The 143,167-nt window shown below is 47.2% G+C and overlaps 1 protein-coding gene, 1 long non-coding RNA gene, 3 other non-coding genes and 3 pseudogenes across 5 annotated transcripts; all 8 read right to left on the bottom strand.

Annotated features, from left to right (window-relative positions):
- Positions 1-10,712: 10,712 nt before the first annotated feature.
- On the bottom strand, positions 10,713-10,831 carry LOC137419753 (5S ribosomal RNA). The gene has a single exon (XR_010983047.2). It is a non-coding gene; the product is annotated as a 5S ribosomal RNA (ribosomal RNA).
- A 4,989-nt stretch (positions 10,832-15,820) lies between these two features.
- Positions 15,821-15,939, bottom strand: LOC137420006 (5S ribosomal RNA). The gene has a single exon (XR_010983117.2). It is a non-coding gene; the product is annotated as a 5S ribosomal RNA (ribosomal RNA).
- A 3,431-nt stretch (positions 15,940-19,370) lies between these two features.
- Positions 19,371-19,489, bottom strand: LOC144890158 (5S ribosomal RNA). Its single transcript, XR_013622292.1, has one exon. It is a non-coding gene; the product is annotated as a 5S ribosomal RNA (ribosomal RNA).
- Positions 19,490-31,721: 12,232 nt separating this feature from the next.
- On the bottom strand, positions 31,722-31,841 carry LOC144890250 (5S ribosomal RNA; annotated as a pseudogene).
- Positions 31,842-40,987: 9,146 nt separating this feature from the next.
- On the bottom strand, positions 40,988-41,106 carry LOC137419958 (5S ribosomal RNA; annotated as a pseudogene).
- Positions 41,107-43,383: 2,277 nt separating this feature from the next.
- LOC137420161 (5S ribosomal RNA) lies at positions 43,384-43,501 on the bottom strand (annotated as a pseudogene).
- Positions 43,502-45,601: 2,100 nt separating this feature from the next.
- Positions 45,602-61,673, bottom strand: LOC144891488 (uncharacterized). Its single transcript, XR_013622944.1, has 3 exons — positions 61,630-61,673; positions 52,553-52,592; positions 45,602-46,071 (listed from the first exon to the last, which is right to left on the bottom strand). It is a non-coding gene; the product is annotated as an uncharacterized LOC144891488 (long non-coding RNA).
- A 3,731-nt stretch (positions 61,674-65,404) lies between these two features.
- Positions 65,405-126,841, bottom strand: LOC137426738 (transforming growth factor-beta-induced protein ig-h3-like). Its single transcript, XM_068115565.2, has 14 exons — positions 126,762-126,841; positions 119,672-119,770; positions 119,222-119,286; positions 118,795-118,952; positions 114,482-114,646; positions 103,185-103,331; positions 99,991-100,132; positions 99,607-99,819; positions 99,277-99,414; positions 92,021-92,172; positions 90,352-90,488; positions 84,957-85,087; positions 71,249-71,379; positions 65,405-65,542 (listed from the first exon to the last, which is right to left on the bottom strand). The coding sequence occupies exons 1-14, from the start codon at positions 126,839-126,841 to the stop codon at positions 65,405-65,407; spliced, it is 1,896 nt and encodes a 631-aa protein (XP_067971666.2).
- Positions 126,842-143,167: the final 16,326 nt, after the last annotated feature.

The raw sequence follows: 143,167 nt of genomic DNA, 5'->3' as shown, positions 1-143,167 counted from the left end.
GCCTATAAGACTGCAGGGTGGCATGGTGTCCAGGAGATGGAAAAAAGCCTACAAGACTGCAGGGTGGTATGGTGTCCAGGAGTAGGAAAAAAAAGCCCACAAGACTGCAGGGTGGTATGGTGTCCAGGAGGAGGAAAAAAAGCCCACAAGCCTGCAGGGTGGTATGGTGTCCAGTCGGAGGAAAAAAAGCCGACAAGACTGCAGGGTGGCATGGTGTCGAGGAGGAGGAAAAAAAGCCTCCAAGACAGCAGGGTGGCATGGTGTCCAGGAGGAGGGAAAAAAGCCCACAAGACTGCAGGATGGAATGGTGTCCAGTCGGAGGAAAAAAAGCCTACAAGACTGCAGAGTGGCATGGTGTCCAGGAGGAGGAAAAAAAGCCTCAAAGACTGCAGGGTGGCATGGTGTCCAGGAGGAGGAAAAAAAAGCCTACAAGACTGCAGGGTGGTATGGTGTCCAGGAGGAGGAAAAAAAGCCAACAAGGCTGCAGGGTGGTATGGTGTCAAGGAGGAGGAAAAAAAGCCCACAAGCCTGCAGGGTGGTATGGTGTCCAGTCGGAGGAAAAAAAGCCGACAAGACAGCAGGGTGGCATTGTGTCCAGGAGGAGGAAAAAAAGCCTACAAGACAGCAGGGTGGCATGGTGTCCAGGAGGGGGAAAAAAAGCCTACAAGACTGCAGGGTGGCATGGTGTCGAGGAGGAGGAAAAAAAGCCTCCAAGACTGCAGGGTGGTATGGTGTCCAGGAGGAGGAAAAAAAGCCCACAAGACTGCAGGGTGGTATGGTGTCCAGGAGGAGGGAAAAAAGCGCACAAGACTGCAGGGTGGTATGGTGTCCAGTCGGAGGAAGAAAAGCCTACAAGACTGCAGAGTGGCATGGTGTCCAGGAGGAGGAAAAAAAGCCTCCAAGACTGCAGGGTGGCATGGTGTCCAGGAGGAGGAAAAATAGCTGACAAGAGTGCAGGGTGGAATGGTGCCCAGGAGGAGGAAAAAAAGCCCACAAGACTGCAGGGTGGTATGGTGTCAAGGAGGAAAAAACGCCTCCAAGACTGCAGGGTGGCATGGTGTCCAGGAGGAGGAAAAAAAGTCTATAAGACTGCAGGGTGGCATGGGGTCCAGGAGATGGAAAAAAAGCCAACAAGACTGCAGGGTGGTATGGTGTCCAGGAGGAGGAAAAAAAGCCCACAAGCCTGCAGGGTGGTATGGTGTCCAGTCGGAGGAAAAAAAGCCGACAAGACTGCAGGGTGGCATGGTGTCGAGGAGGAGGAAAAAAAGCCTCCAAGACAGCAGGGTGGCATGGTGTCCAGGAGGAGGGAAAAAAGCCCACAAGACTGCAGGATGGTATGGTGTCCAGTCGGAGGAAAAAAAGCCTACAAGACTGCAGAGTGGCATGGTGTCCAGGAGGAGGAAAAAAAGCCTCCAAGACTGCAGGGTGGCATGGTGTCCAGGAGGAGGAAAAAAAGCCTACAAGACTGCAGGGTGGTATGGTGTCGAGGAGGAGGGAAAAAAGCCTCCAAGACAGCAGGGTGGCATGGTGTCCAGGAGGAGGGAAAAAAGCCCACAAGACTGCAGGATGGTATGGTGTCCAGTCGGAGGAAAAAAAGCCTACAAGACTGCAGAGTGGCATGGTGTCCAGGAGGAGGAAAAAAAGCCTCCAAGACTGCAGGGTGGCATGGTGTCCAGGAGGAGCAAAAACAAGCCAAGAAGGCTGCAGGGTGGTATGGTGTCAAGGAGGAGGAAAAAAAGCCTACAAGACAGCAGGGTGGCATGGTGTCCAGGAGGGGGAAAAAAAGCCTACAAGACTGCAGGGTGGCATGGTGTCGAGGAGGAGGAAAAAAAGCCTCCAAGACTGCAGGGTGGTATGGTGTCCAGGAGGAGGAAAAAAAGCCCACAAGACTGCAGGGTGGCATGGTGTCCAGGAGGAGGAAAAAAAGCCTACAAGACTGCAGGATGGCATGGTGTCAAGGAGGAGGAAAAAAATCCTACAAGACTGTAGAGTGGAATGGTGTCAAGGAGGAGGAAAAAAAAGCCAACAAGACTGCAGGGTGGTATGGTGTCCAGGAGGAAGAAAAAAAGCCCACAAGACTGCATGGTGGTATGGTGTCCAGGAGGAGGACAAAAAGCCAACAAGAGTGCAGGGTGGTATCGTCTCCAGGAGGAGGAAAAATAGCTGACAAGAGTGCAGGGTGGTATGGTGTCCAGGAGGAGGAAAAAAAGCCTCCAAGACTGCAGGGTGGCATGGTGTCCAGGAGGAGGAAAAAAAGTCTATAAGACTGCAGGGTGGCATGGGGTCCAGTAGATGGGAAAAAAGCCTACAAGACTGCAGGGTGGTATGGTGTCCAGGAGGAGGAAAAAAAAGCCTACAAGGCTGCAGGGTGGTATGGTGTCCAGGAGGAGGAAAAAAAAGCCCACAAGACTGCTGGGGGGTATGGTGTCCAGGAGGAGGAAAGAAAGCCCACAAGACTGTAGGGTGGCATGGTGTCCAGGAGTAGGAAAAAAAGCCGACAAGACTGCAGGGTGGAGAGGTGTCCAGGAGGAGGGAAAAAAGCCCACAAGACTGCAGGGTGGTATGGTGTCCAGTCGGAGGAAAAAAAGCCTACAAGACTGCAGAGTGCCATGGTGTCCAGGAGGAGGAAAAAAAGCCTCCAAGACTGTAGGGTGGCATGGTGTCCATGAGGAGGACAAAAAGCCTACAAGACTGCAGGGTGGTATGGTGTCCAGGAGGAGGGAAAAAAAGCCAACAAGGCTGCAGGGTGGTATGGTGTCAAGGAGGAGGAAAAAAAGCCTACAAGGCAGCAGGGTGGCATGGTGTCCAGGAGGGGGAAAAAAAGCCTACAAGACTGCAGGGTGGCATGGTGTCGAGGAGGAGGAAAAAAAGCCTACAAGAGTGCAGGGTGGTATGCTGTCCAAGAGGAGGAAAAAAAGCCGACAAGACTGCAGGGTGGTATGGTGTAAAGGAGGAGGAAAAAAAGCCGACAAGACTGCAGGGTGGTATGGTGTCCAGGAGGAGGAAAAAAAAAGCCAACAAGGCTGCAGGGTGGCATGGTGTCAAGGAGGAGGAAAAAAAGCCTACAAGACAGCAGGGTGGCATGGTGTCCAGGAGGAGGAAAAAAAGCCTCCAAGACTGCAGGGTGGCATGGTGTCCAGGAGGAGGGAAAAAAGCCCACAAGACTGCAGGGTGGTATGGTGTCCATTCGGAGGAAAAAAAGCCTGCAAGACTGCAGAGTGGCATGGTGTCCAGGAGGAGGAAAAAAAGCCTCCAAGACTGCAGGGTGGCATGGTGTCCAGGAGGAGGAAAAAAAGCCTACAAGACTGCAGGGTGGTATGGTGTCCAGGAGGAGGAAAAAAAAGCCAACAAGGCTGCAGGGTGGTATGGTGTCAAGGAGGAGGAAAAAAAGCCTACAAGACAGCAGGGTGGCATGGTGTCCAGGAGGGGGAAAAAAAGCCTACAAGACTGCAGGGTGGCATGGTGTCGAGGAGGAGGAAAAAAAGCCTCCAAGACTGCAGGGTGGTATGGTGTCCAGGAGGAGGAAAAAAAGCCCACAAGACTGCAGGGTGGTATGGTGTCCAGGAGGAGGAAAAAAAGCCCACAAGACTGCAGGGTGGCATGGTGTCCAGGAGGAGGAAAAAAAGCCTACAAGACTGCAGGATGGCATGGTGTCAAGGAGGAGGAAAAAAATCCTACAAGACTGTAGAGTGGAATGGTGTCAAGGAGGAGGAAAAAAAAGCCAACAAGACTGCAGGGTGGTATGGTGTCCAGGAGGAAGAAAAAAAGCCCACAAGACTGCAGGGTGGTATGGTGTCCAGGAGGAGGACAAAAAGCCAACAAGAGTGCAGGGTGGTATCGTCTCCAGGAGGAGGAAAAATAGCTGACAAGAGTGCAGGGTGGTATGGTGCCCAGGAGGAGGAAAAAAAGCCCACAAGACTGCAGGGTGGCATGGTGTCCAGGAGGAGGAAAAAAAGCCTATAAGACTGCAGGGTGGCATGGTGTCCAGGAGATGGAAAAAAGCCTACAAGACTGCAGGGTGGTATGGTGTCCAGGAGTAGGAAAAAAAAGCCCACAAGACTGCAGGGTGGTATGGTGTCCAGGAGGAGGAAAAAAAGCCCACAAGCCTGCAGGGTGGTATGGTGTCCAGTCGGAGGAAAAAAAGTCGACAAGACTGCAGGGTGGCATGGTGTCGAGGAGGAGGAAAAAAAGCCTCCAAGACAGCAGGGTGGCATGGTGTCCAGGAGGAGGGAAAAAAGCCCACAAGACTGCAGGATGGTATGGTGTCCAGTCGGAGGAAAAAAAGCCTACAAGACTGCAGAGTGGCATGGTGTCCAGGAGGAGGAAAAAAAGCCTCCAAGACTGCAGGGTGGCATGGTGTCCAGGAGGAGGAAAAAAAAGCCTACAAGACTGCAGGGTGGTATGGTGTCCAGGAGGAGGAAAAAAAAGCCAACAAGGCTGCAGGGTGGTATGGTGTCAAGGAGGAGGAAAAAAAGCCCACAAGCCTGCAGGGTGGTATGGTGTCCAGTCGGAGGAAAAAAAGCCGACAAGATAGCAGGGTGGCATTGTGTCCAGGAGGAGGAAAAAAAGCCTACAAGACAGCAGGGTGGCATGGTGTCCAGGAGGGGGAAAAAAAGCCTACAAGACTGCAGGGTGGCATGGTGTCGAGGAGGAGGAAAAAAAGCCTCCAAGACTGCAGGGTGGTATGGTGTCCAGGAGGAGGAAAAAAAGCCCACAAGACTGCAGGGTGGTATGGTGTCCAGGAGGAGGGAAAAAAGCGCACAAGACTGCAGGGTGGTATGGTGTTCAGTCGGAGGAAGAAAAGCCTACAAGACTGCAGAGTGGCATGGTGTCCAGGAGGAGGAAAAAAAGCCTCCAAGACTGCAGGGTGGCATGGTGTCCAGGAGGAGGAAAAATAGCTGACAAGAGTGCAGGGTGGAATGGTGCCCAGGAGGAGGAAAAAAAGCCCACAAGACTGCAGGGTGGTATGGTGTCAAGGAGGAAAAAACGCCTCCAAGACTGCAGGGTGGCATGGTGTCCAGGAGGAGGAAAAAAAGTCTATAAGACTGCAGGGTGGCATGGGGTCCAGGAGATGGAAAAAAAGCCTACAAGACTGCAGGGTGGTATGGTGTCCAGGAGGAGGAAAAAAAGCCCACAAGCCTGCAGGGTGGTATGGTGTCCAGTCGGAGGAAAAAAAGCCGACAAGACTGCAGGGTGGCATGGTGTCGAGGAGGAGGAAAAAAAGCCTCCAAGACAGCAGGGTGGCATGGTGTCCAGGAGGAGGGAAAAAAGCCCACAAGACTGCAGGATGGTATGGTGTCCAGTCGGAGGAAAAAAAGCCTACAAGACTGCAGAGTGGCATGGTGTCCAGGAGGAGGAAAAAAAGCCTCCAAGACTGCAGGGTGGCATGGTGTCCAGGAGGAGGAAAAAAAGCCTACAAGACTGCAGGGTGGTATGGTGTCCAGGAGGAGGAAAAAAAAGCCAACAAGGCTGCAGGGTGGTATGGTGTCAAGGAGGAGGAAAAAAAGCCTCCAAGACAGCAGGGTGGCATTGTGTCCAAGAGGAGGAAAAAAAAGCCTACAAGACAGCAGGGTGGCATGGTGTCCAGGAGGGGGAAAAAAAGCCTACAAGACTGCAGGGTGGCATGGTGTCGAGGAGGAGGAAAAAAAGCCTCCAAGACTGCAGGGTGGTATGGTGTCCAGGAGGAGGAAAAAAAGCCCACAAGACTGCAGGGTGGTATGGTGTCCAGGAGGAGGGAAAAAAGCGCACAAGACTGCAGGGTGGTATGGTGTCCAGTCGGAGGAAGAAAAGCCTACAAGACTGCAGAGTGGCATGGTGTCCAGGAGGAGGAAAAAAAGCCTCCAAGACTGCAGGGTGGCATGGTGTCCAGGAGGAGGAAAAATAGCTGACAAGAGTGCAGGGTGGAATGGTGCCCAGGAGTAGGAAAAAAAGCCCACAAGACTGCAGGGTGGTATGGTGTCAAGGAGGAAAAAACGCCTCCAAGACTGCAGGGTGGCATGGTGTCCAGGAGGAGGGAAAAAGCCCACAAGACTGCAGGGTGGTATGGTGTCCATTCGGAGGAAAAAAAGCCTACAAGACTGCAGAGTGGCATGGTGTCCAGGAGGAGGAAAAAAAGCCTCCAAGACTGCAGGGTGGCATGGTGTCCAGGAGGAGGAAAAAAAGCCTACAAGACTGCAGGGTGGTATGGTGTCCAGGAGGAGGAAAAAAAAGCCAACAAGGCTGCAGGGTGGTATGGTGTCAAGGAGGAGGAAAAAAAGCCTACAAGACAGCAGGGTGGCATGGTGTCCAGGAGGGGGAAAAAAAGCCTACAAGACTGCAGGGTGGCATGGTGTCGAGGAGGAGGAAAAAAAGCCTCCGTGACTGCAGGGTGGTATGGTGTCCAGGAGGAGGAAAAAAAGCCAACAAGACTGCAGGGTGGTATGGTGTCCAGGAGGAGGAAAAAAAGCCCACAAGACTGCAGGGTGGCATGGTGTCCAGGAGGAGGAAAAAAAGCCTACAAGACTGCAGGATGGCATGGTGTCAAGGAGGAGGGAAAAAATCCTACAAGACTGTAGAGTGGAATGGTGTCAAGGAGGAGGAAAAAAAAGCCAACAAGACTGCAGGGTGGTATGGTGTCCAGGAGGAAGAAAAAAAGCCCACAAGACTGCAGGGTGGTATGGTGTCCAGGAGGAGGACAAAAAGCCCACAAGACTGCAGGGTGGTATGGTGTCCAGGAGGTGGAAAAACAGCCCACAAGACTGCAGGGTGGCATGGTGTCCAGGAGGAGGAAAAAAAGCCTACAAGACTGCAGGATGGCATGGTGTCAAGGAGGAGGAAAAAAATCCTACAAGACTGTAGAGTGGAATGGTGTCAAGGAGGAGGAAAAAAAAGCCAACAAGACTGCAGGGTGGTATGGTGTCCAGGAGGAAGAAAAAAAGCCCACAAGACTGCAGGGTGGTATGGTGTCCAGGAGGAGGACAAAAAGCCAACAAGAGTGCAGGGTGGTATCGTCTCCAGGAGGAGGAAAAATAGCTGACAAGAGTACAGGGTGGTATGGTGCCCAGGAGGAGGAAAAAAAGCCCACAAGACTGCAGGGTGGCATGGTGTCCAGGAGGAGGAAAAAAAGCCTATAAGACTGCAGGGTGGCATGGTGTCCAGGAGATGGAAAAAAGCCTACAAGACTGCAGGGTGGTATGGTGTCCAGGAGTAGGAAAAAAAAGCCCACAAGACTGCAGGGTGGTATGGTGTCCAGGAGGAGGAAAAAAAGCCCACAAGCCTGCAGGGTGGTATGGTGTCCAGTCGGAGGAAAAAAAGCCGACAAGACTGCAGGGTGGCATGGTGTCGAGGAGGAGGAAAAAAAGCCTCCAAGACAGCAGGGTGGCATGGTGTCCAGGAGGAGGGAAAAAAGCCCACAAGACTGCAGGATGGTATGGTGTCCAGTCGGAGGAAAAAAAGCCTACAAGACTGCAGAGTGGCATGGTGTCCAGGAGGAGGAAAAAAAGCCTCCAAGACTGCAGGGTGGCATGGTGTCCAGGAGGAGGAAAAAAAGCCTACAAGACTGCAGGGTGGTATGGTGTCCAGGAGGAGGAAAAAAAAGCCAACAAGGCTGCAGGGTGGTATGGTGTCAAGGAGGAGGAAAAAAAGCCTCCAAGACAGCAGGGTGGCATTGTGTCCAGGAGGAGGAAAAAAAGCCTACAAGACTGCAGGGTGGTATGGTGTCCAGGAGGAGGAAAAAAAGCCCACAAGACTGCAGGGTGGTATGGTGTCCAGGAGGAGGGGAAAAAGCGCACAAGACTGCAGGGTGGTATGGTGTCCAGTCGGAGGAAGAAAAGCCTACAAGACTGCAGAGTGGCATGGTGTCCAGGAGGAGGAAAAAAAGCCTCCAAGACTGCAGGGTGGCATGGTGTCCAGGAGGAGGAAAAATAGCTGACAAGAGTGCAGGGTGGAATGGTGCCCAGGAGGAGGAAAAAAAGCCCACAAGACTGCAGGGTGGTATGGTGTCAAGGAGGAAAAAACGCCTCCAAGACTGCAGGGTGGCATGGTGTCCAGGAGGAGGAAAAAAAGTCTATAAGACTGCAGGGTGGCATGGGGTCCAGGAGATGGAAAAAAAGCCTACAAGACTGCAGGGTGGTATGGTGTCCAGGAGGAGGAAAAAAAGCCGACAAGACTGCAGGGTGGCATGGTGTCCAGGAGGAGGAAAAAAAGCCTCCAAGACTGCAGGGTGGTATGGTGTCCAGGAGGAGGGAAAAAAGCCCACAAGACTGCAGGGTGGTATGGTGTCCAGGAGGGGGGAAAAAAGCCTACAAGAGTGCAGGGTGGTATGCTGTCCAAGAGGAGGAAAAAAAGCCGACAAGACTGCAGGGTGGTATGGTGTCCAGGAGGAGGAAAAAAAGCCGACAAGACTGCAGGGTGGTATGGTGTCCAGGAGGAGAAAAAAAAAGCCAACAAGGCTGCAGGGTGGCATGGTGTCAAGGAGGAGGAAAAAAAGCCTACAAGACAGCAGGGTGGCATGGTGTCCAGGAGGAGGAAAAAAAGCCTCCAGGACTGCAGGGTGGCATGGTGTCCAGGAGGAGGGAAAAAGCCCACAAGACTGCAGGGTGGTATGGTGTCCATTCGGAGGGAAAAAAGCCTACAAGACTGCAGAGTGGCATGGTGTCCAGGAGGAGGAAAAAAAGCCTCCAAGACTGCAGGGTGGCATGGTGTCCAGGAGGAGGAAAAAAAGCCTACAAGACTGCAGGGTGGTATGGTGTCCAGGAGGAGGAAAAAAAAGCCAACAAGGCTGCAGGGTGGTATGGTGTCAAGGAGGAGGAAAAAAAGCCTACAAGACAGCAGGGTGGCATGGTGTCCAGGAGGGGGAAAAAAAGCCTACAAGACTGCAGGGTGGCATGGTGTCGAGGAGGAGGAAAAAAAGCCTCCAAGACTGCAGGGTGGTATGGTGTCCAGGAGGAGGAAAAAAAGCCAACAAGACTGCAGGGTGGTATGGTGTCCAGGAGGAGGAAAAAAAGCCCACAAGACTGCAGGGTGGCATGGTGTCCAGGAGGAGGAAAAAAAGCCTACAAGACTGCAGGATGGCATGGTGTCAAGGAGGAGGAAAAAAATCCTACAAGACTGTAGAGTGGAATGGTGTCAAGGAGGAGGAAAAAAAAGCCAACAAGACTGCAGGGTGGTATGGTGTCCAGGAGGAAGAAAAAAAGCCCACAAGACTGCAGGGTGGTATGGTGTCCAGGAGGAGGACAAAAAGCCCACAAGACTGCAGGGTGGTATGGTGTCCAGGAGGAGGAAAAACAGCCCACAAGACTGCAGGGTGGCATGGTGTCCAGGAGGAGGAAAAAAAGCCTACAAGACTGCAGGATGGCATGGTGTCAAGGAGGAGGAAAAAAATCCTACAAGACTGTAGAGTGGAATGGTGTCAAGGAGGAGGAAAAAAAAGCCAACAAGACTGCAGGGTGGTATGGTGTCCAGGAGGAAGAAAAAAAGCCCACAAGACTGCAGGGTGGTATGGTGTCCAGGAGGAGGACAAAAAGCCAACAAGAGTGCAGGGTGGTATCGTCTCCAGGAGGAGGAAAAATAGCTGACAAGAGTGCAGGGTGGTATGGTGCCCAGGAGGAGGAAAAAAAGCCCACAAGACTGCAGGGTGGCATGGTGTCCAGGAGGAGGAAAAAAAGCCTATAAGACTGCAGGGTGGCATGGTGTCCAGGAGATGGAAAAAAGCCTACAAGACTGCAGGGTGGTATGGTGTCCAGGAGTAGGAAAAAAAAGCCCACAAGACTGCAGGGTGGTATGGTGTCCAGGAGGAGGAAAAAAAGCCCACAAGCCTGCAGGGTGGTATGGTGTCCAGTCGGAGGAAAAAAAGCCGACAAGACTGCAGGGTGGCATGGTGTCGAGGAGGAGGAAAAAAAGCCTCCAAGACAGCAGGGTGGCATGGTGTCCAGGAGGAGGGAAAAAAGCCCACAAGACTGCAGGATGGTATGGTGTCCAGTCGGAGGAAAAAAAGCCTACAAGACTGCAGAGTGGCATGGTGTCCAGGAGGAGGAAAAAAAGCCTCCAAGACTGCAGGGTGGCATGGTGTCCAGGAGGAGGAAAAAAAGCCTACAAGACTGCAGGGTGGTATGGTGTCCAGGAGGAGGAAAAAAAAGCCAACAAGGCTGCAGGGTGGTATGGTGTCAAGGAGGAGGAAAAAAAGCCTCCAAGACTGCAGAGTGGCATGGTGTCCAGGAGGAGGAAAAAAAGCCCACAAGACTGCAGGGTGGTATGGTGTCCAGGAGGAGGGGAAAAAGCGCACAAGACTGCAGGGTGGTATGGTGTCCAGTCGGAGGAAGAAAAGCCTACAAGACTGCAGAGTGGCATGGTGTCCAGGAGGAGGAAAAAAAAGCCAACAAGGCTGCAGGGTGGTATGGTGTCAAGGAGGAGGAAAAAAAGCCTACAAGACTGCAGGGTGGTATGGTGTCCAGGAGGAGGAAAAAAAAGCCAACAAGGCTGCAGGGTGGTATGGTGTCAAGGAGGAGGAAAAAAAGCCGACAAGACTGCAGGGTGGCATAGTGTCCAGGAGAGGAAAAAAAGCCCACAAGACTGCAGGGTGGTATGGTGTCCAGGAGGAGGAAAAAAAGCCCACAAGACTGCAGGATGGCATGGTGTCCAGGAGGAGGGAAAAAAGCCTACAAGCCTGCAGGGTGGTATGGTGTCCAGTCGGAGGAAAAAAAGCCGACCCAGACTCCCCCTGCAGGAGAAAAAACAGCCTACAACACCCGGGGTTCCCAGGCGGTCTCCCATCCAGGTACTAACCGGGCTCGAACCTGCTTAGCTTCCGAGATCGGACGAGATCGGGCGTATTCAGGGTGGTATGGTCGTAGGCAATAACTGATTCTCTTTGGAAATACTTGAAGGACCGAAAATGTTTCCCAAGTGAGAGTTTCGTATTTTCTGCCACCAACGGTGGATGGAGGTTATGTTTTTTACCCCTGTCTGTTTGTCTGTCTGTCCGTTTGTGAACAGGATATCTCAAAAGGTTGTAGACGGATTCGGACTAAATTCGGCAGAGATGTGGCGTGTGTGACAAAGACGAAATGATTCGATTTTGGTGAAGATCTGGAATCGGATCCGGCTCCGACAATTCTTTAAAATGATTCTTCACCATTGGGAGACAGGGCCAAAAACGATACATCCAGCAGGATATCTCAAAACGTTATGGACGGATTTGGACGAAGCTTGGTGGAGAGGTTGTGTGTGTGACAAGGAAGAATCGATTCAATTTTGGTGAAGATCTGGATCCGGACCCATCTCGTAGAATTTTAAAGTGATTCTTCACCATCGGGCCAAACAATATAGCCTCTGGCAGGATATCTCAAAAAGTTATGGTAGTTAAGGGGAACTCTGGAATACAAAACGTGACCAGCGCACCTGGTGGAGGTATGCTCTCTTCTGAGTGCCGTTCGAGTTTACTTTTAATTTCCATTTGAAACTTTTCTTTCCATCACGATCTTCTTTTTCAATGGAGAACCCTCGCATTCTTTCCAATTCCTTAGCGGTAATGGTAGTGGTGGCAGTTGTACGAGTGGTTTTTATTCGGCTTGTGGGAGTGGTAGTAGTCAGCTAGTAGTCGTAGTCGTAGTCGCAGTGGCGGTACTGATAAAAGTGGGCTCGTTGTAATCGTAGTAGGCCAATAGGGGTGGTGGAAGTACTCGTGGTCGTTAGGAGTAGTTGAAGGCTCGTAGTAGAGGTAGTTGTAGTTGAAGGCGAGGAGTAGTGCGGCAAAAACGAACATACCAGCGAGCGTGTCAGACAGCACAAATCGCAGACAATCAAAACAACCCTCCCCCTGCAGGAGAAAAAAAAGCCAACATCACTCTCCCTGCAGGAGAAAAAAAAACTTACAACACTCCCCCTGCAGGAGAAAAAAAACCCTACAACACTCCCTCCCCCTGCAGGAGAAAAAAAGCCTCCAAGACTCCCCCTGCAGGAGAAAAAAATCTTACAACACTCCCCCTGCAGGAGAAAAAAAACCCTGCAACACTCCCTCCCCCTGCAGGAGAAAAAAAGCCTGCAAGACTCCCCCTGCAGGAGGAAAAAAAAGCCAACAGCACTCCCCCTGGAGGAGGAAAAAAAGCCAACAACACTCTGCCTGCAGGAGAAAAAAAGCCTACAACACTCCCCCTGCAGGAGAAAAAAAAAGCCAACAGCACTCTGCCTGCAGGAAAAGAAAAGCCTACAACCCTCCCCCTGCAGGAGAAAAAAATAGCCAACAACACCCTGCCTGCAGGAGAAAAAAAGCGTACAACACTCCCCCTGCAGGAGAAAAAAAAAGCCAACAGCACTCCCCCTGCAGGAGAAAAAAAAGTCGACAACACTCCCCCTGCAGGAGAAAAAAAAAGCCAACAACACTCCACCTGCAGGAGAAAAAAATGCCGACAACACTCCCCCTGCAGGAGAAAAAAAAGCCAACAACACTCCCTCCCCCTGTAGGAGAAAAAAAAGCCGACAAGACTGCAGGGTGGTATGGTGTCCAAGAGGAGGAAAAAAAGCCTACAAGAGTGCAGGGTGGTATGGTGTCCAAGAGGAGGAAAAACAAGCCTACAAGAGTGCAGGGTGGTATGGTGTCCAAGAGGAGGAAAAAAAGCCTACAAGACTGCAGGGTGGTATGGTGTCCAGGAGGAGGAAAAAAGCCGACAAGACTGCAGGGTGGTATGGTGTCCAGGAGGAAGAAAAAAAGCCCACAAGACTGCAGGGTGGTATGGTGTCCAGGAGGGGGAAAAAAGCCTTCAAGACTGCAGGGTGGTATGGTGTCCAGGAGGAGGAAAAAAGCCCACAAGACTGCAGGGTGGTTTGGTGTCCAGGAGGAGGAAAAAAAGCGTACAAGACTGCAGGGTGGTATGGTGTCCAGGAGGAGGAAAAAAAGCCCACAAGACTGCAGGGTGGTATGGTGTCCAGGAGGAGGACAAAAAGCCAACAAGAGTGCAGGGTGCTATCGTCTCCAGGAGGAGGAAAAATAGCTGACAAGAGAGCAGGGTGGTATGGTGCCCAGGAGGAGGGAAAAAAGCCTACAAGACTGCAGGGTGGCATGGTGTCCAGGAGGAGGAAAAAAAGCCTCCAAGACTGCAGGGTGGTATGGTGTCCAGGAGGAGGAAAAAAAAGCCAACAAGGCTGCAGGGTGGTATGGTGTCAAGGAGGAGGAAAAAAAGCCTCCAGGACTGCAGGGTGGCATGGTGTCCAGGAGGAGGGAAAAAGCCCACAAGACTGCAGGGTGGTATGGTGTCCATTCGGAGGAAAAAAAGCCTACAAGACTGCAGAGTGGCATGGTGTCCAGGAGGAGGAAAAAAAGCCTCCAAGACTGCAGGGTGGCATGGTGTCCAGGAGGAGGAAAAAAAGCCTACAAGACTGCAGGGTGGTATGGTGTCCAGGAGGAGGAAAAAAAAGCCAACAAGGCTGCAGGGTGGTATGGTGTCAAGGAGGAGGAAAAAAAGCCTACAAGACAGCAGGGTGGCATGGTGTCCAGGAGGGGGAAAAAAAGCCTACAAGACTGCAGGGTGGCATGGTGTCGAGGAGGAGGAAAAAAAGCCTCCAAGACTGCAGGGTGGTATGGTGTCCAGGAGGAGGAAAAAAAGCCAACAAGACTGCAGGGTGGTATGGTGTCCAGGAGGAGGAAAAAAAGCCCACAAGACTGCAGGGTGGCATGGTGTCCAGGAGGAGGAAAAAAAGCCTACAAGACTGCAGGATGGCATGGTGTCAAGGAGGAGGAAAAAAATCCTACAAGACTGTAGAGTGGAATGGTGTCAAGGAGGAGGAAAAAAAAGCCAACAAGACTGCAGGGTGGTATGGTGTCCAGGAGGAAGAAAAAAAGCCCACAAGACTGCAGGGTGGTATGGTGTCCAGGAGGAGGACAAAAAGCCCACAAGACTGCAGGGTGGTATGGTGTCCAGGAGGAGGAAAAACAGCCCACAAGACTGCAGGGTGGCATGGTGTCCAAGAGGAGGAAAAAAAGCCTACAAGACTGCAGGATGGCATGGTGTCAAGGAGGAGGAAAAAAATCCTACAAGACTGTAGAGTGGAATGGTGTCAAGGAGGAGGAAAAAAAAGCCAACAAGACTGCAGGGTGGTATGGTGTCCAGGAGGAAGGAAAAAAGCCCACAAGACTGCAGGGTGGTATGGTGTCCAGGAGGAGGACAAAAAGCCAACAAGAGTGCAGGGTGGTATCGTCTCCAGGAGGAGGAAAAATAGCTGACAAGAGTGCAGGGTGGTATGGTGCCCAGGAGGAGGAAAAAAAGCCCACAAGACTGCAGGGTGGCATGGTGTCCAGGAGGAGGAAAAAAAGCCTATAAGACTGCAGGGTGGCATGGTGTCCAGGAGATGGAAAAAAGCCTACAAGACTGCAGGGTGGTATGGTGTCCAGGAGTAGGAAAAAAAAGCCCACAAGACTGCAGGGTGGTATGGTGTCCAGGAGGAGGAAAAAAAGCCCACAAGCCTGCAGGGTGGTATGGTGTCCAGTCGGAGGAAAAAAAGCCTCCAAGACTGCAGGGTGGCATGGTGTCGAGGAGGAGGAAAAAAAGCCTCCAAGACAGCAGGGTGGCATGGTGTCCAGGAGGAGGGAAAAAAGCCCACAAGACTGCAGGATGGTATGGTGTCCAGTCGGAGGAAAAAAAGCCTACAAGACTGCAGAGTGGCATGGTGTCCAGGAGGAGGAAAAAAAGCCTCCAAGACTGCAGGGTGGCATGGTGTCCAGGAGGAGGAAAAAAAGCCTACAAGACTGCAGGGTGGTATGGTGTCCAGGAGGAGGAAAAAAAAGCCAACAAGGCTGCAGGGTGGTATGGTGTCAAGGAGGAGGAAAAAAAGCCTCCAAGACAGCAGGGTGGCATTGTGTCCAGGAGGAGGAAAAAAAGCCTACAAGACTGCAGGGTGGTATGGTGTCCAGGAGGAGGAAAAAAAGCCCACAAGACTGCAGGGTGGTATGGTGTCCAGGAGGAGGGGAAAAAGCGCACAAGACTGCAGGGTGGTATGGTGTCCAGTCGGAGGAAGAAAAGCCTACAAGACTGCAGAGTGGCATGGTGTCCAGGAGGAGGAAAAAAAGCCTCCAAGACTGCAGGGTGGCATGGTGTCCAGGAGGAGGAAAAATAGCTGACAAGAGTGCAGGGTGGAATGGTGCCCAGGAGGAGGAAAAAAAGCCCACAAGACTGCAGGGTGGTATGGTGTCAAGGAGGAAAAAACGCCTCCAAGACTGCAGGGTGGCATGGTGTCCAGGAGGAGGAAAAAAAGTCTATAAGACTGCAGGGTGGCATGGGGTCCAGGAGATGGAAAAAAAGCCTACAAGACTGCAGGGTGGTATGGTGTCCAGGAGGAGGAAAAAAAAGCCTACAAGACTGCAGGGTGGCATGGTGTCCAGGAGGAGGAAAAAAAGCCTCCAAGACTGCAGGGTGGTATGGTGTCCAGGAGGAGGAAAAAAAAGCCAACAAGGCTGCAGGGTGGTATGGTGTCAAGGAGGAGGAAAAAAAGCCTCCAAGACAGCAGGGTGGCATGGTGTCCAGGAGGAGGAAAAAAAGCCTACAAGACTGCAGGGTGGTATGGTGTCCAGGAGGAGGAAAAAAAAGCCAACAAGGCTGCAGGGTGGTATGGTGTCAAGGAGGAGGAAAAAAAGCCTACAAGACTGCAGGGTGGCATAGTGTCCAGGAGAGGAAAAAAAGACCACAAGACTGCAGGGTGGTATGGTGTCCAGGAGGAGGAAAAAAAGCCCACAAGACTGCAGGATGGCATGGTGTCCAGGAGGAGGGAAAAAAGCCTACAAGCCTGCAGGGTGGTATGGTGTCCAGTCGGAGGAAAAAAAGCCGACCCAGACTCCCCCTGCAGGAGAAAAAATAGCCTACAACACCCGGGGTTCCCAGGCGGTCTCCCATCCAGGTACTAACCGGGCTCGAACCTGCTTAGCTTCCGAGATCGGACGAGATCGGGCGTATTCAGGGTGGTATGGTCGTAGGCAATAACTGATTCTCTTTGGAAATACTTGAAGGACCGAAAATGTTTCCCAAGTGAGAGTTTCGTATTTTCTGCCACCAACGGTGGATGGAGGTTATGTTTTTTACCCCTGTCTGTTTGTCTGTCTGTCCGTTTGTGAACAGGATATCTCAAAAGGTTGTAGACGGATTCGGACTAAATTCGGCAGAGATGTGGCGTGTGTGACAAAGACGAAATGATTCGATTTTGGTGAAGATCTGGAATCGGATCCGGCTCCGACAATTCTTTAAAATGATTCTTCACCATTGGGAGACAGGGCCAAAAACGATACATCCAGCAGGATATCTCAAAACGTTATGGACGGATTTGGACGAAGCTTGGTGGAGAGGTTGTGTATGTGACAAGGAAGAATCGATTCAATTTTGGTGAAGATCTGGATCCGGACCCATCTCGTAGAATTTTAAAGTGATTCTTCACCATCGGGCCAAACAATATAGCCTCTGGCAGGATATCTCAAAAAGTTATGGTAGTTAAGGGGAACTCTGGAATACAAAACGTGACCAGCGCACCTGGTGGAGGTATGCTCTCTTCTGAGTGCCGTTCGAGTTTACTTTTAATTTCCATTTGAAACTTTTCTTTCCATCACGATCTTCTTTTTCAATGGAGAACCCTCGCATTCTTTCCAATTCCTTATCGGTAATGGTAGTGGTGGCAGTTGTACGAGTGGTTTTTATTCGGCTTGTGGGAGTGGTAGTAGTCAGCTAGTAGTCGTAGTCGTAGTCGCAGTGGCGGTACTGATAAAAGTGGGCTCGTTGTAATCGTAGTAGGCCAATAGGGGTGGTGGAAGTACTCGTGGTCGTTAGGAGTAGTTGAAGGCTCGTAGTAGAGGTAGTTGTAGTTGAAGGCGAGGAGTAGTGCGGCAAAAACGAACATACCAGCGAGCGTGTCAGACAGCACAAATCGCAGACAATCAAAACAACCCTCCCCCTGCAGGAGAAAAAAAAGCCAACATCACTCTCCCTGCAGGAGAAAAAAAAACTTACAACGCTCCCCCTGCAGGAGAAAAAAAACCCTACAACACTCCCTCCCCCTGCAGGAGAAAAAAAGCCTCCAAGACTCCCCCTGCAGGAGAAAAAAATCTTACAACCCTCCCCCTGCAGGAGAAAAAAAACCCTGCAACACTCCCTCCCCCTGCAGGAGAAAAAAAGCCTGCAAGACTCCCCCTGCAGGAGGAAAAAAAAGCCAACAGCACTCCCCCTGGAGGAGGAAAAAAAGCCAACAACACTCTGCCTGCAGGAGAAAAAAAGCCTACAACACTCCCCCTGCAGGAGAAAAAAAAACCCAACAGCACTCTGCCTGCAGGAAAAGAAAAGCCTACAACACTCCCCCTGCAGGAGAAAAAAATAGCCAACAACACCCTGCCTGCAGGAGAAAAAAAGCCTACAACACTCCCCCTGCAGGAGAAAAAAAAAGCCAACAGCACTCCCCCTGCAGGAGAAAAAAAAGTCGACAACACTCCCCCTGCAGGAGAAAAAAAAAGCCAACAACACTCCACCTGCAGGAGAAAAAAATGCCGACAACACTCCCCCTGCAGGAGAAAAAAAAGCCAACAACACTCCCTCCCCCTGTAGGAGAAAAAAAAGCCGACAAGACTGCAGGGTGGTATGGTGTCCAAGAGGAGGAAAAAAAGCCTACAAGAGTGCAGGGTGGTATGGTGTCCAAGAGGAGGAAAAACAAGCCTACAAGAGTGCAGGGTGGTATGGTGTCCAAGAGGAGGAAAAAAAGCCTACAAGACTGCAGGGTGGTATGGTGTCCAGGAGGAGGAAAAAAGCCGACAAGACTGCAGGGTGGTATGGTGTCCAGGAGGAAGAAAAAAAGCCCACAAGACTGCAGGGTGGTATGGTGTCCAGGAGGGGGAAAAAAGCCTTCAAGACTGCAGGGTGGTATGGTGTCCAGGAGGAGGAAAAAAGCCCACAAGACTGCAGGGTGGTTTGGTGTCCAGGAGGAGGAAAAAAAGCGTACAAGACTGCAGGGTGGTATGGTGTCCAGGAGGAGGAAAAAAAGCCCACAAGACTGCAGGGTGGTATGGTGTCCAGGAGGAGGACAAAAAGCCAACAAGAGTGCAGGGTGCTATCGTCTCCAGGAGGAGGAAAAATAGCTGACAAGAGAGCAGGGTGGTATGGTGCCCAGGAGGAGGGAAAAAAGCCTACAAGACTGCAGGGTGGCATGGTGTCCAGGAGGAGGAAAAAAAGCCTCCAAGACTGCAGGGTGGTATGGTGTCCAGGAGGAGGAAAAAAAAGCCAACAAGGCTGCAGGGTGGTATGGTGTCAAGGAGGAGGAAAAAAAGCCTCCAAGACAGCAGGGTGGCATGGTGTCCAGGAGGAGGAAAAAAAGCCTACAAGACTGCAGGGTGGTATGGTGTCCAGGAGGAGGAAAAAAAAGCCAACAAGGCTGCAGGGTGGTATGGTGTCAAGGAGGAGGAAAAAAAGCCTCCAAGACAGCAGGGTGGCATGGTGTCCAGGAGGAGGAAAAAAAGCCTACAAGACTGCAGGGTGGTATGGTGTCCAGGAGGAGGAAAAAAAAGCCTACAAGGCTGCAGGGTGGTATGGTGTCAAGGAGGAGGAAAAAAAGCCTACAAGACTGCAGGGTGGCATGGTGTCGAGGAGGAGGAAAAAAAGCCTCCAAGACTGCAGGGTGGCATGGTGTCGAGGAGGAGGAAAAAAAGCCTCCAAGACTGCAGGGTGGTATGGTGTCCAGGAGAGGAAAAAAAGCCCACAAGACTGCAGGGTGGTATGGTGTCCAGGGGAAGGAAAAAAAGCCCACAAGACTGCAGGATGGCATGGTGTCCAGGAGGAGGGAAAAAAGCCTACAAGCCTGCAGGGTGGTATGGTGTCCAGTCGGAGGAAAAAAAGCCGACCCAGACTCCCCCTGCAGGAGAAAAAAAGATGCGCCTCAGCCACGAAGAAGAACCAGTCGCAACCTCCGAGCGCTGAGAGACCTCCCTGCATCTTTTGGGCCGCGCTATCCTGTCCTTGAGCCAAGAGTGCACCTTGAGCCATCGACTACCTGCCTTTCCTTGCCATCATTCCCCGTGTGAGTCAGTTTTGTCCTGTTTATCTGTCGTCTGTCGGGGCTACTATAAGACCGTAATTAAGTGCCTATCTTTCTATGCTGTCTCTCTCATCCTTGTAATCTAACCTTCCGCAATATTATAACCTCCTCCGGAGGTCTTGAGAACCGTACCCCTGGTGTCATGTCATTTTAACCCAGCCGCTGTGTCCTTTCCTCAATTGATTTAGCATAGCGCGACTCGGCCAAGGTTCGAGTATAATCGGGTAACTTGTGCGAACACGGCGGCCATTCCGCTCGGCCCACCATAACATCAAAGTCGTGTCCGTAACAATTGGTTACGACCAATTACAACAAAACAAACAATTACAAACAAGAGGAAAAAAAGCCTACAACACCCGGGGTTCCCAGGCGGTCTCCCATCCAGGTACTAACCGGGCCCGAACCTGCTTAGCTTCCGAGATCGGACGAGATCGGGCGTATTCAGGGTGGTATGGTCGTAGGCAATAACTGATTCTCTTTGGAAATACTTGAAGGACCGAAAATGTTTCCCAAGTGAGAGTTTCGTATTTTCTGCCACCAACGGTGGATGGAGGTTATGTTTTTTACCCCTGTCTGTTTGTCTGTCTGTCCGTTTGTGAACAGGATATCTCAAAAGGTTGTAGACGGATTCGGACTAAATTCGGCAGAGATGTGGCGTGTGTGACAAAGACGAAATGATTCGATTTTGGTGAAGATCTGGAATCGGATCCGGCTCCGACAATTCTTTAAAATGATTCTTCACCATTGGGAGACAGGGCCAAAAACGATACATCCAGCAGGATATCTCAAAACGTTATGGACGGATTTGGACGAAGCTTGGTGGAGAGGTTGTGTGTGTGACAAGGAAGAATCGATTCAATTTTGGTGAAGATCTGGATCCGGACCCATCTCGTAGAATTTTAAAGTGATTCTTCACCATCGGGCCAAACAATATAGCCTCTGGCAGGATATCTCAAAAAGTTATGGTAGTTAAGGGGAACTCTGGAATACAAAACGTGACCAGCGCACCTGGTGGAGGTATGCTCTCTTCTGAGTGCCGTTCGAGTTTACTTTTAATTTCCATTTGAAACTTTTCTTTCCATCACGATCTTCTTTTTCAATGGAGAACCCTCGCATTCTTTCCAATTCCTTATCGGTAATGGTAGTGGTGGCAGTTGTACGAGTGGTTTTTATTCGGCTTGTGGGAGTGGTAGTAGTCAGCTAGTAGTCGTAGTCGTAGTCGCAGTGGCGGTACTGATAAAAGTGGGCTCGTTGTAATCGTAGTAGGCCAATAGGGGTGGTGGAAGTACTCGTGGTCGTTAGGAGTAGTTGAAGGCTCGTAGTAGAGGTAGTTGTAGTTGAAGGCGAGGAGTAGTGCGGCAAAAACGAACATACCAGCGAGCGTGTCAGACAGCACAAATCGCAGACAATCAAAACAACCCTCCCCCTGCAGGAGAAAAAAAAGCCAACATCACTCTCCCTGCAGGAGAAAAAAAAACTTACAACTCTCCCCCTGCAGGAGAAAAAAAACCCTACAACACTCCCTCCCCCTGCAGGAGAAAAAAAGCCTCCAAGACTCCCCCTGCAGGAGAAAAAAAATCTTACAACACTCCCCCTGCAGGAGAAAAAAAAACCCTGCAACACTCCCTCCCCCTGCAGGAGAAAAAAAGCCTGCAAGACTCCCCCTGCAGGAGAAAAAAAAAGCCAACAGCACTCCCCCTGGAGGAGGAAAAAAAGCCAACAACACTCTGCCTGCAGGAGAAAAAAAGCCTACAACACTCCCCCTGCAGGAGGAAAAAAAAGCCAACAGCACTCTGCCTGCAGGAGAAAAAAAGCCTACAACACTCCCCCTGCAGGAGAAAAAAAAAGCCAACAGCACTCCCCCTGCAGGAGAAAAAAAAGTCGACAACACTCCCCCTGCAGGAGAAAAAAAAAGCCAACAACACTCCACCTGCAGGAGAAAAAAATGCCGACAACACTCCCCCTGCAGGAGAAAAAAAAGCCAACAACACTCCCTCCCCCTGTAGGAGAAAAAAAAGCCTACAAGACTGCAGGGTGGTATGGTGTCCAAGAGGAGGAAAAAAAGCCTACAAGAGTGCAGGGTGGTATGGTGTCCAAGAGGAGGAAAAACAAGCCTACAAGAGTGCAGGGTGGTATGGTGTCCAAGAGGAGGAAAAAAAGCCTACAAGACTGCAGGGTGGTATGGTGTCCAGGAGGAGGAAAAAAGCCGACAAGACTGCAGGGTGGTATGGTGTCCAGGAGGAAGAAAAAAAGCCCACAAGACTGCAGGGTGGTATGGTGTCCAGGAGGGGGAAAAAAGCCTTCAAGACTGCAGGGTGGTATGGTGTCCAGGAGGAGGAAAAAAGCCCACAAGACTGCAGGGTGGTTTGGTGTCCAGGAGGAGGAAAAAAAGCGTACAAGACTGCAGGGTGGTATGGTGTCCAGGAGGAGGAAAAAAAGCCCACAAGACTGCAGGGTGGTATGGTGTCCAGGAGGAGGACAAAAAGCCAACAAGAGTGCAGGGTGCTATCGTCTCCAGGAGGAGGAAAAATAGCTCACAAGAGAGCAGGGTGGTATGGTGCCCAGGAGGAGGGAAAAAAGCCTACAAGACTGCAGGGTGGCATGGTGTCCAGGAGGAGGAAAAAAAGCCCACAAGACTGCAGGGTGGAGAGGTGTCCAGTAGGAGGGAAAAAAGCCCACAAGACTGCAGGGTGGTATGGTGTCCAGGAGGAGGAAAAAAAGCCTACAAGACTGCAGAGTGGCATGGTGTCCAGGAGGAGGAAAAAAAGCCTTCAAGACTGCATGGTGGCATGGGGTCCAGGAGATGGAAAAAAAAGCCTACAAGACTGCAGGGTGGTATGGTGTGCAGGAGGAGGAAAAAAAGCCTACAAGACTGCAGGGTGGTATGGTGTCCAGGAGGAGGAAAAAAAAGCCCACAAGACTGCTGGGGGGTATGGTGTCCAGGAGGAGGAAAGAAAGCCCACAAGACTGTAGGGTGGCATGGAGTCCAGTCGGAGGAAAAAAAGCCTACAAGACTGCAGAGTGGCATGGTGTCCAGGAGGAGGAAAAAAAGCCTCCAAGACTGCAGGGTGGCATGGTGTCCAGGAGGAGGAAAAAAAGCCTACAAGACTGCAGGGTGGTATGGTGTCCAGGAGTAGGAAAAAAAAGCCCACAAGACTGCAGGGTGGTATGGTGTCCAGGAGGAGGAAAAAAAGCCAACAAGCCTGCAGGGTGGTATGGTGTCCAGTCGGAGGAAAAAAAGCCGACAAGACTGCAGGGTGGCATGGTGTCGAGGAGGAGGAAAAAAAAGCCTACAAGAGTGCAGGGTGGTATGGTGTCCAGGAGGAGGAAAAAAAGTCTATAAGACTGCAGGGTGGCATGGGGTCCAGGAGATGGAAAAAAAGCCTACAAGACTGCAGGGTGGTATGGTGTCCAGGAGGAGGAAAAAAAAGCCTACAAGACTGCAGGGTGGTATGGTGTCCAGGAGGAGGAAAAAAAAGCCCACAAGACTGCTGGGGGGTATGGTGTCCAGGAGGAGGAAAGAAAGCCCACAAGACTGTAGGGTGGCATGGTGTCCAGGAGTAGGAAAAAAAGCCGACAAGACTGCAGGGTGGAGAGGTGTCCAGGAGGAGGGAAAAAAGCCCACAAGACTGCAGGGTGGTATGGTGTCCAGTCGGAGGAAAAAAAGCCTACAAGAATGCAGAGTGCCATGGTGTCCAGGAGGAGGAAAAAAAGCCTCCAAGACTGTAGGGTGGCATGGTGTCCATGAGGAGGAAAAAAAGCCTACAAGACTGCAGGGTGGTATGGTGTCCAGGAGGAGGGAAAAAAAGCCAACAAGGCTGCAGGGTGGTATGGTGTCCAGGAGGGGGAAAAAAAGCCTACAAGACTGCAGGGTGGCATGGTGTCGAGGAGGAGGAAAAAAAGCCTTCAAGAGTGCAGGGTGGTATGCTGTCCAAGAGGAGGAAAAAAAGCCGACAAGACTGCAGGGTGGTATGGTGTCCAGGAGGAGGAAAAAAAGCCGACAAGACTGCAGGGTGGTATGGTGTCCAGGAGGAGGAAAAAAAGCCTACAAGACTGCAGGGTGGTATGGTGTCCAGGAGGAGGAAAAAAAAGCCAACAAGGCTGCAGGGTGGTATGGTGTCAAGGAGGAGGAAAAAAAGCCTACAAGACAGCAGGGTGGCATGGTGTCCAGGAGGGGGAAAAAAAGCCTACAAGACTGCAGGGTGGCATGGTGTCGAGGAGGAGGAAAAAAAGCCTCCAAGACTGCAGGGTGGTATGGTGTCCAGGAGGAGGAAAAAAAGCCCACAAGACTGCAGGGTGGTATGGTGTTCAGGAGGAGGAAAAAAAGCCCACAAGACTGCAGGGTGGCATGGTGTCCAGGAGGAGGAAAAAAAGCCTACAAGACTGCAGGATGGCATGGTGTCAAGGAGGAGGAAAAAAATCCTACAAGACTGTAGAGTGGAATGGTGTCAAGGAGGAGGAAAAAAAAGCCAACAAGACTGCAGGGTGGTATGGTGTCCAGGAGGAAGAAAAAAAGCCCACAAGACTGCAGGGTGGTATGGTGTCCAGGAGGAGGACAAAAAGCCAACAAGAGTGCAGGGTGGTATCGTCTCCAGGAGGAGGAAAAATAGCTGACAAGAGTGCAGGGTGGTATGGTGCCCAGGAGGAGGAAAAAAAGCCCACAAGACTGCAGGGTGGCATGGTGTCCAGGAGGAGGGAAAAAAGCCTATAAGACTGCAGGGTGGCATGGTGTCCAGGAGATGGAAAAAAGCCTACAAGACTGCAGGGTGGTATGGTGTCCAGGAGTAGGAAAAAAAAGCCCACAAGACTGCAGGGTGGTATGGTGTCCAGGAGGAGGAAAAAAAGCCCACAAGCCTGCAGGGTGGTATGGTGTCCAGTCGGAGGAAAAAAAGCCGACAAGACTGCAGGGTGGCATGGTGTCGAGGAGGAGGAAAAAAAGCCTCCAAGACAGCAGGGTGGCATGGTGTCCAGGAGGAGGGAAAAAAGCCCACAAGACTGCAGGATGGTATGGTGTCCAGTCGGAGGAAAAAAAGCCTCCAAGACAGCAGGGTGGCATTGTGTCCAGGAGGAGGAAAAAAAGCCTACAAGACAGCAGGGTGGCATGGTGTCCAGGAGGGGAAAAAAAAGCCTACAAGACTGCAGGGTGGCATGGTGTCGAGGAGGAGGAAAAAAAGCCTCCAAGACTGCAGGGTGGTATGGTGTCCAGGAGGAGGAAAAAAAGCCCACAAGACTGCAGGGTGGTATGGTGTCCAGGAGGAGGGAAAAAAGCGCACAAGACTGCAGGGTGGTATGGTGTCCAGTCGGAGGAAGAAAAGCCTACAAGACTGCAGAGTGGCATGGTGTCCAGGAGGAGGAAAAAAAGCCTCCAAGACTGCAGGGTGGCATGGTGTCCAGGAGGAGGAAAAATAGCTGACAAGAGTGCAGGGTGGAATGGTGCCCAGGAGGAGGAAAAAAAGCCCACAAGACTGCAGGGTGGTATGGTGTCAAGGAGGAAAAAACGCCTCCAAGACTGCAGGGTGGCATGGTGTCCAGGAGGAGGAAAAAAAGTCTATAAGACTGCAGGGTGGCATGGGGTCCAGGAGATGGAAAAAAAGCCTACAAGACTGCAGGGTGGTATGGTGTCCAGGAGGAGGAAAAAAAGCCTACAAGTCTGCAGGGTGGCATGGTGTCCAGGAGGAGGAAAAAAAGCCTCCAAGACTGCAGGGTGGTATGGTGTCCAGGAGGAGGAAAAAAAAGCCAACAAGGCTGCAGGGTGGTATGGTGTCAAGGAGGAGGAAAAAAAGCCTCCAAGACAGCAGGGTGGCATGGTGTCCAGGAGGAGGAAAAAAAGCCTACAAGACTGCAGGGTGGTATGGTGTCCAGGAGGAGGAAAAAAAAGCCAACAAGGCTGCAGGGTGGTATGGTGTCAAGGAGGAGGAAAAAAAGCCTACAAGACTGCAGGGTGGCATGGTGTCGAGGAGGAGGAAAAAAAGCCTCCAAGACTGCAGGGTGGCATGGTGTCGAGGAGGAGGAAAAAAAGCCTCCAAGACTGCAGGGTGGTATGGTGTCCAGGAGAGGAAAAAAAGCCCACAAGACTGCAGGGTGGTATGGTGTCCAGGAGGAGGAAAAAAAGCCCACAAGACTGCAGGGTGGCATGGTGTCCAGGAGGAGGAAAAAAAGCCTACAAGACTGCAGGATGGCATGGTGTCCAGGAGGAGGGAAAAAAGCCTACAAGCCTGCAGGGTGGTATGGTGTCCAGTCGGAGGAAAAAAAGCCTCCAAGACTGCAGGGTGGCATGGTGTCCAGGAGGAGGAAAAAAAGCCTACAAGACTGCAGGGTGGTATGGTGTCCAGGAGGAGGAAAAAAAAGCCAACAAGGCTGCAGGGTGGTATGGTGTCAAGGAGGAGGAAAAAAAGCCTACAAGACTGCAGGGTGGCATGGTGTCCAGGAGGAGGAAAAAAAGCCTACAAGACTGCAGGATGGCATGGTGTCCAGGAGGAGGGAAAAAAGCCTACAAGCCTGCAGGGTGGTATGGTGTCCAGTCGGAGGAAAAAAAGCCTCCAAGACTGCAGGGTGGCATGGTGTCCAGGAGGAGGAAAAAAAGCCTACAAGACTGCAGGGTGGTATGGTGTCCAGGAGGAGGAAAAAAAAGCCAACAAGGCTGCAGGGTGGTATGGTGTCAAGGAGGAGGAAAAAAAGCCTACAAGACAGCAGGGTGGCATGGTGTCCAGGAGGGGGAAAAAAAGCCTACAAGAGTGCCGGGTGGTATGCTGTCCAAGAGGAGGAAAAAAAGCCGACAAGACTGCAGGGTGGTATGGTGTCCAGGAGGAGAAAAAAAAAAGCCAACAAGGCTGCAGGGTGGCATGGTGTCAAGGAGGAGGAAAAAAAGCCTACAATACAGCAGGGTGGCCTGGTGTCCAGGAGGAGGAAAAAAAGCCTCCAAGACTGCAGGGTGGCATGGTGTCCAGGAGGAGGGAAAAAAGCCCACAAGACTGCAGGGTGGTATGGTGTCCAGAAGGGGGAAAAAAAGCCTACAAGAGTGCAGGGTGGTATGCTGTCCAAGAGGAGGAAAAAAAGCCGACAAGACTGCAGGGTGGTATGGTGTCCAGGAGGAGGAAAAAAAGCCGACAAGACTGCAGGGTGGTATGGTGTCCAGGAGGAGAAAAAAAAAACCAACAAGGCTGCAGGGTGGCATGGTGTCAAGGAGGAGGAAAAAAAGCCTACAAGACAGCAGGGTGGCATGGTGTCCAGGAGGAGGAAAAAAAGCCTCCAAGACTGCAGGGTGGCATGGTGTCCAGGAGGAGGGAAAAAAGCCCACAAGACTGCAGGGTGGTATGGTGTCCATTCGGAGGAAAAAAAGCCTACAAGACTGCAGAGTGGCATGGTGTCCAGGAGGAGGAAAAAAAGCCTCCAAGACTGCAGGGTGGCATGGTGTCCAGGAGGAGGAAAAAAAGCCTACAAGACTGCAGGGTGGTATGGTGTCCAGGAGGGGGAAAAAAAGCCTACAAGAGTGCAGGGTGGTATGCTGTCCAAGAGGAGGAAAAAAAGCCGACAAGACTGCAGGGTGGTATGGTGTCCAGGAGGAGAAAAAAAAAAGCCAACAAGGCTGCAGGGTGGCATGGTGTCAAGGAGGAGGAAAAAAAGTCTACAAGACAGCAGGGTGGCATGGTGTCCAGGAGGAGGAAAAAAAGCCTCCAAGACTGCAGGGTGGCATGGTGTCCAGGAGGAGGGAAAAAAGCCCACAAGACTGCAGGGTGGTATGGTGTCCAGGAGGGGGAAGAAAAGCCTACAAGAGTGCAGGGTGGTATGCTGTCCAAGAGGAGGAAAAAAAGCCGACAAGACTGCAGGGTGGTATGGTGTCCAGGAGGAGGAAAAAAAGCCGACAAGACTGCAGGGTGGTATTGTGTCCAGGAGGAGAAAAAAAAAAGCCAACAAGGCTGCAGGGTGGCATGGTGTCAAGGAGGAGGAAAAAAAGCCTACAAGACAGCAGGGTGGCATGGTGTCCAGGAGGAGGAAAAAAAGCCTCCAAGACTGCAGGGTGGCATGGTGTCCAGGAGGAGGGAAAAAAGCCCACAAGACTGCAGGGTGGTATGGTGTCCATTCGGAGGAAAAAAAGCCTACAAGACTGCAGAGTGGCATGGTGTCCAGGAGGAGGAAAAAAAGCCTACAAGACAGCAGGGTGGCATGGTGTCCAGGAGGGGGAAAAAAAGCCTACAAGACTGCAGGGTGGCATGGTGTCGAGGAGGAGGAAAAAAAGCCTCCAAGACTGCAGGGTGGTATGGTGTCCAGGAGGAGGAAAAAAAGCCCACAAGACTGCAGGGTGGTATGGTGTCCAGGAGGAGGAAAAAAAGCCCACAAGACTGCAGGGTGGCATGGTGTCCAGGAGGAGGAAAAAAAGCCTACAAGACTGCAGGATGGCATGGTGTCAAGGAGGAGGAAAAAAATCCTACAAGACTGTAGAGTGGAATGGTGTCAAGGAGGAGGAAAAAAAAGCCAACAAGACTGCAGGGTGGTATGGTGTCCAGGAGGAAGAAAAAAAGCCCACAAGACTGCAGGGTGGTATGGTGTCCAGGAGGAGGACAAAAAGCCCACAAGACTGCAGGGTGGTATGGTGTCCAGGAGGAGGAAAAAAAGCCCACAAGACTGCAGGGTGGCATGGTGTCCAGGAGGAGGAAAAAAAGCCTACAAGACTGCAGGATGGCATGGTGTCAAGGAGGAGGAAAAAAATCCTACAAGACTGTAGAGTGGAATGGTGTCAATGAGGAGGAAAAAAAAGCCAACAAGACTGCAGGGTGGTATGGTGTCCAGGAGGAAGAAAAAAAGCCCACAAGACTGCAGGGTGGTATGGTGTCCAGGAGGAGGACAAAAAGCCAACAAGAGTGCAGGGTGGTATCGTCTCCAGGAGGAGGAAAAATAGCTGACAAGAGTGCAGGGTGGTATGGTGCCCAGGAGGAGGAAAAAAAGCCCACAAGACTGCAGGGTGGCATGGTGTCCAGGAGGAGGAAAAAAAGCCTATAAGACTGCAGGGTGGCATGGTGTCCAGGAGATGGAAAAAAGCCTACAAGACTGCAGGGTGCTATGGTGTCCAGGAGTAGGAAAAAAAAGCCCACAAGACTGCAGGGTGGTATGGTGTCCAGGAGGAGGAAAAAAAGCCCACAAGCCTGCAGGGTGGTATGGTGTCCAGTCGGAGGAAAAAAAGCCGACAAGACTGCAGGGTGGCATGGTGTCGAGGAGGAGGAAAAAAAGCCTCCAAGACAGCAGGGTGGCATGGTGTCCAGGAGGAGGGAAAAAAGCCCACAAGACTGCAGGATGGTATGGTGTCCAGTCGGAGGAAAAAAAGCCTACAAGACTGCAGAGTGGCATGGTGTCCAGGAGGAGGAAAAAAAGCCTCCAAGACTGCAGGGTGGCATGGTGTCCAGGAGGAGGAAAAAAAGCCTACAAGACTGCAGGGTGGTATGGTGTCCAGGAGGAGGAAAAAAAAGCCAACAAGGCTGCAGGGTGGTATGGTGTCAAGGAGGAGGAAAAAAAGCCTCCAAGACAGCAGGGTGGCATTGTGTCCAGGAGGAGGAAAAAAAGCCTACAAGACAGCAGGGTGGCATGGTGTCCAGGAGGGGGAAAAAAAGCCTACAAGACTGCAGGGTGGCATGGTGTCGAGGAGGAGGAAAAAAAGCCTCCAAGACTGCAGGGTGGTATGGTGTCCAGGAGGAGGAAAAAAAGCCCACAAGACTGCAGGGTGGTATGGTGTCCAGTCGGAGGAAGAAAAGCCTACAAGACTGCAGCGTGGCATGGTGTCCAGGAGGAGGAAAAAAAGCCTCGAAGACTGCAGGGTGGCATGGTGTCCAGGAGGAGGAAAAATAGCTGACAAGAGTGCAGGGTGGAATGGTGCCCAGGAGGAGGAAAAAAAGCCCACAAGACTGCAGGGTGGTATGGTGTCAAGGAGGAAAAAACGCCTCCAAGACTGCAGGGTGGCATGGTGTCCAGGAGGAGGAAAAAAAGTCTATAAGACTGCAGGGTGGCATGGGGTCCAGGAGATGGAAAAAAAGCCTACAAGACTGCAGGGTGGTATGGTGTCCAGGAGGAGGAAAAAAAGCCTACAAGACTGCAGGGTGGCATGGTGTCCAGGAGGAGGAAAAATAGCCTCCAAGACTGCAGGGTGGTATGGTGTCCAGGAGGAGGAAAAAAAAGCCAACAAGGCTGCAGGGTGGCATGGTGTCAAGGAGGAGGAAAAAAAGCCTACAAGACAGCAGGGTGGCATGGTGTCCAGGAGGGGGAAAAAAAGCCTACAAGACTGCAGGGTGGCATGGTGTCGAGGAGGAGGAAAAAAAAGCCAACAAGGCTGCAGGGTGGTATGGTGTCAAGGAGGAGGAAAAAAAGCCTACAAGACAGCAGGGTGGCATGGTGTCCAGGAGGGGGAAAAAAAGCCTACAAGACTGCAGGGTGGCATGGTGTCGAGGAGGAGGAAAAAAAGCCTCCAAGACTGCAGGGTGGTATGGTGTCCAGGAGGAGGAAAAAAAGCCCACAAGACTGCAGGGTGGCATCGTGTCCAGGAGGAGGAAAAAAAGCCTACAAGACTGCAGGATGGCATGGTGTCAAGGAGGAGGAAAAAAATCCTACAAGACTGTAGAGTGGAATGGTGTCAAGGAGGAGGAAAAAAAAGCCAACAAGACTGCAGGGTGGTATGGTGTCCAGGAGGAAGAAAAAAAGCCCACAAGACTGCATGGTGGTATGGTGTCCAGGAGGAGGACAAAAAGCCAACAAGAGTGCAGGGTGGTATCGTCTCCAGGAGGAGGAAAAATAGCTGACAAGAGTGCAGGGTGGTATGGTTTCCAGGAGGAGGAAAAAAAGCCTCCAAGACTGCAGGGTGGCATGGTGTCCAGGAGGAGGAAAAAAAGTCTATAAGACTGCAGGGTGGCATGGGGTCCAGGAGATGGAAAAAAAGCCTACAAGACTGCAGGGTGGTATGGTGTCCAGGAGGAGGAAAAAAAAGCCTACAAGACTGCAGGGTGGTATGGTGTCCAGGAGGAGGAAAAAAAAGCCCACAAGACTGCTGGGGGGTATGGTGTCCAGGAGGAGGAAAGAAAGCCCACAAGACTGTAGGGTGGCATGGTGTCCAGGAGTAGGAAAAAAAGCCGACAAGACTGCAGGGTGGAGAGGTGTCCAGGAGGAGGGAAAAAAGCCCACAAGACTGCAGGGTGGTATGGTGTCCAGGAGTAGGAAAAAAAAGCCCACAAGACTGCAGGGTGGTATGGTGTCCAGGAAGAGGAAAAAAAAGCCAACAAGGCTGCAGGGTGGTATGGTGTCCAGGAGGAGGAAAAAAAGCCTCCAAGACTGCAGGGTGGCATGGTGTCCAGGAGGAGGAAAAAAAGCCTACAAGACTGCAGGGTGGTATGGTGTCCAGGAGGAGGAAAAAAAAGCCAACAAGGCTGCAGGGTGGTATGGTGTCAAGGAGGAGGAAAAAAGCCTCCAAGACAGCAGGGTGGCATTGTGTCCAGGAGGAGGAAAAAAAGCCGACAAGACAGCAGGGTGGCATGGTGTCCAGGAGGGGGAAAAAAAGCCTACAAGACTGCAGGGTGGCATGGTGTCGAGGAGGAGGAAAAAAGCCTCCAAGACTGCAGGGTGGTATGGTGTCCAGGAGGAGGAAAAAAAGCCCACAAGACTGCAGGGTGGTATGGTGTCCAGGAGGAGGGAAAAAAGCGCACAAGACTGCAGGGTGGTATGGTGTCCAGTCGGAGGAAGAAAAGCCTACAAGACTGCAGAGTGGCATGGTGTCCAGGAGGAGGAAAAAAAGCCTCCAAGACTGCAGGGTGGCATGGTGTCCAGGAGGAGGAAAAATAGCTGACAAGAGTGCAGGGTGGAATGGTGCCCAGGAGGAGGAAAAAAAGCCCACAAGACTGCAGGGTGGTATGGTGTCAAGGAGGAAAAAACGCCTCCAAGACTGCAGGGTGGCATGGTGTCCAGGAGGAGGAAAAAAAGTCTATAAGACTGCAGGGTGGCATGGGGTCCAGGAGATGGAAAAAAAGCCTACAAGACTGCAGGGTGGTATGGTGTCCAGGAGGAGGAAAAAAAGCCTACAAGACTGCAGGGTGGCATGGTGTCCATGAGGAGGAAAAAAAGCCTCCAAGACTGCAGGGTGGTATGGTGTCCAGGAGGAGGAAAAAAAAGCCAACAAGGCTGCAGGGTGGTATGGTGTCAAGGAGGAGGAAAAAAAGCCTCCAAGACAGCAGGGTGGCATGGTGTCCAGGAGGAGGAAAAAAAGCCTACAAGACTGCAGGGTGGTATGGTGTCCAGGAGGAGGAAAAAAAAGCCAACAAGGCTGCAGGGTGGTATGGTGTCAAGGAGGAGGAAAAAAAGCCAACAAGACTGCAGGGTGGCATGGTGTCGAGGAGGAGGAAAAAAAGCCTCCAAGACTGCAGGGTGGCATGGTGTCGAGGAGGAGGAAAAAAAGCCTCCAAGACTGCAGGGTGGTATGGTGTCCAGGAGAGGAAAAAAAGCCCACAAGACTGCAGGGTGGTATGGTGTCCAGGAGGAGGAAAAAAAGCCCACAAAGACTGCAGGGTGGCATGGTGTCCAGGAGGAGGAAAAAAAGCCTACAAGACTGCAGGATGGCATGGTGTCCAGGAGGAGGGAAAAAAGCCTACAAGCCTGCAGGGTGGTATGGTGGGTGTCCAGTCGGAGGAAAAAAAGCCGACCCAGGCTCCCCCTGCAGGAGAAAAAAAAGCCTACAACACCCGGGGTTCTCAGGCGGTCTACCATCGAGGATACTAACCGGGCCCGAACCTGCTTAGCTTCCGAGAGCGGACGAGATCGGGCGTATTCAGGGTGGTATGGTTGTAGGCAATAACGGATTCTCTTTGGAAATACTTGAAGGACTGAAAATGTTTCCCAAGTGAGAGTTTCGTATTTTCTGCCACCAACGGTGGATGGAGGTTATGTTTTTTACCCCTGTCTGTTTGTCTGTCTGTCCATTTGTGAACAGGATATCTCAAAAGGTTGTAGACGGATTCGGACTAAATTCGGCAGAGATGTGGCGTGTGTGACAAAGACGAAATGATTCGATTTTGGTGAAGATCCAGAATCGGATCCGGCTCCGACAATTCTTTAAAATGATTCTTCACCATTGGGAGACAGGGCCAAAAACGACACATCCAGCAGGATATCTCAAAACGTTATGGACGGATTTGGACGAAGCTTGGTGGAGAGGTTGTGTGTGTGACAAGGAAGAATCGATTCAATTTTGGTGAAGATCTGGATCCGGACCCATCTCGTAGAATTTTAAAGTGATTCTTCACCATCGGGCCAAACAATATAGCCTCTTTTTTTTTTTCTTTTTTTTTTTTTTTTGTATACAGAATCGAGGCTCTTGTAAGAGCTAACACATTAAACATGAAAACGTGCACGGACACATTTTTTTTTTTGTTTGTTTTTGTTTTTTTTGTATACAAGATCGAGGCTCGTGAAAGAGCGAACATTAATCACACAGAAAGACAAACAGACACATAAAACAAATAACATCGGGAGCGGTAGACAAGATGGGGAGAGAGGGGGAAGGACACAAACACAACATTTGAGAGCAGGGACCGAGAGACATGGAGACATCGAGAGATCTGTGGGAGGGAGAGGGCTTTGGGGGGGAGGCATGTGAAGGGGGGGAGGCATGTGAAGGGGGGGGGGGGGGGTGGGAGAGGTAGAAACATATGGACACTGCCAGGATTTCCAGGAAATAAGTTGGAATTTCAAACAAGGTGGATCTGGGGTGAATTAGTGGGGGTAGAAAAGATCAAGGTTATGGATGGGGGAAGATAAGAGATGGTGGTGAACAGCTGTTTTAAAGACCTGGAGGGAGGAGAGGGATTGAAGGGAGTGTGGGAGTTTGTTCCACAGGCGGGAGAAAAGAGGAATGAAAGAGTGAAGGTGAGCAGAGAGCCGAGATTTCGGCAGTTTAACCATCAGAGGGTTGCTGGCAGATCTTGTGCGACCTGTAGGAATATTTGGGGGACAGAGCACAGAGAGAGCTGGGGGAGCAAGGCCGGAGAGGAGTCGGTAGAAGACAGAAAGACCACCTACCTGCCTGCGGTGAGTGAGTGAAAGGCCCTCAGAGATAGCTTCATCGCGGGAGATTCCAATGATTTTGAAAGCTTTGGATTCAACAGCGTGAAGCCGAGCCAGGTGTGAGGCAGGAGCACCAGCCCATAGGGGAGAACAGTATTCCATTGAGCTGCGGATGAAAGCCTTGTAAGTGGTGAGGAGCTCAGGTGTGCCGAGGAAGGACTTCGCACGACGGAGGATGCCCAGTCGGCGACTGGCTTTGGAGGCCAGCTTGGAAATGTGGTTTTCCCAAGAAAGATCATGGCAGATAGTGAGACCCAAAAGCTTGAGTGACAGAACTTCTTGGAGAGGATTGTTGAGAAAGTAGATGGGAGGGTTGTCCAGTCGATCTTTTCGGAGAGACATAGTAAGAGAGTGAGATTTGGCAGGATTGAAAGACATGTTCCACTTGTTTGACCAGTCTGTGATTTTGTCCAGGTCTTCAGAGAGTGAGGAGGCTGCAGACTGCCGATCTGAGGGAAGAGGAATGGAGCGGCAGAGAGTGGAGTCATCAGCAAAGAGATAGAGAGGATTTTCCAGAGAGTCAGAGAGATCATTGATAAAGACCAGAAAAAGCACAGGGCCCAGCACACTTCCTTGGGGAACTCCAGCCTGAACAGGAAGGGGAGATGAGAGAAATCCATTCAGGGCCACACGTTGACTACGACCAGAGAGGAAGTCCGCAAGCCATGCATGGAGATTTCCATGGATACCATAGGAGGAGAGTTTGGTGAGCAGAGCTGGGTGCCAGACCGTATCAAAGGCCCTTGATATGTCAAGGGAGACAGCTCGTATCTGGCAGGATATCTCAAAAAGTTATGGTAGTTAAGGGGAACTCTGGAATACAAAACGTGACCAGTGCACCTGGTGGAGGTATGCTCTCTTCTGAGTGCCGTTCGAGTTTACTTTTAATTTCCATTTGAAACTTTTCTTTCCATCACGATCTTCTTTTTCAATGGAGAACCCTAGCATTCTTTCCAATTCCTTTTCGGTAATGGTAGTGGTGGCAGTTGTACGAGTGGTTTTTATTCTGCTCGTGGGAGTGGTAGTAGTCAGCTAGTAGTCGTAGTCGTAGTCGCAGTGGCGGTACTGATAAAAGTAGGCTCGTTGTAATCGTAGTAGGCCAATAGGGGTGGTGGAAGTACTCGTGGTCGTTCGTAGTAGTTGAAGGCTCGTAGTAGAGGTAGTTGTAGTTGAAGGCGAGGAGTAGTGCGGCAAAAACGAACATACCAGCGAGCGTGTCAGACAGCACAAATCGCAGACAATCAAAATAACCCTCCCCCTGCAGGAGAAAAAAAGCCAACAACACTCCCTCCCCCTGCAGGAGAAAAAAAAGCCTACAAGACTGCAGGGTGGTATGGTGTCCAAGAGGAGGACAAAAAGCCAACAAGAGTGCAGGGTGGTATCGTCTCCAGGAGGAGGAAAAATGGCTGACAAGAGTGCAGGGTGGTATGGTGTCCAGGAGGGGGAAAAAAAGCCTACAAGACTGCAGGGTGGCATGGTGTCGAGGAGGAGGAAAAAAAGCCTCCAAGACTGCAGGGTGGTATGGTGTCCAGGAGGAGGAAAAAAAGCCCACAAGACTGCAGGGTGGTATGGTGTCCAGGAGGAGGAAAAAAAGCCCACAAGACTGCAGGGTGGCATGGTGTCCAGGAGGAGGAAAAAAATCCTACAAGACTGTAGAGTGGAATGGTGTCAAGGAGGAGGAAAAAAAAGCCAACAAGACTGCAGGGTGGTATGGTGTCCAGGAGGAAGAAAAAAAGCCCACAAGACTGCAGGGTGGTATGGTGTCCAGGAGGAGGACAAAAAGCCAACAAGAGTGCAGGGTGGTATCGTCTCCAGGAGGAGGAAAAATAGCTGACAAAAGTGCAGGGTGGTATGGTGCCCAGGAGGAGGAAAAAAAGCCCACAAGACTGCAGGGTGGCATGGTGTCCAGGAGGAGGAAAAAAAGCCTATAAGACTGCAGGGTGGCATGGTGTCCAGGAGATGGAAAAAAGCCTACAAGACTGCAGGGTGGTATGGTGTCCAGGAGTAGGAAAAAAAAGCCCACAAGACTGCAGGGTGGTATGGTGTCCAGGAGGAGGAAAAAAAGCCCACAAGCCTGCAGGGTGGTATGGTGTCCAGTCGGAGGAAAAAAAGCCGACAAGACTGCAGGGTGGCATGGTGTCGAGGAGGAGGAAAAAAAGCCTCCAAGACAGCTGGGTGGCATGGTGTCCAGGAGGAGGGAAAAAAGCCCACAAGACTGCAGGATGGTATGGTGTCCAGTCGGAGGAAAAAAAGCCTACAAGACTGCAGAGTGGCATGGTGTCCAGGAGGAGGAAAAAAAGCCTCCAAGACTGCAGGGTGGCATGGTGTCCAGGAGGAGGAAAAAAAGCCTACAAGACTGCAGGGTGGTATGGTGTCCAGGAGGAGGAAAAAAAAGCCAACAAGGCTGCAGGGTGGTATGGTGTCAAGGAGGAGGAAAAAAGCCTCCAAGACAGCAGGGTGGCATTGTGTCCAGGAGGAGGAAAAAAAGCCTACAAGACAGCAGGGTGGCATGGTGTCCAGGAGGGGGAAAAAAAGCCTACAAGACTGCAGGGTGGCATGGTGTCGAGGAGGAGGAAAAAAAGCCTCCAAGACTGCAGGGTGGTATGGTGTCCAGGAGGAGGAAAAAAAGCCCACAAGACTGCAGGGTGGTATGGTGTCCAGGAGGAGGGAAAAAAGCGCACAAGACTGCAGGGTGGTATGGTGTCCAGTCGGAGGAAGAAAAGCCTACAAGACTGCAGAGTGGCATGGTGTCCAGGAGGAGGAAAAAAAGCCTCCAAGACTGCAGGGTGGCATGGTGTCCAGGAGGAGGAAAAATAGCTGACAAGAGTGCAGGGTGGAATGGTGCCCAGGAGGAGGAAAAAAAGCCCACAAGACTGCAGGGTGGTATGGTGTCAAGGAGGAAAAAACGCCTCCAAGACTGCAGGGTGGCATGGTGTCCAGGAGGAGGAAAAAAAGTCTATAAGACTGCAGGGTGGCATGGGGTCCAGGAGATGGAAAAAAAACCTACAAGACTGCAGGGTGGTATGGTGTCCAGGAGGAGGAAAAAAAGCCTACAAGACTGCAGGGTGGCATGGTGTCCAGGAGGAGGAAAAAAAGCCTCCAAGACTGCAGGGTGGTATGGTGTCCAGGAGGAGGAAAAAAAAGCCAACAAGGCTGCAGGGTGGTATGGTGTCAAGGAGGAGGAAAAAAAGCCTCCAAGACAGCAGGGTGGCATGGTGTCCAGGAGGAGGAAAAAAAGCCTACAAGACTGCAGGGTGGTATGGTGTCCAGGAGGAGGAAAAAAAAAGCCAACAAGGCTGCAGGGTGGTATGGTGTCAAGGAGGAGGAAAAAAAGCCTACAAGACTGCAGGGTGGCATGGTGTCGAGGAGGAGGAAAAAAAGCCTCCAAGACTGCAGGGTGGCATGGTGTCGAGGAGGAGGAAAAAAAGCCTCCAAGACTGCAGGGTGGTATGGTGTCCAGGAGAGGAAAAAAAGCCCACAAGACTGCAGGGTGGTATGGTGTCCAGGAGGAGGAAAAAAAGCCCACAAGACTGCAGGGTGGCATGGTGTCCAGGAGGAGGAAAAAAAGCCCACAAGACTGCAGGATGGCATGGTGTCCAGGAGGAGGAAAAAAAGCCTACAAGCCTGCAGGGTGGTATGGTGTCCAGTCGGAGGAAAAAAAGCAGACCCAGACTCCCCCTGCAGGAGAAAAAAAAGCCTACAACACCCAACTGGTGTTACCAGGCGGTCTCCCATCCAGGTACTAACCGGGCTCGAACCTGCTTAGTTTCCGAGATGGGACGAGAGTCAAGCGTATTCAAGGTGGTATGGTCATAGGAAATAACTGATTCTCTTTGTAAATACTTGAAGGATTAAAAATGTTTCCCAGTTGGGAGTTTCGTATTTTCTGCCACCAACGGTGGATGGAGGTTGTGTTTTTTACCCCTGTCTGTTTGTCTGTCTGTCCGTTTGTGAACAGGATATCTCAAAAGGTTGTAGACGGATTCGGACTAAATTCGGCAGAGATGTGGCGTGTGTGACAAAGACGAAATGATTCGATTTTGGTGAAGATCCGGAATCGGAGCCGGCTCCGACAATTCTTTAAAATGATTCTTCACCATTGGGAGACAGGGCCAAAAACGATACATCCAGCAGGATATCTCAAAACGTTATGGACGGATTTGGACGAAGCTTGGTGGAGAGGTTGTGTGTGTGACAAGGAAGAATCGATTCAATTTTGGTGAAGATCTGGATCCGGACCCATCTCGTAGAATTTTAAAGTGATTCTTCACCATCGGGCCAAACAATATAGCCTCTGGCAGGATATCTCAAAAAGTTATGGTAGTTAAGGGGAACTCTGGAATACAAAACGTGACCTGTGCACCTGGTGGAGGTATGCTCGCTTCTGAGTGACGTTCGAGTTTACTTTTAATTTCCATTTGAAACTTTTCTTTCCATCACGATCTTCTTTTTCAATGGAGAACCCTCGCATTCTTTCCAATTCCTTATCGGTAATGGTAGTGGTGGCAGTAGTACGAGTGGTTTTTATTCGGCTCGTGGGAGTGGTAGTAGTCAGCTAGTAGTCGTAGTCGTAGTCGCAGTGGCGGTACTGATAAAAGTGGGCTCGTTGTAATCGTAGTAGGCCAATAGGGGTGGTGGAAGTACTCGTGGTCGTTCGTAGTAGTTGAAGGCTCGTAGTAGAGGTAGTTGTAGTTGAAGGCGAGGAGTAGTGTGGCAAAAACGAACATACCAGCGAGCGTGTCAGACAGCACAAATCGCAGACAATCAAAACAACCCTCCCCCTGCAGGAGAAAAAAAAGCCAACATCACTTTCCCTGCAGGAGAAAAAAAAACTTACAACACTCCCCCTGCAGGAGAAAAAAAACCCTACAACACTCCCTCCCCCTGCAGGAGAAAAAAAGCCTCCAAGACTCCCCCTGCAGGAGAAAAAAAATCTTACAACCCTCCCCCTGCAGGAGAAAAAAAAACCCTGCAACACTCCCTCCCCCTGCAGGAGAAAAAAAGCCTGCAAGACTCCCCCTGCAGGAGAAAAAAAAAGCCAACAGCACTCCCCCTGGAGGAGGAAAAAAAGCCAACAACACTCTGCCTGCAGGAGAAAAAAAGCCTACAACTCTCCCCCTGCAGGAGAAAAAAAAGGCAACAGCACTCTCCCTGCAGGAGAAAAAAAGCCTACAACTCTCCCCCTGCAGGAGAAAAAAATAGCCAACAACACCCTGCCTGCAGGAGAAAAAAAGCCGACAACACTCCCCCTGCAGGAGAAAAAAAAAGCCAACAGCACTCCCCCTGCAGGAGAAAAAAAAGTCGACAACACTCCCCCTGCAGGAGAAAAAAAAAGCCAACAACACTCCACCTGCAGGAGAAAAAAATGCCGACAACACTCCCCCTGCAGGAGAAAAAAAAGCCAACAACACTCCCTCCCCCTGCAGGAGAAAAAAAAGCCCACAAGACTGCAGGGTGGTATGGTGTCCAGGAGGGGTAAAAAAGCCTTCAAGACTGCAGGGTGGTATGGTGTCCAGGAGGAGGAAAAAGCCCACAAGACTGCAGGGTGGTTTGGTGTCCAGGAGGAGGAAAAAAAGCGTACAAGACTGCAGGGTGGTATGGTGTCCAGGAGGAGGAAAAAAAGCCCACAAGACTGCAGGGTGGTATGGTGCCAAGGAGGAGGACGAAAAGCCAACAAGAGTGCAGGGTGGTATCGTCTCCAGGAGGAGGAAAAATGGCTGACAAGAGTGCAGGGTGGTATGGTGCCCAGGAGGAGGAAAAAAAGCCCACAAGACGGCAGGGTGGCATGGTGTCCAGGAGGAGGAAAAAAAGCCTATAAGACTGCAGGGTGGCACGGTGTCCAGGAGATGGAAAAAAAGCCCACAAGACTGCAGGGTGGTATGGTGTCCAGGAGGAGGAAAGAAAGCCCACAAGACTGCAGGGTGGTATGGTGTCCAGGAGGAGGAAAGAAAGCCCACAAGACTGCAGGGTGGAATGGTGTCGAGGAGGAGGAAAAAAAGCCTACAACAGTGCAGGGTGGTATGGTGTCCAAGAGGAGGAAAAAAAGCCGACAAGACTGCAGGGTGGTATGGTGTCCAGGAGGAGGAAAAAAAAGCCCACAAGACTGCAGGGTGGTATGGTGTTCAGGAGGAGGAAAGAAAGCCCACAAGACTGTAGGGTGGCATGGTGTCCAGGAGGAGGAAAAAAAGCCGACAAGACTGCAGGGTGGTATGGTGTCCAGGAGGAGGGAAAAAAGCCTACAAGACTGCAGGGTGGTATGGTGTCCAGGAGTAGGAAAAAAAAGCCCACAAGACTGCAGGGTGGTATGGTGTCCAGGAGGAGGAAAGAAAGCCCACAAGACTGGAGGGTGGCATGGTGTCCAGGAGGAGGAAAAAAAGCCGACAAGACTGCAGGGTGGTATGGTGTCCAGGAGGAGGGAAAAATGCGCACAAGACTGCAGGGTGGTATGGTGTCCAGTCGGAGGAAAAAAAGCCTACAAGACTGCAGAGTGGCATGGTGTCCAGGAGGAGGAAAAAACGCCTCCAAGACTGCAGGGTCGCATGGTGTCCAGGAGGAGGAAAAAAAGTCTATAAGACTGCAGGGTGGCATGGGGTCCAGGAGATGGAAAAAAAGCCTACAAGACTGCAGAGTGGCATGGTGTCCAGGAGGAGGAAAAAAAGCCTCCAAGACTGCAGGGTGGCATGGTGTCCAGGAGGGGGGAAAAAAAGCCTACAAGACTGCAGGGTGGTATGGTGTCCAGGAGGAGGGAAAAAAAGCCAACAAGGCTGCAGGGTGGTATGGTGTCAAGGAGGAGGAAAAAAAGCCTACAAGACAGCAGGGTGGCATGGTGTCCAGGAGGGGGAAAAAAAGCCTACAAGACTGCAGGGTGGCATGGTGTCGAGGAGGAGGAAAAAAAGCCTACAAGAGTGCAGGGTGGTATGGTGTCCAAGAGGAGGAAAGAAAGCCGACAAGACTGCAGGGTGGTATGGTGTCCAGGAGGAGGAAAAAAAGCCGACAAGACTGCAAGGTGGTATGGTGTCCAGGAGGAGGAAAAAAAAAGCCAACAAGGCTGCAGGGTGGCATGGTGTCAAGGAGGAGGAAAAAAAGCCTACAAGATAGCAGGGTGGCATGGTGTCCAGGAGGAGGAAAAAAAGCCTCCAAGACTGCAGGGTGGCATGGTGTCCAGGAGGAGGGAAAAAAGCCCACAAGACTGCAGGGTGGTATGGTGTCCAGGAGGAGGAAAAAAAGCCCACAAGACTGCAGGGTGGTATGGTGTCGAGGAGGAGGAAAAAAAGCCTACAAGACAGCAGGGTGGCATGGTGTCGAGGAGGAGGAAAAAAAGCCTACAAGACAGCAGGGTGGCATGGTGTCCAGGAGGAGGAAAAAAAGCCTACAAGACTGCAGAGTGGCATGGTGTCCAGGAGGAGGAAAAAAAAGCCTCCAAGACTGCAGGGTGGCATGGTGTCCAGGAGGAGGAAAAAAAGCCTACAAGACTGCAGGGTGGTATGGTGTCCAGGAGGACGAAAAAAAAAGCCAACAAGGCTGCATGGTGGTATGGTGTCAAGGAGGAGGAAAAAAAGCCTACAAGACAGCAGGGTGGCATGGTGTGCAGGAGGGGGAAAAAAAGCCTACAAGACTGCAGGGTGGCACGGTGTCGAGGAGGAGGAAAAAAAGCCTCCAAGACTGCAGGGTGGCATGGTGTCCAGGAGGAGGAAAAAAAGCCGACAAGACTGCAGGATGGCATGGTGTCAAGGAGGAGGAAAAAAAGCCTACAAGACTGCAGAGTGGCATGGTGTCCAGGAGGAGGGAAAAAAGCCTACAAGCCTGCAGGGTGGTATGGTGTCCAGTCGGAGGAAAAAAAGCAGACCCAGACTCCCCCTGCAGGAGAAAAAAAAGCCTACAACATCTGGTGTTCCCAGGCGGTCTCCCATCCAGGTACAAAGCGGGCTCGAACCTGCTTAGCTTCCGAGATCGGACGAGATCGGGCGTATTCAGGGTGGTATGGTCGTAGGCAATAACTGATTCTCTCTGTAAATACTTGAAGGACCGAAAATGTTTCCCAGTTGGGAGTTTCGTATTTTCTGCCACCAACGGCAACGGTGGATGGAGGTTATGTTTTTTACCCCTGTCTGTTTGTCTGTCTGTCCGTTTGTGAACAGGATATCTCAAAAGGTTGTCGACGGATTCGGACTAAATTCGGCAGAGATGTGGCGTGTGTGACAAAGACGAAATGATTCGATTTTGGTGAAGATCCGGAATCGGAGCCGGCTCCGACAATTCTTTAAAATGATTCTTCACCATTGGGAGACAGGGCCAAAAACGATACATCCAGCAGGATATCTCAAAACGTTATGGACGGATTTGGACGAAGCTTGGTGGAGAGGTTGTGTGTGTGACAAGGAAGAATCGATTCAATTTTGGTGAAGATCTGGATCCGGACCCATCTCGTAGAATTTTAAAGTGATTCTTCACCATCGGGCCAAACAATATAGCCTCTGGCAGGATATCTCAAAAAGTTATTGTAGTTAAGGGGAACTCTGGAATACAAAACGTGACCTGTGCACCTGGTGGAGGTATGCTCTCTTCTGAGTGACGTTCGAGTTTACTTTTAATTTCCATTTGAAACTTTTCTTTCCATCACGCTCTTCTTTTTCAATGGAGAACCCTCGCATTCTTTCCAATCCCTTATCGGTAATGGTAGTGGTGGCAGTAGTACGAGTGGTTTTTATTCGGCTCGTGGGAGTGGTAGTAGTCAGCTAGTAGTCGTAGTCGTAGTCGCAGTGGCGGTACTGATAAAAGTGGGCTCGTTGTAATCGTAGTAGGCCAATAGGGGTGGTGGAAGTACTCGTGGTCGTTCGTAGTAGTTGAAGGCTCGTAGTAGAGGTAGTTGTAGTTGAAGGCGAGGAGTAGTGCAGCAAAAACGAACATACCAGCGAGCGTGTCAGACAGCACAAATCGCAGACAATCAAAACAACCCTCCCCCTGCAGGAGAAAAAAAAGCCAACATCACTCTCCCTGCAGGAGAAAAAAAAACTTACAACACTCCCCCTGCAGGAGAAAAAAAACCCTACAACACTCCCTCCCCCTGCAGGAGAAAAAAAGCCTCCAAGGCTCCCCCTGCAGGAGAAAAAAAATCTTACAACACTCCCCCTGCAGGAGAAAAAAAAACCCTGCAACACTCCCTCCCCCTGCAGGAGAAAAAAAGCCTGCAAGACTCCCCCTGCAGGAGAAAAAAAAAGCCAACAGCACTCCCCCTGGAGGAGGAAAAAAAGCCAACAACACTCTGCCTGCAGGAGAAAAAAAGCCTACAACTCTCCCCCTGCAGGAGAAAAAAATAGCCAACAACACCCTGCCTGCAGGAGAAAAAAAAAGCCAACAGCACTCCCCCTGCAGGAGAAAAAAAAGTCGACAACCCTCCCCCTGCAGGAGAAAAAAAAAGCCAACAACACTCCACAAGCAGGAGAAAAAAATGCCGACAACACTCCCCCTGCAGGAGAAAAAAAAGCCAACAACACTCCCTCCCCCTGTAGGAGAAAAAAAAGCCTACAAGACTGCAGGGTGGTATGGTGTCCAAGAGGAGGAAAAAAAGCCTACAAGGGTGCAGGGTGGTATGGTGTCCAAGAGGAGGAAAAACAAGCCTACAAGACTGCAGGGTGGTATGGTGTCCAGGAGGAGGAAAAAAGCCGACAAGACTGCAGGGTGGTATGGTGTCCAGGAGGAAGAAAAAAAGCCCACAAGACTGCAGGGTGGTATGGTGTCCAGGAGGGGGAAAAAAGCCTTCAAGACTGCAGGGTGGTGTGGTGTCCAGGAGGAGGAAAAAAGCCCACAAGACTGCGGGGTGGTTTGGTGTCCAGGAGGAGGAAAAAAAGCGTACAAGACTGCAGGGTGGTATGGTGTCCAGGAGGAGGAAAAAAAGCCTACAAGACTGCAGGGTGGCATGGTGTCCAGGAGGAGGAGAAAAAGCCTACAAGACTGCAGGGTGGCATGGTGTCCAGGAGGAGGAAAAAAAGCCTACAAGACTGCAGAGTGGCATGGTGTCCAGGAGGAGGAAAAAAAGCCCACAAGACTGCAGGGTGGCATGGTGTCCAGGAGGAGGAAAAAAAGCCTACAAGACTGCAGGGTGGTATGGTGTCCAGGAGGAGGAAAAAAAGCCACAAGACTGCAGGGTGGTATGGTGTCGAGGAGGAGGAAAAAAAGCCGACAAGTCTGCAGGGTGGCGTGGTGTCCAGGAGGAGGAAAAAAAAGCCCACAAGACTGCAGGGTGGCATGGTGTCCAGGAGGAGGAAAAAAAGCCGACAACACCCAGTGTTTCCAGGCGGTCTCCCATCCAGGTACTAACAGGGCCCGAACCTGCTAGCTTCCGAGATCGGACGAGATCGGGCGTATTCAGGGTGGTATTGTCGTAGACAATAGCTGATTCTCTTTGGAAATACTTGAAGGACCGAAAATGTTTCACAAGTGAGAGTTTCGTATTTTCTGCCACCAACGGTGGATGGAGGTTATGTTTTTTACCCCTGTCTGTTTGTCTGTCTGTCCGTTTGTGAACAGGATATCTCAAAGAGTTGTAGACGGATTCGGACTAAATTTGGCAGAGATGTGGCGTGTGTGACAAAGACGAAATGATTAGATTTTGGTGAAGATCCGGAATCGGATCCTGCTACGACAATTCTTTAAAATGATTCTTCACCATTGACATTGTGAGATCGGTCCAAAAACGATACAAAGCAGGATATCTCAAAAAGTTATCGACGGATTTGGACGAAACTTGTTGGAGAGGTTGTGTGTGTGACAAGGAAGAATCGATTCAATTTTGGTGAAGATCTGGATCCCGATCCATCTCGTAGAATTTTTGAGTGATTCTTCACCATCAGGAGAAAGGGGCAAACACGATACATAGTAGGATATCTCAAAAAGTTGTGGACGGATGATTTTGATTAAATGTGATTCTGTTTTGTGATTTTCTGGTCTACTGAGACACAAAATGTAAACTGTTCACCTTGCAGAGGTATGCTCTTTAGAGTGCCGTTCTAGTTTTACTCCTGTTTTTGTTTGTGTGTCTATCTGTGATGAGGATATCCCATACAGTTGTAGAGGGATTCAGACAAAATTTTGTGTACAGGTTGAAGTATGTGACAACGACAAAATTATTGGATTTTGGTGAAGATCTGGATCTGGATCAGAGAATTTTAAAAGTAATTTTTCACTATTGAGGGATAGGGCCAAAAACAATATATAGCATGATTTTTCAAAAAGTTGTGGATGTATTCGGATGAAACAAGGTGGATGAGTTGGGTAAGTGACAAGAACAAGCCGATTACTTTTTGGTTCAGGTCCGAATCCAGATCCGGCCTATCGGTGGATAAATAAACTAACTGTTCACCCTGGTAGAGGTATTCGCTCCGAAGAGTGCTGGTCCACTTTATAACTAAAGTAGCAGGCTGCATCTAATTACGTTTTTGGTTTTATGTTCACTTTTCTTTGAAAACAATGTATAATCCCAACAGCCCCAATCCTATATGAAATGTATACAGGGTGTCCCAAGAAAAGAGACCCAATGTGATTCACTGCATATTGGAGGAGTATATCTCAAGTTTAAACCAGATGAATGTTGTATTTAGGGGTTATTGTTGGTGAAGCATCCTCTTCCACTTTCTATTGTTTAGCATGTTTAGGGTCCCACTCAATATGTGATTATACTTAAGATATTGTGCGTTTTATTTTACATTATGTGTTCAAAGAAACCCAAATGGGGCCTCTGTCTCTCAGGCCACCATATATACATGTAGTCTTTTTTTAGCAGGGGCAAAAGGGAGCACCTGTTTCCTATCTGCATCAGGTGCGCATACCCAGAAATATAGTGCTCAGCACTCTTGCCATATTTGGAGTTGCCCTGAAACTTTACATTCTCAACGAAGCTATGAATTTCCTCCAGTTATGCCTCATGCTTTCCCCAACCCCCTAAACCCACCTTCCCTTACCCCCAGTCTGCAACACTACCCTTTTCCGTTGAGCCTTCAACAGGATGAGAAGAGGTGCCTTATTAACTCAAGTGCTGGGGTTTGGCAATGATGTAATGTCTGGTTCAATGGGGGTAAAACAGCAGGGTGCCCATGGGATACCTTTTGCACCATAATGGTTTCCAGACAGGATGTCAGTAATGATTTGTTTGCTCAAAAGATATAAAAGTAAAACTGATTCTTGTTTATATTATATTATGCGTGTAAGTTAAGTTGGCCCTGTGTGTCAATCCATTTAATTAAAAACCTTTCCCTTTCAATTCTTACCTCATTATGATGTCACAAATCATGCCGCTCCCCCAACGAATGTCATTTCTTCATGATTGATTACATCATTGGTTAAACGTATGTAGCGGTCTTCCCGTTACTATTTGGCAACCACAGAAATCTCACAGATGTTTCTATAATTACATAACATTTGCAATTTTTTAGGGTTCGAGAACGGTAACATGAGGCGGATGACTGCATTCAATCAAGGAATACTAAGCATAAACGTAGCCATACATCTTTATTTCAATATTGGAGTAAACTGAAAAGCACATTTAACCACACAGTCTTCATGCAATCATTTAAACAAAAAAAAAGTTATCCTACAAAAAAAAATGATCAAATGGACCAAGTATTCAACATTACGGGCTAGCTTAGTAAACCCAACCAGAAGGGAATCTCAGGGTTCTATTTAAACGTATGAAGTTACTTGCTGCTTCAAATCAAATGATAAATCCTCAGGGAACATCAGTTAAAGAGGTAATGGAACACATCAATATCAATAATGATTTTAAAACTTGATTACAAAAAGGATTCAGCGAACAACAATGAACAATCATTAATTTTAAGAATGTAGGAATAAGGAAAATATTTTGGTGTAACAGATGTATATCAAGAGCTCACAATCCCACAATTATTTTCTTGGAGTGATGAGGTTGGTGAGATTTTCTCATCCTGCTTCTGTGTGTCATTCCTGCAGAGAAATAGTGTTAACCACAGAGTACGGGCACATTCGGAGTAATCTCTATACTTCTCTGGTTATATGACAGAGTTATATGGCTAGAAGTTAAAAACTTTGGTTACTGGAGTGTACTGACATGTTCGGAAAGTTATCCAGTACTCTGATGTATGATGCTTTGCCCTAAGGTTACAAGTGAATTATTAGCAATTAAAAAAAAATCAAATGTTCAAATTTAGTACCAAATAAATGTACAAACAAGTACATTCAAAGTACACCGCCCCCATGCCAAATAAATAAATAGCATCTTTCAGTGCGGCATTGCAGGGGCGCAGCCCGGCACTGCCGCCATGCAGCACATAGAGACAGTATTGGGAGGGAGAGGTGTACAATAATTGATTGATTAATTGCATAATTAAAATCAATCAACAATAATCGTAAAATAATTTCTTCATCAATTGGCTAATAGCATACCTCAACCACCATTGTTTCATCCGAAGCTGCAACTTTTCGAAAATTAAATAAATAAGTCATTAATCGAAATAATTAAATAATTAATTGATTAATTGATCAATAAATAAAAAATATCCTTTATAGCCACATCAATTGGTCAGTGTTGTGTCTGAATATCAGCTTCTTAGCACAAAAGGTGTCTGAGATATTGCCCAGATGAGAAAGAAAATAAATAAATGATTATAATGAAAATAAATAAATAATAATCATAAAATAATTAAATTATTAATCAATTGGCTAATGGAATACCTAAACCACCATTGTTTCATCCGAACCTGTAACTTAAAAAAATAATTAATTGAGTCATTAATCGAATAATGAAATGATTAATTGATTAATCAAATCAAAAATACCCTTTACAACCAAATCACTTGGTCATCGATGTGTCCAAATATCGGCTTCCTAACTCAAAAGGTGCCTGAGATAATGCCCAGATGAGAAAGGAAATAAATAAGAACTTAATCGATAATAATTAAGCAATTAATCAATTAATTATAATGAAATTGGGCTTATTGGGCTTACCTTGAGGCCATCCTGCCAGCCAATATTTGGCATAAAGCTGCCAATTTAAAGCAATATCCAAACCATTTGTACAACAGTATCCACATGCAAAATTAATCAATTAATTGATTAATCGAAGAACAAAAAATACTGTGTTTTGCCAAAGCACATGCTCACTATTGTGCCGAAATTTCATGGCTGAGTTATCGCCCCGGACAAAGAAATAAACAAAAAAGAAACCAGAGCGAAAACAGAATACTCCCTTTCAGCGCGCGTCATTGCCAGGCCCCCTGCGGTGCCTGGCGATGACATAATGCACCGCCTGGATATGGAATAGGAAAGGAGCGGTGTAGAAAATAAACAAAATAAAACAAGTATGTTAAGATAAACAAAAATCATGATTAACGTGTTTCTTTAGGAAGCTCATGTGATTCGGCACTCATAAAACACGTTTATCTCAGAATCTATATTGTTTTGGATTTTTCATCATAAATATTGAAGCAGAAGACCAGTGTACTTCAAATGTGGTACAGTTCATCTTTTCAGTGTATCACATATCCTGAAATATTAATAATGAGATCCAGCACTAAAATTTTTTTGATTTTTGTTTTCTGATGAGGTGAAGCATTTTACAAAATGTTGAATGTATTTTTAAATATGGTACCTCTATAGATGTTGGTCATTTCATAGTATATACAGACTTGGCATTTAATATGGATTTTTTTTTTGTGGGGGTGAACTTACTTTTCAAGATGTCTTAGAACCAAAAGTTCAATGGAATTATGTTGAAATTATTCTAGATTTTGTTAATGTAACCTTTAAAAGAAACAAAAACAACATTTGACATTTCGAAACAAATAAATTGATCCTTGAAAGTGATGTAAACTGATATCGAACTCAATTCATGGACAGTACTGTGTTAAACTTCTGTACGTTTTCCAGAAGTATCTCTTTATTTTGCACATTAGCCAAAATTTTTTTTAACAAAAACAAAAGTTAAATTACGACTGGGATTACGGACAGTAAAATTACAGTTCAGTACTTCGTGTAACCCCCACGACCATTCAGGAGAGCACGTACACGTTGAGGCATGCTGTTCACGAGATTTGCCAAGGTTTGGACAGGAATCGCTTGCCATGGAGTGACAATAGCCTGCTGCAATTCACGCACAGGGGTCGGCTGCTGGTCCAAGTGGTCGATTTGACGCGTTAATTCTGCCCACAAGTTCTCTATCGAATTCATATCCGGGGACATGGCAGGCCACTCCATATGCTCTACACCACGGTCAGCAAGAAAGTGTTGGATCATGCGAGCACGATGAGGCCATGCATTGTCATCTTGGAAGACAAAGTTTCCTCGAAAGGCTGCATGAGCAAATGGAAACAATGTTTCTTCCAGAATGGCCCTGTACTTGAACTGGTTCAGGTTTCCATTCAGAACAACCAGGTCAGTTTTGCCCCCTGCATGAAAAGCAGCCCAAACGGTCACCCCACCACCTCCAGCTTGGACTCTTGGCACTATACAATCTTTGATGTAGGCTTCATGCACTTGTCTGAGCACTCGGACGCGGCCATCTTGACGATAGACCAGAAATCTATACTCGTCACTGAAGATCACGTGATTCCAGTGTCCTGGCTGCCATTGACGGTGCTCTCTGGCCCACTGCAATCGGCGCTGATGGTGTTGTCTGGTCAGGCGTGGCTTTCTCAGGGGACGCTTGGCACGATAGCCTGCTTGAACCAGTCGTTGGTTGGCTAGCCTTCTGGATACAGGCACATTTGTCAGTTGCTGCCACTCAGCCCGAAGCCGATTAGCTGACTTGGTATGGCCATTGCGAACTAACCGGTGCAGCTGGCGATCATCCCTCCTTGTGGTTCTGTGGGGACGTCCTGGCCTCGGTATTGGAGTAGGGACACCCCTCTGAGCATTTCGTTTCAGGATCTTTGACACCTGACCTTGAGTGATGCCATACTGCCGAGCAATAGCACGCTGTTTCATGCCGTAATTTCGTAAAGCCACCACTCCATGACAAACAGCATTGTCAAGTTGACGGACCATCTCCAGAGGAAGCGGCAATAACTTTTGGAGACGTGCAGCAGTTGTTTTCTACTAATACAGAACGCAACAACCCTTGTATACCCGACTGTGAAGCCGATCATCAAATGCACCTGTCCGTACATTTTGCCACGCCACCTGTGATATAATCCTGTTGTTGACTTCTTGCTGCGACAGACAATCAGTGACATGGTTCTTTTAACAAAGAAATCACCAAAGTGTAAAAGAAACTCACCAGATTGATATACTGAGTTAAGAAAGTAAACCCAAGTCAAGAAAAAAAAAAATTCCATATTAAATACCAAGTCTGTATATATATATATATACAGTCATGTGAAAAGGTAAGTACACCCCATGTAAAGTTTTGACTTTTTCAACATATTTCAACATACAGCTATTTGATCTTCATTTCAACAATATTGATAGATAAAGGTGATGTAATATAACAAATATCATGAAACATTTACATTTTGTAGTTCATTGTATAATTTAAATAAACATAAAATGCAAATTTCGCATGTGGAAAAAGCAAGTACACCCCATGAAATGTTTTTTTAAAATCTTTTTAACATATGTGGACATATCAATATTTGATCTTCATATAAACAGTATCGATAGATAAAGGTGATCTAATTGACCAAAAAACAATGACAATTTGACTTTGCAATAATATATTCAACAAAAAATTGTTGCACAGCATGCACGATTGCAAAAAACAGCTCGTTTCAAATCCCCCCACAACATCTCGATGGGATTTAGATCCGGGCTTTGACGTGGCCATTCCAGAACCCTCCATTTCTTTCTTTTCAGCCATTCCTTGGTGGATTTACTGGTATGTTTGGGGTCATTGTCATGTTGCAAGGTCCACCTTCGGTTGAGCTTCAACTTTCCGACAGATGGCCTCACATTATTCTCAAGCACCCTCTGGTACAATGAAGAATTCATAGTGGATTCTATGATGGTGAGCTGCCCAGGTCCTGATGCAGCAAAGCTGCTCCAACCTATAATATTTCCACCACCATGCTTTACAGTTGGTGTCAGGTTCTTGTGGTCAAATGCTGTCTTTGGTTTTCGCCAAACATGTCTTCTGGTACTGCAGCCAAATAGCTCTACCTTTGACTCATCTGTCCAGAGCACATTGTTCCAGAAGTGTTGGTCTTTGCAAAGGTGTTCATTGGCAAACCTTAGTCTTGCCCTGATGTTCTTTCTGGACAGCAAAGGTTTCCTCCTGGCACACCTCCCATGTGGATCAAATTTGTGCAGCCTCTTTCTAATGGTAGACTCGTGCACTTTGACATCAACAGTGGCAAGAGCTACCTGTAGGTCCCGTGATGACATTCTGGGTTTCTTAGAGACTTCTTTCAGCATCTTGCGGTCTGCTCTCGGGCTGAACTTGCTGGGGAGGCCTGGCCTGAACAAGTTGGCAGTTGTTTGGAATCTTTTCCACTTGTAGATGATCTTCCGGACAGTCGAATGATTAATTTCAAATTGTTTGGAGATCTTTTTAAATCCCTTCCCAGACTCGTAGGCATCTATAACCTTCTTTCTGAAGGCCTCAGAGAGCTCTTTTGATCTCGGCATGGTGACGCCGCACACTTCAACAACAAAGAGCAAACCAAATTAAATGTCTGAGGTTTAAATAAGACAGGTTCCTCCAAGATCCTCTCTAACGATGTTCTAATCATTTGCACCTGAGCTGGTGCACCTGATTCTAATTTTAGGTATATGAAGTAGTGATAAATGTAGGGGTGTATACTTACTTTTTCCACATGCGAAATTTGCATTTATGTTTATTTAAATTATACAATGGACTACAAAATATTAATGTTTCATGATATTTGTTATATTATATCACCTTCATCTATCAATATTGTTGAAATGAAGATCAAATAGTTGTATGTTGAAATATGTTGAAAAAGTCAAAATTTTACATGGGGACTTACTTTTTCACGTGACTGTATATATATATATATATATATATATATATATATATATATATATATATATATATAATTATATATATATATATATATATCTTTTAAATACATACATATTCCAAATCTGAACAAATTTGAATAATGCTTCAAAGGTTATGATGAAAACTAGGAAATTCAATGTATTTCCTTGAGGCGATAATTAGTACACCAATTAGATGTGCAACATCATAACATTGAGTCATGCGACATGACAAAGTGTAACAAGTTTGACAAATAACGTTTTGAAAGCAAATAAGTCATTTGTCTTACTTGAACAGAATTTTTTCTTCCTATATATTTATGTAACAAGTCATTTGTAACCTTAATCCAAAACTGTCCAGGCAGGTTCCAAATACATCTCCAACTTTTTCCCAGCTGCGCTGCAGTGTCAACTTCGACAGATCAGCTGTCTTGGCCTCTTGATCCCATGAACTGACCTGATTTGCAGATACCAAGTCTAACCTCAACATTTGTACATTCCTTTGGTTTGGTCCAAAATACCATGAATAGCTTTGAGAGTTTTCCACTTTATTTACCACTGATAATGCTGAGAACGGGTTCTCAAATGATTCCATAGTCTGGAAATTTAGTGATGGATATTCCTTTGTCATTCCTGTGGGGGAATCATTTTTCTCGTTATTTGTTCCTTTCACTGTAATGTGTTTCCCAGCTGAGGATTTGCACTGGACTGGCTGCTACATCATGGGTTTGTTCTTAAGCAGCTCTCAACCATGGCAGAAAAATTTGGCTGGAGTACATCCACACTACGGCTTATTATTTTGAAACATCCACCAGGAAATGCTAGCAGCTGGTTTCAATGTCCCTTGAGGACTCTTTGGTGTTAAACGTTGTGCTATCTGGTGTAACACCTGCCTGCAACTCATAAGGATGACAATTTGTGTTTACATATTTTTAATTAGAGGTCAGAGACTGATTTTAATATGGAACCACTAAAATTCAGAGCAATAACCGAGATGTGGTATTTCATCTATTATGTACCATACTCTATTACAGAGCATTTGTGCTGCCAAAGCAGTTTCTTGGCAAGTGTTATACTGGGTGGTTTGGCATTGCCTACCCAGCAGTAGTTAGGGCAGGGATTTTGGATTTGTTGAGCGTGTCGGCGATAGCTCGCCTACTCTTCACGAAGGACACCATGGGATCTTTAACGTCCACCAACTGATGATGGCAGATGTGATGCCCAGTTTAATGTCTATCGGAGGGATGGTACATGCATTGATGAATCACCGTGTCTGTGAAACACCATGATGACAGTTTATAGCTGTGTTGGGATTCGAACCCAGGCTATGCAGCTTCAAGGCAAGTGGGCTTAGCTCTAGGCCATCCTGCCAGACAATATTTGGCATAAAGCTGCCAATTTAAACTAATATCCTAAATTCATAAATACAAGTTTTAAATTTACAACAGTATTTTCTTTATTTAGTTTTCACCTCGTATTTTTCGTAGAAGAGTTTTTCTCATTCTTCGGTCCTGAAACAGAAATAATTTGCTCAGAAAGCTGAAAAATGAAGTGTTTTATGCAATTATAAATGACCTCACTATATACTTGGCTAAATGGGATTTACAGCCCCCATGACCTTTTCCAGTACTCCTCCCTTTTGTCCTTAATTGTATATGAAGACCTTTTTTGAGGACCACCCCATATTGAAGTTATTGCAACATTCACCAAATTGTTATTGAAGGGAAATCAACCAGAAATTCAAAAGCTGATAATTTCTTATATTTGAACATTATCCAATTTTACACAAAAAATGCTCAAATTCAAAAAGCACAATCCAAACAATAAAAACTTGTGCATTCCAATAATTTCTGGAGAAGCAGTCATGTCTTATATTTGTGGGTTGGAGATTTCTGTGAAATCATGTGACATTTCACATCCAATCACAGACACACAGAAGCAAGTTGAGTTTACATGACTTGATGTACTCCTTCCACATGTCTCCTCCCTTTCTTCCTTGAGGGTTATATTAATTGTTAGCAAAAGCTTCATGCTTAGTCCCTGCTGAAGGGCAATCTATGGTTGAACGCGAGGCCTCTGATCACTTGTTCTCAGTTAAAATCTCCAGTGGATTATGGGACATGTAGATCAAAACTTGGCCTGATCCTCCCTCTCATCTTACTGGACCTGTTGCATACTGACGATAATATTGTTACGGATCCAGGGGACGGCACTCTGGTTAGCAAGGGGGGGGGGGGTTAATCCCCTTGTCCTGTTAAGCTGGCCGTCCGACCGGTCCTGGTACTTGTAACGCTCTTCTGCGGGGTGGGATTGATCAGGGTTATTGGTCAAGGTGTTATCCCGAATACCTTCACCAATCCCTCCGCAAAACAGGGAGACAAGTACCGCTCGAACCACGGACAAGATGGTATTTGCCGAGCGGTTTAGCAATCCGCGGTTCGAGCCGTTATCAATTGACTAAACCCGATTCTGAGCGTTGGCCAAATCGTGCCACAGGTATTCAATCAGGAAAAGACTAAAGCGATCGGGGAAGAATGAAACCAAAAGGGGTAAGAAATAACAGGTATTTATTAATTATGTACAACCAAACCCAAAGAAGAGGAAACGAAAGAAGGGCATTTACAAGGAGGAAAAAGCAGATACACAGGGCAAGCCTTAAAACAGTCTTAATTATTAAACCACAGACAGCAAAAAGGACAGACGACAGACTTACACAACAAGGGAATAGCAGGCAGGAATGGCTGAAAGAAGGTTCGGAGGAAAAGCACAGCGAGGAGGTCCGCGTCAAATCCATGCTCCGGGCCGGAAAACGAGCAGCCGGCGGCGGCCCCATGTATATGGTTTCAGCGGCGAAAACCCGGCAGGCAGCGCGGTTTATGTTGCCGCTGTCTTGGCGACCCGAGTGCACCGATTCTTGCACCCCAACGATGCCAGTGCTCAAAAAGCTGCTCGGTGCTCCTCTCTCGGGTCTTCCTCCTCGGTTATCTCTCATGAACCTCCTCACGCGTCTCTCCGAAGCAGTCCCTTGCAGCCCTTTTTATTGTTGTCAGCCGTATCAAGCCGCGGGCTCCGATGGCACGCCTACCGGTTCGCTCACCGCGGTGCTGGTTGGTCGGTCAGGGCTGGCTGACTCCACCTCTGATGACGATGACGTGCCACGCCCGTTCTGGTGGCTCCTCCCCCTTCTTCTCCGAGGTGGAGCACATGGCAATGGCGTCTTGTGGGGATAGCAAACCACTCGCACCGCTTTTGAAGGGAACGAAAGGGACCTATCTAATTTGATTAATGCAACGCAGATTCAACTACTGGGAACAGATCCTTAACTGAAACACATAATAATGAAATAACTACGAAGAGGGTCTATGGTTCGCTACGTGTTGTTCATGGACTAACTAGGGGACGACCTTTGACCTTAACAATGAAATGGAGGTATTTACACAGACAATTATTTACAAAGGGTATATTTACAACAATTTACTAAGTGCAGGGTTCTCAAAACCCCAACACAGCACCCTCATTCCTCCAGGCACCTGTTCAACACCGCATTCAACCCCTGACCGTCTCTTCTCCTTCTCCTTCCTTTTTGTTTGGTTATTTAATTATGTATTTTTGTCTTTTTTGTCTTTGTTTTACGTACTATGTCAAAGCGTCTTTGGGTTTCTTGAAAAGCGCTATACAAAATAAATGTATTATTATTATTATTATTATTATTATTATTATTATTAATGTGACACTCAGATGTAGTTACCCTCTATGATTAACCTCACCCTGAGTGCGACATTTTTAAAAGAGAGTGTTAAGTATGTCCCGCCTGCTACGTTTCATCCTACCTAACAGACTCACGCCCACAGAATAACCGAATTGCGGAATTATTTTCAAACTAAACATTAAGCCGGTGGGGAGCATTATTTACAAGAACTTTTGGTATTTACACTTCAACCCAGGACCTGTCTTTCTTGGGAAGCAAAAGGAATCCTGCGGGAGGGAGGAAAAGCATGCACTGCACTGCACCGATACACCACCCTCACATGCCCGGGGATGCAGAATTGATATTGCAATGCATCCCCGAGCATGCAAGCACCAAAAACACCAAAAAGCACCAAAGCACCAATAACAAGCACCATCAAAGCACTATCCAGTGCACAGTCATACATTCCAATGTCAATAAAATGGTGTCCGACGTCTTCTCCGCTCTGCTGGGCCGATGGTCTTGATGGTGTTCTTTCTTGCTGTTCTTGCTTGCGGCCTATTTGATGGATAATAAAACAAAAAGCACAAAACGTGTCCGTTTTTTTAAAATTATGGCCAGCAGGGGCCAACTATGGTGGTCCACCTGCATGGCTTAGTGCCACCTCACCGAGGTCCGCAAGCGAAGACTTCTGGCCACAATGGCCGGTCCCAGCAGCGGGGTCATGCCACAAACGTGTGGTCCATCTGGGTGTGGTGCTTGGCCACAAAAACGTGCGGTCCATGGTGTGGCGCTAGGCCGCAAGTCGGCGGTCCATGTGGTGCATCGGTCCAGTCAGCTGCAGGCAGCGGGAGTTCGGGCACACAACTGCGGCCACCTGTGCACTCCCCCCCGGACCCAAAAGAACAAGCCGTGAGTGGGGAAGGAAAGGACACAGCAAGCATCGGAGCAGGGTCACAAGGGTACACATCAAAACAAAGTAATGCAAGGTGAGGTGTGCATGGAGAGCGAGCGGAGAAAGCCCGTCCCTACCATATGTCACCCCCCCTGTCACCTACTCTACCCTTGCCCCTTACCCCATATTTACAAAACTCTACACATTTACAAATTCGTCACTACCTCTCGTCCTCCCCATATCTCCCCTAATAACAAATTCATCCACAGTCCCAATTTCTAACCAAATTTGCCATCACCCAATTCATCATCAATCCTTCTTAAGGAGAAAGAGATGGAACAACAACACAATGTCACACCCACATCATGATGCATCTTACATCCCAAAACATTTGCACAAAAAGAACCATGGCATGGCGTGGAGCACTGTCATCACCTCAGGTGAGTGGATGTAGATGGTGCGAGGAGATTTCAATTCTATCTACCTTCTAAATGACATTAACAAACTTTTACACTACCGGGTGCAAAACCATTGGCCACTTTACTCTATGCGGTTCTAAAAACCAATTCCCACTGACCATCTGTGGCGCTCTCCAATTTGGGGTCTCACTCCCCCGATTCAACACCCTGTGCCCTCGCACAATTTCCAGGCTGGGTCGTGTGGCACTCCCAGCAGGTCTACCCACCTGCACACCTCCACCACGGTAGTTGCCTCCCGAGCTTACCTGCTCCTCACCCTAACCTATCTAACTGGGGAAGGCCCTCCCTGGCACTTACCCCCTTGGTGCCCTCTCTGGCACTGGGCTACCCTGGTCCATCCTCCGGATCCTTGGGCCCCACTGAACAACTCTACCTGGCTCCCAGAGCCTACCTGTGGCCTCACCCGGCCGACAGACTAACAGTGGCGGAGTGCCCATTTAACTATACCTCTAACAGGCCACACGCCCAGCCATTTCGATTCACTAATGCACCCATCCAACACTTCATTCTGCCGCACGCACCACAGATGCCAATATCCACCACAATTTACCTACACCCACTATCTAACTCTTAAACTACCCTCCCCGGGTATTTGTGAAGGGGGTCCACCTTTCCCCCTTTCACACCTTCGCACCATGCACTTCCACTCCACATTTTCCACCATACTCACTCCACACCATCCATTCCATACTCCATTTACTCCAGACCAGTTATTCCATTCCACCATTCTCCATATACCTGCTCAGTTGCACACCTGTTCACTTGCACACATGTTCACTTGCACACTTGTTCCATCACACCTGTTCACTTGCACACCTGTTCACTTGCACACCTGTTCCATCACACCTGGTGCTGTACCCTCCTTCCCCCGGGACCATTCACTCCATACAATACACAATTACACCCTTTCACAATACTCTGCTCAATACCCTCCTTCACACACACTGCATCGTCTAAGCTGACTACCCCCCTTCTGAAACTCGCGCTTCCCAGTCGCCCCTTATACTATTGCGCTCCCTCGCCGCTATAATCCACTAATCTGCTACGTCCCCTACTACAGGTACAATGTCGCTACTTAACTCTACAGTTACCTATGGTCAGCTATTTCCCTATACAATTATCCAAACCCTCCCTGGCTTGCTTTGCACCCCCATAACCCCATAATCTATAGCTCATGTGCCGGGCTGATGGGAGGGATGGCAGAGTTGCCATTCCTCCACATCGGGAATCTCCCCTTATCAATTTTGCCCATCCAATTTTTCTGCCAATCAAATTTGCCAATCATTACTGCCAATCATATTTGCCAATCCAATTTGCCAATCATATTCCCTATCCCTACCATTGTCCATTAAACTTCAAGCCTCGGTGCATCATTAGATTTGCAAAGCTCGGCTTCGCAAAGCCGCGCAATACATACGGGTGGTTTGGTCGCCTGCAGGTCGGGTCCGTCCGGCATTCGGTTCAGGGGAGGAGGTTTGGTTGGGCCAAGGTTTAAAGCACCATCCCGGCGCGGGGCCCCTCGCTCCCAAGCGCGATGGGCCAACCTTGCCCGGTGGGACGCCGCCACCACAAGGGGGCGCCGTGTCGATCCCTCCTACCTTCCCTCGAACCAGGCCGGTCGCCTTGCCCGGCAAAGCCCGGACTCGACCGTGCGGGGCGGGGCCCGGCCCGGATCATGCACGACGCTCCAAAGAGGAGCCACGCGGCACCGATCCCCGCCGGCTCCCGCAATACCCAAAGCTCGGCACGGACCGAGAGCTCGCGTCGGTTAAACGTCGGTCTAACCGCTATCCCGTTTAACGTCGACGCTTCACTTGCATGCTCACACCACTCATTCTGTTCGTTGCTCATACAGCCCATACTCTCCGTGAATTCCACCACCGCACTCTCTGTTACACACCACTCGCTGTCCGCACACTCCATAACACACCTTGGCACACACTCGTCGTTCGCAAACTTCATCAACACACCTCCTCGCGCCCACTCCTCAGTCACATCCTCTGTGACAACCATGGGTGTGCACTCTTTCGCACACCCAATCACGCGCTTCACCACCAACTCAGGTGTGCCTCCTTGCACCCGCTCCTCATCCATCTCACTCTCCGTATCACTCTCATCACACATACACTCCGACGTGCATTCTCACTCGCACTCGGTTTCACTCCCATACTCGGTTGTGCATTCTCCCTTGCACCCGGTATCACACTCGCACTCCGACGCCATTCGTACACGCGTGCCGTTCACCTTCACACACCTTTTCCTCACACGCGTGCCATTGCCATCCACCCAGCGCACCACGGACCTTTCACAAGCGCCCGGGTTACGCTGGAATCCCAAGTGCGCGAAAATTATTTTCACAGCAAACACCTTCCCACAAAACCTCTTAGCACCATATACCACCTTACTCACCTGGGTGCTTCTTCCTCCTCACTCCAACACCACCTGCAAACTTTCCATTTGGTTAATAAGCCCAGCATCACAATGCGAATCCAGACTTTGTGCATTATCCACCTCTCCCTTCAATTCCTGGGCTACCTCCGTCGTCTTTTCAATATCGATTTCGACTATTTGTTCGGTTTCTTTGCCAATTTGAATTAATTATTTTTCTTTATCTTCTTAAGACCGCTGGCTTTAATAAAATTTTCTCTCCTACCTCGGCGGTCGCCGGCTTCCCCATACCCCGGGTCATGATTTCTACCCCGGTCCAGTTACCTGTGCTTTGCTCCACCTCGCTTTCTCCGCGCTTCTCACACCGCGTTACCTCGTCGTGCACAAATGCGACCCCTCACTCAACCCGCGGTTAACCTCCCTCTCACACTTCCTTGCTTCATACCGGGCTTGCCCCCTCGCCAACTCATCATTAATTTCTCGGGCTTGGCCATTTATGCCCTCCAATTTGCTCCCGAGTCCCTCCAATTTGCTTCCCAATTGCTCCCCCATTCTATCTTCCATTCCCTCACTATCAGCCCTCATTTCTCCCATATCCTTCCTCAATCCCTCAAATTGGGTTTCCCAATCATTTTTCAATTGCTCCCTCCCCGATTTTATGGCTACCAGTACTTGCGCCAAAAAGCTCTGCAGGTCCACAACTCCTACTTGCGTAGCAGGCGTGGCCCTCGTCGCCACGTGCGAGGCGCAATTTTGTGCCCCTCTAACCTTGTGTGAGGCGCCACCCTCTTGTGCGCCTGCAACCCACGCTAGCGCACCCTCATTGCTCTCTTCCTCCAATTCCTCCCTGGGGTCCTGGGTTGCCTCTAACCCCTCTTCTACCTCCCCTACCAGCATCCGACCGCCTTGACCATCCATGGCACGATTTTAATTTGGGTGTTAATAAAAATTTCGGCCGCTCCAAGTTTTGACCAAATTTTTAGATGTTCTTTTGAAAATTTGGTTCGGGTCCAAATCCCACTCCTGACACCAATTGTTATGGATCCGGGGGACGGCACTCCCGTTAGCAAGGGGGGGTTAATCCCCTTGTCCTGTTAAGCTGGCCGTCCGACCGGTCCTGGTACTTGTAACGCTCTTCTGCGGGGTGGGATTGATCAGGGTTATTGGTCAAGGTGTTATCCCGAATACCTTCACCAATCCCTCCGCAAAACAGGGAGACAAGTACTGCTCGAACCACGGACAAGATGGTATTTGCCGAGCGGTTTAGCAATCCACGGTTCGAGCCGTTATCAATTGACGAAACCCGATTCCGAGCATTGGCCAAATCGTGCCACAGGTATTCAATCAGGAAAAGACGAAAGCGATTGGGGAAGAATGAAACCAAAAGGGGTAAGAAATAACAGGTATTTATTAATTATGTACAACCAAACCCAAAGAATAGGAAACGAAAGAAGGGCATTTACAAGGAGGAAAAAGCAGATACACAGGGCAAGCCTTAAAACAGTCTCAATTATTAAACCCCAGACAACAAAAAGGACAGATGACAGACTTACACGACAAGGGAATAGCAGGCAGGAATGGCTGGAAGAAGGTTCGGAGGAAAAGCACAGCGAGGAGGTCCGCGTCAAATCCACGCTCCGGGCTGGAAAACAAGCAGCCGGCGGCGGCCCCACGTATATGGTTTCAGCGGCGAAAATCCGGCAGGCAGCGCGGTTTATGTTGCCGCTGTCTTGGCGACCCGAGCGCACCGATTCTTGCACCCCAACGATACTCATGCTCAAAAAGCTGCTCGGTGCTCCTCTCTCGGTTCTTCCTCCTCGGTTATCTCTCATGAACCTCCTCACGCGTCTCTCCGAAGCAGTCCCTTGCAGCCCTTTTTATTGCTGTCAACCGTATCAAGCCGCGGGCTCCGATGGCACGCCTACCGGTTCGCTCACCGCGATGCTGGTTGGCCGGTCAGGGCTGGCTGACTCCACCTCTGATGACGACGATGTGCCAAGCCCGTTCTGGTGGCTCCTCCCCCTTCTTCTCCCAGGTGGAGCACATGGCAATGGCGTCTTGTGCAGATAGCAAACCACTCGCACCGCTTTTGAAGGGAACGAAAGGGACCTATCTTATTTGATTAATGCAACGCAGATTCAACTACTGGGAACAGATCCTTAACTGAAACACATAATAATGAAATAACTACGAAGAGGGCCTATGGTTCGCTACGTGTTGTTCATGGACTAACTAGGGGACGACCTTTGACCTTAACAATGAAATGGAGGTATTTACACAGATAATTATTTACAAAGGGTATATTTACAACAATTTACTAAGTGCAGGGTTCTCAAAACCGCAACAATATATTGTTCTCCCCTCCTTTATCCAACAAACTATAATTATCGGTTATTGTTGCTGAACAATTTGAACTTGGATGCCTCTCTAGTCTAGAGTACACATTTCCAACTTTGTCCCAATGTTGGTGATTCAAGGCTCACTCCTCAGAAAAACGTTTTTGAGTGACTGCGTGCCCGGTGAGGTCTCTTTGCATGAAAGTTTATCTTATTGTTTTCAACATAACATCTCCGGCCATATTCAGAGCAAGACTGTTGGGATCATCTGCGCTGGGCCATCGTGTATCTGAGTAAAGAACACACGGAGATGCTTGAAATCACTGTTGGGGACATTACACTTTCTGCCTCAACAATCAATTTACTAGTGGCGGGTTCATACATCATTGAGTGTTTGTCCTACTGAAAGATGCAGTTTTGCTGCAATTTTTCACATGGTGTACTCTTCACCTACCAAAACATCTTCTGACATGTTTTTTTAATCCAGTATTTGAAAACTCTCACCAAGTGGCTTAATCACTCAAGCTCGGACTCCATCAAAACAGTTCATAAGGAACAGCTGGCTTGGCAAGCGATAGCCAGCTGACTGGTAATGGAACACACCCTAGTTGGAGTGATTATTTTGATGGAATAGAGGAGTGGTATTTCCATATTATTCACAATCTATACCCTTTTTCTTCGACTTTTATGAAATGATTTCCATTACTGTATTTGTATCAAACATGTTTTTATGCATGCTGGAGGAAATATTAAACTCCATACCTGGAGGTTTAGTCCTGTCCTGCCAGCTTTTGCTCTTGTGTTCACTGGAGAAAGAATACGAACAACACAGTATGAGATCGATGATACACCTTAAATGGTGCATTATAGTGTATGACATAAGCCATATTAATTGCGGTATTGTACTTACTCGTATTATGTATACTAGTAAAAAGGCCATAGAAAATGACGGGTTAGAACAGTTGATTCGAAGGTGCAGTCTCGTACGCGTGCCAAAGTCTGAGGCCTCGGCCTAATGCCAGGTGTGCCTATATCTTCTTTATTTATTCGACATCATATGGATGTAAATGAATATTCGTTTTACTCTTCGTGTGTTGCACATCACATGCAGCGAATTTCACCTCCCTGCGTCTTGTATTTAATGTTTTTTTTAAACGCTTCTGTACACCGCCTTTGAGGCTTGGTTTACAAACCACCATCTACAATTCCAATTTAAGAGACATAATTACTCTTATGGAAAATGTTTTTCGAGTTTGTTTTGTCCTCGAAAATAGACCATAGTGAAATCGTCCTTGTGAAGGGTGACAGACATCTGTACAACCACACAGATAAAGGTAGATAAATGATAAATGACACATAAATGAAGGTAGTGTTTATATGGTAGATAAAGCAGGAGCGTCTGTCTGTCTGTCCCCGAACGTCTCCCTCAGCTTTGGGGCTAGCTCCGTGAAACTTTCTGTGGAACCATATGGGGTCCCAGTGGGTGTCCAAAGGTGGGTGGGAGGTTTCATAAATTTCTCAATACAATTATGATTTTGAGTTTCCACCCCTACGAAGATACTCTCTCTCCACATACATGTAAATACAATCACGGGTTCAGCATTTACTGCATGTGGAAAGATTCGTTGGTTCGGTAATATCTCAATACAATTGTGAATTTGCATTTCCACCTGAACGTCGCCAATCTTTCTCCGTGTATAAACATGTAGTGGCTTCATTTTGCTTTTGATGTCATTGTACAATATACAGGATGATTCACATACGACGTACTATTTTGTTTTTGAATAACTCTGTGTTGCGTGAATCGATTTACTTGTAATTTTCAGCACTTATAGACAAATGTTCCCCATTTATTATGTGAAAATTTCATTTAAAAATAATTTATACAAATTTATTTATTGGTCTCGATATGGCGGCCGTCATTTTTGATGATGGGAAACAGCCTGACCTCTTGCCATGACATGACATGTCGATTAACATGTCGATTAACATGTCGATTAAATTGCTCTTAAACGTTGATAATTATGGAACTGGTCTTAGAGTCAGCTTTAGACTTTTTAGCAGCATAATGTAAAGAAAAAATCAGCAAGAATGGCAAGTTACAACAGTCAGGAGCGTGCAAAAGCTGCAACCTGGTATGAGGCCACAAAAAGCTTAATCGAAGTGAAACGACGTCTTCGAACGGAGTTTGGTCGAAGCTGGGTGCTGCCAAGCAATGTCCAAAGTGTACACGACTCGACCAAGAGACTTGCTGGAACTCAAGCACCGCATCAGGAATGCCTTCTGGGAGATCACTGATGAAATGCGGCAGAAAACCATGCTCGAATACAAGCGGAGACTGTTCCGAATGATCGAAAATGACGGCCGCCATATCGAGATCCATAACTAAATTTGTATAAATTTTTTAAATGAAATTTTCACATAATAAATGGGGAACATTTGTCTATAAGTGCTGCAAATTACAAGTAAATCGGTTCACGCAACACAGAGTTATTCAAAAACAAAATAGTACGTCGTGTGTGAATCACCCTGTATAAAAATATGCTTGAGTTCTGGTTGATCGAGGGATTTCTGGTCTTGGGTGGGGCTGGAGGAGGGATGAGCAGGTTTGTCGGTTGCCGCTTTCAAAAAGAGAATTGCCTCGGATTCCGAACATCTCGGAAAAGTTGTCACCACACACTAAATTTGTGACCTGACATGATCCAAATGGATGGACAAGGAGTTACAAGCACGCAACAAGTCGCCGGAAATGACCAATCAGTCATGCTTTTCCTCATCATTCAACCAGTTTCATCCATGGCAGCGGTTGCGATCAAACTGCTACCAATCTGGCCTAATGACCCGCATCTGTAATTTACACAAGTCGATGCGCAATTCGACATCTGGAACATTACTACCGAGTCGATGTGGTTCAAATACATTGTTGTCTCCTTGTCACCAGAATATGTGATGGAAGTGAGAGATATTTCACTCCAACCTCCAATAGACAACCCGTAAACAATTTTGAAGGCTGCACTCAAAGGGCACGACCCCCTCTGAGCACCGGTGGTTTCAACAGACACATTCGCACCTTCAGCAATTTCTCAGATTCTCGGTTTCCTCCCACGAGATTCCACAATTTTTCGCTCACATTTGCGGATTTGGAATTTGCAGTTTCGCGTTTGACTGCGTACAGAAACATTCCCCACCTTCTGGTAGGGTCAGCTGCAGTAAAAAAAAATTTTTTTGCCCAAGTCCTTCACGAACCGGCTGTCCAAGCATGACGTTCGACGAAATGTAGCAAAGGAATGTGGAATTTATTGGTAGATGGTTTGCCATTCACCGTTCTCAAACGGGGGAGAGGGGGGAGGGGGAAGGTGGGGAAGGGGGAGTGAGGGGGGAAGGGGAGGGGAGGGGAGAAGAGGGGGAGGGGGAGAGGGGAGAAGAGGGGGAGAGGGGGGAGGGGGAGGTGGGGAAGGGGGAGGGAGGGAGAGGAGGGGAGGGAGGAGAGGAGGGAGGAGGAAAGAGGGAGGGAAGGGGCAAGGGGAGTGGAGGGGGGATGGGGGGACAGGGGGGAGGGGGAGAGAGGGGAGGGGGAGGTGGGGAAGGGGGAGGGAGGGAGCAGAGGGGAGGGGAGGTGGGAAGAGGGTGGAGGGGGAAGGAGGGGGGAGGAAGGGGAAGGGAGGAGGGAGGGGGAGGAGGGAGGCAGGAGAGGGAGGGGGTTCATATATATGCTGGTGGATGAATGTGGCGTTCATCAAGTTTCTGAGTTAAGTGTTATGCCGATCAGGAAGAAGAAGAAGCTGTACTACCAACTTCGTACACTTCCGGAATGGTTTGATTTATTTGTATTCAAATGTCTGGTGATTGTTTTGTATTTATTTATGCGAATGTGTACTTGTATATAACTGTCATTAATTTTAAAAGGCTTCGGCACTATCGAGCAATTTTTTTTTTTTAACTCCAAAAAAACGATCTTTTTTTTCAAATTTTAGTTTTTTTTTTTTTTGCCTAAAACAATCCCAAGCACTCACTGATGAACCTCTGAAAGTTTGACGACGATCCATTCAGCCATCTCTGAGAAAAATGGCGACACAGAGACAGACAGACAGACAGACAGCCAGACACACACACCGACAGACATCTCTCTTATATAGTAGATAAGCAGTTGATAAGTCTTATCTGCTAGAGGCAAAGTCACATTAATACTATGGCATTCTCAAGTTCTGTTTTATCCAATCCAATCCTCGCTTTCCAGGTTTCCAGCAAATTTGAAGAGCGTGTGTTGTTTAGCATGATGTACTATGGTAGACCAAATCGGTGATGTTATTGCAAAGCCGACATCATTTCAAACTGAGGCCAGATAGAAAAGCATTCTCCAAGAGTACAAAGCATGTAAAGGCCTGGGTATGGTGGTGGGGTTTACTGTGTGGAAAGCAAGGTAATTATATGTGTATGTATTACAGCACAAACATGTGCGATTTTGAACAATATGTAAAATGTACATGACAATCGTCACCATGTGATAAAATACAATAAAAACATTCATGATTAGTTATCATGAAAGCAGCTGTTTAAATATGTTCAACTTGCGGCCTGGAAGTAGGAAGGCATCTGTGATATGGATAACCCCATTGGTGGCCAGGAGATCCGCTTGAGTTACCCTCACATCATTAACATACAGTGTGTTATTCCTCTGTGGGAGAAAAAGGACAAAAACTGATCACAACCTGACACTATATGGGTATGTAAGGAACTCTCGCATCACAATTTCTAAAACTCACATTTATATACAGTCACATGAAAAAGTAAGTACACCCCATGTAAAATTTTGACTTTTTCAACATATTTCAACATACAGCTATTTGATCTTCATTTCAACAATTTTGATAGATAAAGGTGATATAATGTAACAAATATCATGAAACATTTACATTTTGTAGTCCATTGTATAATTTAAATAAACATAAATGCAAATTTCGAATGTGGAAAAAGTAAGTACACCCCTACATTTATCACTACTTCAAATACCTAAAATTAGAATCAGGTGCACCAGCTCAGGTGCAAATGATTATAACATCGTTAGAGAGGATCTTGGAGGAACCTGTCTCATTTAAATCTCAGACATTTAGTTTGGTTTGCTCTTTGTTGTTGAAGTGTGCGGCGTCACCATGTCTAGATCAAAAGAGCTCTCTGAGGCCTTCAGAAAGCAGGTTATAGATGCCTACGAGTCTGGGAAGGGATTTAAAAAGATCTCCAAACAATTTGAAATCAATCATTAGACTGTCTGGGACATCATCTACAAGTAGAGAAGATTCCAAACAACTGCCAACTTGTTCAGGCCAGGCCGCCCCAGCAAGTTCAGCCCGAGAGCAGACAGCAAGATGCTGAAAGAAGTCTCTAAGATCCCCAGAATGTCATCACGGGACCTACAGATAGCTTTTGCCACTGTTGATGTCAAAGTGCACGAGTCTAACATTAGAAAGAGGCTGCAAAAATTTGATCTACATGGGAGGTGTGCCAGGAGGAAACTTTTGCTGTCCAGAAAGGACATTAGGGCAAGACTGAAGTTTGCCAATGAACACCAATGCAAAGATCAGCACTTCTGGAACAATGTGCTCTGGACAGATGAGTCAAAGGAAGAGCTATTTGGCCACAGTACCAGAAGACATGTTTGGCGAAAACCAAAGACAGCATTTGACCAAAAGAACCTGATACCAACTGTAAAGCATGGTGGTGGAAATATTATGGTTTGGGGCAGCATTGCTGCATCAGGGCCTGGGCAGCTCACCATCATAGAATCCACTATGAATTCTTCATTGTACCAGAGGGTGCTTGAGGATAATGTGAGGCTATCTGTTGGAAGATTGAAGCTCAACCGAAGGTAGACCTTGCAACATGACAATGACCTTAAACATACCAGTAAATCCACCAAGTAATGGCTAAAAAGAAAGAAATGGAGGGTTCTGGAATGGCCAAGTCAAAGCCCGGATCTAAATCCCATCGAGATGTTGTGGGGGGATTTGAAACGAGCTGTGCATGCAAGAAACCCCTCAAACATCGCACAGCTGAAAGAATTCTGCATGGAGGAGTGGGCAAACATTTCTCGCAGTCGATGTCAGAGACTGGTAGACAGTTATAAGAAACGCCTACTTGAGGTTGTTTCTGCCAAAGGGGGCAATACCACCTATTAGAGCCAAGGGTGTACTTACTTTTTCCACATGCGAAATTTGCATTTATGTTTATTTAAATTATACAATGGACTACAAAATGTAAATGTTTGCTATATTATATCACCTTTATCTATCGATATTTTTGAAATGAAGATCAAATAGCTGTATGTTGAAATATGTTGAAAAAGTCAAAATTTTACATGGGGTGTACTTACTTTTTCACGTGACTGTACGTACAATCTACACAACTGTTCCTGTTTCTCCTTGACATTTGTAGACATATCGGAACTGAAAGCGAGTGTCAAGTCGAGAGTCCCAAGTCTCAAATCGCATTGGGAGAGTCTCATGTCTCGTAAATAGAATCTCGAGTCTCATAAGCAGAGTTTATTGTCTCGAGTTTCAGGGTGTAGAGGTAGCCCACTTATCATTGAGTTATCCAGTCTGGGTTCCACTCTTGCCTCATCAGTTTATAGTAGCACTTGAATACTTTTGAGCAGTTTGTCTTTCACAGGATATACAGTGTCTTCAGAAAGTATCGCTGATGAGGTCATTTCCAAAAATGTTTCCTTAGTTCAGTGTTGAAAACTCTCTCCATAGCCTTGCTGATGGAGCATTAGGAGACTGATAGGCCTGTAATTATCTGGGACAGAGCATGAGTTCTTCTTATCCACTGGAATTGCATTGGCTATCTTCCAGGAGGAAGGGGAGTAGCCACGGCTGATGCAGAAATGGAACAATTTGGCAAGAGATGTGGCAAGGACTGATACGCACCCTTTGAGAACTCTATTTCCAATTCCATCAGGGTCGGATGCCTTATTTATGTCCAGCTTCTACAAGATCCATCTCATGTCTCGAGGCCGGAACTTTACAGTGTTCATGCGAGTGTCGGTCATCAAGAGGGTCATTGGAGGGTCATTTTCATCAGGAGGGTCATTTTCAGCGTAATCACTATCACACGTCAATGCAAAACATTCGCAAAGGATATCTGCTTTCTCCTGAGAGGTGGCGAGGGTCTGACCACCATTCTGCAAGGTTGGGATACTAGAATGTTGTCCTTTACATTGTATCCTCTTCCTGCCCACAACCAATCATGGTGTTTACTTACTCCAGCGGTCAGATGATCCATTCCCCTGTTTGTAATTTTTCTTGTTGGAAGTGTTGTTTTTCTGATCGTTCTGCCTTGCCCCTATCAGAGCGTCATGGGTGGCCTCTTCCTCCAATTGTTGTACGCCTAACTTGATGATTGTCTGAATGTTGTTGCAAGCTACGTCATGATCTCCAATGTTTAGGGCTTGATACCCTGCCTTGCTATGCAGGTGCTGCCTGAGGGATTCCCAGCTTGATTTTTTGTAATCCCATAATCGCCGTTGGTATGCTTTATCCAAGGCTGGTGGTTTTATGAAGATGATCTCAACTGAGTTATGGTCGAATGTTCCAATGTTGGCCTTCACGCTTATGGTGTAATAAGCAGCAGAGTCAACAATGACCAAGTCCAGTAGATGGATTATCACCACAATTGGACTCTTTTACCAGTTGTTCCAAGCCATGCATAAACCAAAGGTTGTAACATGCAATTCCACCTCTATCAGTTGGGGACTTGCTATCTAGCCATTCCTGGTGATGTACATTGAAATCACCTAAAATTCTCACACAATCTGAAACCAGTGGTTTGAGTGACAGAATCCAAGTTATCAGACAAGTAGTCAATAAGATGACAGTCGGTTCCAAACAGGGAACCAGGGCAATACTCTGCACCAATCAGTATGCACCCTGCGTTTGCTTTCAGTGCACCAGATGACTTGCAGGTCAAGAGCTTCCAGGTTCTGATGACGTTGAACTTGGAGTGTATTATGTAGCCAAATAGCAACTCCATTCTAACCATCACTGCAATTTCATTCTTGTCTTCTAGGTATCCCCTGATATCCATTGAGCAACATATAAGAATCATTCACTGAAGATTTAACAGCAATTCAGTAGCAACAATAATGTCAGCTTGACTTCACTTGGCTCTGAGGGCAAGCACTCAAAAATTTGTCTTAAGACCTCAAATATTAGCAAGAAGTAGCCGCAAGTGCTATTTCAACGCTCTCTTCATATTATTAGAACTCATTATGGTACAAAAGTAGTTGGGGCAGAATCAGACTGCGGTGTCAGCCACCGGACGAGGAACATGCCAGTGTCAGCCACCGGATGAAGAACATGCCAGTGTCAGCCACCGGACGTGAAAACATGCCAGTGTCAGCCACCGGACGTGAAAACATGCCAGTGTCAGCCACCGGACATGAAAACATGCCAGTGTCAGCCACCGGACGTGAAAACATGCCAGTGTCAGCCACCGGACGTGAAAACATGCCAGTGTCAGCCACTGGACGAGGAACATGCCAGTGTCATCCACCGTACGTGAAAACATGCCATTGTCATCCAATGGACGAGGAGCATGCCAGTGTCAGCCACCAGACGAGGAGCATGCCAGTGTCATCCACCGGACGTGAAAACATGCCAGTGTCAGCCACTGGATGTGAAAACGTGCCAGTGTCAGCCACCGGACGAGGAACATGCCAGTGTCAGCCACCGGACGAGGAACATGCCAGTGTCATCCACCGGACATGAAAACATGCCAGTGTCATCCACTGGACGAGGAAAAAAATATCGACTCACTGCTCATGTCCACCTCCTTTTTTCACACCTTCAGAGCCAACTTCCTCAGTCTCTTCAATCTCATTCTTCCTTCCAGGGCTTAAATACAGCTGTTCACCACCATCTCAGATCATCCTACATCCAAAACCAGGATATGTTCTACCCCTATTAAACCCCCCTCTTAACCCCAATCCCAGCTACTTCCAAATTTCCAGTTTTTCTTTCCTGAGAGATTGATTTTGTATTCATCTTGTCCATCCCGGGCATCTTCTCCTACCCCTCATTCTTACACACATCCCATGTTTGACCCTCTATTTTACTTCAACCCTGTTGTTGATGTCTCCCCCCCCCCACACTTTCTACTGTTCCTTTTTGTTCTGTTGCATTCTGATCCATTGTGTGTTCTATCTCTTCCAGGAGCTTTGACTTCGCATTCAAGAATAAATAAATAAATAAATAAAAAACATTCCTGCAGGGAAGAACCAGACTCAGAAAGACAGTCCACAAGTTAGAAAAGGGGAGTAGGAGAGAAAGGTGTTGAGTGTTGAGTTAAAATGTGGGGAGGGAAACGAGGAAAGCGTTTCTCACAGAATGTGTGTGACCTGGAGGGGGCAAGGCTCAGTGTAAAGGTGAGATGGCAGGAGGAGAAAGACCAGAATAATTCCAGGGAAAATAAACCTCAAGACCACCAACCTTTCTACATTGAATAAGAAGCAGTCTCCCGAGACTCAACTTCCTGGTGCAAAATTCTTTAGATTCCAGGGCCTTAAGGGGTGCGGGGAGTTAGATGGGAAGCAGCAGCATCAGTCTAAAGTGGAGAGCCAAATTTCATAAGAAGAAAACTTTTGCTGAATCTGTTATTTCATGCTTCATTCCAATGTGTAGATTGTACCCATAGTCCCAGACAGCTAAGGGTTCCTTTTTTGGCATTAATTCATCAGATTAGTCTCACATTGTCATGATGTTACATTTGATACATAGTTAGCACCCAGTCTTTAATTCTGTATGTGTCAAGAAGGACTTGAGGTGACTTTAAGCAGGTGGACACAATGCTGTGGAAATTCAAAGGCATGAGTCTGGCCCTTTGTAGCTGGGACGGGGCATTTCCTGCCATACAGCACAACATGCAGGAGGAAATGGACCACCATGTGTCAGACACTGCTACAACATATTGAGAACAACTCTCGGAGATGCCTCTTCACGGTGGCTAGACCCCCAAACACAAGTGGGGGCCTAATCTTCCCCATTCTTCCCACCTCCCCAGATTCGTCAGGGCCGCACGGTCATGGTCAGAGTGCCGATCGGTTCCCATGGACCGGCCCTTTCCCTCTTGTCTCTCTCCAACTCTCTCTAACTCTCTCTAACTCTGATGTGGCCCTGACTTCATGAAGGTGGGGGTACACCATCCTGGATGTGGGAGGATCTCTAATTCGCTCCCGGGAGATCGATCGGCTGTCTCCATGCCGTGGGCTTGTTCGAGAGAAACGGTCTGGGGCTATATAACAACAACAACAACATATTGAGAATGACAGTTGCTTGGCTGTGGGCATTTTATCAGGTGATGCAATAAAACAAGGCTTTGTATACATTACCTTATTGACTCTGAGTTTTAGTCCAGCAAGGCTGGTCAGCATGGTGGTTGTCCGTCCAACCACACCACCACTGACTAGCATCTTGGATGCCATGTGGCTTCTCAGAAGTGTTGCAAAATCTTCACGATTTGCTGTGGAGATACGAGGGCATGGAATCGCGTTTATTAAAGCACTAGATGTTTACCCGATGAGTATCTTTGCAGAAGCTAAATAACTGACTAAATTGACACGGCCATTACTTTGGGGTCTAATGTGGTTTGGGATGTGGATGTAGCAAGATAGTCTTCACAGCTATAACTACTTTGTAATAGTACATACTTTATAGATGTACTCACATTCTAATAGTAGTAATTACCTCCACCACAGAAGATGGATGGAGGTTATGTTTTCACCCCTGTCTGTCTGTTTGACTGTGAACAAAATATCTCAAAAAGTTGCGGACGGATTTGGACGAAATTTGGCAGAGATGTAGCGTATGTAACAAGGACGAAATGACTAGATGTTGGTGAAGATTCGGATCCGGCTCCGAGAATATTTTGGTGATTCTTCACCATTGGGAGATAGGGCCAAAAACGATACATGGCAGGATATCTCAAAAAGTTATGGACGGATTTGGACGAAACTTGGTAGACTGTGTGTAGGACTAATTTTTTATATATACTATATATATATTTATATATACTCTATACTATATTATATATTTTTTTTATATACTATACTAATACAAGGACTAATTGATTCGATTTTGGTGAAGATCTGAATATGGATTCGGATCTAAAATTTAATTTCTAAAATTTTATTTTTTTAAGAAAAAAATGTTTTTTTTAGAAAGAAAAAAAAGATTTTAAAATTTTATTAAGAATTATCTAAAATTTTAAGTGATTCTTCACTATTGAGAGATCGGGCCAAAAACTATATGTAACATGACATTTGAAAAAGCTGTGGACGACCTATGACTAAACTTGGTGGACAAGTTGGTTTGGTGACAAGAACAAGCCGATTCGATTTTGGTTCAGGTCCGAATCCAAATCCGGCCTATCAGTGGATACAAAATAGAAACTGTTCAGCCTGGTGGAGGTGTGCGGTTTACCGAGTGCTGTTCTAGTTAAAAGATGTATTTACATTCTAATTTTTGATTTTGATGTACCACACTCTTTACAGAGCATTGGTGCTGCCAAAGCAGTTTTTTGGCAAGATTTATTCTGGGTGGTTTGTAGTTGCTTCTTGCTTTCCCAACATTGTTCATCTGTGCTTTATCCTTTTATGTACTGAACCTCAAGCAAGGAAGCAGCACATACCATTTAAAAAAGAAGAAAGTCTTTGGTATGAATTGGCTGGGGTTTGAACACCTGACTTTCGGGGGGGAGGAGAAGGGTTGGAGTGAGAGTCCGGAGTGGGTGGGTGGGTGAGAGTCTGGAGGGAGTGGGTGGGTGAGAATCTGGAGGGAGTGGGTGGGTGAGAGTCTGGAGTGGGTGGGTGGGTGAGAGTCCGGAGTGGGTGGGTGGGTGAGAGTCTGGAGGGAGTGGGTGGGTGAGAGGCCGGAGTGGGTGGGTGGGTGAGAGTCCGGAGTGGGTGGGTGGGTGAGAGTCTGGAGTGGGTGGGTGGGTGAGAGTTCAGAGGGAGTTGGGACCCAGCGTTGCCGGTTCCTTTGCTAGTGGACAATATGATTTCAAGTCCTACATTTTCAAATCCCCTACACCCACCCCCCAAGTTCTCAGCCTTCTCTCCCAATCTTAAAGCCTCAATCCTCTCCTACTCCAAACCTTCAACCCCTCTCCCCACCCATCATACCCACCCATCATGGTCGCCTGTCCAACTCAAAATCCCAGGAGATATGCGGAAAAGATATATGACCATGGAGTGATCATGGCCCATCATGGTTACCTGTCCAAATCACTCATTTTCGGAAAACTTTTACCAATCAAACGCAGATGCAGAGATTCCATGTATACATCCAATTTTTGTTGTTCCTGCAGCTCGTCTAACTGCACCGCAAAAGTTAAACTCTGTCACTGCTTCTTGATACGAACGTAATACGAGGAGTGCTTGGTGAAACACTCACGGCTCTCTTCGCACTCATTATGCAGGAGTAATACCTTGTCAGTGGACTCACTCCTATGGAGGAGGGGTCCAATTGTATGACCATGCATTGTGGCCCTTCGGGGTCAGGGTGCATGTGTTTTGAATGACCATGTGCTTCAGCCTTTGGGTTGAGGTGCATGTGTATGCTAATGGGACAGCCTTGATAGACGGTGTGCCTTGGCCGTGGGGTCAAGGTGCACGTCCAAGGCTGTTTAAATGTTTGATGTTTTACCTTTTTTATTATAAAAAAGGCAGGCCTTAATGCTGGCCTCATAAGCATTATGCACGACGTGGGGTTTGACAGCTAATCCTCACAGCTCGGTTTATAAAAACTGTGCAATGCAAGCATTGTGTATGTACCGCTTTACATAATGGCCACTCTCGTTCATGTGGGTGCGAGGGGGGTACACACTTCGTGTGCAGCCAGCCAGCTGCTGGTTGCATCATTTTCAGTGGGTGCGTCTCGTCTGCCGCTGATGCAATGCCTCTCTATAACCAGTTATCTGGTACGCATTTTGCCGACTTCGGAAGGATGACAGGCTAAGTGAACCACACCTGGCATTAATTCAATGGGCTTCAAACTCAAGGGCCTTAGGATCCCAAGCCCGCCACCCTAACCATTAGGCCAACACCAGGTATACAATGGAGTGAAAACGCGTCTCTGTTACATCTCTAACAAGTACAAAAAGTTTTAATTAAAACAAAAGCCGCGTCGATGTTACACAATGCCTAGATGCAGCTGTGCCTATAACGTCGATGTTATAGGCACAGGACATTCCTATTGATTCGATTACTTGATGTTATTTTTGTGCAAAGTGAAAATATATCTCGGCAATTTTCTGTGTGTGGCGACGAATTTTTAATATATCTCGGCATTTTCCCGTCTGTTATTTCAGGCGGTGTATGACTGACCATGCCGCGATTTAAAATATATATATCTCGGCAATTTCCCGTGTGTGGCGACACGTGAACGAAGCTATGCTCCTCTCTCCACATTATTGTGATGACGTATAAATTAAATATTTCATCGTGACGATTGTCATCAAATGGACGAATTTTTAATATATCTCGGCATTTTCCCATCTGTTATTTCGGGCGGTGTATGACTGACCATGCCGCGATTTAAACAAAATATATATATCTCGGCATTTTCCCGTCTCTTATTTCGGGCGGTGTATGACTGACCATGCCGCGATTTAAAAAAAAAAAATCTCAATGGACTTGAAGTTACAGGCCTTTGAGAATTTATTTCGTTCTATAAAGGGCAACTTTCATCGGATTTTCTTCCCGTTTTTTTTCAACCGAGTCTAAAACTATGTTAGCGACTGTGAAAAATGAAATGATATATCGAATTTGATTTGAAATAAAACTGTGTGAGAGAGGAAGACACCACGGGCCTACAAAACAGGCCTCAAAGCTATGCGAGTTAATAAAATGGTGGATATTTGTTTATATGAAGGCTCTCCCAGAATGGGTGGAGCTATGGTTCCCAGAATGGGTGGAGCTTTGAGGTTTTGTCTTCTCTGCAAGAAGAAGAAGAACAAGAAGAAGAAGAACAACAACAACAGCAGAGGGCACTCTATGAGCAGCGTCTGCGACGCGGCTAAAAACATTACTGTTAAAAGCCAGAAGTAATTTGTGCACACAGTTTCAATGTATTTCGAAGATAGCATTTTGGTTTTCCAAAAATCTAATATTTTGAATTGAAAATCTAAATAAGTAAATAATAATCTCGGACAAAATTCTAATGAATTGGCTTTATTTAATCTCTGCTTGAGAGAATGCCTGTTATTTGGGCGGTGCATAAGTTAACAGATCGCTGTCTCGATCGCTGAGGCCGAACTTCACAAGGCCCGTGATACCTATCGGCTCAAAATCATTTTAACTGTCACTTTGGTAGATTTACAATGAAGCGGAAATATATAGGGAGTGCACAGCGATTGTGAATACGTCAGCTCCAAGGCGTCTTTGCCTTTGCATCGCGGTGAGCACTAAAAATAAAATGGCGGCCGTAAGATTTTTCATCAGGATGCGTGGTAGGTGGGTCGGGTCAAACCAGCTGTCCAACCAATCGGTGGAAGGATTGTTACAGACAGACACTTGAAGAAGCATAATTACTAGTACTCCACTGCAAAGCCGCAATGAGCCGGCGAAGCCAAAGCCTCTTGCCACTATTTTACCCATCACTGTGGCATCAGTAGGTTAGGTAGTTCGTAGTAGGTAGGTGTAGTAGGTACCGTACCTAGTTCAAAATGACACCATTTGCATTCTGGATGAGATTAAAATTGATAAAATTTCCTTCTTGATTAATTCGCTGAATTCGGTCTCAACTTCGGATATTTCCGGCGGTGAAAAACTATCCCCTACGGCTGCGAGATTTCTAAAAAATAATTCTTCGTCAATTTTAGAATACTAGGGCATGCCCGTACTATATCTATATCTAAAATTATATCCCCCCCCTCTATTTACATGAAATGGTTTGGTCCAAAGCGAACGGCTTGCGAGTGGTGACAATCCCCCCCCTCTATTTACATGCAATGGTTTGGTCCAAAGCGAACGGCTTCCGGAGTTTGGTAAAGAAATCGCCATCGCGTGCACAAACGCGCAGGAAAGCGAATGAATCGCAAATTCGTTTTTATTAGTTGTAAAACATAGTTTAACGCCAACATAGTTTGCAAACGTGAAATAAATGAATACGCTCTCAAATGTGCCATCCGAGGCAGAGTGTGCCCGCCACGTTCGGCACACGCGATCGTTCGCTGCTCTCTGATTGGTTGAATCGTTTTTTGGACATAGCTCGGTAAGTAATTGTCCGATTAATATGAAACCTTGAAAAGGCACATCCTCGGGTCCCCAGCAATATACCTGGCAAGTTAAAAGTATATCGGACCCGTGGTTGTCGAGAAACAGCGGTCACAGACAGACAAACGTACAAACGTACAAACGTACAGACAGAGATTACTGGAATTATAGATAGATTTGACGCCGTTTTCAGCGTACGAAATGTTGTAAAAAGCTTTTTTGAAATATTTTTTCAAATGCTCGAATCTCATTGGTTCCGGTAATTGGTGACGATTTTCGTTGAAGAAAACCAGGGCCATTAGAGGTGCATAAGATTGTGAATCAAAAAAAGACGGGTGAAACAAACTCCTATTGAACTTTTTAAAATATGTTATGCATACTTCTGCATCCGCAAGATGGCGGCCTCCATTGAGCGATTTGATGCGTCAAAGCTTCGAAATTCTCAAGGGATCCAGCAAAATCTGGCTTTTCAACATATAGTCAGGTTCACTATGTTAACAAATATAATTTCGTTCAAAATTTTGGTAGATTAGCAAAACTATACATTTTTGGAATATTCAGAGCATGAGGAATCCAAAAATTAATGTTTACATTTGCGTAGACACCTTTGCGAAAATGACACTCAGGACAGTGATGAAGATAGTCAGGTTCACTATGTTAACAAATATAATTTCTTTCAAAATTTTGGGATTAGCAAACCTGTACATTTTTGGAATCTTCAGAGCATGGAGAATCTGAAAATCAATGTTGGCATTTGCACAAACACCTGCATGGCCGCCATTTTGGATTTTGAAAATGGCCGCCATAAAATACATATTTTGCGCGATCTCGGCTTCTAGTCAACCTAGACACTTAATTAAATATGCTAATCCTATGTTTTCTGGGTCAAGGAATCCAATAAAGGCCTCAAAATAGTGCTCAGGATTATAGAAAAGCAACAAACAAAGGTAATTGAAAACCATTGTCTTTATATTTGTGATATTGTGGTGGACACGAAAGCCCACTGGCGTGGTGACATCATTCTGCGCACCAAGTGGGCGGCGGCCACGCCCGAGGGGTAGGCGTGGCCTCAGGATATACACCAGGCACGCAGCCCGGAGCAGGCCAGTGCTACAGTGACCTCTTTGAATAAAGATCATTAAACTTACCGCGTTGTCCGCTTCCTCCTTGGTAGCAAGTCACGCGCGTAGCACCGCGTGCTTCATTGGTGACCTCCGACATTCGAGTCAGCCATCGCTGACCACCCAAAACCGCCGCAACAATGGCTACCAACACGGTCTCCATCAAGCTCCCCAAATTCTGGGAGTCACAAGCCAAAGTTTGGTTCCTGCAGGCGGAAGCCCAGTTCCGACTTCGAGGCATCACGGTGGACGAGACCATGTACTGCCACGTGGTCGCCGCCCTCGGGCCCGGCACGGCCACCCGCGTCATATCGGTCCTAAGGGATCCACCTGCCGAAGGAAAGTACGAGGCGGTCAAGCGTCTCCTCCTCGCCACGTTCGGCCTTACGGTGGACGCACGGGCCGATCGCCTCTTGAACTTCCCCGAGATCGGGGACATGCGACCGTCGGTCCGTATGGACCATATGCTGGTGCTCATGGGTGACGAAACCCCGAACGCTCTATTCCGGGCGTTATTTCGACGCCAGCTGCCAGCATGAGTCTGCCTCGCTTTGGCTGGTTCCGCGTTAACGGAACCCCGTGCGCTCGCTGCCGAGGCCGACAAATACTATGCGGCTTTGGACACGCAGGCGAGTCTTGGCGCGGTTGCCGCTCCCGAGGCTCCCGAGGCTCCAGAGGCTTTCCCCGATGCACCGCACCTCGTGTCCGCCACCACGTCCCGCCCACCACCACCGCCGCCGCCGTGAAGAAAACCGCGGCCTCCGACGCCGCAGCTGCCTGCCTGGTGTTTCTTCCACGCCAAGTTCGGCCACGAGGCTCGGCAGTGTCGCCCGCCGTGCTCATTCGGCAGGTCGGGAAATGGGCGAGCCGGCGCTCGGTGGCAACGGTGAGCGTCGGCAATTCAAACAGCCTTCTGTACATAACGGACACCTTGTCTGGGCGCCGTTACCTGTGCGACACGGGGGCGCAGGTGAGTGCCGTTCCTGCTGGTATGTCCGACAAGCACACCGCGGGCCGAGGTCCCACGCTGCTTGCGGCCAATGATACGTCTATACGCACGTATGGAAAACGCTGTCTCTCTCTGCGGTTCGGAGGGCAGGTTTTCCGTTGGTCGTTCGTTACGGCCGACGTGCCCATGGCACTGCTCGGCGCGGACTTCTTATGTGCTAATGGATTACTGGTTGATGTAAAGCGCAGAAGGCTTGTCCAGGCTGAGACGTTCAGCTTGCTCGCATGCGTGCTGCCCGCCTCGTTGAGCAGCTCACAGAGCGGCTCACCGAGCGGCTTGCTGAGCGGTTCCGTTCCAGCCAGGTTCATCTGTACGCTTCCGGCAGAGGACGAATTCGCCCGCCTCCTCGCGGGTTTCCCGGCCCTCACGCGGCCCACCTTCTCGGCGGGGACCGTCAAGCACGGGGTGGAACATCACATCCCCACCGCCGGGCCACAGGTCAACGCCCGGGCACGCCGCCTCGAGCCGACGAAGCTCGCCATAGCTAAAGCGGCGTTCGCTATGCTGGAGTGGCTCAGCATCGTGCGGCGCTCCGAGAGCGCGTGGGCGTCCCCGCTCCACATCGTGCCCAAGCCCGGCGGGGGATGGCGACCATGTGGGGACTACCGGCGCCTCAACGACGCCACCACCCCCGAACGCTACCCCGTCCCCCACATCCAGGACTTCTCCGCCCGATTGGCAGGGATGTCCTTCTTTTCAAAGGTGGACCTCGTACGCGGCTACCATCAGGTCCCTGTCAGGCCGGAGGACATCCCGAAGACGGCTGTCATCACGCCATTCGGGCTTTTCGAATTTCTTCGGATGCCCTTCGGTTTGAAAAATGCGGCTCAGGCGTTCCAGCGCCTCATTGACAGCGTCTTGCACTGCTTGGATTTCTTGCACGTCTACCTGGACGACATCCTCGTCGCCAGCGCGTCCCGTGAAGAGCACCTTCGTCACCTCTGCATGCTCTTCGAACGTCTGGGCCAGCACGGCCTGATCGTGAACCCCGCCAAGTGCCGGTTCGGTGTCGCTGAAATCGACTTTTTGGGGCACCGTGTCACCAGGCACGGGGCCGTCCCCCTACCGGCCAAGGTGGAGGCGGTGAAGGGGTTCCATGCCCCCGCACGATCAAGGGGCTCCAGGAGTTCCTGGGCATGGTAAACTTTTACCATCGGTTCCTGAACCCGCATCGCCCAGCTCCTGCACCCCTGAAACGAGGCCCTTCGAGGGAAGCCGGGCAAACGTGACGTTACCTGGATCGAGCAGATGGACGCGGCGTTCTCGGGCACGAAGCTCGCCTTGGCCAACGCCACCATGCTCGCGCACCCGGCGCCCGATGCACCGATCGTCCTCACCACCGACGCCTCGGACTACGCGGTGGGCGCGGTGCACGAGCAATGGGTGCGTGGTGCTTGGCAACCACTGGCGTTCTTCAGCCGGCAGCTTTGCCCACCCGAACGCTGTTACAGTACCTTCGACAGCGAGTTGCTTGGGCTTCACCTGGCGGTCAGGCAAGTCCGCCATCTGCTCGAGGGCCGTGCGTTCACGGCCTTCGTCGACCACAAGCCGCTGGTTTTCGCGATGGGCAAGGTCACCGAGCCGTGGTCGGCCTGGCAACAGCGTCACCTCGCGGCCGTGTCCGAGTACACGACGGACATCCGACACATCGCGGGAAAGGACAACCCGGTGGCCGACTGCCTTTCCCGGGCCGTCGCCCACGCAGTCCACCTTGGCATCGACTATGCCCGGATGGCGGCGGACCAGGCCGCCGACCACGGGGTCCAAGCCTTGCGGACCGCCGTCATGGGCCTCCGCGTCACCGAGGTGCCCTTCGACGGCGCGGGCACGGTCCTCGTTTGCGACGTCTCCCTCGGGCGGCCTCGCCCCATCGTGCCCGCAGGCTGACAGCGCCAGGTTTTTGACGCCATCCACGGCCTGTCCCACCCGGGCACGAAGGCCTCCCAGAGGTTGGTCGCCAACAAGTTTGTCTGGCATGGCCTCTGGAAGGCCGTCCGTGGCTGGACCAGGACGTGCCTCGCGTGCCAGCACGCGAAGGTACACCGGCATATCCAGGCCCCATTGGCCCCGTTTACGGTGCCGGCACGTAGGTTCGACCACGTGCACGTGGACCTGTTGGGACCTCTGCCCCCCTCGCGGGGTTTCACCCATGTCCTTACCATGGTGGACCGCACCACCCGGTGGCCGGAGGCCGTGCCTTTGGCGGCGACGATGGCGGCAGACGTCGCGCAGGCGTTTATCGCCACCTGGGTCGCCTGGTTCGGCGCCCCCTCGGACATCTCGTCCGACCGCGGCCCCCAGTTCACCTCGGAGCTCTGGGCCGCGGTCGCACGGGGGCTCGGGGTCCAGCTGCACCGAACCACGGCCTACCACCCCCAGGCCAACGGCCTGTGCGAGCGGTTCCACCGCTCGTTGAAGGCCGCGCTCCGGGCCACCCTCCGCGACGGTGGCTGGGTCGACAGGCTCCCCTGGGTCCTGCTGGGCCTCCAGACGGCGCCCAAGGAGGACCTGCGTGCATCCGCGGCGGAGTTGGTCTTTGGACAACCGCTGCAGGTGCCGGGCGAGTTCCTCCCCGACCCCACGGCACCTTGGTCCGCGGCGCAGGAGCATTCTGCGCTGCAGGAGACCGCCCGGAGGTTCGCCTCGGTGCCGATGGCGCACCACGGGCACCCTCCTACACACGTCGCCCCGGTGCTTCGCACCGCAGAGTACGTCTTCGTCCGGCACGACGCCCACCGGACACCACTGCGGCCCCCGTACGACGGGCCTTTCCGCGTGCTGGAGACCGGGATGAAACATTTCACCCTGGACATCGGCGGCACTCCTGACCGGGTCTCCATAGACCGCCTCAAGCCGGCCCACCTCGACGTGGACCACCCACCGCCGGTGGCTCGGCCCCCGCGTCGGGGCCGCCCTCCTGCGGGCGGACCCCCGGCACTGCCCAGCACCGCAGGCACGCCGCCCCCCGGTCCGGCACCCATCCCGGGTACAGCCGGGGGCATCCCACCTGGCCTCCCTGCACCCCGGACGCCGCCGGTCGCCAGAGGGTGCTTCGGCCGGGTCATCCGTTTGCCCCGCAAACTGGCCCTCCAGGTGCGCGGGAATTCTGGGGGGGCGCGTGTGGCGGACACGAAAGCCCACTGGCGTGGTGACATCATTCCTCGCACCAAGTGGGCGGTGGCCACGCCCGAGGGGTAGGCGTGGCCTCAGTATATACACCGGGCGCGCAGCCCGGAGCAGGCCAGTGCTACAGTGACCTCTTTGAATAAAGAACATTAAACTTACCGCGTTGTCCGCTTCCTCCTTGGTAGCAAGTCGCGCGCGTAGCACCACGTGCTTCAATATAACTGTATTACATAATACATGATATTGCAAGTCCTTTGAAGTTATAGGTTGTTATAGGAAGTTATAGGTAGTATCAGATTGAACTATAAGTCCTATACACAGGATCTACGAGGTCTATACCGTTCAGGAATATGCTTTTACAGATCTTTATCACTGTCCTGAGTGTCATTTTCGCAAAGGTGTCTACGCAAATGTAAACATTAATTTTTGGAATTCCTCATGCTCTGAATATTCCAAAAATGTATAGTTTTGCTAATCTACCAAAATTTTGAACGAAAAAACATAGTGAACCTGACTAATAATACGTACGCGTTCATTCACAGCACCGGCTTCGCCGGCTACAAGGGATCGAGCAAAATCTGGCTTTTCAATATAATACGTACGCTTTCATTCACAACACCGGCTTCGCCGGCTATTATTACCTCCGCCACCAATGAGGTCGATGGAGGTTATGTTTTCACTCCTGTCTGGCTGTGGGGTCATTTGTCTGTCCGTTTGTGAACAAAATATCTAAAAATGTTGTGGACGGATTCGGACGAAACTTGGTGGACAGGTTGTGTGTGTGACAAGGAAGAATCGAATCGATTTTGATGAAGATCTGAATATGGATTCGGGGTATGAGAATTATTTAATTTATAAAGTGATTCTTCACCCTTAGGAGGTAGGGCCAAAAACGATACATCACAGGATATCTCAAAAAGTTAAGGATGGATTTGGACGAAACTTGTCGGACACGTTATGTGTGTAACAAGGAAGAATCGATTCAATTTTGGTGGATATCTGAATATGGATTCGGATATGAGAATTATTTAATTTTTAAAGTGATTAATCACCATTAGGAAGTAGGGTCAAAAACGATACATAGCAGGATATCTCAAAAAGTTATTGATGGATTTGGACGAAACTTGTCGGACACGTTATGTGTGTGACAAGGAAGAATCGATTACATTTTGGTGGATATCTGAATATGGATTCGGATATGAGAATTATTTACTTTTAAAGGGATTAATCACCATAAGGAAGTAGGGCCAAAAACGATACATAGCAGGATATCTCAAAAAGTTATTGATGGATTTGGGCAAAACTTGTCGGACACGTTATGTGTGTGACAAGGAAGAATCTATTCAATTTTGGTGGATATCTGAATATGGATTAGGAAATGAGAATTATTTAATTTTTAAAGTGTCCTTCTCTCCTGACAAGGTGGAGAAGTTTCTGTCAAACCTCGACTCTGATTCTGCAACTGGACCAGACGGCATCAGCCCACGGGTCCTAAAATCCTGCTCTGCCGCTCTATCTCATCCTCTCTCTGTTCTTTTCACCCTCTCTTTTGCTCAAGGTCATCTGCCAGCATCTTGAAAATCAGCAAACATTGCCGCTTTACGCAAAAAAGGTGCAAAAACAGATCCTTGCAACTACAGACCAATCAGCCTGCTTCCAATTATCAGCAAAGTCATGGAATCCATCATTGCTTCGGATATCAAATCCTTCCTCTTCTCCAATGGCTTGATCTCTGATCATCAATTTGGATTCAGACCAGGTCATTCTACTCTGGACATGTTGCTTCTGCTGTCTCAACAATGGATGGAGGTCCTCAATGCCAAACAGGAAATCAGAGCTGTCCCACTTGACATATCACGTGCCTTCGATACGGTCTGACACCCAGCTCTGCTCACCAAACTCTCCTCCTATGGTATCCACGGAAACCTCCACTCATGGCTTGCGGACTTCCTCTCTGGTCGAAGGCAACGTGTGGCCCTGAATGGATTTCTCTCATCTCCCCTTCCTGTTCTGGCTGGAGTTCCCCAAGGTAGTGTTCTGGGCCCTGTGCTATTTCTGGTCTTCATCAATTATCTCTCCGACTCTCTGGAAAATCCACTCTATCTCTTTGCAGATGACTCCACTATCTGCCGCTCCATTCCTCATCCCTCAGATCTGCAGTCTGCATCCTCCTCACTCTCTGCAGACCTGGAAAAAATCACAGACTGGTCAAACAAGTGGAACATGTATTTCAATCCTGACAAATCGCACACTCTTACAATGTCTCTCCGAAAGGACCGACTGGAAAACCCTCCCATCTAATTTCTCAACCATCCTCTCCAAGAAGTTCTGTCACTCAAGCTTTTGGGTCTCACTATCTGCCATGACATTTCTTGGGAAAACCACATTTCCAAGCTGGCCTCCAAAGCCAGTCGCCGACTAGGCATCCTCCGTCGTGCGAAGTCCTTCCTTGGCACACCTGAGCTCCTCATCACATACAAGGATTTCATCCGCAGCTCAATGGAATACTGTTCCCCCTCTGGGCTGGTGCTCCTGCCTCACACCGAGCTCGGCTTCACGCTGTTGAAACCAAAGCTTTCAGAATCATTGGAATCTCCTGCGATGAAGTTAACTCCGAGGGCCTTTCACTCACTCACCGCAGGCAGGTTGGTGGTCTTTTTGTCTTCTACCGACTCCTCTCCGGCCTTGCTCCCCCAGCTCTCTCTGTGCTCTGTCCCCAAAATATTCCTCCAGGTCGCACAAGATCTGCCAGCAACCCTCTTATGGTTAAACTGCCAAAATCCAGGCTCTCTGCTCACCTTCACTCTTTCATTCCCCTTTTCTCCCACCTCTGGAACAAACTCCCTCACTTTCTTCAATCCCACTCCTCCTTCCAGGTCTTTAAAGGAAGCTGTTCACCACCATCTCTTATCTTCCCCCATCGAAAACCTTGATCTTTTCTACCCTTGCTAATTTGACCCCAGATCCACTTTTTGGAAATTCCAACTTCTTTCCTGGAAGTCCTTGCAGTGTTCATGTTTTATACCTCTCCCACCTCCCCCAAAGCCCTCGCCCTCCCACATTTCTCCCGTTGTCCCTGCTCTCAAATGTTGTGTTTGTGTCCTTCCCTTCTCTCCCCATCTTGTCTGCCGCTCCCATTATTTTTTGTGTTTTGTGTGTCGGTTTGACTTTTTGTGTGATTAATGTTAGCTCTTTCACGAGCCTCGATCTTGTATCCCAAAAAAGAAAAAAAAAGAAGAAAAAAAAGAAGTGATTAATCACCATTAGCAAGTAGGGCCAAAAACGATACATAGCAGGATATCTCAAAAAGTTATTGATGGATTTGGGCGAAACCTGTCGGACACGTTATGTGTGTGACAAGGAAGAATCGATTCAATTTTGGTGAAGATCTGGATCCGGATCCGGCTAGTATAATTTTTTAAGTGATTCTTCACCATTGAGTGATATGGCCAACCAGGTGGAGGTTTGCTCTCTACTGAGTGCCGTTCTAGTTATACAAGATTCAACACATTCATTTTGGCTAAACCGAATGAATTCCAGGGTCAATGTGTAAGAAATGCAAACCCACCAAACATCCTTCTTCTCCTCTTGGGTGTCATCTTTGCAAAGGCCTCATTTGATGGTGCAAAGAAGGTAAGCCTCTCTTTATTGGCTATTTCCTCTGTGATACCTGCAGTCTTTAGTGTGGAGACGAGCATTCTGATGATTGGGAGACAAAAATAGCTGGATTAATTTTCACAAACTATATACTGTACACTAAAAGCAGAATATTAAAGCTTATTTTGAAGAAAAATTGCCCACAAGCCGGAATAAAAAAAAATTAAGCATTGTATCTGGATGGATCTCTTCTATTCATTCAAATAACAAGCAACAGGACCATTACCTTTACAACAACAACAACAACATGCATTTTAAGGCCATGTTCCCTGCTAGAGCGGGGGTTAGCCTTGCGGTCCCCATGACAATCTTCTCCATTTTGCCCTATTTTCTGCATCTCTCCTTGTTAACCCCCTTGCCCGCATTACTTCTTCCACCATCTTTAGCCAAGTCTTTCTCGGTCTTCCCCGTCCTCTACTTCCTTCTACATTAACTTCCATCACTCTTCTCAACCAGTCACTTTCATCCTTCCTCAATACATGACCAAACCATCTCAACCTGTTCCTCTTCACAGCATCAATCACAGGCAATATTCCCATCATCTTTCGCAATTCATCATTTGTCTTCCTCTCTCTCAACGATACTCCGCACATCCATCGAACCATTCGCATTTCCACCCTTTCCAGCCTTCGTTGCTGCTCTACGTTCATTACCCATGTCTCGCTCCCATAAATCATAACACTTCTCACACATGCAGCATACACCTTTCCCTTCAGCTTCAGCGACACTCTCCTCCTCATCAGCACGCCACTCAGTTCCCGAAACTTCTTCCATGCACATCTCACTCGAGCAACCGTTGCCGAGTCTGATCCACCTTCTCCATTCAGCATGTCTCCGAGGTAGCAAAATGTTTTCACACCTTCCAGCTTCACGCCATCTCCAAGATCCAACTCAACATTTCCTCCATCTGCAGCTCCCTCTGTGCACACCTTACATTTGAATGTAGCTGCCACACTGGTTAATGACCCTCTCAGACCACTACATTTTTGATGAACCCACTCAGCACACATTGTACATTGAATGGAGTTCACTCCGACACCCTTCCTGCACACAGCACACGGCCACTTCCCAGTTCTTTCCACCTCACCACATGCTTTACCACTTGCCATCACCTTTGTCTTTCCGATATTCACCTTCAGACATTTTGTCTCCATACATTCCTTCCACTTGTTCATCTTTTCCTTCAGTCCATCCATACTTTCCGCAATCAACACCAGATCATCTGCATACAACAACTTCCACGGTAAACCCTCCTTTACGGTCTGAGCCAGCACCTCCATCACAGCTACAAATAGTAGTGGACTTAGTACCGACCCCTGATGCACTCCCACCTTCACCTCAAACTCACCACTGTTCCCGTCCTTCGTCCTTACAGCTGTGCGTGCTCTTTTGTACATTGCCATCACTACTCTGATCAACCATTCCTCCACTCCTAACTTCCTCAATGCCCATGTCAATACTTTGCGTGGAACCCTATCGAATGCTTTCTCCAGATCAACAAGCCCAAAAAACAACTTCTTCCTCTTATCCATGTACTTCTCCTGCAACTGCCTCACAATGAAAAGCGCATCTGTCGTTCCTCTTCCTGGCATAAATCCAAACTGCATTTCGTCGATCTTCACTTTCTTCCTTATGCTCCTCTCCAACACCCTTTCCAATACCTTCATTCCATGCTCCAATAACTTTATCGCTCGGTACGAGCCACACTCCAGAGGGTCACCTTTCCCCTTGTATAGAGGGACGAGGGTACTCAGTTCCCAATCCACTGGAATGCGGCCTTCTTTCACCACCAGATTACAGATCTCTGTCATTCTCTTCACACCCCAACTTCCTGCTGCCTTCAACATATCTCCCACAACTCCCGTCGGCCCTCCCGCTTTTCCACTCTTCATTGCTTTTAACGCTTCCTCAACTTCCTTCTCAGTTATCTTCTCTGCCGGTCCTAAAACTGGGTTACTCTCTATGTTGCCATCCCATTCATTCTCTGTATTCAACAGCATTTCCATATATCTTTTCCATCTTCCTTTAATTCCATCTGGGTCGACAACGATTTGTCCCACTTCATCCTTCAAGCAACTCACCCCCATCACATCACACCTCTCTTTCGCTATCTGCTTTGCAATCCTGAATACTGCTTTCTGACCCTCTTCCGAATCCAAGCGTTCTCCGAACATTTTCCTACATGCCTCCTGCGCCTTTGCTACCTCTTTCTTTGCAGCCTTCCTGGCTGCCTTATAACTTTCATGCTCTGCTGTTTCTGCTCCCGTACCCTTCGCCTTCTGCCACTCTTTGAACTTCTTCCTCTTCTCGTCAATCCTCTTTCCAACCTCAACATCCCACCACCATGTTTCCGAGTGCCTCGGTGGTCCTTTTGTCCATCCACATACCTCACCAACGGCTCCCAACAGACTAGCTTTCATTGACATCCAACCACTTTCAAGCTCAACCACATCATCCTCTACCCTACTCAGCCTCTCTTTTAATGCCTCCCTTACTGTCACCTCTTTCAACCTCCACACCTTCATTCTCGGTTGGTACTTCACCCGCCGAGCTCTCCTCGCACCTTTCACCCTTATGTCGCAGACAACCAAGTGGTGCTGTGAAACAGCCTCCTCCCCCGGGATCACCTTTGTGTCCCGGAGGTGCCCCCTATCTCGCCGACGCACCATCAGGTAGTCAACGGTTGTCGTCGACCCACCTGACGTGTATGTAACAAGCTTATTGTCCTCTTTCTGGAACTGAGTATTACAAATCAACAAATCAGCTCCATCAGCAAACTCCAAAATCATTTCACCTTCTCCATTTCTCACACCATATCCGTAACCCCCATGAACTCCCTCAAAACCATCCATACTCCTTCCCACATGTCCATTCAGGTCTCCTCCCACCACAACAACTTCCTCATCTTTCACGTTTTCCATCAGCTTCTCTATCGCACACCAGAACTTGTCCTTCTCTTCATCGCTTCGACCAACCTGCGGAGCATATCCCGAGATGACGTTCACCAAGAGCTTTCCAATCATCATTTTCACCATCATCAACCTATCACTCACTCTAGTCACACTCACCACACTGTCAACAAACTCCTCAGAAAACAGGACACCAACACCATTCACGCCCTCCGGGCACCCTTGCCACACAAACTTGTATTTCTGTCCCTGCCTACCCTTCACCATTCTCACACCACTTCCCTTCCATCTCGTCTCTTGCACACAACATATGTCCACTCTTCTTCTGACCAATACTTCCACCACTTCTCCTGATCTCCCTGTCATTGTCCCCACATTCCATGTCCCAAACCTCAGAAACCGATCTCCACTTCGGGCTGCACCCTGCCCATATGTACTTGTGATTGTCATGGTTCTCTTTTTGAGGCAATGTTTTTATGGCCGGATGCCCTTCCTGACGCCAACCCTCTTAGTCGTCTCTTACGACACGCAGGGATACGGTGTACCTATTACCTTTACAGGAATTGAATAATGTTTTACCACACGTGCACATAGAAAACTTGACATTACGTGAAAGTGATACATTGTTGCCTTTGAGTGCCATTTTGAACGCTTATTCATTCTTTGTTCAAATGATTTTTGTTGGATATGTTGATCCATACTGCAAGAAACAAAATATCCCAAAAACAACATCTCATAAAATTGTGCTTATTCTTTATTTCAAACAAAGAAAATGAAACTTCTGGAAAATGCACCTTTTCTCTTATTTTGGAGTCTTCTCCTTTCCCCTTTATAGGAGGTGAGGTCCAATGGCACCAAGCTCCTGTCCTGCCTTGACGACGATACTCCTCCACTCCCCTCTATCCTCAGCCAACTCTCCCCAATCTCCCCAATCTCCAACCACCCCCACCTTACGATATCTCTCTTCATCCAATCCTCCCATCTCAACCGTGGTCTACTTCTTTTCCTCTTACTTTGTTCCCTCAACCATCACCCATTCCCCCATCCACACCAAGTGTCCAGCTCATCTCAGCCGGCATTTCACCAATCTCTCCATCAAACTCATCTGCACACCAATCTCTTCCCTCAGTTCATCCATTCTCCTTCTATCCACCCCTTCACTCCCAAAATCCTCCTGACCCAGGTGGTCTTGCAAATCTGCAGCCTCTGGACTCTGTTGTTGTCTCTCTGTCAGTGCCACGGTCTCCAGACCATAAAGATAGGTCGGTATTGCACACAACATCAGCAATTTTCCTTTCAATTTCCCATTTAATTTCCTCCCATCTTTCCACTCTGACCACCGGCTTGCTGATCTCTTCCAATACTATAATTCAAATGCCATTACTCCTTCCATCCCCATCTACGTGCAACAGCTTGCATCCTCATACCAACCTCCTCACCATGTCTCCTGCACACACAACATTTCCAACCTCCTTCTCTGCATCATTTCCACCACCTCAACTCCTCTCCCCTCCATTGATACCACATTCAAACTACCTAGCCTGACCTCCTCCTCCCCCCCCCCCACCCCCTGCCCATCCCTTTCCCTCCACATTCGACTCCTCTCCCCCACTCTCGAGGCACTCATCCCAACCTGCACCCCACTCACTACCTCTTCTCTTCCTCCACCCACCCACCCTTATCTCCTTGTGGATAGAATCTTTATCAATAAAAAGCACCTTTGTATATAAATCTTTCTTTAAAGCCTAAAGGTTTCAAAGTCACAAGTAGATGAAGCAGTGATGTATTGCCCTTTTGGGCCATAATGAGGGTTAAACTAGTCGGGAACTTCACTTTTCATATACATGATAACAGTATTTGACTTCAACATCTGTATTTGCACAGCGAGAAGCCCTTAAATGGCCGCAGTCATGGCACCGTCAGGACAGTAACGTCACCGCGCTCACCCAGGTGGGAGAATGAAGGAATCCCCATTATATATAATTATACATATATAGAACAAAAATTTGCAAAATTATCTTTGTACTGATGACTCAGCATCCTCTGAAATACATCAAAAAAGCAACCTTATGGCAAACGTCCTTAAACTGGAGTCGGAGTCTCAATTTCACCGAGCAGGAAAGTCTGGCAGTAATCAGCAGTCAGGAAAATGCGTGCACAGCTGCAGCGGCTGAGTCAGGTGTATTCCATCTTGGAACATGAAGATTAATCAGTATTATATCACGGAACATGAAGTTGAGATGACCAAAAAGTAACTTTGCAATGATTTTTAATCAACATATAATTTTGCTTTAGCTTGAGACAGTACTGCAAGCAATATCTACATCAATTTATACCCCCACACACCCACATTTCCCTACTTCTTCACCCACCACTATCCCACATTTCCCCACTCACGTTAACTGTGGTTCAGCAGCGAGCATCTCAAAAGCATTTTTTGTGGGTGCCAAGATAACACTGTTAACACGATGCAGCTCTCCATCGCTGGCATGAAGACTAACATTACCCAGGCAAGCGTTCTCAATGCACATTGCCTACAGTGGTAGTTGTGGAAAGAAGAGGTTAAAAACAAGGATTAGTGAATAAACAAGACATTTCACATTTGCCTTTTTCATGTCAGATTGTTTCAACACCTTCCCAACATCTGCTATATTATTTGTCCATCTTATTTCTATAATAATAAAGGCAATGTGTGTGTGTGTGTGTGTGTGTGTGTGTGTGTGTGTGTCATTGGTTGGTATCTCCATTTGTGGGTTTCAGGAGGTGGAGCGGAGCCCTCCCAGGTCTCAAAGTATTCACCTTTGTGTGTGTGTGGTGTGTGTGGTGTGTGTTGTGTATGTGGTTAGTCATTAAGTATAACATATCATTATTCTTGCTAACCCCCCCTCCTCCCCTCACCTTTCTCTCTTTTTTTCTTTTTCTTCCCCCACCTCTTAGACTCTCCCACACCCCTCTCTGTTTCTCCCCTCCTCTCCCTACCTCTCCTTTCACCCCATCTACCCTCCTTCTTCTCCTTCCCCCTTCCCCCACTCCTCTCCCATCCCTCCTGCTCCCCTCATCTGCCCCTTCCCCTCCCCCATTCCCCCCCTCTCTTCCTCCTTCCCCTTACCCTCTCCCTTTCCTCTACTCCCATCCCGCTCCCCTCGCCTCCCATTTCCCCCCCCCTCACATCCCATTCTCCTCGCCTCCCATTCCCCCCCCTCGCCTCTCATTTCCTCCCCCCTCACCTCCCATTTCCCTCCGCCTCGCCTCCCATTTCCCCCCTCGCCTGCCATTTCCCCCCTCGCCTCCCATTTCCCCCCCCTCGCCTCCCATTTCCCCCCCCTCGCCTCCCATTCCCCCCCTCATCTCCCATTCCCCCCCCTCGCCTCCCATTCTCCCCCATTCTCCCCCCCCTCGCCTCCCATTCTCCCCCCCCTGGCCTCCCATTTGCTTCCCCTCCTCGCCTCCCATTCCCCCCCCTCGCCTCCCATTCCCCTCCCCCTCGCCTCCCATTTCCCCCCACCCCCTCACCTCCCATTTCCCCCCCCCCCTATCTCACCTTCCTCCTCTTCCCCCTCCCATGCTCTCCCCTCCCCTTCTTCCTTCATGTTTCCCTTCAAGTTCTACTTACGTATATAAAAGAGATAACTGTAGTCTTTGTGAGGATCAAGCAGATAGATCAATATGAAAATAGTTTGAGGTTCCAGCCTGCCCTCTACATCTTTAGCAAAACACAGAAGATTGAAAATGTTTTTATTTTATTTTACTTCCAGTTGCATTTTAAGATCGATTAAATTTGAAGTGAAAGTGTAAATAGAGCAGGGCAGGTGATGCAGGGAGATTAGTTGTTCTCTAAAGGTCATTAAAGAGCCACTTGGGTTTTTACCAATCTGATAACATTCATTAACCTGAGACCACGTTTAAATTTTGTATCCTCAAGACCACTATCTTTTGGAATATTTGAACCCAAACTACCTAATTTAGCAGAGCAGTATCCTAACAACGAAACGACAATTGTCTCCATCCACAAATCCTTCACTTCCCCTATCTGCTGAATCCTACGTTATTTTCCTTCTTCCTTTACCTTTCGATAAGCAAACACTCGGAGTTTCGTCCCTCCCAAAGTTTCCAGGATCTGCCCATGATGTAGCTGTGTGCGTCGTAGCCTTTGCTTGATCACGTGGTCCAGTAAGACTTTCTCCTGGTTGACCTCAAGAACAGCCTGAACGGTAGGATCTTTAGCAGAAACAAAAAACAAGCATTTTAACTTCAGTGTGGATTCCTGGACATGCAGTCACGTGAAAAAGTAAGTACACCCCATTGTAAAGTTTTGACTTTTTCAACATATTTCAACACACAGCTATTTGATCTTCATTTCAACAATATTGATAGATAAAGGTGATATAATATAACAAATATCATGAAACATTTACATTTTGTAGTCCATTGTATAATTTAAATAAACATAAATGCAAATTTCGCATGTGGAAAAAGTAAGTACACCCTTGGCTCCAATAGGTGGTATTGCCCCCTTTGGCAGAAACAACCTCAAGTAGGCATTTCTTATAACTGTCTACCAGTCTCTGACATCGACTGCGAGAAATTTTTGCCCACTCCTCTATGCAGAATTATTTCAGCTGTGCGATGTTTGAGGGGTTTCTTGCATGCACAGCTCGTTTCAAATCCCCCCACAACATCTCGATGGGATTTAGATCCGGGCTTTGACTTGGCCATTCCAGAACCCTCCATTTATTCCTTTTCAGCCATTCCTTGGTGGATTTACTGGTATGTTTAAGGTCATTGTCATGTTGCAAGGTCCACCTTCGGTTGAGCTTCAACTTTCCGACAGATGGCCTCACATTATCCTCAAGCACCCTCTGGTACAATGAAGAATTCATAGTGGATTCTATGATGGTGAGCTGCCCAGGCCGTGATGCAGCAAAGCTGCCCCAAACCATAATATTTCCACCACCACGCTTTTCAGTTGGTATCAGGTTCTTGTGGTCAAATGCTGTCTTTGGTTTTTCGCCAAACATGTCTTCTGGTACTGTGGCCAAATATCTTTACCTTTGACTCATCTGGCCAGAGCACATTGTTCCAGGCATGCTGGTCTTTGCCTCGGTATTCATTGGCAAACTTTAGTCTTACCCTGATGTTCTTTCTGGACAGCAAAGGTTTCCTCCTGGCACACCTCCCATGCACACCTCCTCTTTCTCATGGTAGACTCGTGCATTTTGACATCAACAGTGGCAAGAGCTACCTGTAGGTCCCGTGATGACATTCTGGGGTACTTGGAGACTTCTTTCAGCATCTTGCGGTCTGCTCTCAGGCTGAACTTGCTGGGGCGGCCTGGCCTGAACAAGTTGGCAGTTGTTTGGAATCTTCTCCACTTGTAGATGATCTTCCGGACAGTCGATTGATTGATTTCAAATTGTTTGGAGATCTTTTTAAATCCCTTACCAGACTCGTAGGCATCAATAACCTTCTTTCTGAAGGCCTCAGAGAGCTCTTTTGATCTAGGCATGGTGACGCCGCACACTTCAACAACAAAGAGCAAACCAAACTAAATGTCTGAGGTTTAAATAAGACAAGTTCCTCCAAGATCCTCTCTAACGATGTTCTAATCATTTGCACCTGAGCTGGTGCACCTGATTCTAATTTTAGGTATTTGAAGTTGTGATAAATGTAGGGGTGTACTTACTTTTTCCACATGCGAAATTTGCATTTATGTTTATTTTCCCCCGTCGCACCGCGGAGCGAAAGGGGGCTATGGTTTCCCCCTCCTTCTGTGTGTGCGTCCATGCGTCCGCTCGTGCGTGCGGGCGTGCGTACATGCGTGCGTGCATGCGTAAGCGAAGGACCGAATTCTAATTTGGTGTGTGGGTGCAACCCACGTCAAAATCCAAGATGGCCACCACCATGTATGTCTGAACCTTGTGAGCGGAATATCTTGAAAAATAAACGAACTACTAACTTCTAATCTGGTGTGTGGGTGTATCGACGCATAAGGGAGAACATTATTGAAAATTGGGTCGCCACGTCAAAATCCAAGATGGCCGCCTTGCGTCTTCCACTTTGTCAACTCACATCACTTCACCGACGGGGAACCTAGGCATAACGCTTGTGTAAATTATACAATGGACTACAAAATGTAAATGTTTCATGATTTTTGTTATATTATATCACCTTTATCTATCAATATTGTTGAAATGAAGATCAAATAGCTGTATGTTGAAATATGTTGAAAATGTAAAAACTTTACATGGGGTGTACTTACTTTTTCACGTGACTGTATGGCGACTCTTGGGGTAAATGTTGAACCTCGAGTTAATACATCTAATATAGTACGGTACATGAAGCGCTCAAAAAACATTTGCTTGATACTCCAGATGTGGTGTATTAATGGTTAAAAATACAGCTGAAGAACATCTGTATAAATATATAATTAAATATATTTAAAGTAAATGGAAAAAAAACCAAAGCTTTCCTTTCCTGTTCCAGATGTGAGCATGTGTATCCACCTCCGTTTCATTATAGTAAGGGAAACATATGAAAATCTGTTAACTAAATTGTTACCAAAAAATTTCTTCACCAATATGTTTGTAAAGGTGTGTAATAACATGTGTTAAAATGTTGAAGGTCAACTCCCGTGGGAAACCCAGAAAAAAAGCTGTTGAATTCGGGTACCGAAAAATTATTTTCGAGAATTTTTATATTTTTAAATCGGCCCTTAAGTAACTTATGAGGGGTCAAATAAGGGTTTTTCATGATTCTGAGTTGATTGTTAACATTTATATTTCACCACAGACACTCCTTTGTGGAAAAATAATTTCTAAATATATCTCATTTTCTACTTTGCAGGACATGGAGTCTAGCAATATGGATGAAGACGTTACTCCACCTGTGCTCAATTGCTTCATCTGTGCACGCTCGGATACACCAGCTGAAAGGCTCATACAGGCAACTCCAAAGGGATACTCAACTTTATTGAAACAAGCAGAAACTGTCGAAAATGTTACTGTTGTGGAACGTATGAAGGAGGCTCAAAAGGAAGGAAAACTGAGGTACCACCAGAAGTGTAAAAATGATCTGTACAACAACTTTGTTGCAACCACCAAGAAGTCAGCTCAAGCATCAAAGGCAGAGAAAGAGTCATCAAAGTTGAAGAGAAGACGCACTACTTGTGAGTTCAGTTCATCAACTGGCTGCAGTTCTAGAAGATCACAGTCAGTTGACCTCCTGTATAAGGATGTATGCATTCTTTGCAACCAACCAGCCCAGCTCTACAAAAATAATCCAGCACAAGCTAGAAAGAAATACAGAGTGCCAGATAATTTGACTGCAGATACACTGAAGGCAAGCTTGCTGAAGACAGCACGGAGTCGCGGGGATGACTGGGGCACTGAAGTCACTGGACGCCTGGAAGGGATCAACGACTTGGTAGCAGAAGAAACACTGTACCATTTGCGATGCAAACTTATGTTTGCGAGAGGTGACAGTTTGTCCAAGACTGATGAGTGATGAGGAAGGAAAAAGGAAGAGAGGACAGAGGAGTATTGATGAGGAGCGAGAGGCAGTTTTTATTGAATTCTGCGAATGGTTAGACTCATAATTAGAGCATGGGGTAATGAACATGGACCAAGTCCATGAAAAGCTGCAGGAGTTTGATCAGTCACCAGAGAAGAGCCTTTCTTATTCAAAGCATTGGCTAAAGATAAAACTTCTAGAGAAATACGAAGACACCTTGTATTTCACAACACAGGAAAGAAGGGCAGATGTACTCTGTCTCAAAGATGGCACCGACAATATTCTGCGAGCGCATCATGCTAATCTTGACCATGGAGATGAGAAGACTCAGATCATAAAGACAGCACTCAAGTTCATATCCAATGATATTGCCTTGATTGATTTAGGTCCAAAGTCATACCCCACCACACACAGTATGACTGACATCGATAGTCAGCTGACACTTGTTCCTGCAAGCCTTCAGATGTTCTTGAGACCGATTGTCAAGACAGACGAAAGAGTTGCCGTTTGGGGACAGAATTTTATTAAGGCCTGTCGACCTCGGTCTGGAGTATTGCCACACCAAATGGGGCTTGCCATACAACTTGATCATAGATTTGGGTCAAAATGGATGCTCAACAAGTTCCACCGGCTGGGATACACTGAGTCTTACACGGAGACACAAAACTACAAATACTGCTTCCTTAATAGTAGGAGTGGAGATGATGTTCCAGATACTTCTGGCACTCTTGACACCATTGTGGAGGAAACCGATGAACAGATCAATGATGAGGTTGCGGTTGATGCTGCGCTTGAGGATCAATCAGTGATGACAGCCAAAGTGCCAGCCAGTGAAAGTGAATTGTCAAGTAATGATCAGGTGGTCTTTATGGAGGTTGGGGAAACAAACAATGCAGTCACTCAGTTTGTTGGAGACAATATAGATTTAAACATTGTCTCTATTCACGGAAACACTCCCTTTCACTCAATGGGTTGGATCGAAGTCACCTCTCCGGCACCACCTTTGCCAGATCCACAGACAACAGCAGCTTTCCCCCGGGTGAAGTTGAAGGCACTCGACAAAGCTAAGGTCCTGAGAGGAACTGAAGTAAAGATTATTCCATTTACGAACAGGAAACAGATAGGAACGAATGCGATCATGTTTCTCCCCCTCGCTGAGCTTTCCTCCTCCCTGGCTCATGATCAGCCACTCCTCACTCCAGGTGACACACTCTGGGCAGCGGGGTGGGTGATCAAAGCCAACGATCCTGAGTTCCCACACTCCAACTGTGGATGTGGACTATGGATGGAGAATAGGTGTGCATGGGTATGAGCCAGTTCCAACACTAGACCCCACGGCTCCTGAGGAGCTATTGCAGTTCACGAGCTGTAATTGTCATGGAGATTGCAGCAACCGGCAATGCAGCTGCAAGAAGAATGGGGTCACGTGCATCTCGGCCTGTGGAGTCTGTAATGGCATTACATGCAGAAACTGCAGTCATGATGTTGTTGAGTCTGAAGAAGACATAGACAATGACTGTTGAAACTTCTGACATTGTGAATGAGAAATAACTCTTGAGTATTATATATAAAGGTGGGCGCGATTCGGAAAATTTTAAGTCCGCTTACCGCTTATCCGCTCCGCCAGCCCGTGTAGTCCGATTCGCTTATCCACTTCAGTGGCCGAAAATCTTAGTCCGCTTACCGGTTATCCGCTTATCCGCTTCGATTCGATTTTTTAAAAGCGCTTCGACGTTTTTAAAGCGATTTTTGACGTTTCTAAAGGGAATTTAATGCTTTTTAAGCCTAAATAGCCATTTCTAACTACTACAAAGACAAACAAAGCTTTTAAGATCAAAAATATACATTTTTATTTAAATAAAATTTATTCAAAATTTATTGAAATAAAGTTTTCCACTCGACTCTACTCTACTCTACAGTTAATTTAAATATAATTTTAATATATGCAAGTTACATTAAAGAAAAATCAATTTGCCCGTCCTTTCTTTGACAAGAGAGTCTACTAGTCAACAGACTAGCAGTCTGTTGACTAGTCCTCGTCTTCCTCCTCCACCTCGTGGGCCTTCTTGAGGATTTGGAGGTTGCCCTTCATGAAGACGAGGGCCTCGAAGTTCGGTGCAGCCAGGGCCGACCTCTTAGGCCTGAGGATGTCCGACCCGTAGCTGAACACGCGCTCGACCGAGGCAGAGTCAGAAATCTCTCCATCTTGACGTTATTGCCGCTCTAGCGTCGAATAAAATATTCAGTTTTCACTTATTATTCACTTAAATAAATATTCACAATTCTAGAGTAACGGCTCAGGCTAACAGCTGATTTGGCGAATCGCGATGCGCTTTAATTTTTCGGTAGTCCGCTTACGCTTATCCGCTTCGGTTTCCGGGGGTTGTTCCGATTCGCTTATCCGCTTCGAAAACGTTAGTCCGCTGCAGCGGATAAGCGGATAAGCGGACTTTCGAAGCGGACCGCCCACCTTTGAATTTATATATGTATGTGAAATAAAAGCTACTTTGTGTGTAAATGTAAAAGTGAAAATATAAATGTTAACAATCAACTCAGAATCATGAAAAACCCTTATTTGACCCCTCATAAGTTACTTAAGGGCCGATTTAAAAAAATAAAAATTCTCGAAAATAATTTTTCGGTACCCGAATTCAACAGCTTTTTTTCTGGGTTTCCCACGGGAGTTGAACTTCAACATTTTAACACATGTTATTACACACCTTTACAAACATATTGGTGAAGAAATTTTTTGGTAACAATTTAGTTAACAGATTTGTGAAATATCTCATAAAATGCCCTTACTATTAAGGGATCATGATTTATGGACCAGTTTGTGAAGTTTTCTTGTCCTCAAAGTTTTGTTCCGAGGGCTCTTTTTGAGGATTGTCACTGAGCCTCGGACAGCTTTCAACTGCAGTTTGTTTGTCGTAATAGTCCCAGGTATGGTTTTTAAGATCTCTGTAATGTTATTTTTCATCATTCTTGTTGCTCCAATAATCACTGGTACAATTTTGGCATTCTCCAGCTTCCAGGATGTTTTCACCTCATTTCTGAGATCTTGTTATTTGGTAATCTTCTTGATTTCTTCATTGTTTAGCCCAAATCGCAGGGTACCTCAATTAGAGGGTACCTCAACTGTGAAATACCTCAAAAGAATGCCTTCTTTTATTTTTTGTACCTCAGTAGTCAGTACTATATATCCGGTCGCAATGCTTTGTTTTCTATGTTCACGCTCAATGGGATCATCAGGTCGTATGTGAGCATTACTTCCTTGTTTTCAGTGATTGCTTTTGGTTCATGTTTCCATGAGTTTTCTGGAACTGGGATATTGAGACTTTTGCAGATGTGTTAGTGGATTACTCTACATACATTGTGTGTGTATTTGTGTGTGTCAGTCATCATTCATTCGGGCATTGGTGGAGACGCGCTGTAATAAGAATAAGAAAAACCTGGTGTTGGCTTAGCGATTAGGGTGCAGGCTTGGGATTCCTAGGATCCTGAGTTCAAATCCCGGTCGATCGCTGAATTAACGCCAGGGGGGTTGACTCAGTCTGTCATCCTTCCGAGGTCGGAAAATTGAGTACCAGCTTGCTGGGATGAATGATCCTGGTGTGTACCCCGATTTAGAATAGGTACGCCGTATCCCTGCGCATTGTAAGAGGCGGCTAAGGACTGGCATCAGGAAGGGCATCCGGCCATAAAAACATTGCCTCAAACAGGGAACCATGATTGTCATGGGACCCACAAGGCTAACCGCCTCTGTAGCGGGGGAAAATGGCCTTAAAGCGATCATTCATTCATTCATCACATTACCAAGGAAAGAACTGTGATCAGGGACCAGGAGTGTGTACTGTTGTTGAGCTTGCAACAGTTCAAGCAATCCAGCACGTTTGAATGCATCCAACATGGAATTTGCTCCTTGAGTCTCTGCCAATTCTATCACCGTGTGAGCTGAAACACAATAATAACAGCACAAGTAATAATGGCATTAATTATATCCATATACAATTATCATTTTAACGAGTATACTAACACCAGTAACTAATCCTCAAATTATTTGAAACGTATCAAAGTTTGTCAAGGCAGAGAATATTGAAGAAGAAGCGATCAGCACCATAATATTTAGTGTAGTGTGGTTGCTACCGGAGTCTGGTATCAGCACCCGGTCAAGAATGTGTACCACGCCATTGGTGGCAACAAGGTCTCTCCGAAGCACAGTAGCATTGAGGCCTATCGAGAGAGTGGCATTCTGGCATGATATCGGAATCTGGTGTCCGCTGATTGTAGAAAGCTCTTCAACCCCCAGCACCGCTTCAGAACAGCGAACAGCACTCAGAATGTGGTTGTTGAGAAGAGCTGTGGAATGTTGGTGCTATTAGTAAGGTGTCTGATGAAATCTGGAATTCTAAATAGGAATGAAGAATTCAGATCTGAAAACATGATCTTTGCCAAAGGAGGTGAAGAGTAAGAAAAAAAAAGTTTAGGGTATGGTAAAAAAGACAGGGTTTACGAGAGTTTCTAAGGTACCCCTCAGAGTTTCGGGGTCAGCAAGGATGCGGTCTAGAGTGGCACGAGGTATTTGGGAAAAAGCTTCATCTGTTGGGGCCAGGAGAGTGAAGGGACCATCGTCGTCCAAGACGTCTTCCATCCCAGCCAGGCTAACCACCGTCTGAGCAGAAGACCACAACCACGAAGGTGGTTCAAATTAGACCTTGTCTTTTTTATTTTAAAAGGTAGAGTCAGGTATGTGGAGTCATGTTTTTTAAGGTGATTTTTTTTTCTCATGAATGATCTTTAAGGCTAAATCCATTATGCAAAATAGTATCCAACCACTACACAAGTTTTATGTACAGATGAGGTGTGGTATGAGGTGAAGAAGTTTGATGTGCAGAACCAGTAGATTTCAACCAACGTGTCAATCATGAATTCTCCCAGCTTTTAAATTTTAAGTTTAAATCCTTGTTTTGTTTTTGTGTGAATGTCATTTTGTTGAGCTCATCCGAGCCACCTGGGGTAATTGATTAGGTGAGAGCTGATTGGTTATTCTCTCCAATTACAGGCGAGAGATGTGATTGGGTCTTGTTATTCATATGTTTACTGCTATTGACATTGTACGTGGTACATGCTTGGGAGTCTTGGTAGTGTGCATTTCTGTCTATGCTGTCGCTGATGACTCGCCAACAAGTGATGAAACTGGTCCAATGGCTGAGGGGAGTGTGTAACATTGGGATTCTCATGTATGTACTACTTGTGAATGTCTGCAGCTGTAGAGGAACCCTGGTTGGGTTTGAAATAGCAAACGGCTTACCTTGTGGAGCAATCTTATTTGGCTGAAAGGGCAGGGGATCACTAATTATAACGTCCCAGCTGCAATTGTCAACGTCTATCTATGTGTCTGTTGTCTATCTATTTATCTATCCATCTACCTATCTATGTGTGTCTATCTATCCATATAAAATGTATGTCTATTTATCTATCTATATGTATGATGTACGCATAGCCTTGTGTAATTTCTGTATAATTTGTACAGATATCTGTCTGTCTATCTATCTGTCTGTCTATCTTTCTAACTGATGTGAGAATGTGTGATTGATGTAAGAATGTGCTTTCACTTTTATGAGAGGGATAGGGGGGTGACAGGGAGTTGGGGTTAGGAATGTGTGGGAGAAGCAAAGATGGGACAGAGTGGAGAGGGTGAGGTTGAGGAATTTTTGTGGGGGAGGAGAGAGGGAGAGTAGTTGTGGTGGAGAGCTTGAGGGGTTGTGGTATTATGTGGGGGGTGGGGGTGGTGGGACATTGATTGAGGACTCGATGAAGAAAAGGGGAGTGAAGGACAGAGAGTTTAATTGGGGGTAGGGCAGGGAAGTGACAGTGTTGGGGAAGGGGGGTTGAGGTTTTGGGATTGGCAGGGGGCCTGTGGACCTGGGGTTTGGGGGAGAGGGTGGTTGAGGACTTGAAGAAGAAAGGGGGAGGACAGAACAAAGAGGTGGGGTTTGGGGGCAGACAGGGGACAAAGCTGGAAGAGGGTGTTTTGAGGACTTGGGGTAGGAATGGGGCTTAGAGTCTTGGGGTTGGGAGTTGAGAGAGAGTGTGGGTTGAGGATTCGAAGAGGAAAGAGGTTGAGGACTTGAAGTCACATTTTACATTACATGGAATTTCCACCCGTCCCTGCCATTATGCTGTCAAAGGATATTCCTAGCAAACTCCATAAATATTCCATACTCTATTGGAAACCAATTATCTTATAACAGCCCAGTGGAACTGTGTTTTCTGCTCGTATTTAATAAGACTAGGGCATGCCCGTACTATATCTATATCTAAAATTATATCCCCCCCCGCCCCCTCTATTTACATGAAATGGTTTGGTCCAAAGCGAACGGCTTGCGAGTGGTGACAATCCCCCCCCTCTATTTACATGCAATGGTTTGGTCCAAAGCGAACGGCTTCCGGAGTTTGGTAAAGAAATCGCCATCGCGTGCACAAACGCGCAGGAAAGCGAATGAAACGCAAATTCGTTATTATTAGTTGTAAAACATAGTTTAACGCCAACATAGTTTGCAAACGTGAAATAAATGAATACGCTGTCAAATGTGCCATCCGAGGCAGAGTGTGCCCGCCACGTTCGGCACACGCGATCGTTCGCTGCTCTCTGATTGGTTGAATCGTTTTTTGGACATAGCTCGGTAAGTAATTGTCCGATTAATATGAAACCTTGAAAAGGCACATCCTCGGGTCCCCAGCAATATACCTGGCAAGTTAAAAGTATATCGGACCCGTGGTTGTCGAGAAACAGCGGTCACAGACAAACGTACAGACAGAGATTACTGGAATTATAGATAGACTAGGGCATTGCCCGTACTATATCTATATCTAAAATTATATCCCCCCCCTCTATTTACATGAAATGGTTTGGTCCAAAGCGAACGGCTTCCGGAGTTTGGTAAAGAAATCGCCATCGCGTGCACAAACGCGCAGGAAAGCGAATGAATCGCAAATTCGGTTTTATTAGTTTTAAAACATAGTTTAACGCCAACATAGTTTGCAAACGTGAAATAAATGAATACGCTCTCAAATGTGCCATCCGAGGCAGAGTGTGTCCGCCACGTTCGGCACACGCGATCGTTCGCTGCTCTCTGATTGGTTGAATCGTTTTTTGGACATAGCTCGGTAAGTAATTGTCCGATTAATATGAAACCTTGAAAAGGCACATCCTCGGGTCCCCAGCAATATACCTGGCAAGTTAAAAGTATATCGGACCCGTGGTTGTCGAGAAACAGCGGTCACAGACAAACGTACAGACAGAGATTACTGGAATTATAGATAGATGAACCCAATGGTGGTTCATGAATGTGCAAGGGTTGCATGGCAGACATGGTAGTAAAGAGTAGATATTATACAAACAGCATTTGATTGCTCCTAAATTATGGCCCATTACCACAATATAGTAAGTTGGGCCAGTGGATAAAAAAAAAAATAGACCACAGCTGTAACAACATCGAGGACTCCACAGGCTCAGCTCAAGCGGAAGTGATGCTTCCATCTATTGAATCCACGTGTGCGCACATATCCGCGTCACACGTCTACATTCGGTGCACATGTATTCTGTTACACCCCCCCTTCACCACCCCCTTCTTAGCAAAGAAAATTGTTAACTTAAAGAAACAAATTTGTTAAAGAAAGAGAGTCTCGACCTTACCTTAGAAAGTCTCCTATGGCCTTACCAAGAATGTCTCCAAGTTTGGATCAGAATCCAAAAGACCAAAGAGGCTGCTGGACACTGTAGTGAGCACCCTGTTTATGGTGTGTACAACACCATTGCTTGCCAGCTGGTCAGTGTTTGTTATCCGAGCACAATTCACTGTGATAATCTGCCGTAAATTAATACAAATCATTACTATTCTGATATTGTTATTGCTCTCGCAATAATTTATATAATTTCAACTTTTAAAATCTACAGTTATAAACATTGTTTATCAGGTTTATACAGTGTAGTTCATTTACACTTTACAGTATGAGCAAAATTCCCGTTATAACGAACGGCATTAATCATACTATAATTCAATAAATATCTGGGTGTTTGCTTGGGTGTTTGTTTGGGGTGTATGTTTGGGTTGTTTGTTTGGGGTGTTTGTTTGGGGTGTTTGTTTGGGGTGTTTGTTTGGGGTGTTTGTTTGGGTGTTTGTTTGGGTGTTTGTTTGGGGTGTTTGTTTGTCAGTTTGAGTGTTTGTTTGGGGTGTTTGTTTGGGTGTTTGTTTGGGTGTTTGTTTGGGTGTTTGTTTGTCAGTTTGAGTGTTTGTTTGGGGTGTTTTCATGGGGTGTCCATTTGAGTGTTTGTTTGGGCATTTGATTGGGTGTCAGTTTGAGTGTTTGTTTGGGTGTTTGCTTGGGGTGTCTGTTTGCGTTTTGTTTGGGTGTTTGTTTAGGTGTTTGTTTAGGTGTTTGTTTTGGTGTTTGTTTGGGTGTTTGTTTGGGTGTTTGTTTGGGTGTTTGTTTGGGTGTTTGCTTGGGGTGTCCATTTCAGTGTTTGTTTGGGTATTTGTTTGGGTGTTTGTTTGGGTGTTTGATTGGGTGTCAGTTTGAGTGTTTGTTTGGGTGTTTGCTTGGGGTGTACATTTGAGTGACTGTTTGCATTTTGTTTTGGTGTTTGTTTGGGTGTCCGTTTGGGGTGTCCGTTTGGGGTGTCCGTTTGGGGTGTCCGTTTGGGGTGTCCGTTTGGGGTGTCCGTTTGGGGTGTCCGTTTGGGGTGTCCGTTTGGGGTGTTTGTTCGGGGTGTTTGTTCGGGGTGTTTGTTCGGGGTGTTTGTTCGGGGTGTTTGTTTGGGGTGTTTGCTTGGGGGGTTTGTTTGGGGGTGTTTGTTTGGGGGTGTTTGTTTGGGGTGTTTGTTTGGGGTGTTTGTTTGGGGTGTTTTTTGGGGGTCTTTGTTTGGGGTCTTTGTTTGGGGTGTTTGTTTAGGGTGTTTGTTTGGGGTGTTTGTTTGGGGTGTTTGTTTGGGGTGTTTGTTTGGGTGTTTTTTTGGGGTGTTTGTTTTGGGTGTTGGTTTTGGGTGTTTTTTGGGGTGTTTGTTTGGGGTGTTTGTTTGGGTGTTTGTTTGGGTGTTTGTTTGGGTGTCTGTTTTGGTGTTTGTTTCAGTGTCAGTTTGAGTGTTTGTTTGGGATGTTTGTTTCGGTGTTCATTTGAGTGTTTGTTTGGGTATTTTTTTTGGGTGTCAGTTTGAGTGTTTATTTAGGTGTTTGTTTGGGTGTTTGTTTGGGTGTTTGGGTGTCTGTTTGGGTGTCCGTTTGGGTGTCCAATTGATTGTCTGTTTGGGGTTTTTTTTGGTTTTTTTTTGTATACAAGATCGAGGCTCGTGAAGGAGCGAACATTTATCACACAGAAAGACAAACCGACAAACCGACACATAACCGACAAACCGACACATAAAACAAAAAGCATCGGGAGCGGTAGACAAGATGGGGAGAGAGGGGGAAGGACACAAACACAACATTTGAGAGCAGGAACCGAGAGACATGGAGACATCGAGAGAACTGTGGGAGGGAGAGGGCTTTGGGGGGGAGGCATGGGAAAGGGGGTGGGAGAGGCAAAAAACATATGGACACTGCCAGGACTACCAGGAAAGAAGTTGGAATTACAAACAAGGTGGATCTGGGGTGAATTAGTGGGGGTAGAAAAGATCAAGGTTTTGGATGGGGGAAGATAAGAGATGGTGGTGAACAGCTGTTTTAAAGACCTGGAGGGAGGAGTGGGATTGAAGGGAGTGTGGGAGTTTGTTCCAGAGGCGGGAGAAAAGAGGAATGAAGGAGTGAAGGTGAGCAGAGAGCCGAGATTTTGGCAGTTTAACCATCAGAGGCTTGCTGGCAGATCTTGTGCGACCTGTAGGAATATTTGGGGGACAGAGCACAGAGAGAGCTGGGGGAGCAAGGCCGGAGAGGAGTCGGTAGAAGACAGAAAGACCACCTACCTGCCTGCGGTGAATGAGTGAAAGGCCCTCAGAGATAGCTTCATCGCGGGAGATTCCAATGATTCTGAAAGCTTTGGTTTCAACAGCGTGAAGCCGAGCTAGGTGTGAGGCAGGAGCACCAGCCCATAGGGGAGAATAGTATTCCATTGAGCTGTGGATGAAAGCCTTGTATGTGGTGAGGAGCTCAGGTGTGCCTAGGAAGGACTTCGCACGACGGAGTATGCCCAGTCGGCGACTGGCTTTGCAGGCCAGCTTGGAAATGTGGTTTTCCCAAGAAAGATCATGGCAGATAGTGAGACCCAAAAGCTTGAGCGACAGAACTTCTTGGAGAGGATTGTTGAGAAAGTAGATGGGAGGGTTGTCCAGTCGATCTTTTCGGAGAGACATTTTTTTTTTTTTTTTTTTTTTTTTTTTTTTTTTTTTTTTTTTTTTTTTTTTTTTTTTTTTTTTGTATACAAGGTCGAGGCTCGTGAAAGAGCGAACATTAATCACACAGAAAGACAAACCGACACATAAAACATATAACATAGGGAGCGGTAGACAAGATGTGGAGAGAGGGGGAAGGACACAAACACAACATTTGAGAGCAGGGACCGAGAGACATGGAGACATCGAGAGATCTGAGAGAGGGCGAGGGCTTTAGGGGGGGGGGGGCGTGGGAAGGGGGCGGTGGGAGAGGTATAAAACATATGGACACTGCCAGGACTTCCAGGAAAGAAGTTGGAATTTCAAACAAGGTGGATCTGGGGTGAATTAGCGGGGGTAGAAAAGATCAAGGTTTTGGATGGGGGAAGATAAGAGATGGTGGTGAACAGCTGTTTTAAAGACCTGGAGGGAGGAGTGGGATTGAAGGGAGTGAGGGAGTTTGTTCCAGAGGCGGGAGAAAAGAGGAATGAAAGAGTGAAGGTGAGCAGAGAGCCGAGATTTCGGCAGTTTAACCATCAGAGGGTTGCTGGCAGATCTTGTGCGACCTGTAGGAATATTTGGGGGACAGAGCACAGAGAGAGCTGGGGGTGCAAGGCCGGAGAGGAGTCGGTAGAAGACAGAAAGACCACCTACCTGCCTGCGGTGAGTGAGTGAAAGGCCCTCAGAGATAGCTTCATCGCGGGAGATTCCAATAATTCTGAAAGCTTTGGTTTCAACAGCGTGAAGCCGAGCTAGGTGTGAGGCAGGAGCACCGGCCCATAGGGGAGAACAGTATTCCATTGAGCTGCGGATGAAAGCCTTGTATGTGGTGAGGAGCTCAGGTGTGCCGAGGAAGGACTTCGCACGACGGAGGATGCCCAGTCGGCGACTGGCTTTGGAGGCCAGCTTGGAAATGTGGTTTTCCCAAGAAAGATCATGGCAGATAGTGAGACCCAAAATCTTGAGCGACAGAACTTCTTGGAGAGGATTGTTGAGAAAGTAGATGGGAGGGTTGTCCAGTCGATCTTTTCGGAGAGACATAGTAAGAGTGTGAGATTTGTCAGGATTGAAAGACATGTTCCACTTGTTTGACCAGTCTGTGATTTTGTCCAGGTCTTCAGAGAGTGAGGAGGCAGCAGACTGCCGATCTGAGGGAAGAGGAATGGAGCGGCAGAGAGTGGAGTCATCAGCAAAGAGATAGAGAGGATTTTCGAGAGAGTCAGAGAGATCATTGATGAAGACCAGAAAAAGCACGGGGCCCAGAACACTGCCTTGGGGAACTCCAGCCTGAACAGGAAGAGGAGATGAGAGAAACCCATTCAGGGCCACACGTTGACGACGACTAGAGAGGAAGTCCGCCAGCCATGCGTGGAGATTTCCATGGATACCAAAGGAGGAGAGTTTGGTGAGCAGAGCGGGGTGCCAGACCGTGTCGAAGGCACGTGATATGTCGAGGGAGACAGCTCTAATTTCCTGCTTGGCATTGAGGACCTCCATCCATTGTTGAGACAGCAGAAGCAGCATGTCCAGAGTAGAGTGACCTGGTCTGAAACCAAATTGATGATCAGAGATCAAGCCATTGGAGAAGAGGAAAGATTTCATATCCGAAGCAATGATGGATTCCATGACTTTGCTGATAATTGGGAGAAGGCTGATTGGTCTGTAGTTGCTAGGATCTGTTTTTGCACCTTTTTTGTGCAAAGCGGTGATGTTGGCTGATTTCCAAGCAGATGGCAGTTGACCTTGAGCAAAAGAGAGGGTGAAGAGAACAGAGAGAGGGTGAGATAGAGCAGCAGAGCAGGATTTTAGGACCCGTGGGCTGATGCCGTCGGGTCCAGTTGCAGAATCAGAGTCGAGGGTTGACAGAAACTTTTCCACCTTGTCAGGAGGAAAGGACACGGAGTCCAGGAGCAGCAGGGTACGACTGGGTATGGTGGGTACAGAGAGGGATGGGTTTGGGACACAAGATTTAGAGGCAAACACAGAGTTGAGGCATTCAGCTTTTTCACGTGCGGAGTCAGCTGTGTAGCCGTTTGAGGTAAGGGAGGGGATGGAGGGGGAACAAACACCAGAAACGGATTTGACCAGACGCCACCAGGATTTGGAAGAGGGAGACAGATAAGAGAGTTCGGTCTTGAGAACGGAGAGATATTGTTTCCTGGCTCTCCTGAGGGTGGACACACACTTGTTTCGGGCTTTGTGAAAGGAAATGAGATTTCCTTCCGTTGGATTTGCTTTCCAGGAGACGAAAGCAAGTTGTTTCTGGGCAACAGCCTCACCACAAGATTCCGTGTACCATGGACGGGAGGAAGGGTAAGACAACTGAAGACGAGATGGGATAAATCTGTGCATGAGAGAGAGCAATTTACTTTGGAAGAATTCCCAGGATGAGTTGATGTCAGAGGTGGTAGAAATGGGAGACCAGTCCAGATGATTGATGGCTGCTTGAAGACCGTGCCAGTTGGCCTGAGTGAAATGCCAGACTCGTCGACGCTGAGCAGGCTCCCTGAGGATGGTCAGAGAGATGTCCACTTTAACAAGGACATGATCAGATGATCCGATCGGAGCAGAAGAAGAGCAGCAGACATTTTCAGGGAAGTTAGTCATAACCAAGTCCAGAAGAGAAGATGTTCCGTTGACTGAGATCCGGGTCGGGAAATTGACAGATTGTGTCAGTCCCAGTGAGTCGCAGAAGTCCTTTGCTGAGGAGCCATGGCTGGTGAGAGAGGTACCCACACCCAGCCAACTGGCATGATGACAGTTGAAATCACCACATATGAGGAAGAGAGAGTTGGGATGAGTAGATAGAAGTTGGTCCATATCATCAGACAGCGAGATGTAGATGGAGTCATCACTGTTTGGTGGACGGTACAACACACATATGAACAAGAGGTGGGAGCGAAGGGGAAGCCGTAGCCAGAGGTATTCCTGGGGGTGAGGTGGAGAGAGTGCAGTGCAGGGCGAGTGAGGAAGAGAGTTTTTGATAAAGATAGCAACCCCGCCTCCAGGACGAGGCTCAAGTCTATCATACCGGAGGAGGGAGTAGCCTGGGAGAGATACTATGGAATCAGAGACATCATAAAGGAGGAAAGTTTCTGTTAAGCAGATCACGTCTGGTTTGACAGAAGCAACCTGTATGGAGAGATCAGTTAAGTTTGAACGAAGGCCCCGGATGTTTGAGGTCCATACCGTTAATGAAGAGGAAGGGGGAGCATCAGATACAGAACAGGGGGGAGGAGGGGTAGGGTAAGATGTGGAAGAGGTGGAAGAGGTAGGGAGAGCTGTTGAAGGTGTGTCAGAGGTAAGAGTAAGAGTGTGAGAGTATGAGATTATGAGAGTGTGAGAGTGTAAGAGTGTGAGATTTGTCAGGATTGAAAGACATGTTCCACTTGTTTGACCAGTCTGTGATTTTGTCCAGGTCTTCAGAGAGTGAGAAGGCTGCAGACTGCTGATCTGAGGGAAGAGGAATGGAGCGGCAGAGAGTGGAGTCATCAGCAAAGAGATAGAGAGGATTTTCCAGAGAGTCGGAGAGATCATTGATAAAGACCAGAAAAAGCACAGGGCCCAGCACACTGCCTTGGGGAACTCCAGCCTGAACAGGAAGGGGAGATGAGAGAAATCCATTCAGGGCCACACGTTGACTACGACCAGAGAGGAAGTCCGCAAGCCATGCATGGAGATTTCCATGGATACCATAGGAGTAGAGTTTGGTGAGCAGAGCTGGGTGCCAGACCGTATCGAAGGCACGTGATATGTCGAGGGAGACAGCTCTGATTTCCTGTTTGGCATTGAGGACCTCCATCCATTGTTGAGACAGGAGAAGCAGCATGTCCAGAGTAGAGTGACCTGGTCTGAATCCAAATTGATGATCAGAGATCAAGCCATTGGAGAAGAGGAAAGATTTCATATCCGAAGCAATGATGGATTCCATGACTTTGCTGATAATTGGGAGCAGGCTGATTGGTCTGTAGTTTAAAGGATCTGTTTTTGCACCTTTTTGTGTAAAGCGGTAATGTTTGCTGATTTCCAGGATGCTGGCAGATGACCTTGAGCAAAAGATAGGGTGAAAAGAACAGAGAGAGGGTGAGATAGAGCGGCAGAGCAGGATTTTAGGACCCGTGGGCTGATGCCGTCTGGTCCAGTTGCAGAATCAGAGTCGAGGTTAGACAAAAACTCCTCCACATTGTCAGGAGAGAAGGACACAGAGTCCAGGAGCAGTTGGGTTCGACTGGGAAAGGTGGGAACAGAGAGTGATGGGTTTGGGACTAAAGATTTTGAGGCAAACACAGAGTTGAGGCATTCGGCTTTGTCACGTGCGATGTCAACTGTGTGGCCATTTGAGGTAAGGGAGGGGATGGAGGGGGAACAAACACCAGAAACGGATTTGACCAGACACCACCAGGATTTGGAGGAAGGAGACAGGTTTGAGAGTTCGTTCTTGAGTGAGGAGAGATAGTGCTTCCTGGCACTCCTGAGGGTAGACACACACTTGTTCCGAGCTTGGTGGAAGGAACTGAGATTGCCTTCAGTTGGATTAGCCTTCCAAGAGGCAAAGGCAAGTTGTTTCAGGGCAACTGCCTCACCACAAGATTCGGTGTACCATGGACGGGAGGAAGATAAAGACAACTGAAGACGAGATGGGATAAATCTGTGCATGAGAGAGATCAGTTTGCTTTGGAAGAATTCCCAGGAAGAATTGATGTCAGAGGCAGTGGAGATGGGAGACCAATCCAGACGATTGATGGCTGCTTGAAGCCCGTCCCAGTCGGCCTGAGTGAAATGCCAGACTCTTCGACGCTGAGGAGGCTCTCTGAGAATGGCCAGAGAGATGTCCACTTTGACAAGCACATGATCAGAAGAACCGATTGGAGCAGAAGAAGAGCAGCAGACATTAGCAGGGAAGTTTGTCATAACCAAATCTAGAAGAGAAGAAACTCCATTGGCTGAGATCCGGGTCGGGAAATTGACAGATTGTGTCAATCCCAGTGAGTCACAGAAGTCCTTTGCTGAGGTGCCATGACTGGTGAGAGAGGAACCCACACCCAACCAGGTGGCATGATGACAGTTGAAGTCACCACATATGAGGAAGAGAGAGTTGGGATGAGTGGATAGAAGTTGGTCCATGTTGTCAGAGAGTGAAATGTAAATTGAGTCATCACTGTTTGGGGGACGGTACAGAACACATATGAACAAAAGGTGGGAGCGGAGAGGAAGCCGTAGCCAGAGGTACTCCTGGGGGTGAGGAGGAGAGTGGGCAGTGCAAGGAGAATGAGGAAGAGAGTTTTTGATAAAGATAGCCACCCCACCACCAGGACGAGGCTCAGGTCTATCATACCGGAAGAGGGAGTAACCAGGAAGAGATATTGAGGAATCAGAGACATCTTGAAGGAGGAAAGTCTCTGTTAAGCAGATCAAGTCTGGATTGTCAGAAGCAACCTGTATGGAGAGATCAGTCAGGTTTGAGCGAAGGCCCCGGATGTTTGAGGTCCATACCGTTAAAGAAGAGAGAGGGGGAGCATCGGGTACAGGACAGGGGAGGGGAGGAGTAGGGTAAGATGAAGGATGAGAGGGGGAGGTAGGGAGAGCAGTTGATAGTGTGTCAGAGATTACAGAAGAGTTCCAAGAAAGGGAAGGATGAGGAGGATGAAAGGTTTGGTGGTGAAGGGATGAGGCAGAGTGAGGGGTTGTTTGAGGGGGGGCATGGAACAGTAGAAGGTTGGGGGGGGGGTGGAGGCATGAGATAGAAGGGAGACGAGGTGAGGAGGAGGCAACTTTGAGGAGGGGGGAGGAGGGAGAATTTGAGAGGAATGGTATGGGGGGAGATTTGAATGGGCGGAGTTGGGGGGGAGTTTAGGAGTGTAGGGGCAAGGGGGGGGATTTGGAGGGGAGGGGCAAGGGAGGAGTTTATGAGGGGAAGGGCAAGGGGGGAGTTCAGGAGTGGAGGGGCAAGGGGGGGGGATTTGGAGGGGAGGGGCAAGGGGGGACTTTAGGAGGGGAAGGGCAGGGGGGGAGTTCAGGAGTGGAGGGGCAAGGGGGGAGTTTAAGAGTGGAGGGGGAAGGGGGGAGTTTAGGAGTGTAGGTGCAAGGGGGGGGGGGGGATTTGGAGGGGAGGGGCAAGAGGGGAGTTTAGAAAGTGGATGATTAATGAAAGACGAACATTGAAAACAAATTGGGTTTGTTGTGATTTTCAAGTTAGCAATCCGATTCAGAACGATGGAGGAGGGATGGAATGAATGTGAATTTAGACCATGTAGTGAGGGAGACGTATAAGATATTGAATTTCTTTTTTTTGACGTGGAATGAGTTGGAGAGGAAATTGAGAAAAGCCTTTTAAATAGGAAGAAAAACAGCGTGTTGTAATATACCACTGAATAAACCACTGAAGGGGAAAGGTTAAACATATTTAAAATAATATTTAAACAGAACCGTGAACAATCTTATATGCACAAAATACCAATGGGGGGAGGGCCGAGAGGGACCACCACGAGTCACGTGAACAGGGCAAAAGGTGGATGGCAAGGAGATAATGGGGGCGGGGCGAAAAGCACCGCGATACACCTGGACAGAAAGTACAGGATGAGACAACGGCACACGTGGAGAAAGGAAAAATGTATTGTTTTTTTTTTTTTTTTTTTGGGGGGGGGGGTGGGTGGGGTGTGGGGGGGTGGGGTGTGGGGGGGTGGGGTGTGGGGGGGTGGGGTGGGGTGTGGGTAGGGTGGGTGGGGGGGTGGGGTGGGGTGGGGTGGGGATTTAAAACGTTAGACAGAGAGTATTACATTCGGTGTAGAAGGGAAAAACTGAGAGCCAAGCAAAACACGATGTAGGGGACTTAAGTTAACAAACACCGACAGGGGTACAAGGCCGCACACGAGGCGCAGAACAGGATTAATTAATTACGAGTTACAGGAAATTCAAACCAAAACTAACTATAAACAAACAATAAAGCATGGACGATAAAGTAACGAGTTGAAATTTGACAAACACACGAATGAAAAAATAACCACTTTGGATGCCCGGAGAGAAACAAAGCCTCCAGGTCGGAAGCTTCAACAACTAGGCCGCGTGGCCGCGCACGGCACGAGATACTCGACTATTTTTTACAGGTATGAAAGATTAACCCCAATAAAACTTCCGAGGGACACTTAAAAGGTACACACACGTAAGATAAACAGTTTAGACAAGAATACAAATGTGACAATGACTTAGCTTCGAGCGTGCGCGAAGATCGTGGAACAGCTTCGAAAATCCGTGACCGCCCTGATCAAGATCTCGCGAGATCTCGTGTTTGTTTTGGGTGTTTGTTTTGGGTGTTTGTTTTGGGTGTTTGTTTGGGTGTCTGTTTGGGTGTCTGTTTCGGTGTCTGTTTGGGTGTCTGTTTGGGTGTCTGTTTGGGTGTCTGTTTGAGTGTCTGTTTGGGTGTTTATTTTGGGTGTCTGTCTGGGTGTTTGTTTTGGGTGTATGTTTTGGGGGTCCGTTTGGGTGCCCATTTTGGGTGTCTGGTTGTTTGGGTATTTGTTTGGGTGTTTGGGTGTCCGTTTTGGTGTTTGGGTGTTTGTTTGGGTGTCCGTCAGGTTGTCTATTTAGGTGTTTGTTTCGTTGTCTGTTTCGGTGTTTGTTTGGTTGTCTGTTTGGGTGTTTGTTTGGCTGTCTGTTTGTGTGTCTGTTTGGTTGTTTGGTTGTTTGTTTGGGTGTTTGTTTTGGGTGTCCGTTTGGGGTGTTGTTTGGGGTGTTTTTTTGTCAGTTTGAGTGTTTGTTTGGGGTGTCCATTTGAGTGTTTGTTTGGGTGTTTGTTTGGGTGTCTGTTTGGGTGTTTGTTTTGGGTGTTGGATTTGGGTGTTTGTTTTGGGTGTTTGTTTTGGGTGTTTGTTTTGGGTGTTTGTTTTGGGTGTTTGTTTTGGTTGTTTTTGTTGTTGTTTGGTTTGGGGTGTTTGTTTTGGGTGTTTGTTTTGGGTGTTTGTTTTGGGTGTCCGTTTGGGTGTCCGTTTGGGTGTCCGTTTGGGTGTCTGTTTGGCTGTTTGTTTGACGTGTATGCACCCCTAACCCACAAGCCGGAATGAGTTGAAAACTGGTGGTTGTACTAATGGTGTACACGATAAAGTTTTTGACGGTAAAAACAACTTCAGACTCCTGGAAGTGGGAACATTACTATAACTGAACCATTTGATGGGGGTGCCTTTCGGTGCTATTTTTTTCTCTTTGCCAGACATACATATGGGGTACTACCATACTCTGTGATGAACGGATTTCATTTCAAAATAGCAAACAATAAAATGTCGATTTGTTTTTTGAATTGTCAAAATCCAATGAGCCAATCTGGAGAAATTCAGTTGAACTGTATTTCTGCTAGTTCGGTAAGTGCCACAACGGTCATGCGATAACTGTAGGTTGAAATGTTTTGGGTGATGCCATGGAAATTTGCCACACTCGGAATTTGTGAGCGTTTGAGGACAACCTGCTTAAAAAAGAATTATAATTTTTTGGGTGGAGGGAGGTTGTTGGGAGGATGTAATAAATTTTATATAGAATGAGCAGTCCATGGAACACACCAGTATTTCATCGAAAGGTGCTACAGCGAGGTCTTCAAAAAATTGTTTTTTGACTTCTTGGTGCCATCCTTTTATAGTTTGACTGAATGACTGTTTGCCAGTCCCTTACCCCATTGGGATAGTGTTGTATGTAGAGGTTGAGACCCTGATAAAGGGTTTTGAGAGCAGATCCATGGGTTAGCGCAACAGAGAGGTAGCGATGGTCCAGCATGTGGTAATGTAGCGTGTTGAGAAGCTCAATATTGACGTTGCTCACAAGTGATTGATGCAGAGCCTTTTGAGGAAAACATGTGGGATTAACCAACTCAACCAGAGCCTGAATGACCACAGGAATAATGAATAAAAGAACCCAAAAATGCATGAACACAATGCTATTTCATTGTTATGATTTTGCATGTGTAGGATAATATTGTTTGGAATTCAATGTTAAAATTAACAAGTAGGATTGACTGCTTTTTACTGTGTATCTTCATAGTGTGTCTGACAGAATGGCTCATAAGTATTGTACTTCCCTTTGAGCTTGTCCACTCCATATTTGATTCTCGACATGATAAAATGCTTGAGCTCTTAGCAGGCCTGGTTTTGCAAAGCAATAAAATGTGTTTTGTCCATCGAGTGGGATGTTAAGCTGGTTTCCTTCTGCCAGCATGAGCCGGCGAACATGAAAGATCTCGTGGTGTCTTTTAACGAACCAAGATACCTAATTCCTACCATAATTAGCTTTACAGCGTCCAATCCGCTATGGAACAATAGTTCACATAGTACAACATGAAAAATTGCCAGGACAAGTAACATTACAAAACGTCTTCACAGCGTCATTTCAGTCCTATATTCCTTGTTAACTCAACTGGACTAGCGTCCAGTTGAGTTCATCACATACTGAACCCTCCGGCGTCCGTCGTCCGTCGTCTGTCGTCCGTTAACTTTTCGACGTTAACACTCCAGCGTCCACAAATATCAACCGATTCTGATCAAACTTGACATGCAACATCCTTACCCCAAGGACCAGGTTGGTATTACATTTCAGCCCGATCCGTTGAAAAATGGAAGACTTAGGCGACCATTTTGTTTTTGGTCATGAAAACGACGTTAACACTCTAGCGTCCACAAATATTAACAGATTTTGATCAAACTTAGAATGTTGAACCCTTACCACACAAGGTTGGTTGCTATATTAAGTCAAATCTAGTACAGACAACTGACCTACTTTAAAGTTGTCCAGTCAGTTCAGTTCCCTGGAAGCTCCAGTTATTTATTATCTTACTATAATTCACCAAATGTCCGTCTGTCTGTCCGTTTGAAGGTACCACAAAAACGGCTGAACCGATCGCAACGATATTTTGGGTGGGTAATCCTCAGACCCCCTGGAGTAAAATAGGCTATATTGTTTTTTCCAAGTTTTCCAATTTTCCAGTTTTTCCAAACACGATGGAATAATATTTACCGATATCAACAGTGTTGTGGCTTTTATTGAAATTCTGCAAATACTGTTTAGACTTTGATGGGAATTACGAACCTGCCGTGAATGCGGAAGTGGACAGATGACGGCAATGCGCAGGTTTGATAATATCCCAATACAACCATCATTCATTTGTAATGTTAAATCGTTAAACGTTAATCGTGTTAATCGTTTTTTAAAAGTATCAATTGATGATTGGAATTGAGTGAATACAATTACGATTTAGAATTCGTAATTGTGTTCACCCAACCGTACAGAACTGCAGATCAGGATTTAAATATTTGTTTATGTTCACGAATGTTGTTAAAAGTTTATTACGTGCAAAATCGAAGATTTTTCAAGTATATTGGTCGGTTGCGTTTGTGGTTCTGTCTGTCTGTCTGTCTGTCTGTCTGTTTGTTTGTTTTTGTTTGTCACCAGCCTACAGGTCACAATTTTCAACCGATCTTCACAAAACTTCACCAAATGATAGAGTTGGTCAAAAGCAAGAAGCCTATTGTTTTGGGGGTCAAAAGATCAAAAGGTCAACATTGGCCAAAGGTCACCAACTTTGCTAAATTTCTAAAATCCTCAATTTTCATCCGATTGCCTTGAAATTTGAAGACGACTTGCATATCTGGTCACTGAATTCAACCACCAAGTATTTTTGAGGTCAACATAGGCCAAATTTCTAAAATCCTCAATTTTCATCCAATTGACTTGAAATTTGAAGAGGACTTGCATATCTGGTCACTGAATTCAACCACCAAGTATTTTTTTTAGGTCAACATAGGCCAAAAGGTCAACATAAACCAAAAGGTCAACATAGGCCAAATTTCTATAATCGTCAATTTTCATCCAATTGACTTGAAATTTGAAGAGGACTTGCATATCTGGACACTGAATTCAACCACCAAGTGTTTTTGAGGTCAACATAGGCCAAAAGGTCAACATAGGCCAAATTTCTCAATTTCTCAATTTTCATCCAATTGACTTGAAATTTGAAGAAGACTTGCATATCTGGACACTGAATTCAACCACCAAGTGTTTTTGAGGTCAACATAGGCCAAAAGGTCAACATAGGCCAAATTTCTAAAATTCTCAATTTTCATCCGATTGACTTGAAATTTGAAGAGGACTTGCATATCTGGTCACTGAATTCAACCACCAAGTATTTTTGAGGTCAACATAGGCCAAAAGGTCAACATAGGCCAAAAGGTCAACATAGTCTAAATTTCTAAAATCCTCAATTTTCATCCAATTGACTTGAAATTTGAAGAGGACTTGCATATCTGGTCTTTCATAAAGGTCAAGGACCTGCATAAAGGTCAAGGACTTGCATAAAGGTCAACTCAAGGTCAAACTTCTAAAATCATCATTTTCCATCTGAAAAATTGTCACTTTTCATCCTGTTGACCTGAGCTTTGATCTAGATCGTAAATTTTAATCTTCATGAAATGGACAATTTGCTGTATCAATGGAAAACTTTGGGGGGGGGGGGGGGGGGTTGCAAGTATCGTGCTCCGCGTGACGTCTTCTTGTTTTTTATATTAATGTTATTAAATTTGTGATTGGAGTTTTGCTGTTTGGAATGAAAAAAGAGATATCGAGTTCAAGTTAATGATGAAATGCCGTGATAGTTTCTACTTTCTAAACGTGAATTCGCGGATCGCCATATGCAGATTCGCCATTGACTGGGTATAGAACAAACGTACCCGTTTGTTTGTGAACGGATACGTTTATCATGGAAGTCCTTCACGAACTTGCTGTCCATGTCTGACGTGCGACTGAATATGCTACAGGAATGTGGAATTTATTGGTTTCATGCTTTAGCATTCGCCATTTCTGCATTGTCTGTTTGCTTCTGGCCTCCCACCCGTGCATAGCACGGGTACCTTTCTTGGAAGTAATACAAAAACTATAAATCATGACTTGTTCTTTATTTCTTGCACATTTAAGTTCTTATTGTTCTTGCACTAGTGATGAAAACAACAATGGAACTAGAACGACAATCGGTAGAGCGCATAAATCCGCCAGACTGAGCAGTTTACGTTTTGTATCGCACTGATGGGCGAGATCTGGATCCGGACCTGAATCAAAATCGAATTTGCTTGTAAATGTCACCTACCCAACTCATCCACCAAATTTTGTCATAATCCGTCCACAACCTTTTGAAATATCATGCTATACACGTATGTCGTTTTTGGCCCCGTCTCTCAATAGTGAAAGATCACTTAACAATTATCGGTTCCAGATCTTCACCAAACACCCAAACTGTCCACACCAAGTATCGTCTGGATCTATCCATAACTTTTTGAGATATCCTGCTCACAGACAGACAAACAAACAAACAGGCAAGGGTGAAAACGTAGCCTCCGGGACACCTTCGGTGCCTATCACCAACTCGAGGGAATGAACTCCTTAGATGGTATTACTTCTCCAGTTTTATCACTAAAGACTTTCTCGATGGTTTATATAGTTCTTCGATGGCAAATACAAAGAGGTAACATTGTAATCAATAATTTTATGCTGTGCTCACCCACGCCATAGCGATAGCCTTGATCCCAGACCCTTTCTAGCTTGGTGTGGACTTTTTAAACAGCTTTCTAAGAAATGAAATACAATGAGGGGTTGCCATTGCCATCCCAGCAGTAGCAGTTGAGGCAGGAATTTGGAATTTGTCATGCTGCTGGAGATGACATACCAGCTCTTCATCAAAAGACACCTTGGGATCTTTAATGTCCACCAGTAAAACAATGCTAGCAGAAGAGACTTTGAGCTTTAAATCTTATCTGAGGGATGGTACACTTAATGCAATGGCCAACCTGCGAGCACAGGTCTGACAGTCTACAGTCTGGCTGAAAATCAAACCCAGACAAGACAGCTAAAAAACAAACGTGGTACACCTGTGAAGCTCTTTCGGACTACTACTACTACTAAAAATAATGCAATAGATAATATTGAAGTAATTGCTTTTGTTGTACCTTAGGAAGAGCATCCCAGGCCATATCACTTGGAGCAAACATGGTGTAGGCACCTGGCTTGTCGATAGTTGGAGTCAGCCCAGCCTGTTTCGAATACAGACGTGTCCTTGGTGCCCCCGCACCAGGTAAGGTGTTGTAGATTGTGTATAAAGGAGCAGCTAATGGACAAAACAGGGCAATGATAATGACACACTTCGACTGACTTGTGCTTCCAATCACTGTAGAACATCCAACTACGGCTACTGAGTAATTGGTTATTACAGAGTCAATTATTGGCCATATCTCATTGTCGGGAATTTTTCAGACGAAATGCATTATGAGTTAAGTTGTGATGTTTTGCTTATTCAAAAGGGACGCTGCTACATCAAGATTTAACCCAACAGGTACGAGCTCGTAATACATCACACCAGACTACAAAAAACCTTACCTACGGGACAGCCACTTAGACCATCTGCTGTGGTGTATCCTGGACAGCATTCATAAGTCACGACCCTGAAGAGACCAATCAGAAAACTGACTTTCTGCAAAACCCAATATGCAAATGCTTTACATCACAGAAGAAGCTAGCAAGACGAACCCATGAAGAGGTCTGTTTAAACAAGGGTGTTGGGAATTTTGTCTTGAATGTGGTGATGCAAAACCTTTGTTTTAAGATGTGTGGTCAACTCGCTTAGTTTATTGGCGTATGGTTACATAAAGTGTGAATTGTGAAAATCAGTGTAACTGCTGCCTCAATGGTATCGAACGACGTGAATGAAAATGCCATTTCTAACTGACGAGCTGCTTGATGAGGGTTTATGAGTTGTGTGTCCAAGTAAAGTTCTGTGATGCTGAATGTAATGCTCCGCTAGGTCATGAGAGCATATCGGAGCCTTACGTCGGCTGACCACAGACCTCCCGCCGGTGCCACTGCTTGCATGTGGTATAATATGTTTGGTCTGTACCTTGAACACGTTGAAGAGCACATACATTTTCCCTGCAAAAACAACCATGAAAGTGGGTTAAAATTATTATAATTGTAATTACTAGAATTCAATTAGAAATCATCATCTACTCCTACTATGACTACATTAATGCCCCAATGATTCCCACCTACTTGTTGGGTGGCCAGGGAACGTGTTTAGCCCAAATATTTCAGGAACGGCTGGCCAGGCCGGATGTTCGACTGACTATCGATTAGGTCTGAATTTGGAATTTCTTCAAGGGACCGGCTATAACTGGACGATCCTCTTCATTAAAAGACAGTGGGATCTGAAATGTCCACCAACTAATTTTGGCAGACTGGACTCCAAGCTTATTACCCATCCCATCCAAGGGATGCCTGTACATTTTATGATGCAAAACACATTGCCTGTGAAACACCATTCCAACAGTATATAGTCAGGTCAGAGATGAAACGTAGACTCGACGGCTCATCGGTTGGTGCGCTACCTGTGCACCATCCTGTCGGACTTCGAATTACAAATACGACCAGTCAAATCAACATCGACATAAGGGCCCATCTCATTATTCCATACATACGAGGAGTTGTTGTGGAGGGGCTAAATTAGGGAAAGGAAGAGAAGGAGGAGGGGAGTGTAAAAAAAAAAGAAAAAAAAAGAGGGGAGCGGTATGTGGGAGCAGTGGGGAGAGAAATTAGAGCAGTTTGGGGGATGTGAGTAAGGGAAGGAGCATGTACAGTTGTGGCCAAAAATATTGGCACCCTTGCACTTTTTTCAAATAACGCACAATTTTATCTGAAAATAAGTTGAAATTGACAAAAGTATTTGGTCTCTACAATTCTTTATTTCACTGTTAATATTACAGAACCTTTGTTTCTGATTCAGAACTTAATATATATTTTTAAATCATAAAATAAAAAGAAATGGCATTGACAAAATTATTGACACCCAAGACTTAATATTTGGTATCACAGCCTTTGGACAAAATAACTGCAGTCAAGCGCTTCCTTCCTATAGCCATGAATGAGCTTCCTACACCTCCCTACTGGCAGTTTGGCCCACTATTCTTGTGCAAACTACTCCAGTTCTCCTAGATTTGAAGGGTGCCTTCTCCCAACTACAACAACAACAACAGGCATTTTAAAGGCCATTTTCCCTGCAAGAGCAGGGGTTAGCCCTGCGGTCCCCATGACAATCTTCTGCGGTCCCCAATTGCCCTATTTTCTGCATCTCCCCTTGTTAACCCCTGTACATGCCTTCTCCCAACTACTGTTTTCAAATCTCCCCACAGGTGTTTAATGGGATTTAGATCTGAACTCATTGCTGGCCACTTCAGAACAGTCCAGCGTTTTGTCTTGAACCATTCCTGGGTGCTGATTTCATGATGCCATGCACACATTCAAGGCACCCAGTACCAGAGGCAGCACAGCAACCCCAAACATCACTGAACCTCCTCCATGTTTGACTGTAGGGAAGGTGTTCTTTTCTTTGAAGGCTTCATTTTGTTTTCTGTAAACATAGAGATGATGTGCTTTACCAAAAAGCTCTAATTTGGTGTCATCTGTCCACAGGACATTCTCCCAGAAGGATTTTTGCTTGTTCAGGTGTGTTTTGGAAAACTCCAGTCGGGATTTCTTATCTCTTATCTCTTATCTCTCTCTCCATCTCTCTCTCTCTTTCTTTCTCTCTCTCAGCAGTGGGGTCCTACCATAAAACCCCCTTTCATTGAGTTGGTGACGGATGGTGTGAGGTTGAAACTGTCATTCCTTGTGTCTGAAGGTCAGCTTGAATCTGTTTAGCAGTTGATCGAGGTGCTTTCTCCACCATTCGAACAATCTTTCACTGCAATCTTCGATCAAGTTTTATCTTGCGGCCACATCCAGGGACGTTAGCTACAGTGCCATGGGCCTTAAACTTCCTGATTACATTGCGTACAGTGGACACAGGAACATCAAGATATCTGGAGATGGACTTGGAGCCTTGAGATTGTCCATGCTTGGCTACAATCTTGTGTCTGACCTCCACAATTCTCTGGTTTTTCTTTCTTTTCTCCATGCTCATTGCGGTACACACAGTGACACAAAACAACAGAATGACTCCTTTTCTCTATTCAAATTGCTTGAATGAGTGATTTTTATATTGCAGGCACCTGCAACTCACCACAGGTGAGTTCAATTCCAAAGTAAAGGAAAATCACCTGCTTGAAATCTAATTATTTCTAACAACTTCTAAAAGGTGCCAACAATATTGTCCGGGGCATTTTAGGATTTCTGTGTGGAATAAGCTAAGATTTCGTAATTTTTTCAGCTTTTTTGTTTTGTTCCACTCCAAACCAAAGAAATTCATTTGTGGATGCCAAAATATTTTTTTATTTCTACAATTTTCTGGAAGAAAAGGTGTATTATTTGAAAAATCTGCAAAGGTGCCAATATTTTTGGCCACGACTGTATATGAGTCACTTGGAGGAAAGAGGGAGTGAAAAATTCCACCATGTGTGCGTACATAGTCAATAGATGGTTCCTAAAAGTGCATTGCATGAAGTTGCAAAACCTGGATTCTAACTTTCCAATGGGGTCTGTCATCTGCTGTGTGTTTCTACCATTGTGTGTAGGCTATTTGATATTCGGAAAAGGACTCTTCTAAGAAAGGCTTATAGGTAATAGGTATGGTTAAGCTTGATTGGGATGAAGAACGAGTCATAGCATGAGTAAGTGCCCAAGACCAAGAACACTAGCCACACAATGAATTTATAAACTACCTGGACCAATGAAACGGGCATTGTGGAGGTTCTGCAAAGTCGAAACAGAAAAAAATAGCCGCCTTCTATCAGAATACAAATCACCATCAGAACAGAATACACACACAAAGGCATGATGTGCAGAGTTATCTATCAGTACCTGCACAAACCTCAACATCCCATACCATACCCTGAAAGGTAATGGAACCTTGGCCAAGGAAGAACGGTTGATAATGATGACATAACACTTCCATCAAGCCAGATCATCGAAAACAAGGCAGTGTGGACACATCTAGTAAATACTCAGAAAATAAAACGAAATGGTGTTATTGCTAATGGAAGTATAATTGTACCCAATGAGTTTGATCTAAATCTATTACAAAGAACCAAAGCAGTCAAGTATGAGAACATTTTCTTTTTTATGTTGAAGGCTCCAGTCACAGATTATATAGTCCTCATCAAAGCCAGGCCTTAAATAAAAGAGCTGCATTGATAGAAAAATGAAGAAAGAGAGAATAGTCTAAGAGTTTCTGAGGAAGTAAAAAAATCTGCTTTTTGAAAAGGGGAAGATCATAAGTGTTTGGAAAGACACGAGAAGGTAAAGAGTTCCAGAGTTTGGCAGTGGTAGGGAAGAGACAAACATCAAAACGGCCCACCCTTGAGTTTCCAATGGCCACACAGTAATCATGGGATGTAGTGGCTTGTCGAGTATTCCATGGTCTTGCTAATGGCGGAGGTACACAAGCAGGAAGTTATTGGGAGCAGAAACTGAAGTAATATCTGTAGAAAAGAGAAAGAGAGCCAACTTTGCGACGTAATTTGAGTGGGTCGAGTTTGAGGTCAGATTGGGAGAGTTGAAAAGTCGAATTAGTTTGGATTCAATTCTGTCCAGTAAATATGTGGAGCTAGAACCTCCCCAGATGTGAGAGCAGTACTCGATACAAGGACGAATCAATCCTTTATATAGTTGAAGGAACTGTTGAGAAGGAGAAGAATCTTCAACATCTGAACAGGACTCCTGGTTTCTTCGAGGCAGACTAAGCTGTTTGTGTAATGTGTGGATTCTAGGATAAATTTGATGTTAGGGTAATACCTAGTAGGTTTATTGAATCACATGGTGTAAATGTGGAGCTTTCAAAGAAGATTGGAGAGTTGAGAGGAGTTTTAGAGAGAGAGAGATGGGAAGAAATTGAGTTTTAGAAGCATTGAATTTAACCTAATTACATTTGCCCAACTGGGAAATCTTGTCCAAATCCGAATTTAAAGAGGTTGCTGTGATCAAACGAGATATAGATCGAGTGAGGGAAGATGGAGCAGATGGGAAAACCATGGAGGAATGTAATGTCAAGTCATCAGTATATGAGTGCATTTGGTTATTTGTCGAAGAAAAAAGGTCAATGATAAAAAAAAAAGGAAAAGTGTTGGAGACAGGACAACCCTGAGGGACACCGCTGTTGATCGGGAAGGAGGGCGATGTTGAACCATCAACAATTACAGAGACAGAACGGTCAGAGAGAAAGCTTGATATGAGAGAGCAGGGTGAAGAAGGAAAGCCAAAAGAGGGAAGCTTGGATATCAGAGCCCGATGCCAAACTCTGTCAAAGGCTTTTGAGATAGCAAGGCCTACAACAAAGGATTCCCCAAAGTCTCTTAGAGAAGAGGCCCAGACATTTGTAATGTAAGAAAGGATATCACTGGTAGATCTTGCCTTGCGAAAGCCATATTGATGGTCAGATAGAAGACTGTGAGATTCAAGATGTGTGAGGAAATGGTATTGAGAAGACATTAAAAGACTTTGGAAATAGTAGAAGTCAGAGCAATAGGACGGTAGTTGGAAGGGTTTGAAGGATCACCCTTCTTTAAAATAGGCTGTACCATGTTTATGTGATGTTTAATGTACCATGTTTAATGCATGTTTCCAGGAAAGAGGAAACGTTTGGGTTTTTAAACAAAAACGAAACGAACGAGCAAGCACGGGTGCAAGTTCTGAAGCACATTCCTTCAAGACATGAGGAAGAATGCCATCTTGTCCGTTTGCCTTGCTTGTGTCCAGAGAGAGAGAGAGAGAGAGAGAGAGAGAGAGAGGAGCACTTTTTTGACTGCATGGAAAGAGATTATATAGGAAGGGGTATGGGCATCCTCCATAGTTCTAAGTCATTCTTTGAAAAATCAAAACTACTCACAGCCTTCAAGACCTTTTTCCATAGGCCAATGGAATACTGCTCTCCCCTATGGACTGGCAAGCCTGCATCACATCTATCTATACTGGAATCTGTGAAATTTAAAGCTCAACATTATTTACATTGTCCCTGATGAGGCGGAAACACAAGGCCTGTTGCTTTCACTTTGCAGACAAGTTGGCAGCCTATTTGCTTTTACCAGTTCTCCTCAAATCTAGCTCCTTCTGTGAGTCCCAGCCCTGCAACCCACCCTATTTCTTCCAGGATTCACACATTCTCCCATTAACCCCTCCTAATTAACCCTCCACAAGCCAGGCTTACTGCCACTCTCTATTATTTTGGTCCTCTTTTCTCTTGTTTCTGAAATTGCCTTTTGGAGACTTACAAACTCATTCTTCCAGACAGGGATTCAAGTTGACAGTACACTACCATATCATGTTATCCCCCATCCATGTCTGAAATTCTTATACCCCCATTGATCCCACCTAACATATCCCAACTCTCTTACTTGCAGGATATTATGTTTCTTCCCTTCCTCTCTCTTTTTTTTCTTTTCCTGCTCATTAATTCCCATATTTGTTGCATCTACCTGTTGTGCCACGATCAGCAAGGACAAGTTGTGTGTGTGACAAGGACAAATTGATTCAATTTTGGTGAAAATCTGAATCCGGATCAGGGCACGAGAGTTTTAAAGTGATTCTTCAGCATTGAGAGATGGGGCCAAAAACGATATATGGGAAGATATTTCAAAAAGCTGGGTTTAGATTATGACAAAACTAGGTGGATGAGTTGGTTAGGTGACAAGAAAAAGCTGATTAGATTTTGGTGAAGCTCTGCATCTGGATAGCCTATCAGTGGGATACAAAATGTAAACTGTTCAGCCTGGCAGAGGTATATATATATATATATACTCTACCGAGTGCCGTTCTAGTTTTTCTTTTGTTTTCGAGTTGTTGTTTTTAAGTATAAAGAATATAAATAGCTCTTTTAAGAGCGAACACATGGTATAAACCACAAACAATTTACCTTATTATTATTCCACCATGGAAATCTTTAAACAGCACTTAATAATACCAACTATAATATGCTTGCCCACTTTAATCTCAATATTAATTCTTCATGGAAAATGAAAACCTGCAAAGAAGGTACTTCTTCCCGCTCCCCCCTGTATACTCCATACATTTCCCTTCCTTTCCTTTCTCTTACTCTTTTGTCCTCCCAAACTCGTTTCCCTTCTCTTCTATCTCCTTTCCTCCCCCAATCTCCCACCATACGCTCTTCTCTTCTCATCCTCAATTTTCTACCATTTCTCAATTTTAATTTTCTTAATTTAGACCCCAGGACTACCTACCCCCACTCCCTTACCCCACAATGATCCATGGCTCAGTTATATATCACACATTGTAATATATTACAATGTATTGCAAACCATGGTGTCTGTCCATGCATTTTTCTGTTTCCTGTTTATGGTGGCCGCTTCCTGTGCTGCATTTGAAAAGCTGCCGATTGGTTATTTTGCATTTTCATTTCACTTTTCTTGATGCAATATAGTCAGTCACTTTATTGTCCCTTCCAGTAATCTTTAAAATCAATATGAACATCTGGATTAAAGTATATTTAATACAGAAATTCGTGGAGTAACACAATGAACAATAGTTATATTTTGCCCTCTTTTTAGACAAATGCAACCTCCGCCACCCAATGTTGCACCAACATCCTGTGGTAGGCGGTATAAGTAGCTCAGAGCTTTGGCTCTGAGTGAAACCAAGAGTGCAATGCAATTAACCTTTTTAAAGTCCATGAAATAATTTAAATTGACAAATGAACTCAAACTTTTCTCGTCACTAGGGACGGGAACCTTTGCTTGCTGTGCCTCACTGGGGGCAAGCACTTTACTAGTATTAATAATAACTATAATGTGCTTGCCTACTTCGATGTTATTGCTAATTCTCTACAGAAAAGTACACCTGAAAACTCGTTCATGAAACTTACTCAGAAATTCCCATTGGCTTAAATGTTTATTTGTGGAAGTAAAGATCACACTTAGACTTTGCGAAAAGGAATAAAATGATAGTCAAATGGTGCAGTGGAACAAGAAATACAACTTACCCTTGTGCTCGACCACGTATCAGACTGTGCCGTAACACTTTACTGAAAGCTGAGCTTTCTCCCAGTGGTGGAAACGCCATAGCTGCGAGTGCAAAACCGAACACAAACAGCATCCTCTAAGAGTTATAGAGTAACAGACACACAGAGTTAGGTCTTGCTAGATAGCAAGCAGGCTGAGGTCTGTAAGAGTTTTAAAAGGATGAAGCAAAACCATAGATGTGCAAATATATAATATATATATATATATATATATATATATATATATATATGCCAAAATATATATATATATATATATATATATAATTATATATATTTGTACATTGCCCAAGCTAGCTCCGGATAGGTTGTGGGCTGTATGGTATGCATTTAGCTGACGAGAGGGCCTCGCCACCATTGGACAACGAAAGAGGGAGAGTTTCAGAGATTGATTACCAGGATTACGTGTACATGTGCTGCACATAACTCCACAGCTCAGGCTTCAGGAACGTGAAGTGCAGAGCAAGGCTGGGAATGGAAAGCCGATGAAGTAAGGAGAAAGCCTGTTGGGAATAGAGGGAGAGAGCAAGAGAGAGAAAAAGAGAGAAAGAGAAAAAGAGAAAAAGAAACTGTTGCAGTAAAATAGTATTAGAATATTTATATTATTCGATATCAAATATTTCTGAATAATTCTGCACCTCTCCAATGATGAAGAAAACGAGAATAGAGAAAAAGGAAGGAAAAAATGATGGAAGAGGTGATGTTCAATTTGGTGCAGCATCTTCTTTTTTTAATGCCCACAATTATTCACACACTCTTTGGAGGTTGTCTGGGGGAGGCTTGGCCCAAGTCTGTCATGAACCGTCTAGCCAAGCCTGATGGTCGAATAAGGTTGGGGCAGCAATTTCGAATTTGACCAAGGTGACAGCAATAACTCGCCGACTCTTTGCGAAGGACACCGTAGGATCTTCAACGTCCATAAGCTAATGCCAGCAGATGGGACTCGTATTTAATGTCCATCCGAGGGTTGGCACACACATTGATGAATCACCTTGCCTGTGAAACACCCGGATGACAGTTTATACCTGGGTCGGGATTTGAACCCAGGCGAGACAGCTTAGAGGCGAGTATATACATACGTATATTCTGTATTGTACATTGTAATACAGTACTGCGAATAAATGTAAAACAAACTTCAAAAAATCACCCTTTAGTAAAATAAAACAATCTACTGAGGGATGGTAGAGAGTGGAACGTGGGAGGTTGGCGACTCACCAAGACCCGGAGGGGTTTTCCTCTTCCCCAGCTGAATGGGGGGGGGGGGGGGGTCCTCCAAGGCTGCTGCTCCCTTCTCCTCCTCCCCTGGTTGCTGTAATGTGAAGACTTCTGTGGGCTCATCGTTAAGTCACGAGCAACGTTCACCCACATCAACTAACCCTAACAATGTAAAAGCAACTTATGTGTAAATAATCACGAAGCACTTTGAAGCTTTGGTATCTAATTATTTTAGACAGACGTTAAAATGAAACAACGTTAAATGGGACGACATTAAGTGAGAACAACCTGCATTTATATATATATATATATATATATATATATATATATATATATATATATATATGTATATTTATTTATATATATATATATATATATATATATATATATATACATATATATATATATGTATATTTATTTATATATATATATATATATATATATATATACATATATATATATATGTATATTTATTTACATATATATATATATATATATATATATATATATATATATATATACATATATATATATGTATATATATATATATATGTATATTTATATATATATATATATATATATATATATATATATATATATATATATATATATATACACACACACAGACATGGCATTTAATATGGAATATTTTTTTTGTGGGGGTGAACTTACTTTTCAAGATGTCTTAGAACCAAAAGTTCATTGGAATTATGTTGAAATTATTCTAGATTTTGTTAATGTGACCTTTAAAAGAAACAAAAAACACATTTGACATTTCGAAGCAAATAAATTGATCCTTGAAAGTGATGTAAACTGATATCGAACTCAATTCATGGACAGTACTGTGTTAAACTTCTGTACGTTTTCCAGAAGTATCTCTTTATTTTGCACATTAGCCAAAAAATTTTTTAACAAAAACAAAAGTTAAATTACGACTGGGATTACGGACAGTAAAATTACAGTTCAGTCCTTCATGTAACCCCCACGAGCATTCAGGAGAGCACATACACGTTGAGGCATGCTGTTCACGAGATTTGCCAAGGTTTGAACAGGAATCGCTTGCCATGCAGTGACAATAGCCTGCTGCAATTCACGCACAGAGGTCGGCTGCTGGTCCAAGTGGTCGATTTGACGCGTTAATTCTGCCCACAAGTTCTCTATCGGATTCATATCCGGGGACATGGCAGGCCACTCCATATGCTCTACACCACGGTCAGCAAGAAAGTGTTGGATCATGCGAGCACGATGAGGCCATGCATTGTCATCTTGGAAGACAAAGTTTCCTCGAAAGGCTGCACGAGCAAATGGAAGCAATGTTTCTTCCAGAATGGCCCTGTACTTGAACTGGTTCAGGGTTCCATTCAGAACAACCAGGTCAGTTTTGCCCCCTGCATGAAAAGCAGCCCAAACGGTCACCCCACCACCTCCAGCTTTGACTCTTGGCACTATACAATCTTTGTTGTAGGCTTCATGCACTTGTCTGCACACTCGGACGCGGCCTTGACGATAGACCAGAAATCTAGACTCGTCACTGAAGATCACGTGATTCCAGTGTCCTGGCTGCCATTGACGGTGCTCTCTGGCCCACTGCAATCAGTGGTGGTGGTGTTGTCTGGTCAGGCGTGGCTTTCCCAGGGGACGCATGGCACGATAGCCTGCTTGAACCAGTCGTTGGTTGACTAGCCTTCTGGATACAGGCACATTTGTCAGTTGCTGCCACTCAGCCCTAAGCCGATTAGCTGACTTGGTACAGCCATTGCGGACTAACCGGTGCAGCTGGTGATCATCCCTCCTTGTGGTTCTGCGGGGACGTCCTGGCCTCTGTATTGGAGTAGGGACACCCCTCTGAGCATTTCTTTTCAGGATCTTTGACACCTGACCTTGAGTGATGCCATACTGCCGAGCAATAGCACGCTGTTTCATGCCGTAATTTCGTAAAGCCACCAGTCCATGACAAACAGCATTGTCGAGTTGACGGACCATCTCCAGAGGAAGCGGCAATAACTTTTGGAGACGTGCGGCAGTTGTTTTCCACTAATACAGAATGCAACAACCCTTGTATACCCGACTGTGAAGCCAATCATCAAATGCACCTGTCCGTACATTTTGCCACGCCACCTGTGATATAATCCTATTGTTGACTTCTTGCTGTGACAGACAATCAGTGACATGGTTCTTTTAACAAATAAATCACCAAAGTGTAAAAGAAACTCACCAGATTGATATACTGAGTTAAGAAAGTAAACCCAAGTCAGAAAAAAAAAAAATTCCATATTAAATGCCAAGTCTGTATATATATTGTTGCGGATCGCGAGCCCGTCGACGTACTGAGGGTGGATTAAGCCCTGCTCCCCCTCGAGTTTCGAGTCCACGAGGCCGCTACCCACTCTACACTCGTGGGGGCGGATTGCTGAGCAATTCCAGCTGCCAAACCAGCAGTGAGCGCGTGGAAGGGTTTCCGGTGACAACCCGAGTACCTTCGATACACACGCCACCGCGAGGACGCGGGCTGGACCTCACACGAGTCACGCTGGTCTTTAACACGAGCGGTTTGCATGTCGCATAACTCGTGTCGTTAATTACCATGAACCCGATCGAGCGGTTTTAACTCGTGCAATGCGAGGCCAATGGTGAAGGGACGAAAACGGCCAAGTTGGAAACAAAGCACAGGTTTATTCATTAATGTACACTGGTGAGAGAAAAGGGACACAGAAGAGAATCTTAACAGTCCTTACTTACGTTTCCCAGACAAGGGCCCTCTGACTCGTTCGGGGAAGGGGAGGAAGAAGGGGATGCGCACAAAGCTCGGCCGCTTAGTGTAGCTCGCCCTGGATGGCTCATTGGGCGTTTCCCCCCGAGGATGTTCGCGGCAGGGACGTCGACCTCAGTCGTGCACGAACGGGAATCCACGCAGCGTGTCCTGAAGCCGGCGAGGCAAAGTGCACGTGCAGGGAGTCGAGGCAGGGAGATCGTCGGAGCACAGGGCCAACGAGAGTACGTTCAGAGGCCTGGGCTAGAGAGAGCGGGGGCAGAGAGTTTGAATCCAGCGAGGTCGTCCTGCCAGAGCATGCGCCTTCCAGAGAGAGACCGTCCTGCCAGAGCCTGAATCCCAAGAAAGCGCGTTCGGGGGTCCGGCCCGGGTCTTATAGCCCCTGGAGTCCCACCAGAATGTTCCAAAGGCCTCCACTGGCCGCCGGGGGTCACGTGTCGTGATAGCCCCCCATCAGTCACTCCCCTTAGTTCTCATTGGCCGCCGTTGCTGGCCACTCCCCTTTAGCTCTCATTGGCTGCCGTTATTGGCCACTCCCCTTTAGCTCCCATTGGCTGTTTGCTGCTTACCAGCCACGCCCTCCAGCTCCTCCTTCGGGCCTGCTCGACTTGCCCTCGGCCCACCACATGGCATTCCAAGCTCCAATGAGGCCTACCCTTACTTTACCTGCCTCAACGCATACTAACACTGGGAAGGAGACTATACTTCACATTTAATAAGAAATAATTGACTAAGCGAGGCTACATGTTGTGGTGCAACTAACTAAAAGGGGGGTTGCCTTTATTCCAAAAACCACAACACGACCCCCCTCTCTGACCAGACTCGTCCCGAGTCGACCTCAGTCGGAACGACCGGTAGAGACTGGCATTCAATTTACAGTTACCATTAATGTGACACATAGATGTAATCCCCCTAACATTTATTTAAACCATGTGTGCGACATTCTTTACACTAGATATGTCCCCCCTAATGCGTTGAGCAGCTACTCTATCAGACTCACACCCACAACTATCCATTTATTTCCGGAAGTTTGTAAACTAAACACATAGCCGGTGGGCACATTCTTATATTTACAAGCACAAAACTTAACCTTTATTTACAATACTACGACCCAGGACCTGCACTTTGAGGAAAGAAATGGAGGAAGGAAATTGAAGGCACTTGCTGCTTGCATCTTGCATCATCTTCTTGTCTTGTGTGCGGGCTAACAAAAACCGGCTGGCCCTGACCGGCATACAGGCCATTTGGACATCAGGGCCATCTAAATCTTCACATCTTCACATCTTCACAAATGGCACACACTTTTTTTTTTTTTTTCAAGCAGGGCCACTCGTCACGTGGTCCAACTGTGTGGTGTCAGTGCCACTTAACAGGTGGTCCGAAGCTTGGCCCGAATGCCACCCAGCAGGTGGTCCATAGGTGTAAGATGACTTGGCAGCAAGATGCTGCACAGCAGAGGTGTGGGGCCACAAGGCTTGTGGTCCATGAGTACAAGATGGATTGGCAGCAGGGTGCTGCACAAGTCGGCCTCCAAATGGTCCTGGGGTGGGGAGGGAAGACAAGGCGCAACAAGCAAAAGGAAAAGCACACAGCGGCAAGCGAGGAACAAGGTGACCAGGCACCACCATACCTGATGTGGTGTGAGGGACGCGGCAGAGAGAGCGGGGGAAGCTCGTCCCTAACCGTCCGTACCCCCCACCATTGGCTACACTACCCTAGCCCCCGTTGTATTTACAATTCGTCTCTACGTCTTGTCTCCCATATCCCCCTCTAACGCCAAATTCGTCCCCAAATCCCTCCCAGGAAGGAAGGGATGGATCAAAACAATGTCTCACTCACGTCATGATGCGCCTTACTTTCCAAACAGCCGACAGAGCCTTACGGTGTGAAGTTCGTCCTCCTCGGTGAATGGCTGTGGATGGTGCGAAGGGATCTCACTTCCTAACTACACTAATAACATTACACATCTAAACTCCACGGGATCGTACCCTACCAATCGGCCTTCTTTAAACTATGAGGTTCCTCAGAACCCGAATTCCCATTGCCCACACTGTGGTGCCATCCTGAATTTGGGTCGAACCCCACAATTTTCTCCCTGTGCCCTCACACAATTTTGGGGCTGGGTCGTGTGGCTCTACCAGCAGGTCTACCTACCTGTGCTCCTCCATCACTGAAGCTGCCTCCCGAGCTTGCCTGCTCCTCACAACTACCCTAACTGGGGAAGGTCCTCCCTGGCACTTACCCTCTCGATGCCCACCTCGGCATTGGGCAACCCGGGTCCTTCCCTGGGATCCTCGGGCCCCACTCACACTCTAACCTAACCGGCTCCCAGAGCCTACCTGCGGCCTTACCTGGCCGAAGAGCTACCAGTGATGGAGTGCCTCAATAACCATACTCACCAATTAAGCCACACGCCCAGCCATGTCACTGTCTCCTGCACCTCACAAAACACTACTTTATACCAACAGCACAACAGGTGTCAATATCCATGCAATTTACCTATGCCCTCTAGCTGGCTTTAAACTACCCCCCCCCCCCCCCCTCCCGGGCTTTCGTGAACGGATTCCACTCCCCCCATTCAATCCTTCGCACCATGCATTCCACACCATTTATTCCACACCATGCATTCCACACCATGCATTCCACACCAATTATTCCACACCATACATTCCACACAATTTATACAATTCCATTTATTCTCACACACAATTCCTCAAACACACAGCATCATCTATCTAACTAATTTCCACTACAACTCATGCTTCCCTCATCGTCCCTTTAAACTAAGCACATCATTTTCTTTAACAACCACTAAACTCTCTACGTCCCCTCTACAGTTCAGTGTCACTATTTAACTCTCAGTCCCTATGGTCTTTCTAAATCCCTATCATTATCCTAGCCCTCCCTCGGCTAGTTTCGGTGCCCCATGGAGGCAACCATTTCTGGCCCCTCCATGGGCCTAACACTGCCACCCCCCTAAACTAATGCTCATGGCCCCCCCCCCCGTGGGAGGAATGGTCACACTACCATTCCCCCACATGGGGTACTATACTCCCCCCAGTCCTCTAAACTATGAGTATGAGCCCCCATCCATGGAGGTACTTTGTCGCGGCTCGGCCTTGGAGGGCCGAGCGATCCATGCGGGTGGTTGGTCGCCTGTATGGGGTGTCCGGCCAGCATTGACGATCCGAGGGGGGTGAGATTGATGGGCCGAGGTGCCGGGCTCCATCCCTGCGCGGGGCCTTTCGGTCCCACACACGATGACCCAACCGGCCACGGTCAGAGCACCTCACCAGGTAAAGTGTGTGGCTCCGAAAATCCAAACCTACCCTCAAAACCCGCCGATCGCCCTTGCCGCAGTACGGCGCCAACAATACAGTGCGGGTGCCGGAGACACGAATCGTGCACGCCGGTCCTTGCGAGACCGATGCAGCACCGATTCCCTCCGGTCCCCCCGGTACATCATTCACCAGGGGCTCGCGTACGCTACTCGTCCCGCTAAGCACTACCCCGGTCGGTGTCGATGCCTGGGCCGCATCATCACATCTCGCGACCCACTCCACACTCGCACACCCTGGTGCAAACATGCCTCTCACACGCACCGGTGCACACTCTTCTTTTACACACTCCGTCATCGCACACACCGGTGCGCACTCTTTCTCCACACACTCCAGTGTGCACTCTCTCCACGCACTCCGTGTCAGTCGCTCACCTCTCAATGGGCCCTTCACGACCGCCCAGGTCTCACCTCTCTCCCAAGCTCGCCGAGAACCCGTTCGCACCAAACACACTCCCGATATTGCAACTCACCTCGGGGCTCTCCTTCCCCCGCTTCTCCTCCAGCACCTGCAAACTTTCCATTTCGTCAGCAAGCATGTCATCAGGGTGCGAACACAAACTTTGTACACATTCCATAATTTCCTCCCTTGATTCACTCCCTGTCTCTCCTTCCGTCTTTTCAATTTCAATTATTTCTTCCTTTTCCAGGGTTACCTCCTCCAGCTTCTGGTCTACCTCTATTTCCCATTGCGCCCCTCCTATTTCCTGCTGCGCCCCCAAAATTTTCACTTCTAACTCGACCTTCATTGGTTTCTCTACACCCCACGTCACTACTCCCATAGCCCCAGTCAGTTTGGCCATGCTCCGCTTAAACTCCCTCTCCACGCGCTCCTCGTACTGCTTCACCTCGTCGCGTACCACTGCTACCTCCCTGCTCATCCTACGCCCAATTTCCTCCCCCATCTTTTTCATGTTGCAGTTTGTCTCCTCCCTCTGGGTATCCATCCGTTCAGCCATCTTTTTCATATCCCTGTTTGATTTCTCACTTTGCACCTCAAAGGATGCTTTCATTTGAATCAAGAATAATTCAATGTTAAACCCGGCTTGCACAGCGGGCTCGGCTTCCGCCGCCACGTGCGAAGCGCAGCCATTTTCTCCTCCTCCTGCTGCACCCTCATCAACTTCCCCTTCCAACAATTGTTCCTGCTGGTCCTGGGTCATTAATTCGTCCATATTTTCTATTCCCACCGGCACCTGGTCATCTTGGCCTGCCATTGCACAAACTCAAATTTTTTTTGTTTTTAAACTAAATTTTGTACGCTCGTAAATTTTGAGTACGTGAAGCACACTACAGGTCCAAATATCCCACTCCCGGACACCAATTTTGTTGCTGTCAGGGTTCAAATCCCACTACTGACTACCAATTTTGTTGCGGATCTCAGGTTCGTCGACGTACTAAGGGGGGATTAAGCCCTGCTCCACTCTCGAACTCCGAGTCCACGAGGCCGCCACCCACACTACACTCGTGGTGGACGGATTGCTAAGCAATTCCAGCCGCCGAGCCCGCAGCTACGCGTGGAAGGGTTAACGGTCAACGACCCAAGTACCTTCAACACGTGCAGCTGTGAGAACGGGGACTGAACCTCGCACGAGTCACGCTGGTATTGAACGCCAGAGCGGTTGTGCGTCGCGTAACTCATGTCGTTAACACTATTGAACCCGATTGAGCGGTTTTAATTCGGGCAATGCTAGGCCAATGTTGAAAGGACGATGATGGCCAGGTTGGAAACCAAACCACAGGATTTATTCACAATGTACAGTATTCACAGAAAAGGGACACAGCGAAGAATCTTAGCGGCCTTACCTAGGTTCCCAGACAAGGGCCCTCAGATTCGTTCGGGGAAGGGAAGGAAGAGGGTAATGAGCACAAAGCACAGCCGCTTCGTGCTGTTTGCCTGGACGGGCTCGTTGGACGGAAACCCCCAAGGATCGCTCCAACCTGGGACACCACAGCCGGAGATGTTCGCGGTATGGGGGTTGGAAGGTCGTGCACGTAGTAGGAATCCGAGGAGCGTATCTCAGGGTCGGCGAGGCAGAGAGAGTTCGGAGCGCCTGCAAGAGAGCCAGCCTGCCAGAGAGAGCGAGAGAGCGGGGGTCTGGGCCGGGTTTTATAGGCCCCCCGACACTCCACTCGAATGTTCCACGGGCCTCCATTGGCCGCCTGGGGGTCACGTGTCGTGACAGCCCTTTTTTTTTTTCTTTTTTTTTTGGATACAACATCGAGGCTCGTGAAAGAGCGAACATTAATCACACAGAAAGACAAACAGACACATAAAACAAATAACATCGGGAGCGGTAGACAAGATGGGGAGAGAGGGGGAAGGACACAAACACAACATTTGAGAGCAGGGACCGAGAGACATGGAGACATCGAGAGATCTGTGGGAGGGAGAGGGCTTTGGGGGGGAGGCATGTGAAGGGGGGGGGGGGGTGGGAGAGGTATAAACATATGGACACTGCCAGGATTTCCAGGAAAGAAGTTGGAATTTCAAACAAGGTGGATCTGGGGTGAATTAGTGGGGGTAGAAAAGATCAAGGTTTTGGATGGGGGAAGATAAGAGATGGTGGTGAACAGCTGTTTTAAAGACCTGGAGGGAGGAGAGGGATTGAAGGGAGTGTGGGAGTTTGTTCCAGAGGCGGGTGAAAAGAGGCATGAAAGAGTGAAGGTGAGCAGAGAGCCGAGATTTCGGCAGTTTAACCATCAGAGGGTTGCTGGCAGATCTTGTGCGACCTGTAGGAATATTTGGGGGACAGAGCACAGAGAGAGCTGGGGGAGCAAGGCCGGAGAGGAGTCGGTAGAAGACAGAAAGACCACCTACCTGCCTGCGGTGAGTGAGTGAAAGGCCCTCAGAGATAGCTTCATCGTGGGAGATTCCAATGATTTTGAAAGCTTTGGATTCAACAGCGTGAAGCCGAGCCAGGTGTGAGGCAGGAGCACCAGCCCATAGGGGAGAACAGTATTCCATTGAGCTGCGGATGAAAGCCTTGTATGTGGTGAGGAGCTCAGGTGTGCCGAGGAAGGACTTCGCACGACGGAGGATGCCCAGTCGGCGACTGGCTTTGGAGGCCAGCTTGGAAATGTGGTTTTCCCAAGAAAGATCATGGCAGATAGTGAGACCCAAAAGCTTGAGCGACAGAACTTCTTGGAGAGGATTGTTGAGAAAGTAGATGGGAGGGTTGTCCAGTCGATCTTTTCGGAGAGACATAGTAAGAGAGTGAGATTTGTCAGGATTGAAAGACATGTTCCACTTGTTTGACCAGTCTGTGATTTTGTCCAGGTCTTCAGAGAGTGAGGAGGCTGCAGACTGCCGATCTGAGGGAAGAGGAATGGAGCGGCAGAGAGTGGAGTCATCAGCAAAGAGATAGAGAGGATTTTCCAGAGAGTCGGAGAGATCATTGATAAAGACCAGAAAAAGCACAGGGCCCAGCACACTTCCTTGGGGAACTCCAGCCTGAACAGGAAGGGGAGATGAGAGAAATCCATTCAGGGCCACACGTTGACTACGACCAGAGAGGAAGTCCGCAACCCATGCATGGAGATTTCCATGGATACCATAGGAGGAGAGTTTGGTGAGCAGAGCTGGGTGCCAGACCGTATCAAAGGCCCGTGATATGTCAAGGGAGACAGCTCTGATTTCCTGTTTGGCATTGAGGACCTCCATCCATTGTTGAGACAGCAGAAGCAGCATGTCCAGAGTAGAGTGACCTGGTCTGAAACCAAATTGATGGTCAGAGATCAAGCCATTGGAGAAGAGGAAAGATTTCATATCCGAAGCAATGATGGATTCCATGACTTTGCTGATAATTGGGAGCAGGCTGATTGGTCTGTAGTTGCAAGGATCTGTTTTTGCACCTTTTTTTATGTAAAGCGGTAATGTTAGCTGATTTCCAGGATGCTGGCAGATGACCTTGAGCAAAAGATAGGGTGAAAAGAACAGAGAGAGGGTGAGATAGAGCAGCAGAGCAGGATTTTAGGACCCGTGGGCTGATGCCGTCTGGTCCAGTTGCAGAATCAGAGTCGAGGTTTGACAAAAACTCCTCCACCTTGTCAGGAGAGAAGGACACAGAGTCCAGGAGCAGTTGGGTTCGACTGGGAAAGGTGGGAACAGAGAGAGATGGGTTTGGGACTAAGGATTTTGAGGCGAACACAGAGTTGAGGCATTCGGCTTTGTCACGTGCGATGTCAACTGTTTGGCCATTTGAGGTAAGGGAGGGGATGGAGGGGGAACAAACACCAGAAACGGATTTGACCAGACGCCACCAGGATTTGGAGGAAGGAGACAGGTTTGAGAGTTCATTCTTGAGTGAGGAGAGATAGTGCTTCCTGGCACTCCTGAGGGTAGACACACACTTGTTCCGAGCTTGGTGGAAGGAACTGAGATTGCCTTCAGTTGGATTAGCCTTCCAAGAGGCAAAAGCAAGTTGTTTCAGGGCAACTGCCTCACCACAAGATTCAGTGTACCATGGACGGGAGGAAGGGTAAGACAACTGAAGGCGAGATGGGATAAATCTGTGCATGAGAGAGATCAATTTGCTTTGGAAGAATTCCCAGGAAGAATTGATGTCAGAGGCAGTGGAGATGGGAGACCAATCCAGACGATTGATGGCTGCTTGAAGACCGTCCCAGTCGGCCTGAGTGAAATGCCAGACTCGTCGACGCTGAGGAGGCTCTCTGAGAATGGCCAGAGAGATGTCCACTTTGACAAGCACATGATCAGAAGAACCGATTGGAGCAGAAGAAGAGCAGCAGACATTAGCAGGGAAGTTTGTCATAAGCAAGTCTAGAAGAGAAGATACTCCATTGGCTGAGATCCGGGTCGGGAAATTGACAGATTGTGTCAATCCCAGTGAGTCACAGAAGTCCTTTGCTGAGGTGCCATGACTGGTGAGAGAGGAACCCACACCCAACCAGGTGGCATGATGACAGTTGAAATCACCACATATGAGGAAGAGAGAGTTGGGATGAGTGGATAGAAGTTGGTCCATGTTGTCAGACAGTGAAATGTAGATGGAGTCATCACTGTTTGGGGGACGGTACAGAACACATCTATCTATAATTCCAGTAATCTGTGTGTGTGTGTGTGTGTGTGTGTGTGTGTGTGTGTGTGTGTGTGTGTGTGTGTGTGTGTGTGTGTGTATGTCTGTGTGTTTGTCTGTGACCGCTGTTTCTCGACGACCACGGGTCCGATATACTTGAAACTTGCCAGGTATATTGCTGGGGACCTGAGGATGTGCCTTTTCAAGGTTTCATATTAATCGGACAAGTAGTTACCGAGCTATGTCCAAAAAACGATTCAACCAATCAGAGAGCAGCGAGCTATCACGTGTGCCGAACGTGGCGAACAGACTCTGCCTCGGACGGCACATTTGAGAGCGTATTCATTTATTTCACGTTGGCAAACTATGTTGGCGTTAAACTATGTTTTAAAACTAATTAAAACTAATTTGCGATTCATCGTAACTGCGATATGCGACCTTCCGGACAGTCAAATGAGGACGTCACTTCCGGACTTACGGATAGTCATAGTGACGCTGAACGTGGCGAGCAGACGCTGCCTCGGACGGCACATTTGAGAGCGTATTCATTTATTTGACGTTGCAATCTGTGTTGATTGTTGTAAGGTACGATCGATTGTAGTACATACATATTTATATTTTGTACATATTCATTACGGGCACGTCACGGGTACGGGTACGGTTCCGGGTACGGTTCCGGGTACAGTACGGGGTACAGTACGGTTACGCCACGTACGGGCACGTCCTAGTATGAACAAAAGGTGGGAGCGGAGAGGAAGCCGTAACCAGAGGTACTCCTGCGGGTGAGGAGGAAAGAGGGCAGTGCAAGGAGAGTGAGGAAGAGAGTTTTTGACAAAGATAGCCACCCCACCACCAGGCCGAGGCTCAGGTCTATCATACCGGAGGAGGGAGTAACCAGGAAGAGATATTAAGGAATCAGAGACATCTTGAAGGAGGAAAGTCTCTGTTAAGCAGATCGAGTCTGGATTGTCAGAAGCAACCTGTATGGAGAGATCAGTCAGGTTTGAGCGAAGGCCCCGGATGTTTGAGGTCCATACCGTTAATGAAGAGAGAGGGGGAGCATCGGGTACAGGACAGGGGAGGGGAGGAGTAGGGTAAGATGAAGGATGAGAGGGGGAGGTAGGGAGAGCAGTTGATAGTGTGTCAGATGTTGCAGAAGAGTTCCAAGAAAGGGAAGGATGAGGAGGATGAAAGGTTTGATGGTGAAGGGATGAGGCACAGTGAGGAGTTGTTTGAGGGGGGGCAGAGGAAAGTAGAAGGTTTGGGGGGGGTGGAGGTATGAGATAGAAGGGAGACGAAGTGGGGAGGAGGCAGCTTGGAGGAGGAGGGGGGAGGAGGGAGAATTGGAGAGGAATGGTATGGGGGGAGAATCGAATGGGAGGGATTGGGGGGGAGTTTTGAAGGGGAGGAGTGAGGGGGGAGTTTAGGAGGGGAGGGGCAAGGGGGGAGTTTTTGAGGGAAGGGGCAAGGGGGAAGTTTAGAAGTGGAGGGGCAAGAGGGGAGTTTAGGAGTGTAGGGGCAAGGGGGGGGATTTGGAGGGGAGGGGCAAGGGGGGAGTTTAGGAGGGGAAGGGCAAGGGGGGAGATCAGGAGTGGAGGGGCAAGGGGGGGGATTAGGAGGGGAGGGGCAAGGGGGAGTTTAGGAGGGGAAGGGCAAGGGGGGAGTTCAGGAGTGGAGGGGCAAGGGGGGAGTTTAAGAGTGGAGGGGCAAGGGGGGAGTTTAGGAGTGTAGGTGCAAGGGGGGGGGATTTGGATGGGAGGGGCAAGAGGGGAGTTTGGAAAGTGGATGATTAATGAAAGACGAACATTGATAACAAATTGGGTTTGTTGTGATTTTCAAGTTAGCAATCCGATTCAGAACGATGGAGGAGGGATGGAATGAATGTGAATTTAGACCATGTAGTGAGGGAGACGTATAAGATATTGAATTTCTTTTTTTTGAAGTGGAATGAGTTGGAGAGGAAATTGAGAAAAGCCTTTTAAATAGGAAGAAAAACAGCGTGTTGTAATATACCACTGAATAAAACACAGAAGGGGAAAGGTTAAACATATTTAAATAATATTTAAACAGAACTGTGAACAATCTTATATGCACAAAAATACCAACGGGGGGAGAGCCGAGAGGGACCACCACGAGTCACGTGAACAGGGCAAACGGTGGATGGCAAGGAGATAATGGGGGCGGGGCGAACAGCACACCTGGACAGAAAATACAGGATGAGACAACAGTACACGTGGAGAAAAGAAAATAAATGTTTTTTTTTGTTTGTTTTTTTTTGGGGGGGGGGGGGATTTAGAACGTTAGACAGAGTATTATGTTCGGGGTAGAAGGGAAAAAACTAAGAGCCAAGCAAAACACGCTTAAGTTAACAAAACACCGACGGGGGTACAACTACAAGGCCACACACGAGGAGGAGAACACGATTAATTAATTACGAGTTACAGGAAATTCAAACCAAAACTAACTATAATCAAACAATATCGCATGGACGATAAAATAACGAGTTGAAATTTGACAATCTATCTGGGGAAATGGGGGAGAAACACGTGGTCGAAGAACGAACGAACGAATAAGAATGAATAAACGAATGAGCACAGAGAAGGTAATGTCTTTTTTGTTTGTTTTTTTTAGTTGAGATTTACATAAGGAAGTGGGCTTTGGGTGGAAAGACTGGGAAAACAGAGAACGAAAGTTATTGGATCACAAACGACAGGCGCTGAGAGAAAAACAAAGCCTCAAGGTTGTACAGTGTACACTGTACAAGGCCTCAAGACGACACGAATGAACACGATTTTCAATACTTTTCAATAATGAAAGATTTGCACCGAAAATCTTTGTCGGGACAATATACGTACATACACCATAAAATAAATACAGTTTTAACGAAAATACAAAATGGGAACAATTACTTAACTTCGATTTCGATGGAGAGCGTGTGGAGCTGCGAAAAAACGAACCCTCGCCAGCAAGACCGGAAACGGAAGTCTTTGGGGTATTTTAGGTCTTTGACGGTCTTCTGGGTCTTCAGGGTCTTTAACGGTCTTCAGGGTCTTCAGGGTCTTTTGGGTCTTTGGGGTATTTTGGGTCTTCAGAGACCTTGGGGTCTTCTGGGTCCTTGGGGTATTTTGGGTCCTCTGGGTCGTTAGGGTCATTTTTCTTTTGGATCCTCGGGGTCTTCTGGGTCCTTGGGGTCTTCTGGGTATTTTGAGTCCTCTGGGTCGTTTGGGTCATTTGAGTATTTTGGATTTTCAGGGTCTTTTGGGTCTTCTGGGTCCTTGTGGCCTTTTGGGTATTTGGGGTATGTTGGGTCTTTAATGGTCTTTGGAGTCATTTTGGGTCTTTAACGGTCTTCAGGGTCGTTTGGATCTTCAGGGTATTTTGGGTGTTTGAGGTCCATTTGGGTCTTCAGGGTCTTTTGATCTTCAGAGTCCTTGGGGGTCTTCTGAGTCATTAAGGTATTTTGGGTCTTTTCTCATTTGGGTCCTTGGGGTTGTTTGGGTCTTTTGGATCCTCGGGGTCTTTTGGATTCTCAGGGTCTTTTGGGTCTTCGGTGTCTTTAACGGTCTTCAGGGTCTTTGGGGTAGTTTGGGTGTTTGGAGTCCATTGGGTCTTCAGGGTATTTTGGATCTTTATTGTCGTTGGGGGGTCTTCTGAGTCCTTGGGGTCTTTTGGGTCCACTTTGTCCTTTGGGTCCTTGGGGTTGTTTGAGTCTTTTGGATCCTCGGGGTGTTTTGAGTCTTCCGCGTTTTTTCGGTCGTTGGGTCTATTGGGTCTTCGGGGTCTTTTCAGTCTTCAGCGTCTCTTCAGTCTTTTGGGTCTTTGGGATATTTTGGGTCTTCAAAGTCCTTGGGGTCTTCTGGGTACTTGTGGTCTTCTGGGTCTTCATGGTCTTTTGTGTCTTTAGGCAGTCCACAGGGTATTTTGGGTCCTTGGGGTCTTTTGAGTCCTCAGAGTCTTTTAGGTCTTTTAACTGGTTGACACAGTCGTGTTCAAAGATTGCCCCTTAACC

Source organism: Myxine glutinosa, chromosome 1, assembly GCF_964187855.1.
Source record: "Myxine glutinosa chromosome 1, kmMyxGlut1.1, whole genome shotgun sequence".
NCBI classification, from domain to species: Eukaryota; Metazoa; Chordata; class Myxini; order Myxiniformes; family Myxinidae; genus Myxine; species Myxine glutinosa.
Note: the sequence above shows the minus strand (reverse complement) of the source record. Positions and strands in the feature narration are given on the sequence as shown.

What these genes read in the sequence shown, in the direction of transcription:
- LOC137426738 (XM_068115565.2), bottom strand. Translation starts at nt 126,841, where the DNA reads ATGGCGTTTCCACCACTGGGAGAAAGCTCAGCTTTCAGTAAAGTGTTA. An exon ending in TACAACACTATCCCAATGGG is followed by an intron (nt 103,332 to 114,481) that starts GTAAGGGACTGG and finishes AATTTACGGCAG; the next exon opens with ATTATCACAGTGAATTGTGC. An exon ending in GGTGCTGATACCAGACTCCG is followed by an intron (nt 99,415 to 99,606) that starts GTAGCAACCACA and finishes ATTGTGTTTCAG; the next exon opens with CTCACACGGTGATAGAATTG.